Source organism: Lutra lutra, chromosome 17, assembly GCF_902655055.1.
Source record: "Lutra lutra chromosome 17, mLutLut1.2, whole genome shotgun sequence".
In the NCBI taxonomy this organism is placed as follows: domain Eukaryota; kingdom Metazoa; phylum Chordata; class Mammalia; order Carnivora; family Mustelidae; genus Lutra; species Lutra lutra.
In genome coordinates, this window is record NC_062294.1 from 59,370,475 (window position 1) to 59,512,122 (window position 141,648).

The window sequence follows — 141,648 nt, forward strand, 5'->3', positions numbered from 1 at the left end:
GATCACAAGTAGGCAGAGAGGCAGGCAGAGGGAGAGAGAGGAGGAAGCAGGCCTCCCGCTGAGCAGAGAGCCCAATGCGGGGCTTGATTGGAGGACCCTGGGATCATGACCTGAGCCGAAGGCAGAGGCCTAACCCACTGAGCCACCCAGGCGCCCCTACAGGGAGATTTCTGCATAAGAAATTGACATTATCCGAGAAAAACAGCTAAAAAATGCAAATTACACAAAGCTACTGACAATGGCTCTATCATGATTCAGAGATTGTCAGAAATGTCTCAGTGGAAATACCAGTGAATGATAAAAATGTGAAGATCTTAGAGAAATTGTAGCAGTGATGTCTGAGAAAAGATATAGTTAAGCTGAGTATGTGACTAAAACAATCATTCTGATGACTTTGTCTCCTGAATTTGATTCTTATCCATTCCTGAAAGTAAGTGATACCAACATTCAGGGAAAGCTAACAGGGACATTAGGAATAGGTCGACTTGTGAAAATATAAAGGGAAGCTAAAGTGTCTTGCTTATTCACTGTTCTAACAAATAATCAATGAGTGTTTGGCTTCAAGAACTTATTGTAGATGCAAAGGAGACATCTGGACACAACAGGAAAAAGACTCCTGCCCTTCTGGGGGTTATATTATATACAAGGAGGTCACAGAATTCATGAAAGAAGAAATCCTAAATCATATAGCATCTTGGAATGTGGTAGGCACAATGGAAGAACATAACGTGAATGTGCTTAGAAGTATGGTCTGTATATTACACAACCTGTACAGATCCCTTCTTTTTTAGTATCAGTTAAAAATCCTGCAGATTTAGAGGTGACTCCTGCTATTGTGAGAAACACTGTGACCTGGTCTACAGAAACCACAACAGTACAATGGAATGTTATATCAGAATCACCTGGAAAATTGTTAAAACATAGATTCTAAGGTCTTGATCCACACAATCTGTTTCACTAGGCCAGTTTCTGAAATGAGAACGAGCATTTCTAACAAATCACTGGGTGACACGAATGGTAAAGGTCTAGGAATTAAACTTGGAAACCAGATTTTGATGAAAAATGAGGCTGCCTAGGTTCAGGCCTTGCAGTCTGCCACAGTGAAGAATTGCAGACTCCCAGAGGCAGAGCCAGACTTCCTCACATCTGTTCCCTGAGTGTCTCTGCAGTGAGCAAATCATGTTAATGGCCAACCTGGCTGGAGTCTTCAACAGGGCTCCACCTACCAAAGCTATCTACTCACCTGCACATTTTGCCTAGAACTTATTCTGAAAATACCCACGTAATATCCCTCTTATCCTTCAAGTTTTTGCCCAATGACCCCATTATCAAAGATGCCTCCCTTATCGCACTATGTAATATACATAAAAAGTTAATATTCACCCAGCTTGTGATTCCAGCATTGCACCCTGAAGTAGTAACACAAGAGAAAAGAAATATAGCCACATAGTGAATTGTATTAAAATGTCTGTAGTGCGGCGCCTGGGTGGCTCAGTGGGTTAAAGCCTCTGCCTTCAGCTCGGGTCATGATCCCAGAGTCCTGGGATCGAGCCCCGCATCGGGCTCTCTGCTCGGCGGGGAGCCTGCTTCCCCCCTTCTCTCTCTGCCTGCCTCTCTACCTCCTTGTGATCTCTGTCAAATAAATAAATAAAAATCTTTAAAGAAAATTTAAAAAAATGTCTGTAGTGATTTTATTTGTAACAACCAGTACCGGAAAGCAGTCGATATCCATAAACAGATGAATGAATATACAAGCAGCGGTAGTTCATAGAAAATCATACTTCTCAGCGATATAAAAATGATGAACTATTCATGCTGAATCTGAAAAAAAAGAACATTCTGCAAAAGGTACCCATAGGAGGAAAAAAAGGGTAAACAATTTACTATTTCAATCATATAAAATTCTAGACAATGCAAACTAATCTGTTACAAAGGAAAGTAGACCAATGGTTGCCTGAAGGGCAGAGAGATGCCACTTAAGTGCTGCACATAAATACAGAGTGAGAGACAGGTCCATTTTCATGATTGTGATGAGCTTCCTGGGTTAAGTGAATTTCAGCTTACTGAGCTGTACAGTTTAAATATGTACGGTTTACTGCACATCATCTATACCTTATCACAACTTTAGAAACGGTTCAAAGTAAAAATTTGGATTTCCTACTGGCTTGTAAAATCCAGCTCTGTGACTCCACCATCTCTCCTCATGCCCCAGGGATAACAGATACAAGTAAACAATGAAAGCCATTTCCACTCTATTCGAAAGGAATCCAGGCTGCAGCGCTAAGGCCACAATCACTGACCAAGACTTGTCCTTTCTCTCAACTCCCTGGTTTTCCTCCCAAGACAGCAATGGCCTTGAGACAGGGTGCCCAAAAAAGCTACATGAGTCATAAAAACTTTACATTATTTTTTTCTCAAAGGCCCTCAGCTACACAAGATACACCCTTCTGTTAATCCCGAAAATTTCTCTACCTGCTCATCCTTCATAGCCATAGTGACTAAACCTGCGGACACCCTTTTAAAAGAGGCCCGTTCCAACCAGTTTGTTGTAGTCTCCTCACTCCCTATAAATCCAGTGTAGGGGTGCGGGGGTGGGGGGTTGTTTGCTTGTTTGTTTTTAACAATCATGATTCCCCCTATAATCTTCCAACCAGTGGCACCACCCTAAAGAATTCTGGACACCAGAGCACTTCGCCGCTTTGCGGGACCCACGTAATAGATTTCCCTTACCAGTACTGAGCGCGATGCAGTATCCCCTCTGAATAAGAAAACAATTCTTACGAACACCAGAATCTGTCACAACTGTATCCTCCTCAGGTTGACCTCTGAACCTACAGAGTATCATGACATCCAACCTACAAATCAGGACCATAACGCCAGGCAGTCTTTCCTGGGAGGCTGTGGGCAGCAATGCAAACTAGGCCAAACAAAACAAAATGCTGTGCCCAAGTTTTCGTGTCCAAGAGACCACCAAGGAGCCAACACCGATGCAATCACACAAGTGTTTATTCGACAAATTTAAGCTTGGGCCCAAGTATACCCGACACAGCGGAGTAGGGACTTGGATCCCGAGTCTAGTTAAGGCAGGGGTATTTATGTGTCATTACAAGAGGCTTGGGGGGGTGGGGGAAGAGGGGAAATTTCAGACTTTCCTGCAGTAAGCTGATTAGCTGTTGCCGGGATGCTGCAGGGTTGGGTATAGCGATTTTTCCTGTTACTAAAGCTTAGCAGTTTTTCCTAGAACTAAAGTTCAGCCCCTGCTCACTGGGGCCTGAGATGGCTGCTGAAGCTAAGATGGCTGTACTCTTGCTAAGGTTAAACTTGAGGTGGGATGTCCTTAATTTTCTCGGCCTCCACATTCCCCCCTCTCAGATGAACCTAAGGAAGGACCCAATCATGGGTCCAGGCTGGTCTCAGCAACAAGGTGCAGTGGTTGGTATTGCTGTCTGAGTACCATGAGCTGAACTGTACTGACTCTGTCTTTGACAAAAGTAACTAATCTATTGATGATGCAGGGCCCAAAGATAAGGAGGAGAAGGAGGATAATGAGGGGCCCAGCTAGGGTGGACAGCAAGGTGGTTAACCATGGGGCATGACTGAACCATGATTCAAACCAACCTTGCTGCTGTTCCAGTTCCCGTTTGCGTCTAGCCAAGCCTTCTCTGACTTTTGCCATAGATTATATAGACTATTCCTGAGTGGTCAGTGAAGAAGCAACATTCCTTATTTAAGACAGCACATAACCCCCCTTGTTGTAAGAAGACTAAGTCTAATCCTCTTCTGTTTTGAAGGACAACCTCAGACAAAGATGTTAGGGAATCTTGGAGGTGGGAAATAGAGGTTTCTATCCGTTCTATGTCTAGATCGATTGCTGCTCTGAGACTGTCATAGTGGGAATTCTGTATGGCTAGTGAAGTAATACCTGTCCCTGCACCTGCTAACCCAATTCCCAACAGCATGGCGATGGCGAAAGCTGAGATGGGCTCTCTTTTATCCCGTCTGTGGGTATCTGCATCAAACCATTGAAGTACCTCTTCATCTGAGTGGTAGATAATTTTAGGAAGTAGCTGAACTAGCACACAGAAACCCTTCGTCTGATTTAGAACCTGACCATGAAAACAGGGGGTTAGGCCTATAGAATATGCCCACCACCCATCTTGAGGAGGTAGGTGGTAGTCTAGGCTATAGATCTTGTATCATTACATAGGGACTGGTATTGGGGTGAAGGGGTGCCTATGCAGAGTCCCTGACCTGACACTGATTGTAGTGAATCCTTGAGTCTTTTGATGCCATCTACAGGCATTAGGGTCGGAGGTTATGTTGTACTGACCTGACATTGCAATTCCCTCATAGAAAGGAGGCTGGATGTCATAGCAGAGCCAGCAAGATCGGGTATGATTGGGCTTGGTTGCATTGAGGAACCTGTAAATTTGGAACATCGGGTCCCAAAGTGGATCCTGAGAGGGGCAGAGGAAGGGAGGATCTTATGGGAAGGAGGTCGGGACGGGAGTGATTGTGTCTGCATCGGGGGTGTTATTGGATGCAGACGGCATCGTAGGTACAGGGGAGGGTGGTGGCGAGATAGGATTTGTTTGAGGTTTGGGTGGTTGTGGTGCTAGGACTGGGTTAGACCCTACTCCCTGGGGTCCACCCAGTGGTTTATCGAGTCGCCTGAGCATAAATGAGACTCCAGTATCATATCCGCTCTGGTAGAGTCATAGCCCCCATAGAAGTCCCATTCCCCAATCTGTTTCTTTTTTTCCTGCGTCTGTAAAGGAGATACTGATTGGGTTACAGGTGGGATTAGCCGTGCATTGGGTGTTAGTCATGTTCCGTTGGACCTTTATGAGGCCTGGGGGAAGCTTTCCTGACAGCCAATGGCATGTCCCAGTTTGTTCACAGCCCCAGTTTCTACAGAAATAAACTGCCCACCACACTGGGAGATCCTGGTACGGTCTAATGGGGGGGCTGGACGTACATAAAAACAGGTATTTTGGAGTTCCTTCATGGCAGTTTGGGTACCACACCCCAGTATTCCTGTCCTACCTTCATGCCATGGGTCCTGTCTGAATGGAGTGCACAGGTCTATGGTCAAGTCAGGCCACCAGGTTCCCTTAGGGCATTGTTCCGTCATCTGGACCACTACCTGATTAGAACCTGGTGTAATAATTTGCCATGTAATATAGGGTGTGTGAAGGTTAGTGCTACTAGTTCTGGCATGGAGAGGGCATAGTATAAGCAACATTAGTGGGGTAAGTGAGAACGGCACAGTCTTAGCTTTAGGGGATTGTCTTTGTTTGGTTGGCTTTTCCATTCTGGAACAAAGTCCTTGAGAACGGTGTGTGGGTCAGCTGACCGGATGTGGGTGTAGTGGACCCAGGGAGTAATCCCGTCGACCTTGAGAGTGGTGGGAGTGGTCAGGATCACGATGTAGGGTCCCTTCCAGCGTGGTTGAAGTGTCTGGTGTTGTTGTCTCCGGACGTACACCCAGTCACTTGGCCAATATCGATGGGGGTCTGGGGGTGGCTCAGTCTCATAGAGGGCCCTCAGCTTAGGCCACACCTGTTCGTGGGTTCATTGTAACATTTGGAGGGAGAAAAGGAGTTGGTGATCATCAAACTCAGCAAGCACCTCAGGTTTTAAATTGGGAATAATAGGTGGAGGAATACCGAACATGATCTCGTAGGGAGTAAGTCCCATCTTATATGGGGAGTTTTGTACCCTATATTGGGCAAAGGGGAGGAGAGTCACCCAGTCCCTGCCAGTCTCCAGGGCTAATTTAGTTAAGGTCTCCTTTAATGTTCTGTTCATCCTCTCTACCTGTTCTGAGCTTTGGGGCCTATATGTACAATGTAATTTCCAATCTGCCCCAAGAACTAGTGCCACTCCCTGTGTTACCTTAGAGATGAATCCTGGTCCATTGTCTGGTCCAATCCTAACAGGAAAACCATACCTCAGTAAGATGTCTTCCAGCAGTTTCTTGGTCACAGTTTGTGCTGTCTCATGTTTGATGGGAAATGCCTCTGTCTATTCTGAAAAAGTATCTATAAACACTAGTAAATACCTGTATCTGTATTTTCCAGGTTTTATCTCAGCGAAGTCCACCTCCCAGTAGGCTCCTGGGCAGTCCCCCGGAGCCAGGTGCCCAGGTTAGATCCATGGGCGTTGGCATTAGTTAACTGACATGCGTGGCAGCTTGCCACAATCTGTTCGATCTTTTTTTTTTTTTTTAAAAAAAGCTTTTATCTATTTATTTGACAGACAGAGATCACAAGTAGGCAAGGGAGGCAGGCGGCAGAGAGAGAGGAGGAAGCAGGCTCCCTGCTGAGCAGGGAGCCGGATGCGGGGCTCAATCCCAGGACCCTGGGATCATGACCTGAGGCGAAGGCAGAGGCTTAACCCACTGAGCCACCCAGGTGCCCCTCTGTTCGATCTTTGATCGGGAGTCTTTGATGGTGATCTTTGCATGTCGCACCAAGTCTTCCATTTCTTTGTTCCCATGTGGGTACTCATGCATTTTGGATAGGACTCGCCGTCCCAGTTCCTCTGGTAGGATTATGCTGCAATCTGCAGCTCTCCACCAGCCATGTAAGCATTGTGTCATGGGCCAATGTAGTTGGGGTTGTCTGGCAAGTTTGGTGCTCCCAGATCAGGCAGTGTGGTTACTAAGGCATGGTCCACTGAAAGAGCTGCCTCCTTTGCCTTTAAGTCAGCCAGCCGGATTCCCCTGGCCACTGGCATGTCTGCTTTTTGGTGTCCCAGACAATAGATAACGGCCAGTGCCTTAGGTAGCCAGAGGGCTCTTAGGAGTTCAAGAATTCTGCCTTGTTTTTAATAGTCTTTCCTTCTGGGGGCACCTGGGTGGCTCAGTGGGTTAAAGCCTCTGCCTTCAGCTCAGGTCATGATCCCAGGGTCCTGGGATCGAGCCACGCATCAGGCTCTCTGCTCAGCAGGGAGCCTGCTTCCCCCCTCTCTCTCTGCCTGCCTCTTGCCTGCTTGTCATCTCAGTCTGTCAAATAAATAAATAAAATCTTAAAAAAAAATAGTCTTTCCCTCTGCTGTTAAGAGCCCTCTCTCTCTATAAATGGCTCCATGTACATGGGCTGTGGCAAGGGTGTACCTGCTATCAGTATAGATGTTTATCCGCCTGCCTGCTCCCATTGTTAGTGCCTTGGTTAGCGCAATCAGTTCTGCACGTTGGGCAGATGTCCCAGCCGCCAACAGTTCTGCCCAGTCTCTATCTCTGTGGTCACAGCTGCTCCTGCATATCTGATTCCACCCCGGACAAAGCTACTGCCGTCTGTATACCAGGTGTCATCTGCATTCGGCAGTGGTCGGTCCTGGAGATCGGCTCTGACTCCATGCACCTGAGCCAGGATTTCTTGGCAGTCATGTAGGGGTGGTTCCCAGTCAGGGTTAGGGAGCAGTGTCGCTGGGTTTAGGGCTGTTGGTGCCTGGAACAAAATTCTGGTAGGGTTCGAAAGCCAGCCCTGGTAATGGGTCAAGCAGGCATTGCTGATCCATCGGTCTGGGGGTTGTTTGAGTACCCCTTTGATGGCATGTGGGGTAGTGACTCATAGCCAGCTTATCTGCATCTTTTTTTTTTTTAAAGATTTTATTTATTTATCTGACAGAGAGAGATCATAAGCAGATGGAGAGGCAGGCAGAGAGAGAGAAGGAGGGAAGCAGGCCCCCCGCTGAGCAAAGAGCCCGACGCGGAACTCGATCCCAAGACCCTGAGATCATGACCCGAGCCGAAGGCAGTGGCCCAACCCACTGAGCCACCCAGGCGCCCAGCTTATCTGCATCTTTAACCATGGTGGCCACTGCAGCAATAATTTTTAAGCATGGAGGCCATCCAGCGGCCACGGCATCTAATTTCTTTGAGAGGTAGACCCCCGGTCTCTTCCAGGGGCCTATGTATTGAATTAGGACTCCCTTCACCACCCCTTCCTTTTCATCCACGTAAAGGTGGAAAGGCTTAGTCAGATCAGGCAGCCCAAGTGCCGGGGCCGAAAGCAAGAATTGCTTAAGGTCATTGAAGGGCTTTGTTCATGGCCTCAGTCCACACAAAGTCCTGTTTTTGTTTTGTGGCCTCGTAGAGGGGCCTAGCTATATCAGCAAAACCAGCAGAACCCACGCGACCCTAGGCATTCACATACCTGGCAGACGTTTCAAGGCTGTGGGATTCTCATGACGGTCTCCTTCCATGCATCCGTTAACCATCTTTGTCCATCTTTTTATTTGCACCCCAGGTAGCTCACCTCCATTCTGCAGATCTGGGCCTTCTTAGCTGAAGCCCGTTATCCCAGAGTTGCTATCGCTTGGAGCAAATCCTTGGTGCCTTGTAGGCATGTTTCCTGGTCCTCTGCTGCCAACAGGGTATCATCTACATATTTTATAGAGTCGGATTAGGGTGCTCGGCATGGAACTCACCTAAGTCCTCGTGTAGTGTCTCGTCAAAGATGGTGGGCGAAGTCTTGAGTCCTTGGGGCAGTCAAGTCCAGATGAGTTGGCCATTGATGCCCTTTTCCAGGTCCGCCCATTCAAAAGTGAAGAGGTCTTGGCTCTTTGAGGCCAAGGACAAGCTGAAGAAGGCATCCTTTAGGTCTAGCACTATGTACCAAGTCTTGTCTGGGGGCAAGGTGGAGAGGAGAGTGTAGGGGTTTGGGACCATAGGGTGCATGTCCATCACCCGTCAGTTGACTTCCCTCAAGTCCTGGACAGGTCTATAGTCATTAGAGTGTGGCTTTTGCACCAGCAGCAGGGGAGTGTTCCATGCCAACTGACAAGGCCGCAGTATGCCTGAGTCTAGCAGTCACCGGATGTGTGGGGTGATCCCCGTCCGTGCTTTGAGAGGCATGGGGTATTGGCGGACCCTAACTAGATCTGCCCCTGGCTTTAGTTCAGTGTATATAGCTGGCCGATGTTGAGCCAGTCCCATTCCCCCAGTTTCTGCCCACGCTTGGGGAAACTCCTGCAACCAGTGGTCAATGTCGGTCATTGGTACTGGGGGCATTTGGTGAAGATGGTATTCGTCCTCGAGGTTCATGACAAGCACCTGGATCGGGTGCCCCTCTTTATCCAGAACCTTTGCCCCTTTAGGGTGGAAACTAATTTGGGCTCCCATCTTGGTGAGTAGGTCCCGGCCTAACAAGAGGTAGGGGCACTCAGGGATGACCATGAAGGAGTGGGATACTGAGCCCACGCCGAGATCCACTGTTCTTTGGGTAGTCCATGAATATTGTTTAGTGCCCGTGGCCCCCTGTACCCATGAGGTCTTGTTTGTCAACTTCCCTTGAGGTTGTAGCAAGACAGAGTGCGTGCCCAGTGTCTACTAGGAATTTAATCGGTTGCCCCTCCACTTTAAGGGTTACCCCGGGCTTGGGGAGGGGTGCCAAACCCCAACTCCCCTAGTCATCTAAATCTTTGACCTCCAAGATAGTAGCGGAAGCCTTTGGTCTTTTGTTGGGGCAATCCTTTAGCCAGTGGCCTTCTTCCTTGTAATAAGCAGTTTGGGTTTTTATTCAGTTTGGGGCATTCTCGACGGGGGCCTTCCTCCTTACCTGCTCCTGAAGCCAATTCTTGAGACGTCTGTTTTCCATTGTGGGTCATCCATGGTTGTGGCCAGTAGGATCTTAGTCAGGTTCTGGGTCTGATGGTCACTTATCTTAGCCTGTTGTTCCTCCTGGCTCTCTCTGTTATTGTAGACTCTTTCTGCCACCACTATCAGATCCTGTAGGCTCTTTTCTCCTAGTCTTTCTACCCTCTGCAATTTTTTTTTTTTTTGCCTTTTTTTTTTTGCAATTTCCTTTTAATGTCCAGCTTGGTTAACAAAAGCCATAACAACGGCAGCTCTGGTTTCTGGGGCCTCTGGACTCATAGGGGTGTACTCTCTGAATGCCTCTATGATTCTTTCTAGGAATGCCACCAAACTCTCATCTTTACCCTGTCTTACATCATATACCTTGGCCAGATTGGTAGGCTTGCGTGCTGCAGCTTTGAGACCTGCCATTAGAGTCTGGCGGTAGACCAGAGTCTCTCCTTACCTTCTACCGGGTTGTAGTCCCAGGCGGGGCGAGACAAGGGGAAAGCTGCATTTATGAGATTGGGGTTCTGAGTTGGCTGTCTGTCTCACCCAGGACGGACTTTCGGGCTTCCATCTGGATTCACTCTCTTTCCTCAGTGGTAAAGAGAACCTGTAAGACCTGCTGACAGTCATCCCAGGTGGGCTGATGGGTGAAAAGAACAGTATCCAAAAGACCAATAAGATCTTTTGGGTTATCGGAGAACTTTGCGTTTTGGGTTCTCCAGTTGTATAAATCCCTAGTAGAGAATGGCCAATATGACATCGGCTGTCCCCCCGTTTCATCGGGGGGGGGGTCCCACAGCGTGGAGGGGAAGGACAGTGGAGGCTGGTCCCAGGTTTGGGGTTGGGTCTGCCCGATGGGTCCATCCATGTGTCCCCGCTGCTGGCCCATGTATGGGGGCCCCTCCATCTGGGAGGGGGAGGGGCACTCCCTGGGCAGCCCCTGGTGCTTCTGCTGGAGGGGCAGACGGGGAGGGGAAACCTGGTAGGGTGGTGGAAGTATCAGGTGCTCCGTGGAAGTGTCCTGAAGGAGCGGGTAAAGAGGAGTCTTTGGTTTGGACTCCGTTTCCTTGTCAGACTTAGGAGTCGGGTTCCGCAGGGCTAGGATCTTGGATGTAGGTCCTGCTTTGGGAGGGAGAAAAGGTTTAAGCCAGGAGGGAGGGTTCTCGATCATATCCTATCAGACCAGGATATATGGCACTTGGTCAGGGTGGCCGTGCAATTTCTCTCTGAAGATGACAGCCTTAACCTATAAGATAATAGGCAGTTGAGAAGTTCCCTCCCGGGGCCATCATCCAACATTAAAGGCTGGCCATTCAGACATGCAGAAACTCTGAAACTTTCTCTTTCGTACGTCCATGTTCAGATTATGAGCTCTTTCCCTGACGTCTGAGAAGTGGTCAACCATCAGAGACAGAGGGGTTGTCTGTGTCGTGATCTATCACGTCCCCAGTCCACACCAAGACAAAGACATTTATGACAATTAACAAGAACACACTTACACAAACAAACGATCCGGCGCGGCCGCGAAGACAAAACTGAAAGTAAGTTGAGGGGCGGTCCGACCGCATTGGCAGCCTGCTCTCCTCACAGATGAGGACTTCGTCCTCCAGGCGGGAGCAAGGGACGTCTCCCAAGACCCCTGGTCGACGGCCTGCCAGAGCATCCGCTTAAGCCAATGTCAACCTAGATACAGCTTGGAATTCCTACAGGTAAAAATGCAGATTGGAGCTCCCTGAAAGTATGCGCGCAAACAGGTAAAAACGAGTGCACTCACCAGCCGGCGCAGGACCCTCTGGGTCAGGGTCCTGGGGGGTCTCTCAGATCTCTGTGGGACCTCCAAATGTTGTGCCCAAGTTTTCATGTCCGAGAGACCACCAAGGAGCCAACACTGATGCAATCACACGAGGGTTTATTCAACAAGCTTAAGCTTGGGCACAAGTATACCCAACACAGCGAAGTAGGGACTTGGACCCCAAGTCTAGTTAAGGCAGGGGTATTTATGTGTAATTACAAGAGGCTTGGTGGGGGAAGAGGGGAAATTTCAGACTTTCCTGCAGTAAGCTGATTAGCTGTTGCCAGGGTGTTGCAGGGTTGGGTATAGCGGTTTTTCCTGGAACTAAAGTTCAGCCCCTGCTCACTGGGGCCTGAGATGGCTGCTGAAGCTAAGATGGCTGTACTCTTGCTAAAGTTAAACTTGAGGTGGGCCTCTACAAATTTTCTCGGCCTCTACAAAAACAAACAAAAAAAGAATATATATATATATATTCTGGCAAATACTGTCCTATCTGGGGCAAAGTTTGGACCCAAGAAAAGCTGGTCACATGCTCATGCTAGCAGAACTCAGTTGTTCTCAGCAGAACAACTCAAATAGTTGTTTTCAAGCTGCCACATACACAGTGAATAGAAGCCCCAAATTAAAGGTGCCTTAAGGGCGCCTGGGTGGCTCAGTGGGTTAAGACGCTGCCTTCGGCTCAGGTCATGATCTCAGGGTCCTGGGATCGAGGCCCGCATCGGGCTCTCTGCTCAGCAGGGAGCCTGCTTCCCTCTCTCTCTCTCTCTCTCTCTGCCTGCCTCTCTGTCTACTTGTGCTTTTTGTCAAATAAATAAATAAAATCTTTAAAAAAAAATAAATAAAGGTGCCTTAAGTAAGGCCTTCATTACCACACAAACCAGAACAATGGAAGACAGGCTACTCCTAGGTTTGTGAGTTGGACGCTGGAAAATTCCATCACAAGGGTCATGTGAGACCAGTAACATCCCTGAAAAAGGAATCATGTTTTCAAATCATGAGCATTGTCTTCTGGGCCCAAACTGGACCAGGTCTATGGCCTAACTCATCAGACAGAAAGAAATGAGAAAGGAATGATCAGGTTTCTTACCCCTCCTTCCACAAATAGAAAAACAGGGAAGTTTTACTTCCCTAAACACAATGTAGTTAGCGAATGAGACACACCCTGAGCACCTTCCAAAGGGTAGAAGTAGAAAAGCTGCCGGACGTCAATCTGAAAATGACCTGGGCAGTTTAAAAATATACCTCCCGGGACGCCTGGAGGGCTCCGTAGGTTAAGCGACTGTCTTCCACTCAGGTCATGATCCCAGGGTTCTGGGATTGAGTCCTACATGGGGCTCCTTGCTCAGCAGAGAGCCTGCTTCTCCCTCTCCCTCTGCCTGCTAGTACTCTCCATCAAAAAAATTAAAAAAAAAAAAAAAACCTTAAAAAAATATACACAGACACACACACACACACACACACATATGTATGTGTATATATATATATATATACACATACATACACCTCTCACATACCTGGAATTTGGTGGCTGTTCTGATGTAGGAGATTAAATTCAGGCAGATGGCACCCTCATAAGCCACCTCCAGCATTAGAAGGAATACAGAACTAGCACACTCCCTGCACATCTACATTAATCCTCTGAGTTTCCTATGTGAATTATCTGGTAGTCAATGAGATAGGGCCTCTGCTGGGGAAGTTGTCACATACAGAAGGCCTTCATCCAGGGTGAACTTTCCAACACTGAAGGAGCACCAGAGCTTTACTTAAAGGATTTCCCAGATTCCCCATACTCAAGAGGCCTTCCTCCAGTGTGAATTCTGATGTTGGAAGAGCACAGAACTTTGGCTAAAAGATTTCCCACATTCACCACACTCCTAAGGCCTTGATTCAGTGTGAAACCTCAGGTAATTAGACTGGATCTGTAAGGAAACAAGTTCCCACATTCCTTGCACACATAAGGCCCTTCCCCAGTGTGAACTCTGATGCGGAATGAGGCTGGCCTTGATGCTAAATAATTTACCACATTCTGCATACTTACTAAGGCCCTTTCCCAGTGTGAACTCTCCAATGGTGATTGAGGCGGTACCTTTTGGTCAACGACTTCCCACATGCACTACATACGTAACATCATGTTCTAGAAAGCTCTCTCCGGTGCTGAATAAATGTGTATTTGTTCTCACAAGTTTTCAAGCATCCTCCTGATTTATAATGAATTTCTATATCGTGTAAGGCCACTATGCACTTGGCACTGCTCTTTGACTTATTGTTGGAGAGACCCAGAGCTGGTCAAAAAGTCCTTCCCAACCTCCCTACAGATAAAGGGCTTCCTTGACACAAAGAACTTGCAGCTCTTCACGAATGAGGTTCTGCTTCTAAAGTGTTTCTCTCCAATGTCCTGCTTCCGGAGCTATGGAAGATTTGCAGTAAAACATAATCATTTCCCATGTGCCCCATAGGTGTATGGTTTCTGGCTGGTATGTGTTCCTTGGCACAGCCAAGCGCAAACTCTCAAGACCAGGTTATATATCTCATAGAAGTGGGCCCTCTGGGCAGACACATCTGCCTTGGAGTCCTGATCTCTGACACTTCTATAGAAATCCTCTGCTCGAAAGGTACCTCCTCCTCATCTGCTCCACATCAACAACCTGAAAGAAATAAAATGTTGGAGGAGTCCATATTGAATCTGATTGGACGAGACCACCCATACACCAGAATGTGTTTGACAAACCCAGGACAAGTCCATGTGATTATCTGCAAAACAGATTTGGTTCCAGTTCAGGACACAGTGTCTTTGTTCCAGGGAAATAAAAAGCATAAAATGGGGAAGGTCTCAAATGGTGAAGGACACAACTACGACGTGTGACATGGAGGAGCCGGGTCTATAACCCGTTTCTCAGCAAAAAACCTCTAGCCAGCTCTTGGTTCCTGATGACGCATGCCCATTATGCAGAAGGGTTAAGTCCAGGACCAAGAAAATTCAACTGCAATAGAGTCGCTCGTGTTAAAGGCCTATTTGAGCAGACATGCACACCTCATGACAAAATGCGCAGCGGTCAATGTGGGCAGCACTGCAGATGGAGCGGTGAGGAAAGCAGGCAAGACGTGGAGTCCAGAGAGACAGGGACTGGTCACGCAAAGGATATGAGAGTAGAAGTGACATGTAGAGTGACAAGTAGGCAGAGGATCAAGACTGGTGAGGAAAGAGCAAAAATGAGGTGTGCCCACAGGCACCAAGATATTAATTGAACAGAACAGATTTCTGTTACAACCTATGTTCTGTTTCTTTTTTTTTTTTTTAAAGATTTTATTTATTTGACAGAGAGAGAGATCACAAGCAGGCAGAGAGGCAGGCAGAGAGAGAGGAGGAAGCAGGCTCCCTGCTGAGCAGAGAGCCGGATGCGGGGCTTGATCCCAGGACCCTGAGATCATGACCTGAGCCGAAGGCAGCGGCTTAACCCACTGAGCCACCCAGGCGCCCCCTATGTTCTGTTTCTTAAACACAGCCCTGATTTACACCCTCCCCCAGGGGCCAATCCTCCAGATCAGGATCCTCCTGAGCCCATCTTGCTGTGGCTGGATCAACAGCTGTCTGTGAACCACAAAAAGCCTCTCCAACCTACTCCCAAGATGAGCAACTACATGGCACCCGCATGATGCAATCACCAAGGGGAAGATGTCACAGAAGAGCAGAAAGTACTGAGCCAGAACAACTCAGTATTTGATTGCCTGGTGGTGTGGTGTGGGGGTGGGTGGTGTCTTGGAGGAGAGTCTTACAGGAAGAGATCATGGTCCCCATAACTGTAATCATGTCGGTGTTAGCAATTCCTGGCATGGACAGTCATGAAGAAATGTCAGCTAGAGGAAAGAAGTAGCAACTGGTGTATTCGGGTGCCTAGATCTGGACAGTATCACCGGGCCAGGGAGAGGGCAAGCAAAGAACAATCAATTACAATGACCATCAGATGCCTGACCCTGTGCTGGGACTGCTCAGGGGGAGGGCAGTGCACATACCTCAGACTTACTAGCCACAGCACGTGTTTAGGCAATCAGGGAAACAAGCAGTGTCCATGGGCCCGATATGAGAAGGCCAGACCAACCCCTGGGAAAAAGGGAAGAGCGAAGAACATCTAAGGGTACAGCGAACAACCAGGGGCCATGAGAGGCAAGTTTTACAAGATCAAGAGGTGAGGTATAATCTGGTTCCCATAGGATGATGTGAAGGGCTTGTGCGAGTAACTCCATGGGCTTGTAGAGAATTGAAACACACTTTAAAGGCATAAGCAGGAATGCTCTGGTCCTCCTGATGAAAAGGGAGTCTTGGCTAGGAGACCTGTCCAAGAGTGGGGAGGAGAACCTGAACTCAGGCCATGTCAGGTACTCAGAGTTTCAACAGGTGCCAAGGCAGCACATAATAATGGGCCTTAATTTTAGGCCATGAAATACAACTTAGCAGAAAACATCCAGAGTTCCTTGGCAAATTCCCACAGGACCCAATACTAGTCCAGAGCTCCCATGGCTCCTGCTAGAATTGGAAACGCCTAATCCTTCTACGAAGGCCTCCCTCCCTGGCTCTGTTCCATGCCTGAGACCAAGTCACACAGAACCAGTTGTGGTTGAAACCATGGCCCTCTTCCATTTCTGTGCTGTACTTGATGTCCCCTCCACAATGACATTGTCTCTGTCCACCTAACCCCTATTCAAAGCCCAGTCCATTTATCACACACCCCCGTCCTACTGATTCTCACAGACGACTGTAATCTGCCCCTGAGCATACCACCAGTCTGAATGACATAACCCAGGTCCCACCAAAATCACTGGGAATCCACAGAGACATGAATGAGCAAGAGCTTTGGCCTGAGTGACCTCTTGCCTCAATTACCCCTTGTCTCTGCATCTCTCTCACGTCCATTCTTATCTTGGAAGCCTTGGACACCTGCTAGACTAGTCCGTCTGATACACCCTACTTTTAAGGGCACAAATCTCCCTAACTGGCATTTATGAATTCCAATACCATCACTCAGGTACCCAAGCAAGAGACCCAGTGCTCAGCCCCTACCCTCTACTTCCTGGCCTATGAACAGCTTCACACCAATCAACAAGAAGGTTATACCTCCTAAACGTAACCACAGGTCACTTCCTTACAGGTCACTTCCTCGGGTCCACATAGTAAATACTGTAAGGGCCTGCCCCTCCCAGAGCAACTAGCTTGTGGACCCCAGAAGTAGGGGTGGGGGAGACTGGGTGAAGACGTCCAATCGGTGTGGCGTGGGTATATCCACTGGGTGAATTAGGATTCAATTGGCTACCTGTGTAGGGGTGGGGCTCAACCACCCCCATAAAGGTTGGTCTGTGAGGCTGGCAAAGGAGAGAAGAAGGAGAGCTGTCAGAAGAAGAAGGAAGAAGAAACAGCAGAAGAGTCGGAGGGAGCAGCAGAGAGAAGAGTCGGTGGGAGAAGAAGAAGAGCTGTAACAGCTCTTGGAAGAGCTGTAAGTGCTGTCGGCGGACCCCAGCCGCCAGCGGTCCGAAGCCTGCGGCCCGGAGCTGGGGGCAGTCCCGAGCCGCCTGCGGCCCAGATGCCAGCAGCCCCGCCCACACCAAGGCTTAGTCAGCGGCGCTGCGGAGAGCAGCAGAGCCACCAGCAGCCGAGACGCCAGCGGCCCCGAGCTGCCAGCAGTCAAGATGCCAGCGGCCCCGAGCCGCCAGCAGTCCGGACGCCGGCGATCCCGCGCTGTCAGCAGCCCCGAGCCACCAGCGCCCCGCCACCTGCAGCACCGAGACGCCAGTGGCCCCGATGCCTCAGCAGTGGCGCCGCGGGGAACGGCCTAGACGGCAGCAACCTCGCTGGGAACCTAGAGCCGCTGCCTCGCCGGAGCTGTGTCATTCCGCCGGAGCTGTGTCATTCCGGGGAGCGGCTTCGTCAGGGAAGAGGCCTCCTCGGTGAACGGCCCTGCGGAAGCAGCATCGTCAGGGAAGAGGCTTCCTCCAGAGCGGCCTCGCCTGAGCAGCCTTGTCTGGGGAGCAGCCTCGCCAGAGTGGCGTCATGGAAAGCAGAATCTGTGTCATTGGTGTTGGCCTCCCTGTCATCATTGCTGTCTTCATCGCCTCTTCTTGGGAGCGGCCCTGCCCGGGGAGCGACCTCACCAGCAGCTGCCTTCTTGGGAGTGGCCTCTTCTTGGGAGCGGCCTCACCTGCGGAGCAACCTCGACCGGAGTGGCCTTCTTGGGAGTGACCTTGTCAGAATCATCATCGTCGTCTGTCGTCTTTTCGTAAGAAACAGCCCTGACCGGTCAGTTTGATTTTTGATGCTTGGTGTGAAATAAAGCTTTGTTTGATTTTCGCTTTATATCAGTCTCGTTCCTTTGATCACGGACCCTAACAATACCACATTTTGAATGTCTCCAATTTGAACTGTTCTTTTGATTTCCCAACTTGTGTTTCCAGCTGCCAATTTGATGCCTCCACCCAGTGGTCTCTGAAATACCTCTGAATCTAAACATGGCTGTTAGGGTCCGTAATCAAAGGAGCGAGACTGATACAAAGCGAAGGTCCAGCAAAGCTTTATTTCACACCAAGCATCGAGAATCAAACTGACCGGTCAGGGCTCTCTCTTGCAAAGAGGCGACCCCTCCCAGCCTCACAGACTAACTTTTATAGAGGTAGTTTAGCCGGGCTATACACAGGTGGCCAATGAGATTGCAATACACAGAGAAAACTGCACAGTCATGCTAAGTCTGCCACACACAGAAAAAAAAACTGCTAGGTAACACACGGGTGGCCAATTGAATTTCAATTTACCCTAGTAGATATATTGCGCCCAACTGATTGGATGTCTTCACCTGGCCTGACCCGCCCTTGTATCTAGGCTTTGCAAGTAAGTTCCTCTGGGAGGGGCAGGGTCAATCTAAGTTTACTGCATAGGGTCAATCTAAGTTCACTACATAAACACAAAATGACTCCCTCTGGCCAACCAGGCCCTTACAATAGCCAAAATAAAGCTCCTGATATCCCCAGTGAACATTATTTCTACTACCAACTTTCTCCTCAGTTGGAACTTCCAACCCTACAGCTGCAGAGATCAAACACCCTGGGGTTATCCCTGATACCTCTTTCTCCCCCTCACCACCCACATTAGAAAATCTAGTTTCCCGTTTTAAAACATGAATCCATGGTTGCATCAAAAAATGTGACCACCCTAAACCACAGTCCTGGTCAATTAACCTTCACCTGGTTTATGGTAGTAGCCTTTACCCTGATTTCCCTTGTCCCTCCCTCATTTCCATGGTCTATTCTCTGCTTTACAGGAGACTATTTTTGACTTTTCTAACATTATCTCTCTCTTCTGACCAAACCTCCTATGATGTCCAGAAGAGACACCCCATTTTTTCAGGCAGTCATTCCTATCCTGACACATGTCCTCCTGCTCTTTGTTCACATCATAAAAGAAAACCTGTGATTCCTGAACACCCCCAACTCAACTTTACCTCCTTGTATTTGCACATCCTGGTACCTGCTCCTGAGTTAACCCTAAACACTCGTTTATGTTGGATGACAGAAATGGGAACACCATCATATAACCCCTGACATCAACTTAGGACTCTGAGATTGGGGTTTCGCTACGGTCCTCAGACCCAAGGACTAGGAAAACAGCACGTAAGAGTCCAGAGAATATCTGGGTGTCAGTCAGGGCTAGGAAACGACTAGGACACCCTCTACATACCCGTGCTGGTTCCACAAGTACTTCTGCAGTCCTGGGACTCTGCGGGAAAAGGCAGGCCTTTAAAGAATGCCACCACGGGGGGGGGGGGGGGGGGGGGGGGGGGGGATGATGGGCTCCTGCCTCTCTGCACTCTTCCAGGCCCTGGAGCCAAGCAAGCTCAGGCTGTCTAATCAGTGGGCCTCAGGGCTCAATGCTGTCTTACCGGCCGTGTGACCCTGAACAGAGACTCAGCCTGCCAGTTCCTCGGAGCACTCATCTCCCACCTCCTAACTGCTCTTCTTTAGAACTCCCTGGGGGAATCTTGAACGCTAATGGAGATCGTGTCCCTCCTTTGGCCACAGTCCCCTTGGCGTCTAGTGTCCTCTCATGAAGGTACCGCACCTCCGCCCGCCAATCCAGGCGTCTCAGCCTCAGGCTCTCCGTCCCCTTGTCCCAAGGGCAGAATCCTCCCGCCTCAGGCCCCCTGAAGCCCCCGCCCCAGCGGCCTCTCAGCCCGGAGCCCGCTCCCACACGCCGCCCGCCGCCGCTCACACACGCGTCCCCGCCCACCGGCGCCTCCCTGTCCCGGACATCCGGGCCTGGGCCGCAGGGCCGCGAGCCGGCATCCCGCGCTGGGGCCTTCGGTTTCTGGGGGAGGGCCCGGGGGGTCGAGCGCTTACGGGAGCCGGATCCCTGGGCGCGGCCGCCGCCATCGGACTCGGTGGCGGAGGGACAACGGGACAGCGGTCCAGGTCCGGCCCAGAGCCGGGCAGCCCGGGACCCAAATCTCTGCGGTAAGGGCGAGCCTTTTTACGCCTACTCCCCTCTGCTACCTACGCCTCAGCCCTGCGGAAGGGATCCCTCAGAATTGCAAAACGCGCGCTGAAGGCCGGAAGTCCCGCCCCGACGCGATGCGCACGCGCAGATATGCTCATCCTGATGCGTCTCCGGCTCCTCGGAATGCAGGATCTTGTGGGTAATGAAGTCCTAGAGCTCTGGCGGTGGCAAGATAGCGGGTTCTCCACCCTTGATAAACCAGAGTATCCAGCATAGGCTGCGCGGCACTAGGAGGGAAGCTGGAAAATAATATTCCTGCCTCAGGGGAGGAGGAGGCTTTGCCCATGTCAAACGCATTAAAAAGAAATTGTTTCAGACTCCACAAAATCAGCCTACTCCAAGAGGATAAAAATCTTACCTGAGATGCTCCCAGATCTACTTAACATAAATAGCCTAATCATCCCATAATCAGTCATAAAATGTGTCCCTGAATAGCTGGAAACGTTATGTTATTGTTCTTCAAATGCTGTGGACTGAAGCACTATTCAGTGTTTCATTATGTTTGGTCAGGAAGAATAGAAAAAACTCCAAAAAGGGCCATGAGTGGGAAGAAAGAAGAAAAATGTTAGACAGTCCTGAAGCCGGTGAACAAGTAGGAGCTCTGCGTCTGAATCCCACAGGAAATTTCTCAGTTGCTTATATCATCGGGAATGATGTCCCATACACTGAAAAACACTTTTTATCCACATTTTTTTACTCCATATTCTAAGATATACTCAATTTCTTTTAGCAATCTGAGAAGCAGCTCAATCTTAGAACAACTTAACTAATGCTATCTTTTTTGGGTAATAGACTATATTTTATAGCAGTTTTAGGATCACAGCAAAACTGAGCAAAAGTTACAGAGATTTCACTTATAGCTCTGCCCCGCCAACCAAAGCTCCCCCATTACCGGTATACCTCAAGCAGAGTAGTAATTTGTTACAATTAATGAACTTCACTGACATATCATTATCACCCAAAGCCCATAGTTGTATAAGGATCCACTCTCAGCTCAGTCATGATTTACTCGGACCAAGGGCTCTTCTTGTAAGACCCTCCCTCTGAATTCTCTTTTCATTAGTTTTCTTTTCTGTAGGCTGTCCTGTCCTGAGCTATTCTTGACCAGCGTTAGCTGCTGTTCTATTCTGTCTTCCCCTTAATAATTATATCATCCCCATGCAGTTATTTATCTTGGGGGTGGGATGGAGACCCCCCTGGGAGTACACAAGATGTATATGAAAATAGCCACAGCAAGATGGGGTCACAGGAAGTCTGGCCCTGAGAAGAAGTCCCTGGAGGAGGACATGACATCAGGATTGTATACAAATCAGTGCCAGAAATCTATTGTTTAACTAGTATTTTGGTGCCATTATTGTGCCCACACCCCATTTTTGCCTTTTCTTCCCCATGCTTCTCGCTCTGCTGACTTTTCAATTGTACTACTTGTCACTTCTCTTACTTCCAGTTACAGGGCTAATCCTCACATCTCTGGACTGGTGTCACTCACTCTCCTCACTGCTCCATCGGCAGTGTGCCCCAACATTAAGCTCTATGTGTTGTGTCATGAGATGTACACATGATCTCAAATCGTCCCTAAACACCAGCTGCTCTGTTGCAGTTGGATTTGCTAGTACCTGGACATATCTCTCTACACAGTGCTCACATGGGAGCAGCAGATGAGACCTGATGAACACTGTTTGCAGAGGAGCAAGTGGTAGACCCGGCCTCTCCTCCATGTTGTACCCCATGGTTGTGTCTTTCACATTCTTTCTTCATTCTGCCTTTTATTACAGGTTATTTATGTGAATGTTCACTTTTACCAACAGTCTGTGAAGATTAAAAATTCTATTGGGACACCTGGGTGGCTCAGTCAGTTAAGCATCTGCCTTTAGCTCAGGTCATGATCCCAGGGTCCTGGGATTGAGTCCCACATCGTGCTCCTTTATCAGCAGGGAGCCTGCTTCTCCCTCTGCCTGCTGTTCCTCCTGCTTGTGTACTCTCTCTCTCTCTCTATCTGACAGATAAATAAATAAAATTTTTTTTTTTAAAAATTGCAAAGGAGGGGCGCCTGGGTGGCTCAGTGGGTTAAGCCGCTGCCTTCGGCTCAGGTCATGATCTCGGAGTCCTGGGATCGAGCCCCGCATCGGGCTCTCTGCTCAGCAGGGAGCCTGCTTCCTCCTCTCTCTCTGCCTGCCTCTCTGCCTGCTTGTGACCTCTCTGTCAAATAAATAAATAAAATCTTTAAAAAAAAAAAATTGCAAAGGAGGGGCGCCTGGGTGGCTCAGCGGGTTGAGCCGCTGCCTTCGGCTCGGGTCGTGATCTCAGGGTCCTGGGATCGAGCCCCGCATCGGGCTCTCTGCTCAGTGGGGAGCCTGCTTCTTCCTCTCTCTCTGCCTGCCTCTCTGCCTACTTGTGATCTCTCTCTGTCAAATGAATAAATAAAATCTTTAAAAAAAAAAAACTTAAAAAAAAAATTGCAAAGGGGCACCTGGGTGTCTCAGTCATTAAGCGTCTGCCTTTGGCTCAGGTCAAGATCCCAGGGTCCTGAGTTTGAGCCCGACATCAGGCTCCTTGCTCAGCGGGAAGCCTGCTTCTCCCTCTCCCACTCCCCCTGCTGTTGTTCCCTCTTTCACTGTGTCTCTGTCAAATAAATAAATAAAATCTTTTTTAAAAATTACATAAATGGTTTACCATCAACATCTAACCCATCAGGCCCATATACTAGAAAAACTGTTTTTGTTCCCAGAGGCCTCAACCTCCTCTCTCTGTATCCTTTGAACACCTGTAGCTGGAGTTCATTCAATTGGCACATAGGATGGGTTATCAATATGTTCTTGTTATTATATGTACATTTTCCAAATGGGTTGAAACTTTCCTCTGCCACAAAGCTGATACCTTCACAGTGGCAAAGAAACTGTTAGAGGGGTGCCTGAGTGCCTCAGTCGGCTAAGCGTCGGCCTTCAGCTCAGGTCACCGTCTCCAGGTCCTGGGATTGAGTCCTGCATCGGGCTTCCTGCTCAGTGGGGAGTCTGCTTGCTCCTCTCTCTCCTCCCCGCTACTCGTGTGTGTGTGCGCGCGCGTGCGTGCATGTGCACACACACATGTACACCCTCTCTCTTTTTCTCTCTCTCTCTCAAATAAATAAAATCTTAAAGAAAGATTTAGAAAATATGTTTCTTAGAAAATATGTTTCCCACATGGGATATACCTTCCATAATCTCAGTGATCAAGACACACACTTCACTGGGCAAATCATACAAGCCTTAATGAATACCTTGCAAATCTCTTGGAATTATCCCTGTCCCTATCACTCTCAATCATCAGTCAAGGTTCAGAAAATTAATGGGATCCTTAAACTTATAATCTCTAAGCTTGGGGCGCCTGGGTGGCTCAGTGGGTTAAAGCCTCTGCCTTCGGCTCAGGATCAAGCCCCGCATCGGGCTCTCTGCTCAGCAGGGAACTTGCTTCCTTCTCTCTCTCTCTGCCTGCTTCTCTGCCTACTTGTGATCTCTGTCTAATAAATAAATAAAATCTTTTTTAAAAGTCTCTAAGCTTGCTGAAACTATTATACTCCCTTGGCCTAAGGAATTGCTTCTGAGTCTGCCAACCATTTGTAGTACCCCCTCTGGAAAACCCCCTCCTTATGAGATAGTCACGCAGTGTAACCCAATGCCTATTGTTTGATCCCACTTTCTGCTGATCCCTTGTTATAGTACACTTATATAACCAGTGATTGTAAGACTTTAATGTCTTATGCTAAAGCCTATCATCAACAGGTTAAAGCAGCTTTTCCTGTTCCCAATTCAAATGATTCTGTTAATTGTAGTCTAGAGCCTGGTGACTGGGTATTTTGGAAACATCACAAGAGAAAAACAGCTCTTGAGCCCCATTGCAAAAGACCATCTCAAGTGCTCTTGACCCCTGACACTAATGGAAAACTAGAGGGCATTGAGCCTTAAATACACCTCTCACAGCTAAAGTTACCAGCTGCCTTTTGGCCCTGTATAGATGCTGGAGACCTTCAAATAAAACCAACAAGAGAAGCAGCTGACATTGAGGCAGACTGCTTCCACCCAAGAGGCCAGATCAAGACTTCAGATTTTAAGCATGAAATCTTTTTTCATTTTCTTTCCTTTACTGTGGCATTGGCCTGCAAAGATAATGCCTTCAGTATCTCCCAGGCCGTTAGAAAGGGGGTAACCTTTCAGACTGCTGGATTCATCATCAAAGATCCCAATCTTCCCATGATGCTAGAGACTTCCTGGCACTCCTTGTGACCAACTACTCTTCTATTCCCAATGTAAATGCTAACTATAATTAATACCCCCACTCCCGCTGCCCCCGAAGAAGTCTCTTACCAAGTTTCACGTTTATGACCAGAACAACTGGTGCCTTTTTACCTTTCTTCAATTATAACTGTATGTACCGAATTAGACACACAGACTTAATGTAAGTCTTAGTACATTTGCACCATCGCCTTCCCATAGGAGGCTCAGATCTGCCCCTACTCACTAAGAGAAAACATCAGCAGTAAACATCTTTGCAAGGTATTTAGAATGACTTGTTCTTTTATGCTGGGAGATTTTCTTTCCATATGAGCTAAAAACCTAAATTATTCCTGGCTTGAATGGGTAGACACACCAATTCCTACAAATGAATCCATGAACACTAACACTTTAATGAGAACGGTTTGTGCTCTGAGAGGGTCTGTCTTTCCCTGTGGTTGTTATCATTCTCCTCGGCCCTGTGGATGTCTACATAGCTGCCACATAGCTAGGCAATGACTCTTAGGTTATGTAATGGTGTCCCTAACTTTTCACAAGCAAACTAGGACATCTTATTGATCAACTCCCCTGGATTTACATTGTCAAGACATACCTGCCAAAAGGCATTCATGGCTTAGGATTTGCTTCCCTTGGCAAGGCCATACTTTCCTGGTTATAGGAGTAAATGTAAAGGCGGTTATGATCAGAAAGCGGTTATGATCCCTCCTTGGAATACTATACAGCCATCAAAAGAAATGAAATCTTGCCATTTGCAATGACATGGATGGAACTAGAGGGTATTATACTCAGCAAAATAAGTCAATCAGAGAAGACAATTATCATATGATCTCTCATGTATGAGGAATTTGAGAGGCAGAGTGGGGGCCTTGGGGGATAGGGAAGGAAAAAAATGAAACAAGATGGGATCAGAAGGGAGACAAAGTATAAGAGACTCACAAAACAAACTGAGGGTTGCTGGGGGGAGGGGGGTATAGAGAAGGTGGTTGGATTATAGACGCTGGGGAGGGTATGTGCTATGGTGTGTGCTGTGAAGTGTGTAAGCCTGATGACACACAGACCTGTACCCCTGGGGCAAATAATACATTATATGTTAATAAAAATAATTTTTAGAAAAGAAAAAAAGAAAAAAAAAACCCTCCTTAACTCTGGAAGATATAGAATTTGTTGCTAAGACAATAGCTTCCAAAATAGATCTTTAGACTCTGACTAAAGTTGCTGTTGTTGTTGTTAAATATTTTATTTATTTATTTAGAGAGAGCGCACGTGAGCGGGAGCTTGATCTAGAACCCTGAGATCCTAACCTGAGCTTAAATCCAGAGTCAGACGCTTAACTGACTGAGCCACCCGGGCATCCCCAAAGTTGTTATTTTTTTTTTTCTTTTAAAGATTTTATTTATTTATTTGACAGACAGACCACAAGTAGGCAGAGAGGCAGAGAGAGAGAGAGAGAGGAGGAAGCAGGCTCCCCGCTGAGCAGAGAGCCCGACGCGGGGCTCGATTCCAGGCCCCTGAGATCATGACCTGAGCCGAAGGCAGAGGCTTTAACCCACTGAGCCATCCAGGCGCCCCCCAAAGTTGTTCTTAATAACAGAAGAGCTCTTGAATATTTTTTAGCTGAGCAAGGAGGCATCTGTGCTGTGACCAACACCACCTACTGTACCTGGATTAACACCTGCAGAGGTTGAAACTCAGCTGGGTAAGATCACAGAACAAACGACTTGATGGCTTAAAAGGTGACTCCTTCCACAAGGCCTTTTTTTGACCTACTGGTTTGGTCTTAGGGACATGGCTCCAAAGTGCACTCCAAACATCAGGAATTATCTTGTTTATAATAATCTCCGTGCATTTATTCCCTCAAAATTATGCCTCCTCGCTGTAGCAAATCCCCTCCCTCCCTCTAGGTTTCCACCAGCCTTTGCCCGGCCGCCAACTACATTACCAGAAGATCAGGCGCGCGGCTGAGCCAATGGAAGCATTTCCGCGGTATTTCATCGCCGGGGGAGGGACTTCCGGCCTCCTCCTTGACGCTCTGGGGCGTGCGGGGGCGAGACCGAAGTGAGTAGACTGTAAAGGCGTGGGAGTCGTTGTCCCCACGGCAAAGAGGCGGGTCTGCGGCTCGGTGACGTCTTCCAGAGCTGCCGGGGCTTGGACCGGGACCGCCGGCCCGGGTGTCCGCCCCGCCCTCCCAGTCGGATGGCGGCCGTCGCGCCCAGGGACCCGGCTGAGGTAAGCGCTCGTTCCCTGGGCCCTCCCCGCCGTCCCCCAACCCAGGCCCCATAGGCCCGAGCGCCGGCCACCTGCTCGCGTCCATGCGGCCCGGGCCCCGGTATCCGGGACGGGGAGGCGCTTGCCGGCTGCGCGCGGGAGCGGGTTCCGAGTTGGGGCCCGCTGGGCGGGAGGCTGGAGGAGACCTGAGGAGGAAGGATTCTGCACTCAGGGGACCGAGAGCGTGAGGCGGGTCACTCCTGTACTGGCGGGCCGAGGTGGGGGACCTACGTCCTGAGGGCCCTGGGACCCATAGGAAGATCGTGAACAGAAAACTACAAGTCCGGCCTCCCACAACATGTTCTCAGTGGTAGGTCCCCCAATAATGGCTCCCTCTGGCTAAGTAGGCTCTTACACTCGGGGTTGTGGTTTCCTATGAAATTCCATTTCCCCACTTCTAGAGTTTGGAGACCACGGAGAAACCCAAAGACCAGGGTGTGAAACCTGTAACGATTATAAGCAGGTGCGGAGGGTTCTGTCGGGAACTGGTAGGAAGATGTATAAAGGCTCTGGTAAAACGGAGTTGGGGTGGTCAGGAAACCACCAGCCTAGCCTGTCTTTTGTGTGGGAAGAAAAAGCAGGTGTGAAGGCATGACTGGAATTGCTACCGGAGAAGTTCTGTGTCTATTCTGGAAGTCATAAGAGATACGGATCAGAGGACAGATGATATGTCCGGAATACTCAATGCTCTAAGACTAGAGACATATTTATGAATTAGAACAAATGAAGTACTCAAAGTTGACATTTCTATGGCTTAGAATCCTTTTAAAATCATATGAAATACTAACAAGATAATTAGGAAAATGCAATAAAAGTAAAAAAAAAAAAAAAAAACCAAATTCGTGGTAATCCTATATGAAGCTTTAAGCTATTTAAACATTTAGAGAAAATATCTTTTTTTTTTTTAAATTAACATGTAATGTGTTATTTGCCCCAGGGGTACAGGTCTGTGAATCGTCAGGCTTACAAAGTTCACAGTGCTCACCATAGCATATACCTTCCCCAATGTCCATAACCCAGCCACCTTATTCCTCCCCCCACCCCCAGCAACCCTCAGTTTGTTTGTGAGATTAAGAGTCTCTTAGGTTTATCTCCCTCCCCAGTCCCATCTTGTTTCATTTTTTCCCTCCCTACCCCCACTCCCCCACCCTGCCTCTCAAATTCCTCATACCAGAGAGATCATATGATAATTGTTTTTAGGAAAAATATCTTAATGAAATAAAAATTTGAAAAACAAATTAATAAGAAATGTGACAATAATTGAAAGAAATAAAAAAACATATCAGGAACTGTGAAAAGCAGACCTAAATAAAAATAGATACAAGCCATTTTTTATGTAGAATGATTAGATATTATAAATACAGCTACTATAAAAAAGACAATTTGTGTATTTCAAACACAAATGCTAATATTCCTGGGCTATTAATTCAAATTGAGAGCCCCAAAATAAACCCACACTTATCAGTTAATCTATGACAAAGGAGGCCGTAGGGAAAAGATAATCTGTTCGATCAATGGTATTGGCAGAACTGGACAGCTACATGGAAGAAAAAAATGAAACTGAGCCATTTTCGTACACCATTCAGAACAAATGAACTGAAGATGGATTAAACACCTAAATATACGGGGTGCCTGGGTGGCTCAGTGGGTTAAGCCTCGGCCTTCGGCTCAGGCCATGATCTCAGGGTCCTGATATGGAACCCTGCGTGGGGCTCTCTGCTCAGCGGAGACCCTGATTTCCCCTCTCTGTCTGCCTCTCTGCCTGCCTCTCTGCCTACTTGTGATCTCTCTCTCTGTCAAATAAATAATCTTTTAATTTTTTTTTAAATTTAAGACCTAAATATGAAACCTGAAACCATGAAACTCAAAACTGCCTATTTTCAGTAATGGCATGAATATCAATCTCCAATATTTATCTGAATTTGTCTCCTTAGACAAGGGAAACAAAAGCAAAAATAAAAAGGACTGAATCAAACTCAAAAGCTTTTTCATGGCAAAGCAAGCCATCAACAAAACAGAAAGGCAAAGATAATAGCTACTGTATCCAATTAGGGGTTAATATCCAAAATATATAAAGAACTCACATACCTCAACTCCAAAGACCCCTAAAAATTTCAGTTAAAAATTGGGAGAAGATCTGAATGGACATTTCTCCAAAGAGGATATACAGATTGCCAACAAACATGAAAGAATGCTTAGTATGACAAATCAACAAGGAAATGCAAATCAACACAAGGAAATATCACCAGTCAGAATGGCTAGTATCAAAAAGACAAGAAATAAGTGTTGGCAAGAATGTGAAGAAAAGGGAACCCTCATGGACTTTTAGTGGGAATGTAAATTGCTGCAGCTACTCTGGAAAGCAATATTGAAGATCCTCAAAAAACCAAAAATCGAATGACACAGTCCAGTAGCTCCACCCCTGGATATTTACCTGAAGAAAACAAAACACTAATTCAAAAAGAAATGTGCACCCCTTTATTTATTGCATTATTTACAACAGACAAGATATGGAACCAACCAAAGTGTCCATCGATGAATTGATAAAGATGTGATATATATACACAATGGACTATTACTCAGCCATAAAAAAGAAAAAACCTGCCATTCATGACAACATGGATGGACGTAGAGGGCATTATGCTAAGTGAAATAAGTCAGATGGAGAAAGATACTGTATGATTTCACTTACATGTGGAATCTTAAAAAACAAAGGAGAGAAACTGACTCATAGAAAACTAGTCCTTGCCTGGGAGGAAGATGTAGGGGGATAGGCAAAATTGTTCAAGGGGATTAATTAGTAGAAACTTGCCATTATAAAAACAAGTAATAGAGATGAAAAGTACAGCATAGGGAATATAGTCAATAATATTGTAATGACTTTGGTAACAGATGGTAACTACACATACAGTGAACATTTCATGATGTATGTTTCAAATCACTAAATTGTGCATCTGAAATATATTACATGTCAACTATACCTCAATGTAAAAAATTTTTAAAAGGGGGCGCCTGGGTGGCTCAGTGGGTTAAGCCGCTGCCTTCGGCTCGGGTCGTGATCTCAGAGTTCTGGGATCGAGCCCCGCGTCGGGCTCTCTGCTCAGCAGGGAGCCTGCTTCCTCCTCTCTCTCTGCCTGCCTCTCTGCCTGCTTGTGATCTCTCTGTCAAATAAATAAATAAAATCTTTTAAAAAAATTTTTTTTAAAGAAGAAATGTGTTCTAAAGGGCAATAAATATAAGTTTATTGAGAAATCTTACATTTATATCTAACAATTTATTCTGGAAAGGAAAACAGAATGGGCTGGTGGTACACAGGAGATAGCCAGGGAACACCCATTATCTATAGATTGGTAAACTTTTATAAACATATATGTATTCGATTTGATTATCAACTTGTAGAGAAAATAGATAATGGAGTACAATATTAAGATGGGTTGCAAATGAGAAGGGAAAAAAGAATCTCCATTTATATCTCAGATCAAATAGAAAATAAGCTGCAGCAACCCTAACATGAAAACAAAAAGCCTAAGCTTATTAAAAAAAAAGAAAAAAAGATTTTTTTAAACAAACCTGCGCTTGAAATGTGCAAGTCATTACAAAACAAGACCCCAATTTAAAACCACATAATATGCTTGTCACTTTAAGATAAAAATGGATGCAAAATACAAAGACAACTAAAAAACTTTAATTGCAAAAATAACTTATATAATGTAAAAAAAAGAGCTATAATATTTTCAGTATCCATATAAGCCATAAAATATTAGGAAAAGCTTTAAAACAGGCAATTTTTGTGAAAATTATCTAGTATATGGAGAAACAACTATACAATATATTAATTTGTGAAAATTTTTCATTGATTTCAAAATTAACCATTAACACATTCAAAACTAAAGTGGACTGAAATCTTTGAATGTTTCAAAATCATTCTAATTGTAGAAAACTTACATAGTTATATATTTATTACTTTACCATTTCTACTTTATATCACCCACATTTCACTGAATTTTTTAAAAATGTATTTGGAAGCTTTCCTGTGCACACTAACAAAATTCATTAAAATAAAAATGCCTTTTGTTTTTCCAAGTGGTCATCTGTTGCATACATCATATTAAACAGTTTAAGTTTTAAATAAGTAAAACTCACATTGAATTTTTAGGAAAGAAAAATAAAGGACGCTTAACGAACCAAAACATAGCTATGTGACAAGAATCTCTGCTGTGTGGAATAACATACCTTAATAGTATTCATCATTGTGCATTTAAGCATCATAAATCAAATTTGTCTAGAGGATCTGAAGAGAATTAATCTGGCAATTAGGGCAAGTAGAGGTCCATAAGGAGTGCTCTCTGTAGATATGAAAATGAATCAGGATGAATGGGTGGCTCAGTTGGTTAAGCATCTGACTTTAGCCCAGAACATCTCAGGGACTTGGAATCAAGCCCTGCATGGGGCTCTCTTCTCAGCACAGAGTCTGCTTGTCCCTCTCCTCCTCCCCCCATTGGGGCATTCTCTCTCTCTCAATTAAAAAAAAAAAAAAGAAAAGAAAATGAATCAAATTATTTCTATGATAATCCACCAATTAGTGAGCATGCTCTTGGTCTCAGTTATAGAGTGATTCAGAAGAGAAAATAAGCTAGATCACACATGTGGATTGGACAAAATTCCACAGTAAATATACTGATTTATGTGGCACTCTATAGAATGAACAAAACTAGGGTATTACTAATGCAATATAAATGCCAATAACTAAGAGCTAAGCACAGAACAAACTGCGAAAAGGAAAGTTATAGAAATATAAATATTTTTTTAATATAAAAACATACAAGCTAAAAATCCCATGTAATTCTGTCATGAGTAAGTGCTCAGTGTTTTTTATTTTTTGGCTCAGTGCTTTTTTTTTTACTTTTATTGATGCTCCCAGGAGCCAAGGTAAACACCATCACCACTTCTATGTCATAGTCAGCAAACTGAGGTTCAAGGAGCTCTGGGGAGTTGCCCAGGTATTCCCAGGAATCCATAGAAACCTCAGTACTGTACAGGCCCTCCTCCCTGCAGATGGGTTTTGGGGGTTGACCTGTATCAGGGGCTCCTGAGAAGCTCGATTCCTGACATGCCAGGGGCCACAGTGGTCTGGTGGTAACAGGGAGAGCTATAGGTGTCTGGATCTTGGATGCTTCCCACAGGTAGACTACACAGGAATGGACACCTCAAATCTTTAGTTTCCAATGGACCAGGAATAGGGCAGCTCCTAAGTTCCATTTTACATAGGATGAAACTGAAGCTCTGGATGGGGGCATTTGCCTGTGGGTCCTTACAATGGCCAGGAGTCCAGGAATTAAACTTAGAGGCAAAGGACCAGGACTTGGGGAAGTCTACATCACCCCCCAGCCAGGCTTTGAGACTCAAAGTAAAAGCCCAGCCCCATTCTGATGCAATCTTTTCCCTCATCTGCTCCGGCCCACCAACCCCAGTAGTGATAACCCAGGGAAATGAGTAACCACTACAAAGCAAGGCTTTATTGTATTCTTCAACAACTGGACTTAAGGAGAATGTGATGGAGAGGGGTGCCTGGGCAGTTCAGTGTCTGCCTTTGGCTCGGGTCACAATCCTAGGGTTGAGCCTTGAGTCGGGCTCCCTGTTCAGCCGGGAGTCTGCTCTCCCTCTCCCTCTGTCTCCCCCCACCCCACCCCACCCCCATTCGCTCTCTCCCACAAATAAATAAAATCTTTTAAAAGAATGTGATGGGGTGGGTTGCTCAGTTATGCGTCTGCCTTCAGCTCAGGTCATGATCGAGTCCTAGCTCAAGCCCCATATTGGGCTTCCTGCTCAGGAGGGAGTCTGCTTCTCTCTCTCTCCCTCTGCCCCTCCCCACTACCTGTTCTCTCTCAAATAAAATTTTTAAAAAAATGTGATGGAGAATATGTTAATAATGCAGAAAACATTTAAAAGGGTACAGCTGTTCAGTGCATGTGAGCACATACACACTTGTTTCACTGTCCTGTCAAAGGAAAATAGCCATAGCTCAAAGAATAAGAAAAAGATGTGCGCAGGCATTTTACCAAAGATGCAGACAGCAAATGAGCATTGGGAAAAATGCCCATCATTAATCCTTACAGAAATAAAATTAAAATGAGAGAACACTAAAAACTTATTTTTAAAAAGACTAAAATTAAAATGATTGGCTAAACCACATATTCAGAATGTGGAGGAAATGGAACTCTCATACCTGCTGGGAAGATGCAAAAGGTGTGATCCAAAGTAAAACATTTACCTACCCTGTGACCCAGACGTCATGTTACCAAGAGAAGTTCAAAGAAACATACACTCACATAAAACATGTTTAAACTAGCTTTATCCTCAATAGTCAAAATCTAGAAAAAACAAAGATAAATGGATAAACTGGCATATGTAAAAATATTACTCAGCAAAAAAAAAACCCACTACTCATGTAGTATCACGGATGAATCTCAAAGTAATTGTGACACATAAAAACAACAAATACTCAACTCCAAACATTCAAAAAATTCAAAGGTACCCATCCATTTTAAGAGAAAGTAAACCAGTGGTTTACTGGTTTACCAGTAGGGGCAGGGGAGATTATAAAAGGACATGAGATAAACAATGTGACAGATATGTTCATTATCATGGTTGTGGTTTCAGAAATTCATAACTATGTCAAAACTTAGCAAATTATACTGTAAATATATGCAGTTTAGTACATATAAACTACACCCCAATAAAGCTTTAAAAATGCCTCAAGACAGAATGTCTGTGTCCTACTCTTTTTGGAAAATAGGTTTGGCAACCCCACACTGACTCCATCTCTTTCTCATGCCTATGGGAGTATTATGTCAGTGGCAGCAAATGTAGAGAACAATGAAGAATATTTACATACAAGTTCAGGAATGCTTCCTGGTCACAAGTGCCAGATCCCAGGTATACAGATCCTCATTTATCTTTTTTCCCTGCCTCTGTGGTAGTGGCTTTGAGGCAAACATCACTGAGAGGAAACCACAGAACCTTTTGATTTTTTTTTTCTTCCTCTGACAATGACTTTACCTGCACAAGATAAATACGCCTGGAGGTCCTGAGATTTGTGTACACACTGATCCTACAGTCACTGTCACAGAAACTCGTCCGGATGCATTTTTTTTTTAAAGATTTTATTTATTTCTTTGACAGACACAAGTAGGCAGAGAGGCAGGCAGAGAGAGAGGAGGAAGCAGGCTCCCCGCTGGGCAGAGAGCCCGATGTGGGGCTCGATCCCAGGACCCTGAGACCATGAACTGAGCCGAAGGCACAGGCTTTAACCCACTGAGCCACCCAGGCGCCCCATCCGGATGCATTTTTAGAAGAGGCACATTCCATCCAGTTGGCTGCAGTCTCCACTTCCTGTTAAGCCAGTGTTTCTGTACCAAATAGGGTTTCTCTTGCCCACTGTGGTCTTTCGACCAGTGACCTCAGCCCAATGGGTTGTGGACATCAGGGCACATGGCTGCTTGTAAAGCCAGGGTTAATAAGCCCCCAACAGTGCTGACATCCCCTGTGATACCTCCTTTCAGCAAGTGAAAAAAATTCATGCTCCTTTCAGAAGCATCTGAGGGTCTCACCCCTGCCCCCTCCCAAAACACAAAGCATGCAGATCACAAATGAACACCAGAAAGCCCTGCAGTTTTTCAGAGGTGGTGAAGCAGCAATGCAAATTTGGCCAAACTGGCAAGCTATTTTCTGCCATCCTCCTCTCCCTCCTGAAGCATGGACAACTTAAGACTCCTAAAAAGTTCACCCAGCAATGCTTGTTGAGTCCAAATCCGTACATAAACTACCACACAGAGTAAGCAGAATATCCAAGATTAAAGAGGACTTAAAGAATAAGGCCTTGATCATCACATAAGCCAAAGCAACGTGCAGCACAGTTAACGTTTGGGACTTGGAAGCTGGAAAAGCTCATCGCAAATGTCACATGAAACTAACATGTCCCTGAAAAAGATAGTCATTCTCTGTAAGCTGCCAGCCATACTCCTATTCCCTGGGTCATCAGTGATTCAGGTCCATGCCCAAGGTAGTTAAGGAGATGGGGAAACTGACCATAAGGGCTCAGGTCACTCCTAATTTGTTCCAATTCACGAGAGAACAAAGGTCACCTTCCTTGAATACACTGTGGAGGTGACTGGTGCACCCTGTGCACCTGCCAGTCAGGAGAGATGAAAAGGCTTTGGTCACAAAATCTAGCAGTGAGCTAAATCCAGAAAGAGCCCTGGACAGTTTAGAAAGTGCAACATATTTACACAAGCTTCCTACTACCTTATAGAAACTTACATGGATTATCCCACTGTGCACATTCAGCTGTCTGAGACTCAGGGCAGACAGATGGCTCCTCAGAGTTCCCTGCAGTGTTGTTACAGTGAATAGGAAATTACACCTTCCCTGCAACCTAAGGCCTTTCCCTAGTGTGAACTCTCTGATGTTGAGAGAGGGTAGATTTCCGTGTAAAAAACTTCCCACATTCACTGCACTCATAAGGCCTTTCTCCAGTATGACCTCTCCGGTGTTGACTGAATTGGGAACTATCCCTGAAGGATTTCCCACACTCACTGCACTCATAAGGCCTTTCTCCAGTGTGAACTCTCTGATGGTAGCGTAGTTTGGAGCTAGAGATAAAAGATTTCCCACATTCACTACACCCGTAAGGCCTATCTCCTGCATGAACTCTCTGATGATAACGAAGGGTGGAACTGGAGGTAAATGACTTCCCACATTCACTGCACTCATAAGGCCTTTTACCTGCATGAACTCTCTGATGGTAAGAGAGGGTAGCACTACTGGTAAAAGATTTTCCACATTCACTGCACACATAAGGTCTTTCTCCTGTGTGAACCCTCTGGTGTCGAATGAGTATTGAGCTATTGGTAAAAGATTTCCCACATTCACTGCACTGATAAGGCTTTTCTCCCCTATGAACTCTATGATGATAACCAAGGCCAGATATAGATGTGAAAGATTTCCCACAAGCACTACACTCATAAGACCGTTCACTATTATGAATTCTCTGGTGTATTGACAGGGAAGATTTTTGGCTAAATGTCTTCCCACATTCACTGCACTCATAAGGCCTTTCTCCTGTGTGAGTTCTCCGGTGTTTATTGAATTGTGATCTATCCTTAAAGGATTTCCCACATTCAGTGCACTCATAAGGCCTTTCTCCACTGTGAACTCTGTGATGATAACGAAGGCTGGCACTAAAGGTAAAACATTTCCCACACTCAGTGCACTTGTAAGGCCTTTCTCCTGTGTGAACTCTCTGATGATAACGGAGAGTGGAACTGGAGGTAAAAGATTTCCCACATTCATTGCACTCATAAGGCCTTTTACCTTCATGAACTCTTTGATGGTAACAGAGTGTGGAGCTACAGGTAAAAGACTTCCCACACTCACTGCACACATATGGTTTTTCTCCTGTGTGAACTCTCTGGTGTTGAATGAGTGTCCATCTATTGTTAAAAGATTTCCCACATTCACTACATTTGTAAGGCCTTTCTCCTGTGTGAACTCTCTGATGTAAAATGAGGTTATTTCTTCGGATAAAGGATTTCCCACATTCACTACACTCATAAGGCCTTTCTCCAGAATGAACTCTATGATGGTAATGGAGGTCAGACCTAGAAATAAAAGATTTCCCACATTCATTGCACTCATAAGGCCTTTCTCCAGTGTGAACTCTCTGGTGATAACGGAGGGCAGAGCTAGTGGTAAAAGACCTCCCACATTCACTGCACTCATAAGGTCTTTCTCCAAGGTGACCTCGATGATGATACTGGAGAGTGGAGCTACAGGTAAAAGATTTCCCACATTTACTGCACACGTAAGGCTTTTCTCCTGTGTGAATTCTCCGGTGTCGAATGAGCGTCCACCTATTGTTAAACGATTTCCCACATTCACTACACTCATAAGGTCTTTCTCCAGTGTGAACTCTGTGGTGGTAACGCAGGCTAGAGCTAAAGGTAAAAGATTTCCCACATTCACTACACTCATAAGGTCTTTCACCTGAGTGAACTCTTAGGTGTATAATGAGGTTATTTCTTCGGGTAAAGGACTTGCCACACTCACTGCACTCATAAGGCCTTTCTCCAGTGTGAACTCTGTGATGATAACGGAGAGCAGTACGAGTGATAAAAGATTTCCCACATTCACTGCACTCGTAAGGCCTTTCTCCAGAATGAACTCTCTGATGATAACGGAGATCAGACCTAGAGATAAAAGATTTCCCACATTCACTGCATTCATAAGGCCGTTCTCCTGTGTGAGATCTCTGATGATAACTGAGGGCAGAGACAGAAGTAAAAGATTTTGCACAGTCACTACACTTAAAAGGCCTTTTTCCAGTTTGAACTCTACATGGTATCAACACGGAGCCACGGTTAAAAGATTCTGCACATTCACTGCACACATAACTGTTTTCTCCATCGTGCCATCTCTGGGGATGAATGAGGACAGATCTGTGGCTTAAGGACTTCCCACATTTGCTGCACTTGTATTGCCTGGACCCAGTGTGAGTCTTTCCATGTTGACTGAGGGAAGAGTTCTGCCTAAGGGATTTTCCGCATTCACCAAATTCATGATGTCTTTTTCCAGTATGGTATCTCTGGTGTATGGCAAATGAAGATTTGTACCTGAATGTTTTCCCACATTCACTGCACACAAAACAGTGGTCCTGAACAAGCAGGTGTTTGGGACCGAAGGCATTCTTGCATTCTCCCCAGGTGTGATGACTTTTTCGGCTTTGTAATGTTGCCCTGCACTGGGTGATTTCCTTTGGCTTCTCCCCAGTACAAGTGGCCTCTTGCCCCAGATGCCCCGAGCCAGACAGCAAGTCCTTCTCAACTGCTCCACAGGTAAAGGGCTTTCCTGAACCACCGGATCCCCAGTTCTTGACAGCAGAGGCCCTGTCCACACGGCTTCTGAATGGCTTTGCTCCCACGGGCTGCTCCTGCTGCTGCTGCTGCTCCAACTTCACACCGAAAGAAAATCGTTTCCCACAGGCCCCACACCTCAACTGTTTCTGGCTGTTTTCTTTCCCCTGGAGCTCAGCCAAGTGGAAAATGTCTCTCAAGACGGGACCACACATCTCACAGGGGTGGGTCTTCCGGGAAGACAGAGCAGCCCTGGGTGTCCAGGTCTGTGAAACGCCTACAGAAGCGCTCTGTGCAAAGGGGGCCTCCTCATCCTCTGCTCCACAGCAGCAACCTGAAGGCAGAGAAACGCTGGTGAAATAGGTGTCCGCTGTAGCGAGGGGGTGAGCCCATCACACACAAGCATCCATCTTATCTAGGCAGGAGTGTATGCCATGCTTTTCCAGACACAGCAGTTGAAATTCAGTTGTAGGAGCAGTCATTGTCCATTATTTGGCCCCTAAGGTCACAGAATGGTGGAGACCTCACCAGGAGAAGGATACAAAGACAGGGTATGAGACAAGAAAGATAGGCAAGGACTACAACTCATTTCTCTGCCAAGTCTTTGGTGGGACCTTTGCTACCATTGATGTGAGGCTGGGTAAAAGCATGCCTCCAAGCACATTACAATCCAACTGCAACATATTACTTGCTGTTTAACGTCAATTTAGGGTACGTGAACATCTCACAGCCAATGCTGGAATACATGAACATGAGAGAAATGGGAGAGATGTGGAGTCCAGAGAGGTAGAGATTACCCCTGTGCTGGAAGTCACAGTAGAAATAATGAGAGAAGAACAGACAAATCGGCAAAATGTCAAAATGGAGACGAAAAGGTAGAAATGAAGCATGGTCACTGGAAATAGCATGAAAATGTGGGTGAATAAAGACAGGTTCACTGTGAGGGACCTGGTGTGATGTGGACACACTCTCCAGCCACTGACCAGGACCACGCCGTTCTGAGTCCACTCTGTCATGTCTGGAGTCCTGCCCATCCTGTGATACACAAAGGATTCTTCCCTGTAAGCCTTGAGAAACTACATGGGACATGGACAATGCAAGTCCTAAGGGAGAAAGAGGACAAACGAATAGCCAGCACTGTCCCGGGCTATTCAGCACAAAAGACGGCAAGGTGAGTGATGTCAGTATAACAGCAGAGGAAACCAGCCTTTGCCCTTGGCAGGCTTAAATCAGGGTGCTACAGCAACACAGGGGTGCCTGGGTGGCTCAGTTGGTTAAGATCTGCCTTTGGCTCAGGTCATGATCCCAAGGTCCTGGGACTGAGCCCCACATCGGGCTCCCTGCTCAGTGCAGAACCTGCTTCTCCCTCTCCTTCTGTCACTCCCCTGCTTGTATGTACACTCTCTGTCTCTCAAATAAATAGATAAAATCATTAGGAAAAAAAAAAAAAGGCAATACAGTGACACGATGGAGAACACAGAAAGAATAACGACACAGAAAGGATCACTGGGGACACTGGCTTAGTGAAGACAGCTGGCTATAGGCAGATAAGAAGAGTGGGGCTGTGTCAGCCAAAGGGCTGATGCCACTGCATTCCCCTACTCTGCAGGGGACCTCAGCAGCCTCTGCTGAGGAGAACGCCAACAAGTCCTGCTACAGCAGCAGAACATCACAGAGTACTCAGCAGAGGGTCCAAGCGTTTACAGGCATGGACCCCACCGGCCTGCTCTGCAGAAGACCCCAGCAGCTTTTGCACTAAGGTAATCAATAGCTATCACCATGGTGGACCTACCACAGAATAATATACTGAGTTTTCCCCTCCACCAAAAAAGGAGCTGTCGCTCCATTCCATGACCAGAGCTGCCACTCACACCAACCCCACCAATACCCTGGACCCCAGCCTGCAACTGCTCTGTGGTTGCCTATATTCATTCTGTAACCTGACTCCATGGCTGTCACCTGAGTGCCCGGGTCTCAGGCATGAGAGCCATGGCCCTTGTGGGCTAGTCTGCTTCTCTGATCCCAGAGACACTGAGGGAACCCATGCTCTAATCACAGGCACCATCAACGCTCAGAGTACAACTGCATCTCACACAGCAAGTCAACGCTGTTGCACGCTATTCCAAAACGGACCCTAGAACCGCTATTGCTTCATGTCTATTCACATTCTTGGAACCCAGACATGTACACACTCCACAGGTGCCTGCACATAAGACACCAATGCTACCCCAACCGCACACATACACTCAAGAGCAGGACTTGGCATCAAGGGAACCCCACAGCCAAAACATTCCTGTGGGAGAAAGAGATCAGGAGGTTCCAGTAGCATTCTCTACTACTGTGGACACACAAAGCCTCAGCTACTGAGAACTCCTATAGTGTTTGATGACACTGATCTCAGGTAAAAGAGCTGCACAGACACTAAGCCTCCTGACCAGGCTGTAGTTGGAACTGCCACACCCCACGAAGCTGGTGCACTCACAACCACACATGGGTAAAGATCTTCCCCACCAAAACCTTTCTGTAAAGTCTGGAAGAAGGGACTATTCCATGAAATGTACAGACATCAATGCAAGGCTATAAAAAACAAAAAAATAAAGGAAACAGGACATCCCAAAGGAACACAGTAACTGATCAGTCACCCCAAAAAAATGGGAGATCTAGGAACTGTCAAAGACTTCAAAATAATTGTTTTAAAGGAGCGCAATGAGCTGCAAGAAAAAGGCAATTCGATGAAATAAGGAAAACAATTATAAATAATATAAGATTTTTCAACAGATAGATAAGAAAATATAAAAAAGGACCAAATAAATCATGGTATACTATACTGTACACCAGAAACAATCAGAACACTGTATGTTAACTATACTGGACAAAAGTTATGCTAAAGAATATGATGAATGAAAAGAAAAATGCAGGGGCAGCTGGGTGGCTCAGCCAGTTAAGTGTTTCGACTCTTGATTTTGGCTACAGTCATATCTCAGGGTTGTGAGATTGAGACCCATGTCAGGCTCAGCACTTAGCATGGAGTCTGCCTGAGATCCTCTCCCTCTCCCTGCCCCCAACTTGAATGAATGAATGAAAGGAAGAAATGAAGGGAAAGGGAAAGGAAAGGAAGATGAAAAATGCAATAGAGGGGCGCCTGGGTGGCTCAGTGGGTTAAAGCCTCTGCTTTCGGCTCAGGTCATGATCCCAGGGTTCTGGGATCTCTGTCTGTCAAATAAATAAATAAATAAAATCTTTTAAAAAAAAATGCAATAGAGAGCATCAGCAGCCAGCTTGATCAATCAAAACCTGAGTCGGAAACTGAAGATAGGTCTTTTTTTTTTTTTAAACTTTATTTATTTATTTGACAGAGATCACAAGTAGGCAGAGAGGCAGGCAGAGAGAGAGGGGGAAGCAGGCTCCCCGTTGAGCAGAGAGCCTGATGCGGGGCTCAATCCCAGGACCCTGGGATCATGACCTGAGCCGAAGGCAGAGGCTTAACCCATTGAGCCACCCAGGTGCGTCCCCCCCTTTTTTATTTTTTAAAGATTTTATTTATTTATTTGACAGACAGAGATCAAAAGTAGGCAGAGAGGCAGGCAGAGAGAGAGGAAAGGAAGCAGGCTCCCTGCTGAGCAGAGAGCCCCGTGTGGCTTGATCCCAGGACCCTGGGATCATGACCCGAGCTGAAGGCAGAGGCTTTAACCCACTAAGCCACCCAAGCACCCCCCACCTTTTTAATAGTGCTCTGCGCATTAAAAAAAAAAAGATTTTATTTATTTGAGAGAGAGAAAGACAGGGAGAAAGCACAAGCAGGGGGAGGGGCAGAGGGAAAGGGAGAAGCAGGCTCTCCACCACTGAGCAGGGAGCCTGATGGGAGGCTTGATCCCAGGAGCCTGGGATTGTTACCTGAGCCAAAGGCAGACAATTAACCGACTGAGCCACCTAGGTGCCCCTGAAGATAAGTCTTGAAATCACTCGACAAATCAGAAAAAAGACAACTAAGAAGAGTGAATAAAGAAAGTCTATGTGGATTACAGGACATCATGAAAACAGAATACTATTTGCATTACGGGGGCCCTGAAGAAGACAGGCAGGGACAGAAATCTTATTTAAACAATAACGGACTGGGGCGCCTGGGTGGCTCAGTTGGTTAAGCGACTGCCTTCGGCTCAGGTCATAATCCTGGAGTCCCAGGATCAAGTCCAGCATCAGGCTCCCTGCTCAGCAGGGAGTCTACTGATCCCTCTGACCCTCTCCCATCTCACACCCTCTCTCTCTCAAGTAAATAAAAAAAAATAAATAAACAATAATGGATTAAAAAATAATGGAAGAAAACTTCCCAGATCTGGGGGAAAACATGGACATCTGGGTACATGATGCTTGTAAGTCCCCAAAAAGATTCAAACCAAAGAGGACTTCACCAAAACAAATTACAGTTGACTCTTTGGAACAACAAGGGTTTGAAATGTGCAGATTCATTCATAAACAGACTTTTTCCAATAAATACAGTAAAATACTATAAACACATTTACTCTTCCTTATGATTTTGACACTTTCTCTTCCCTAGCTTACTTTAATGTAAGAATATAGCATATCTCCTCTCTCTCTGCCTGCCTCTCTGCCTATCTGTGATCTGTCAAATAAATAAATAAAAATATTTAAAAAATATATAGCATAAATATAACATACAAAACATGGGTTAATTGACTTTATGTTATTAGCAAGGCTTTGGTGGAGAATAGGATATTAGTAGCTAAGTTTTGGGGATAGTCAAAAGCTATATACGGTTTTTTGGCTGCATGGTACCCCTAACGCTCATGTTGTTCAAAGGTCAACTATATGATAAAAGTCAAAATGTAATGACAAAGAGAATCTGAAAGCTGTGAGAAAAACTCATACAGGGGAACTCCCCTCCCCCTCATAAGGATATGAGCAGTCTTCTCCACTGTGACACTGACTACTAAGAGAAAGTGCGATGATGTGTTCTAAATGCTGCAAGAAAGAAACTGCAAACCAAAATTACTTTACCAGCAAAGCTGTCTTTCAGAAATGAAGGAGAAAGATTTTCCCAAACAGAAGCTGGGGGAGTTCATCACTACTTGACCTACCCTACAGAAGATGCTAAACACAATTCTTGAAACTAAAATGAAAGTATGCTAATTAGTAACATGGAAACATAGAACATACTGATAAATGCAATTACATAGTCATATTCAAAATATAGGAGTCCGTCCTTATTCATTTCACTTTCCATGGTTTCAGTCACCTACAGTCAACTATGGTCCAAAAACAAAGGATCCTACTTCATTGTAACATATTGTCAGAAGGTCAGTAGTGGTCTAATGCTAAGTCACAAAGCCCATGTCATTCACCTCACTTCATCTCAGAAAGAGTGAGTATGGTATAATAAGATATTTTGAGTGAAACAGAACACATTTACATAACTTTTATTATATTATTGATATTATTATATTTTATTATTTATTATTGTTTATCTCTTACTGTACCTAATTTATAAATTTAAACTTTATCATGTGTGTGCGTGTGTGTATGTGTGTGTATATATATATATGTATGTGTGTGTGTGTATATATGTATGTATGTATGTATATATATATATATATATATATATATATATATATATGAGAAAACATAGTATGTATAGGTTTCGCTACTATCTGAAGTTTCAGACATCCCCTAGGATTCTTGGAACATATTCCCCCATGGATAACAGGGCACTACTGTACTGTAATACTTCAACAGTGTGTTAATCACTCAACATCAGTATGGAGGACGAAATTTGAGGGTATTAAAAATAACTATCTACAATAATCTGTGAATGGTTACAAAATAAAAAAGATGTGGGGTGCCTGGGTGGTACAGTCGATTAACCATCTGTCTTTGGTCTCGGGGTCCTGGGGTTGAACCCCCCCCAACCTCCCCTTAGACTCAACTGCTCAGCAAGGAGTCTGCTTTTCCCTCTGCCCCTCCCCGCTGCTTGTGCTCTCTCTCAAAAAAATAAATAAAATCTTAAAAAAAAAAGATGTAAATGGTGACATTTAGAAACATAAAATGTAAAGGAGGTGAGTAAAAGAGATTTGTATGCAATAAAAGTTATCAGCTTCAAATAGAATGTTTTAAGGTGCTTTAAATAAGCCTCATGGTAACCACAAAGCAAAAACCACAGCAGAAACAAAAGATAAACAAATGAAAGCATAAAACCATGAGAAATCCTCAGATCACAAGGGAATACTGCAAGAGAGGAAGAAAGGTGCTACAAAACACTCAGACAATAATTAACAAGAGGGCAAAAGAGATCCAATGGCTGAATTCAAAACAAAACAAAAGGTTGAAAGTGAAGGAACTGAAAAAGATACTCCAGACAAATGAAAAACAAAACAGAATATGGGTAGCTATACTTACAGGTGATACAACAGACTTTAAGTTAACAACCGTCATAAGAGACAAAAAAGGTCATTATAAAATGATAAAGGAATTAATTCACCAAGAAGATGTAAAAATTGTAGGTATGTACACATCACACATCAGAGCATCTAAGTATTAAGCAAACTCAACTAGATCTGAAGGCAGAAAAGACAGCAACGGAATATTACTATCAATATCCCCCTTTCAACAATGGGTAGATATCCAGACAGAAGATATTAACAAGGATATATCTGAATTGAACATTCTGGTCCAAATGGATCAAACAGACATATATAGAACATTCCATCCTACTATAGCAGCATATACATTCTCAAGAGCACACAGAATATTCTCTGGGGTAAATCATATGTTATGTGAAACAAAACAAATTTCAGAAGACTGAAATTCTATCAAGTACCTTTTCCTAACACAATGAATAAAACCAGAAATCGGTAACATAGGAGGGGGTACCTGACAAGCTTAGTCAGTGGAGCCTGTGACTCTTGGTCTCAGGGCTGTGAGTTCGACCCCCTCACTGGGTGTGGAGACTACTTAGAAAACAAGATTTCTTTTTTTAAAAAAAGATTTTATTTATTCATTTGACAGACAGAGATCACAAGTAGGCAGAGAGGCAGGCAGAGAGGAGGGGGGAAGCCACGCAGAGAGCCCAATGCCGGGCTCGATCCCAGGAACCTGGAATCATGACCTGAGCCGAAGGCAGAGGCTTTAACCCACTGCCAGGCGCCCCAAGATTTCTTTTTTTTTTTAAATAAAATCATAAAAAAAAAATCATGAGGAAGCTTAATAATTCAAATATGTGGGCATTAAGCAACACATGCCTATCCAATCAACTGGCCAAAGGAAAAATCAAAAGCAAAATAAAAAAATATGTTGAGAAAAACAAAAGTGGAAACAAAACATATGGAATGTGAAAAAGCAGTTCTAAGAGAAAAGTTCAGAGAAATAACTGTGAGCACCAAAAAGATAAAGAACTCCAATAAATAGCCTAACTTCACACCTTAAGGAACTAGAAAAAGAACAAACTAAGACCAAAGTCAGTGAAACAGAGGAAAACACAAAAATCAGAACAGAAATAAAACAGAAACTAGAAAAATAAAAAGAGCTGTTTTTCTGGAAAAAAAAAAAACAAAAAACAAAAAACTGAGAAACCTTTAGCTAGACTAGCTTAGAATAAAGGCAAGACTCAAATTAATTCAGAAATAAAAGAGGAGAAATTACAACTGATAGCAAACACACAGTCATAAAAGACTACTATGAACTATTACACACTAACAAATTAGATAAGCTAGAATAAATTCCCTGAAACACAACCAACCAACGCTGAGTACTTTAAGATATGTATGTATGTATGTATGTATGTATTTATTTATTTGACAGAGCAGGAGAGCACAGGCAGGGGGGAGCGGCAGAGGGAGAGGGAGAAGCAGGCCTCCTGCTGAGCAGGGAACCCGATGCAGAGCTCCATCCCAGGACCCTGGGATCACAACCTGAGCCAAAGGCAGACGCTTAACAAACTGAGCCACCTGGGCGACCTCGAACAATGAGTTGTAATAGAAAATCCAAATACACAAAGAAATTGAATCAGTTATCAAAATCTCCCAACAAAGAAAAGGTCATGACCAGATAGACTCAGTGATGATTTCTATCCACATTTTAAGGATTAAACTCTCAAGCTCTTCCAAAAATCTGAAAGGGAAGGAACATTTTCAAACTCATTTTACGAGGCTTATATTAGGACAGCAAAGCCATGGAAGGGCATTATAAGAAAACACAATTACAGGTCAACATCCCTAATGAACATAGATGTAAAAAAGCTCAACAAAGTACCAGCAAACCAGGGTGCCTGGGTGGCTTACCAACGAAAGAAATTGAAGACACAAATAAATGGAAAGATATTCCATATTTGTGGGCTGAAAGAATTATTATTAAAATGCTTCTACTACATAAAGCAACCTAAAACTCAATGCAGTATCTACCAAAATTCCAGTGGCATTTTACCAGAAACAGAAAAAGAATCCTAAAATTTGCACCACAAATGACCTCAAATAGCCAATGAAATCTTGATCACGAATATCAAAATTAGAAGGACCAGACTTTGTGATTTTAAACTGTACTACAAAACACGATGGTACTGGAATAAAAACAGACATCCAGACTCATGAAATGAGACAGAAAGCCCAGAAGTAAACAAACCCACACATATATATTCAACTATTCTTTGACAAGGGTGCCAAGAACACACATGGAAAAAGGACAGTCTCTTCAATAAGTGGTGCTGGGAGGGGCACCTGGGTGGCTCGGGTCATGGTCCCAAGGTCCTGAGATAGAGCCCTACATCGGGCTCTCTGCTCAGCAGGAAGCCTGCTTCCCCCTCTCTCTCTGCCTGCCTCTCTACCTACTTGTGATCTCTGTCAAATAAATAAATAAAATCTTTAAAAAAATTTTTAAAATAAAAAACAAGTGGTGCTGGGAAAGCTGGACATGTACATGCCAAACAAAACAAAACAAAGAAACTGGGACCCTACCTTACACCACTCATAAAAATTACCTCAAATGTATTAAAGACTTCAATGTAGACACGAAAATGTAAAACTTCTTGGGGGAAAAAACAGAGAAAGAACTCCTTGACACTGGTCTTAATACTGAGTTTTCAGATAGGAAACAAAAAGCACATTCAACAAAGACAAAATAAAGTCAAATTACATCAAAAACATAAAGTCAGGGGCGCCTGGGTAGCTCAGTGGGTTAAGCCTCTGCCTTTGGCCCAGGTCATGATCTCAGGGTCCTGGGATCGAGCCCTGCATCGGTATCTCTGCTCGGTGGGGAGCCTGCTTCCCCCTCTCTCCCTGCCTGCCTCTTGGCCTCCTTGTGCTCTCTCTCTCTCTGTCAAATAAATAAAATATTAAAAAAAAAAAACCCATAAAGTCAAATCAAGCTGCATCAAACTAAAAATCTTCTGCATAGCAAAGGAAACAATCAACAATATATAAAGGGGGAAAATATTTGCAAACACTTTACCACATAATGGTTAACATTTAAAATATATAAGGTACTCGCATAATTCAGTAACAAAAAAAAATCAGATTAATATATAGGCAAAGAGCCTGAATAGACATTAAAGAAAATCTACAAATAGCTAAAAGGTATATGAAAAGATGCTCTTCCCCACTCATCAGGAAAATGCAAATTGAAACCACACTGATGTATCATCCAACACTTGGTAAGATTGTTACCTTCAAAAAGACCAGAAGGGCACCTGAGTGGCTCAGTGGGTTAAAGCTCTGCCTTTGGCTCAGGTCATGATCCCAGGGTCCTGGATGGAGCCCTGCATCGGGCTCTGCTCAGTGGGGAGCCTGCTTCCTCTCTCTCTCTGCCTGCCTCTCTGCCTACTTGTGATCTCTGTCAGATAAATAAACTTAAAAAAATTAAAACAAAGAAAAAGAGCAGAGACAAGTGTTGGTGAGAGTGAAGGTAGAAGGAACCCTTGTACACTGTGGTTGGAATAATTAGGAGAAAAAAAAAAAAGGAAAAAAAAAGCCAAAATCACAGAAACAGAGAGTATAGGCATATTTATTTATTTTTTAGTTTGACGGCAATTTTTCTCTATGACGCTTCACAAATACTGCGTTTCTTACAAAGTGAAGGTGTGGCAAGGCTATCAGCAACATCTTCTTTTTTTTTCAAGATTTTATTTATTTATTTGAAAAGAGAGATCACAAATAGGTGAGAGGCAGGCAGAGGGAGAGGGGGCAGCAGGCTTCCTGCTTAGCGAAGAGTCTGATGTGGGGCTCGATCCCAGGACCCTGAGACCATGACCTGACCCGAAGGCAGAGGCTTAACCCACTGAGCCACCCAGGTGCCCTGGCACCGTCTTTCCAACAGCATTTGCTCACTTCATGTCTGTATCAAATTTGGTAATTCTTGCAATATTTCAAATGTTTCCAGAAGAGACCTTTATTACTATTGTAATTGTTCTGGAGGCCACAAACCGCACCCATATAACATTTAACATTATCAAAAAATGGTAAATGGGGCATCTGGGTGGCTCAGTGGGTTGAGCCTCTGCCTTCGGCTCGGGTCATGGCCTCAGAGTCCTGGGATCGAGCCCCACATCGGGCTCTCTGCTCGGCGGAGAGCCTGCTTCCCTTTCTCTCTCTGCCTGCCTCTCTGCCTGCTTGTGATCTCTGTCAAATAAATAAAATCTTTTAAAAAAAATGGTAAATGTTGTGTTTCTTCTCTCCCTTTCTTTTTTTTTTTTAAAGATTTTATTTATTTGGGGCACCTGGGTGGCTCAGTGGGTTAAAGCCTCTGCTTTCCGCTCAAGTCACGATCCCAGGGTCCTGGGATCGAGCACCGAATCGGGCTCTATGCTCAGCAGGGAGCCTGCCTCCCCACCTCTCTCTGCCTGCCTCTCTGCCTACTTGTGATCTCTGTCAAATAAATAAATACATAAGTCTTAAAAAAAAAAAAAGTTCTAGTGGTCTGCAAAGAAGATCACAGCGGCCCCAACACTCCCTTAAGTCAAAACCTAATCCAGAGCAGGGCCTGTCTCCACTTCTAGAAAGGCTGAGAGAGGTGAGGAGTCTGCAGAAGACCAGCTGAAAGTCAGCAGAGGCTGGGTCCTGAGGCTGAGGGAAAGCAGCCATCTCCACACCATCACAGCACAACGGACAAAGTGCTGACACAGAAGCTGTGGCGAGTGATCCAGAAGATCGAGCTCAGGGCATACCACAGATTTCCAAGGCAGACAAAACAACCTGCGATGGGAAGACACCCTGCATCTAGCACTTTCAGAGCTAGAGAGGTCGAGCCTGGCTTCAAAGGACAGGCCAACTCTCTTGGCGGGGGCCAGCGTTCCTGTATCATTCTGGACGTCCTAGGACTCTTACCAATTAGGTTGAATCTATTCTGCCTGGAGGACAGCACCCTGTTTATTACATGGTTTACTATTTTAAGCAAACTGCTGAGATGGACTGCTCAGAAAAAAAAAATATTTCTTTCAAAATATTACTGTTCATTGACAAAGCACCTGGTCACTCGAGAACTCTGATGGCGATTTACAACATTAATGTTTCATGCCTGTTAACACAACATCCATTCTGTAGCCATAACCCAAATAATTTTGACTTTTTTTTTTTAAGATTTATTTATTTATTCGACATGAGAGAAATCACAAGTAGGCAGAGAGGCAGGCAGAGAGAGAGGAGGAAGCAGGCTCCCCGCTGAGCAGAGAGCCCGATGTGGGCTCGATCCCAGGACCTGGGATCATGACCTGAGCCGAAGGCAGCGGCTTAACCCACTGAGCCACCCAGGGCGCCCCTAATTTTGACTTTTTAAAGATTTATTTATTTGAGGGGCGCCTGGGTGGCTCAGTGGGTTAAAGCCTCTGCCTTCGGCTCAGGTCATGATCTCAGGGTCCTGGGATCGAGCCCCGCATTGGGCTCTCTGCTCAGCAGGGAGCCTGCTTCCTCCTCTCTCTCTACCTGCCTCTCTGCCTGCTTGTGATCTCTCTCTGTCAAATAAATAAATAAAATCTTTAAAAAATAATAATAAAATAAATAAATAAATAAATAAATAAATAAAAACTTAAAAAAAGAAAAGAAAGAAATACAAATTTGTTGAGAAACAAGCCTTGCATCAGGCTCCACACACAGCCTCTCCCTCTGCTCAGCCTTTCCCTCTGCTCTCCACACCCCCCTACAAGCACAGGCACTCTCCCTCTCTCTCAAATAAATAAATCTTAACAACAATTAAAAAAGAAAGAAAGAAACAAATAAACAATGTATAAGGCAAGGGGTGTCATAGTGGTTTTTCTGATGGATCTGGTTAAAGTAAATCGAAACCTGGAAAGGATGCATCATTCTAGCTGCCATTCATGGGTGGCAGAGGTCAAAGTATCCACAGGAGTTTGGAAATTGATGTCAACCCTCATGGATGACTTTGAAGGGTTCAAGACATCCATAGAGAAAGTAACTGCAGATGTGACAGAAATGGCCAAGAGAACTAGAATTGGAAGTGGAGCCTGCGGGCATACTGATGACTCGGTTGAACATCTAACTCTTGATTTCAGCTCAGATCATGGTCTCAGGGACCTGGGACTGAGCCCTGCACTGAGCATGGAGTCTGTTTGTCCCTCTCCCTCCATTCCTCCTCCCACTTTCTTGGCTCGCTCTCCCCAAATAAATAAAATCTTAAAAAAAAAAAAAAAAGAAAAGGGCCACCTGGGTGGTTCAGTGGGTTAAGCCTGTACCTTTGGCTCAGGTCATGCATGGTTTCAGGGTCCTGGGATAGAGCCCTGCATTGGGTCTCTGCTCAGCAGGAAGCCTGCTTCCCCCTCTCCCTCTGCCTGCCTCTCTGCCTACTTGTGATCTCTGTCAAATAAATAAATAAAATTTTTTAAAAAATGGAGCCTGATGATATGATTGAACTGCTACAAGTTCATGATAACATTTTAATGGATATAAGACTGCTGAATCGGGCACCGTGGGTGGCTCAGTGGGTTAAGCCGCTGCCTTTGGCTCAGGTCATGATCTCAGGGTCCTGGGATCAAGTCCCGCATCAGCTCTCTGCTCAGCAGGGAGCCTGCTTCCTCTCTCTCTCTCTGTCTACTTGTGATCTCTCTCTGTCAAATAAATAAATAAATAAATCTTTAAAAAAAAAAAAAAGACTGATGAATCACACACCTGTACCCCTAAAACAAATACATTATATGTAATTAATTGAATTTAAATTTTAAAAAATTAAAATTAAAAAAAATTTTTTTTAATTTTTTAAAATTTTATTTATTTATTTTTTTAATTTATTTGACAGAGATCACAGGTAGGCAGAGAGGCAGGCAGAGAGAGAGGAAGGAAAGCAGGCTCCTTGCTGAGCAGAGAGCCGGATGCGGGGCTCAATCCCAGGACCCTGGGATCATGACCTGAGCCGAAAGCAGAGGCTTTAACCTACCGAGCCACCCAGGGTCCCCTAAAAAAATTTTTTTGAATGGATAAGAAGTTGCTTTGTATGGATGAGCAAGGAAAGTTTATTCAGATGGAATCTAAAATTTAAAAACATGTTTAAAAAACACTACTTATACTGGAGTTAAAATTTTTTAGAAATTCAAAAAGATGCAATCTACTACTCCTGGTGAAAATGCTATGAAGACTGCGGAAATGACAACAAAGAATTTAGACTATTACATAAACTTCATTGATAAAGGAGCAACAGGGTGTGAGAGGACTGACTACAATTCTGAAAGAAGTTCTACTGTGGGTAAAACGCCATAGAACAGAAAAATCAGCTGCTACAGAGAAATCCTTAGGAAAGGAAGAGTCAATCAACGCAGCAAGTTTCACTGTTGTCTTGTTTTTAAGCAAACTGCCACAGCTGCCCTAACCATGCAGGCTGCCATCCTGACCAGTCAGCAGCTATCGATATCAAGGCAAGACCCTTCAGGAGCAAAGAAGATACTTCCTGGAATTTCAGATGATGGTAGCATTTTTCAGCAGTAAAAATTTCTTTTTAAAAAGATTTTATTGGGGCGCCTGGGTGGCTCAGTGGGTTAAGCCTCTGCCTTCGGCTCAGGTCATGATCCCAGGGTCCTGGGATCGAGCCCCACTTCGGGCTCCCTGCTCAGCGAGGAGCCTGCTTCCTCCTCTCTCTCTCTGCCTGTCTCTCTGCCTACTTGTGATCTCTGTCTGTCAAATAAATAAATAAAATCTTTAAAAAAAAAAAAAAAAAAAGAGAGAGAGAGAGAAAAGATCCAAAACTGGAAAACAGCCTGGCTCAGTCAGTAGAGCACGCAATTCTTGACACGTGGGTTACGAGTTCAAGCCCCCAAGGGTACAGAGCTTACTTTAAAAACAAACAAACAAATGCTAAGATACAGAAGTGACACTGACATGGATCTGTGCACAATGACCCAAACAAAGGCCAAGCATGGCGGAATCCATGAAGCTCACTAAAGATCTACTAACCTTGAACCCTTTCTAAGAGGGTTCAGTATAGCAGGTGTTGAGGCTGTGGGGGAGAGAAGACGGCAGTGCAAATAAACCAGCCCTATCAACACAGCAATTACCCAGAAAGCTGAGAAGCAAGCAATGCCCACTGTCTACATGTGAGAGACACTGCGAGATGGTGGGCGGGGAGGGAACAGAGCCTACTTCAGGCCACTGGGGAGGGGGAGGGCCTTACCCAGTGAGGATACAAGTGTAAAGTTCTCCAGCATCACATCGTGGTACAGGCATCTCTGAGCCTCATCAAGAAGCCTCCACTCCTCCCAGGAGAAGTACACAGCAATGTCCTCAAAGGTCACACTATCCTGTTATGATGGGGACAGATGAAACCATGAACATCCTGAAGTCCCACAGTCCATCTCACCACACATGTATCCCACACTCACCCTCTTTCAGAGCTTCAGAAACACCAGGCCTAGGTGCCACTAACACCCACCCTATCTTCAGCTTCTCTTTATTCAGTCTGTTCTGCCCTCAGAAACATCAGGCAGAGGGAACAGAGATGTCATCCAAATTCCTCCTGGCGTGGAGGGTCCCTACTGTCCATTCTCCCAGGGTCTCTATTTTGAGACTCCCAAGACACAATGAAATGCAGGCTCATTCTCTGCCCTTCAGCTCCAACACAGTGAGGTCCTTGGCTCACACTTCCTCTTGTTGTGCACATTGTTCTGGAAACATCTTCAGTCCCCTCAGCTGCACTCCCATAGCTCTACTTTGGCCAAAGCCCTGGATTCTGCTTTGAAGGCCTCCTCTGTACCTCCGATCCTTGCTCTGATACTAGCCAGAGGTACATACAATTTACAAATGCCCATGGCCCACTTCCACTTCCGTGCTGCACGTGCTGTCCCCTCAGCAGTCCCAAATCCCAACCCTCCACTCAACCTGCCCTAAAACCCCAGTCCTTAGAGTCTCCCTCCCTTAGGCATAAGGACTCTCACAAATGACTACATTTACCCCAGATCTTATCTACCAAGACCAAAACGCCCCAGACCCCATCAAAACTCACAACAAAATTCTGGTAAATCCATACAGTAGTGAATTAGCAGAAACCCTGCCCTCGGTTTCATCTTCCTTCAATTACTCTCTTGCCTCTGAAGCCATCTTGCACCCGCACATCCCATGGAAGCTTTAGCCACCTCCCAGATCATCCTCTCTCCCACACCATTCGCACCATCACTTCTCTCCCTCCCCTGGGTTCATCATTCTTAGCATGCACCCTAGTCTTTCCAACCTGCAAACAGCATTACCACTATAACCTACACCGCACTTCCTAAATGTGATCCACAGTTCCATCCTGGTCCTCACAATAGCCACCACTTTTTAAAGTCTGCCCCAGACCTATCCACCATCAAGACTGAACACCGTAGACCCCACCAAAGCTCACCATAAAATTCCAGTGAAACTTCAGTAGTGAATAAGCAGGAGCCTGGCTTCAGAGTCATCTTGTCTCAATTACTCCCATGCCTCCACAGCCATCTCATGTCCACTCACCCCATGGAAGCCTTGATCACCTACCAGACCATTCTCTCTCTCCCATATGGTTACCATGATCACTTCCCTCCTTCATCAGCAACACTGATCAGGTGCACAGCAAGACACTTACTGCTCATCTCACAAGACACTTACTGCTCATCTCGCACCCTCCTCTAGCTGACCATCCAAGGCATTGTCATGATGACCCGCATCCTCAATCTAAATGCAACCCACAGTTCCACCTGGTCCACACAACAGTCACCACTTTTGGATGTCTTCACCCAAAACCTCCTCCCAAGATACCCAGACCTGTGAGTCCAGATATGCATTTGCTATCTCCACTCACAATTCTCTGAAACATCTCAGACTCTTAAGAGGACCAAACAAAACTCCTCATAGTCCCAGAGAAAATTAACCTACCATCAATTACCCCTCCCAGTTGATGGAACTTCCATCCCTTCAGCTTCGAGGACCAAAATCCCTGGGGTCATCCTGGACTCTTCCCTTTCTCTCCTCTGAACTACAACATCAAAAAATCCACCCCTCTTAAAAAAAAATGCACAGGGAGTCCAACTTTTCACCCATCTCTATGGTCACCACTCTGGTTCATCAATCTGGATTACAGCAGCTGCCTCCTCCTGGGCTCCCTGCCTCCTCCCTTACTTCCACAGTCTGTTATCCATTCCGTAATGAGATGGACTCCATTAAGACTTAGGTAAGACCACCCCCCACCCCCACCCCCACCCCCCGATCCAAACCTCTCATGACCTACCTAAAAGATGCCCAAATTCTCAACAGCCCACATTAGAGACCTGATTCTTGACCCTCAGCTCTTTGATCCCAGCAGGGAGAATGAAAACAGGTTCAAGCATGTGCACACCTCTTTATATTGGCTGACAACAACAGGAACACGTGCACATACCCCTTGGCCCTGCCACTCAGGACCCCGGGCTTGGGGTATGCTCAGGGTGCCCACACCCAGCAGCTGGAAAAATAGGAAGGGAAGAGCCTCAAGACACCACAGTCCTGGACACCATACTGGCGATGTCAAGACCAGTAAGGGACTGAGGCAACCTCTCTTTACTTGTATAGGTTCTTAAGTGCTTTCACATCCTTCATAGCTTGCGATTGAGGGGAGGACACCAGGGTTGGGCTCCACGACACGAGGCCTCCCCTGCATCTCGCCCAGCCCTGGAACCCAGTGACCTCGGGCTAACTAATCTCAGGGTCTCAATCCTCAGTGCTCCTCCCACCAGCTCTGCGACCTCCAACAAGAACTCCACTCCCAGGGCTCCCTCGTCATCACCCCCATTCCAGCCTGAGCTCCCTCGCGCAGCTTCTGGAAAGCCGCTAACACCCGAACACAAGCGGCGTCCTTCTTCTGCTCACGACCCTCCAGGGCCCTAGAAGCGAAGGTACCGCATCGCGGCACGCCAGTCCAGGGGACTCCGCCTCACGCTCTCCGTCCCCCCGTCCCCTGAGGGCAGAATCCTCCCGCCTCAGGCCCCCTGAAGCCCCCGCCCCAGCCGGCCCCTCACCTCGGAGCCCGCTCCCACACGCAGCCCGCCGGCGCTCACACACGCGCCCCCGCCCACCGGGCCCTGGGCCGCAGGGCCGCGAGCAGGCGCCCCGCGCTCCGGCCTTTGGAGTCTTGGTTGGGGAGGGCCCGGGGGACGAGCGCTTACCTGAGCCGGGTCCCTGGGCGCGACCGCCGCCATCGGACTCTATGGGCGGAGTGGACACCTGGACCCGGCGGTCCCCGTCCCGGACTGCCCCGCGCGGGGCAGTCCGGGCGGCGTCGCCAGCCGCGGACCCGCCTCTCTGCCGTGGGGACACGACTTCTGCGCCTTGACAGTTCCGTCACTTCGGTCCCGCCCCGGTACGCCCTGAGAGCAGCAAAATGGCCGCCACAATGAGGAGGCCGGAAGTCCCGCCCCCATGAGCCGTATTCCCTCGGAAGTGCTTCCACTGGCTGAACTCTGCGCAGGACTTTCTGGGTACTGTAGTTGGAGCCCCCCAGCGGCCAAGGCAAGGGCTTTTCTCCTGCCTGACCAATCAGAGCTTTGGCCGTGCGGCTCCTTGAGGGATGCTGCACGCCTAGGGGCGAGGGGGAGGGGATTTGCGCTTTGTTGAACTGCAGAGAAAAGGCATCACTTCATATCCGTAAGTCAGCCTGCTCCCAGAGGCTAATACTGTTACTGAAATGCTCTGAAATCCACGGATCTGAATGGCCGTATCATTCGACAGAGTCATTCGGACATAAAATGGTCCAGGCACAGCTGAAGGCATTTTGTTATTCCTCTGAAAGGCATGTAAGCTGATGCATTTGTCAGTTTTGTGTGTTCTCTTATGATTGGCCAGGCGCAAGGGGAAAACTTTACACAGGACCCTGACTGGGAATAAAGAAGAAGATGTTAGGCCGCCCTTAAGCTGGTGAACAAGCAGGATCTCTGTCTCTGGCTCCCACAGAAAATCTGCGCCTTGCCTGTAGCAATAGTGGTTGTGTCCTGCCCATTTTTATCCCTATATTTCTCACTCGATATTCTAAGGTACACTTGGTGAGGGAACAGAAGGCAAACTAAGGACGAGTCAGAAGCTGACACCCTCCTTCCCATGAGATATACGTGGCATTTCCTCAGACACTCCCGGCTATCCTAAAGCAAAGGAAAGGGAAGGAAAAACAAACAGTTAACTTAGATCACAATTAACTTAGATCACAACCTGAGTGTCCCTCAGTTTACAAAAGTCTTAGCAATTTACATTTCTATCAATAACCCAGCTTCCAGAAAGAAATGTAGATAAGGTTAAGGTCCTTATAACCTGCAGCCCATTGACAGATACTTGGAAGCAGGCAGAGTGTAATGTTCCTCCAGGAAGCTCCCAACTATCTTCATGTTAATACATTGCTAGAGGGAAAAACAATCTTAACTTGACTATGGCAAGGCCTCTGGTATCCTGTGAGTCTTCTTTAACATATGAAAATCCTTGAGACCTTCCTTTTCCTTACCTCCTTCAACCCCATAGTATATAACCAGCCACCCCTCACAACCCCCCCCCCACCCCACCTCCCCGCACAGCAGCTCTTTCTGCCCCCATGCTTTAATAAAGCCACCATTTTGTACCAAAGACATCTCAAGAATTCTTTCCCGGTCGTCAGCTCTGGACCTCACCCCACTGAACCTCACCTACATTCCAAAACCCAATACACTCAATTCTATTGAGAAAATTGACATCTATCTCAAACAAAGACCAACCTTAATGCTATTTTAGTTTGGGTCACTGGATATAACTTTCACAGTTGCAGAAGTCTGCAGAACGTCTGAACTTCCAGATAATTTTTTTAAAAAATTTTAAAGATTTTATTTATTTATTTACATACAGAGTTCACAAGTAGGCAGAGAGGCAGGCAGGGGGGGGGGGGGGAAGCGGACTCCCCGCTGAGCAAAGAGCCCGACATGGGGCTGGATCCCAGGACCCTGAGATCATGACCCGAGCCAAAGGCAGAGGCTTTAACCCACTGAGCCACCCAGGCACCTCTGAACTTCCAGATAAAGGGGCATCTCAACCCTAGGTTCCCATGTCCTTGCTGATAAGTGACTATCATTTATCAGTGATTGCAGGTACAGTTCTGCATGGAGAATTAAGATTATTTTAGGGGCGCCTGGGTGGCTCAGTTGGTTAAGCATCTGCCTTGTCCATCAGAGCCCTGCCAGGGAGCCTGCTTCTCCCTCTGCTCTTCCCCCCAACCCCCATGCACTCTCTCACTCACCATCTTGCTATCAAATAAATAAAATCTTAGGGAAAAAAAAAAAGAACACAGGTAGGTAATTGGAAAGAAAATTACTAAATTATCTAATAAATAGTCCCATAGTCCCACAAGACTGCCCCTTACTTTAGATGCCAACTGCAAGTTCAGGTTGTTACTTGTGCTTCTGACCAACAGGCTATAAATCAGAAGTTCCCAAAACTGGGTGTCTGGGTGGCTCAGTGGGTTAAGCCTCTGCCTTCAGCTCAGGTCATGAATCTTAGGGTCCTGGTATGGAGTCCCTCATTGGCTCTCTGCTCAGCGGAGAGCCTGCTTCCCTCTCTCTCTCTGCCTGCCTCTCTCCCTACTTGTGATTTCTCTGTGTGTGTGTCAAATAAATAAATAGGGGCGCCTGGGTGGCTCAGTGGGTTAAAGCCTCTGCCTTGGGCTCAGGTCATGATCCCAGGGTCCTGGGATCGAGCCCCGCATCGGGCTCTCTGCTCAGCAGGGAGCCTGCTTCCTGCTCTCTCTCTCTGCCTGCCTCTCTGCCTACTTGTAATCTCTGTCAAATAAAATAAATAAAATCTTTCTAAAAATAAATAAATAAATAAATAAAATCTTTAAAAAAAAAGTTCCCAAGACTCCCTCCTTAATTTGCCAGAGCAGCTCACAGAACTCTTAGAACATTTATTTACTAGAGCACCAGTTTACTATAAAAGGATATAACCCAGGAATAGATGCACAGGGCAAGGTATGTGGGCAGGGGAATGGAGCTTCCATGCTCCCTCTGAGTATGCCATTCTCCCCACATCTCCATGCGTTCACCAACCTGGAACCTAAACCCCTTCCTTTTGGATTTTTATGGAAGCTTCATTACATAAATTTGGCTTTGGTGCCCACCACAATGTCCCCGGAGGACAGCATCATTCCAGCCCTACCCTGCCCTGTGGACCTCTCCCCAAGATTGTGCCAACACTTGGGCCCAGAACTGTTCTGGTACCAAATGTGGGTCATCAGCCTCTAGAGGGAGAAGTGTGAACTCGCCCTCTGAGCAGGCTTAAAGGACACTGATTCTGGACTTGAAAGCTGGGATTCAGTGGCCCATGGCACCTGTGTGCACCTGTCCTTTGACATGATAGTGAGGGTCTCCACCTCTGTGACGAGAGGTAACAAAAGAGCTTAGCATGAAGTTTCAGATCAACTCTTGCCCAAGGACAGCTCCTAAAAGGACTCAGCCACTTGTATTTTATATAGTTTTATAGTTTACTGTGATAGGACAGTAAGTCAGACCCTGTTACTCTGAAGTTATACCCTGCAAACATGTATGTAGGAAATAAAGGGGATACTGAGAGTTTTAAAGACTTTCAGGACCAGGCTTCTTGTTTGGACTTTGCAAACCAGAGCTAAGTTTTGGCTTCTAACGGAAGTGGAAACGAAATAGGAACCTCCAAACTGAATCCCTCCCAGTTGTTTTTTTTTTTTTTAAAGCTTTTATTTGTTTATTTGACAGAGATCACAAGTAGGCAGAGAGGCAGGCAGAGAGAGAGGGAGAGGGAAGCAGGCTCCCCGCTGAGCTGAGAGCCCGATGTGGGACTTGATCCCAGGACCCTGAGATCATGACCTGAGCCGAAGGCAGCAGCTTAACCCACTGAGCCACCCAGGCGCCCCGAATCCCTCCCAGTTTTTAAAAAAGCTGACATATCTTCATAGCACTTTCTGAATTTATCAATTGTGTCCCCTTAACTATATCTCTTCATACTTTGAGACTTGTTGTGTAAGAGTGGGTTAGCATAAGTACAGCCATCTTAGCTTGGGCAGCCATCTCAGGCCCAAGGACTGAACTCTCCCCTACTTTACTTTAGTTCCAGGGACCCCCACCCTGCTTTAGTTCCAAGAAAGTACCCTACCCGGGGCACCTGGGTGGCTCAATGGTAAAAGCCTCTGCCTTCGGCTCAGGTCATGATCCCAGGGTCCTGGGATCGAGCCTCACATCGGGCTCTCTGCTCAGCAGGGAGCCTGCCTCCTCCTCCTCTCTCTCTCTCTGCCTGTCTCTCTGCCTACTTGTGATCTGTCTGTCAAATAAATTAAAAAAAAAATCTTTAAAAAAAAAAAGAAAAAAAGAAAGTACCCTACCCTGCAACACCCCGGCAACAGCTAATCAGCTCAAACCATCAGGGCAGCTAGGTGGTTGCGCCACGGGGACCAGATGTTAGAAAAGAGCTTATCTTACTAAACCACCAGGGGAGCACAAGCCGAAAGTATGTATGGTCTCTGAAGTGATGGAAAATTACTGTGAGTTGGATGTTTTTTAAAAATGCTATATAAAAAAAAAAATGCTATATAAACCCTTGGCTTTGAGTGCTCAGGGTCCTTGTTGAAACCCGCTGCGCCGGGCAGATACTTGGACCCCAGCCAGCTGGGAATGAACCTCACTGTGTGACTTGCATTATCGAGAGTGTTCTCTGTCCAGTTGAGGGGTGGTCGACTCCGTACCCTAACAGTTGTTTATGTATTTGGTGAAGAGAGCACATTACATGAGAGCTGTGCTAGTCCGCCAGGACCGCAATAACACTGTAACATAAGTACCATAGACTGGTTGGCTTAAACAACAAAAATGTACTTTCTCACAGTTCTGGATGCTGGAAGTTGAAGATGAAGGTGTCAACAGGTTTGGTGGTACACGGTCCGTCTCCCTGGCTTGTGGATGGGCCACCTACCTGTGTCCTCACATGTCCTCTTAGCCCTGGTGAGCACAGTGTTGGTGTCTATTCCTCTTAAAAGGAAGCCAGTAGTGTAGGACCCCATCCTAATGACCTCATTAAACCTTAATTACCTCTTTAAAAGCCTAGCTCTTAATATAGTCACTTGGGGGTTATGGTTTCAACATTGGAGGAGGATTATATTAATGTTTTAGTGGTAATAAAAGGCAAAGGAGTTACTTAAGTTAGATGATAAATGGCAAAGACTATTCAACTATTCAAAAGTATCTCCCAGATGCCAATGGCTCACAATAACTTCTAAAAGTGACTTTTAGAGAAATGTAATTTCCAAAAGGTACATTTAGTGATATTTACTTACAGCATTTAACTGTAAAAGCATTATTTCCAAGAACTACTTAAAACAAAAAGATTTCTATTAAAAGAAATATTAAAAGGTGCCAAAATGTAGAGTTTAATAAAATACATTTATTTCCATTGAAGCTTAGTATTTTGTATTATGAGCAATGCTGACTGCTGATCTAGCCTGACTAAACTGTCACAGACACATCATCTGGCCTAAGAAAAGTTCTGATAATTTTGATCCTTTTGTCCTAGATACATGTTACAGAAAACTTTCATCTACTTTTTGGGCTTCTTTTCCCACCGTACATTGTACTATAAAGGCAATGATCTCCCACACATACTTGTCCAACTTTTGGTATTTCCAGGTATTTTTCCCTCCAATTAAAACATTTTTCCCCACTATGCTTTGAAATTGAAACAAATATATATATAGTCTGCATGAATTTCAAATCAGAAGTGGTTTTCTACCCTAAACATTCTGTGAAAGGAGTTCAATTTAGGGGCGCCTGGGTGGCTCAGTAGGTTAAAGCCTCTGCCTTCAGCTCAGGTCATGATCCCAGGGCCCTGGGATCAAGCACTGCATCGGGCTCTCTGCTCAGCAGGGAGCCTAATTCCCTTCCAATCTCTCTGCCTGCCTCTTTACCTACTTGTGATCTCTGTCTGTCACATAAATAAATAAAATCTTAAAAAAAAAAAAGTAAGGGGCGCCTGGGTGGCTCAGTGGGTTAGGCCGCTGCCTTCGGCTCAGGTCATGATCTCAGGGTCCTGGGATCGAGCCCCGCATCGGGCTCTCTGCTCAGCAGGGAGCCTGCTTCTTCCTCTCTCTCTGCCTGCCTCTCTGCCTGCTTGTGATCTCTCTCTGTCAAATAAATAAATAAAATCTTTAAAAAAAAAAAAAAAGTAAAAAGAAAGGAGTTCAATTTAAAATGGAACTGGAGGGGCACCTGGGTGGCTCAGTGGGTTAAAGCCTCTGCTTTCGGCTCAGGTCATGGTCTCAGGGTCCAGGGATCAAGCCCCGCATCGGGCTCTCTGCTGAGCAGAGAGCCTGCTTCCTCCTCTCTCTCTGCCTACTTGTGATCTCAGTCTATCAAATAAATTTAAAAAAAAAACAAATCTTTAAAAAGAAAAAAATTAAATTAAATTAAAAAATAAAATGGAACTGGAAGGGACACCTGGGTGGCTCAGTTGTTAAGCATCTGCCTTCAGCTCAGGTCATGATCCCAGGGTCCTGGATTCGAGCCCTACATCAGGCTCCCTGCTCTGCGGGAGGCCTGCTTCTCCCTCTACCACTCCCTGTGCTTGTGCTCCCTCGCTCTCTCTCTCTCTCTGTAAAATAAATAAAATCTTTAAAAAATAAATAAAATGGAACTGGAAGATACGAAATGGAGCATCTCGTGTAAACACTCTCAGAAGAATGGAGCTTAAGAACTGAGACTGATTTCCTTTAAATGTTCAGTTTGCAGAAGACTTGTCACCTGACCAACTAATATCCTCCGAGAATCTTCTCCCATCCTCACGACAGTGAACTCACTGCTTGGACTCTGACTGGACGACTCTATCTTTACACTGCATGCCGTAAGTACAGCCTGCTAAAAACCCCCAGCTGACTTGCCTATATCTTGCTGCATTTTGTGTGTCTAAATTTTAATTTCTCTGCTATTTCTGAATACATTTAATTTCCAGTAATTCAAGTTTGTGTCAGTTTACCTCCTTATTTAACATCATGGTTCCCTATATTATCCTGAATATCTCTAGTGACTAACATTATTCAATTTTAGAAAATTATTTAAAATTATATCAGGGTGCGGGGCACCTAGGTGGCTCAGTTGTTAAGCGTCTGCCTTTGGCTTAGGTCATGATCCCAGGATTCTGGGATTGAGCCTGGGCTCTGTGCTTCGCAGGAAGCCTGCTTCTCTCTCTCCCACTCCCCCTGCTTCTCTCTCTCCCACTCCCCCTGCTTGTGTTCCTGCTCTTGCTGTGTCTCTCTGTGTCAAATAAATAAATAAAATCCTGGGCGCCTGGGTGGCTCAGTTGGTTGGGTGACTGCCTTCGGCTCGGGTCATGATCCTGGAGTCCCAGGATCGAGTCCCGCGTTGGGCTCCCGGATCCGCGGGGGGTCTGCTTCTCCCTCTGACCTTCTCCTCCCTCATGCTCTCTCTCACTGTCTCTCACTTCTCTCAAATAAATAAATAAAATGTTTTTTTAAAAAAATAAATAAATAAAATCCTTAAAAATAGTAATAAAATAAAATAAAAATTATATGGTGGCTCAGTCAGTTAAGTGTCTGCCTTTGGTTCATGTCATGATCCCAGGGTCCTGGGATCAAGTCCGGCATTGGGCTCCTTGCTCAGTGGGGAGCCTGCTTCTCCCTCTGCCGGCCACTCCTCCTGCTTGTGCACGCTCGCTCTCTCTCTCTCTGACAAATAAATAAAAATATTTTTTTAAAAATAAAAATAATTATCAAGGGGTGCCTCAGTGGCTCAGATGGTTAAGCGTTTGTTGGTTTCAACTCAGGTCATGATCTCAGGGTTGTGAGATCAAGACCAGTGTCAGGCTCCACAGTGAGTCTGGAGCCTACTTAAGATTCTCTCTCTCCCTCTGTCCCTTCCTGACGTTGGTCTCTCTAAAATAAATAAATAGATAAAATTATTAAGGTTCATGTTCTCTATACACTATAAGCAATCTGAAACAGAGTTATTATCATTATTATTCAACTTTGAATCCAAATGTCCCAGAAAATTAAATAGTACAACAAGAGAGCCTAGGAATATACAGAGTTGACTCAACAAAATGACTGGATGTTCTAGAGGGGACTTCTAGCCCACAAACTGCATTTGGAACACTTGTTTTTTTGCCCAGCAGGCAAAACAAAACAAACACCGGGGCATCACTGCTAAGGCATGAGGGGATGAAGGTCAGGGAGCCGAAGACACCAGGGCAGAGGTGTTCATCAGACCACGGTGCAGCTTTATAATCAGGGTTATGTGAAAATATAAAATAGAAGATGGAGGAAAAGGAGCCAAACATCCTCCACGATGAGAATGGTGCTCAGGGCTCCGGCCTCATGGGAAGGTCTGGAGAAAGGCTATTGCTGGGAATTTGGTGGCCTTGCTGCCTGTGCCACTGCAGGCCAGAGATCACAGAGCCACTTGGAAGGCCGTGAAGTTGGGACTCATGTTAACGAAGACCAACCTAAGTGTGTGTACCGGAACGGTACATCTTTCTGGAATGTCTGAAAGACGGTATCTATGAATATTTTGATGTAGTTGTTTTTACTCTTTCTTGGTCCAGTCTATTCATAGCAATAAAGGAATTTAGCAGGAGTTACAGGACCCAGGAGAGGAAAGAGCAAAATCCAGTGCACTTTGGGGACATCATTCTCAGCTCCACCCACCTCAAAATACCAGGGAAAGCTTACTGGCCCAGAAGCCATCTGAGCTGAGACAGGTCCATCTGGCCCTCTGTGAAAATAAAGGACAAGTTTATGTCCAACATCACCTAGAAAGTATTTCCTTCCAAAGCTGCCATGGTCTTTTTTTTTTTTTTTAAAGATTTTATTTATTTGACAGACGGAGATCACAAGTAGGCAGAGAGGCAGGCAGAGAGAGAGGAGGAAGCAGGCTCCCTGCTCAGCAGAGAGCCCGATGCAGGGCTCGATCCCAGGACCCTGGGATCATGACCTGAGCCTAAGGCAGAGGCTTTAACCCACTGAGCCACCCAGGCGCCCCAAAGCTGCCATGGTCTTAAGGAACTCCTTAGAGGGGAAGCCCGAAGGAGTTGGCAAAGAAAAATTGCTTAACCAGATCTCTTGATAGATAATCTCATCAGTGCTCTTCACTCTCAGTCTCTTTTGAAAAATCTTTACAAATGTTGGACACATTGAAACAATTACTTCTTCCTTCTACCTTTTAGTTCACAATCTGGGGAGCTTCCTGGGTATAATCTGAAACTGGCCCCTCACACGGAGGACAGAGGCAGACCATCCCACACTGGTAGATGGCAGGGAACGACGTGTGAAGCCTACCCCTGGGTGACTGCAGGATGGACAGATCTCTGCACGTGCCCACCAGGATCTTGACAGTTATGCAGAAGCCTTAACTAGGATGGGCTGCATGCACCATCCAGAGGGCATCAACACCTTACTAACTCAAGGCCGTGTCCTTGGGCAGCCCAATGCAGGGAAGGCAAGCAGAATGGACATTCCAAGGATGGGGAGGGGGTAAAAAGCCTCCAATTGCCCAGGCCCATCTCTTGCAGCAACCAGCGGTCATGTCGTCCTGATGACTTCTTCCAACACTACCATTTCTCATTCACACCTGAAATATGCACACATGTGCATGCCTGCATTCACATGTATGTGTGTATATATACGTACACATACATATATATTATATTATTTCAGGGTGGGCGTGGCAACACCCTCTTTCGCTGGAACTGTTGATGCAGAAGGTAGTTGGTGTCATGAAGGAGGTTTTGCTAGAACAGTGCCTGCTCGTGGAAACATGTGGTTTGGTAAGAGGAGGAGGAGAGGGTCAGAGATAAATATAAATAACCTTTGGTTCCTAAGCAGCCACATGGTCCTGGTGGTCACCATGATACGGAGCAGTAGCTGTGTTACAATCAGTTACTAAAGATAAAACTTACCAACAGAATTCAGAGATGGAGTTAACTCCTGGGGGGCTGGCTCCCTGGATGCAGAAGTGCACACTACTGAGAAACAGGAAAATATTCACAGCTCAACTGAAAGTAAAGGAGAAAGCTGGGTCAGACTTGGTTGCTAGACCAAGCTCCCATTTCAGGACATCTGCGCTTCATCCACTGGCCTCAAAGCGGCCTCCCAAGAGAAAAACTGTGGGGGGATAACAAAGTAATTCTATGATTTCTGCTCACCAAGAAGTTCATAAACACGGTGGAGGGGCAAACCAAAAACCTTGAAACCAGGGGGCAGACTATGAAGGAGTTCTTTCACTGTATAGATCAGTAACATCAGAACTTTTACAGAAAATGGATTATGAGAGTAACTAATTTGAGGGCTATGTCTTCAGTTTTAATGCTGCAGAATGGAAGAGTATGTTTGAATTGATACAGGACCCATGGCTCGCTGTGAAATCATCGCAGATGGCTGTATGTGACGGAGACACATAGAAGGTAGTCCTTAGAGGAAAGCCAACGGGCGGAGTGGAGTAAAAGTCCCAGAAGGCTGTGTCAATCCTGATGAGGGGTCTGTTTCCCCCATGGATGCCGAATGGAGCATCCCAGATGAAGCTGTCGATGTGCATGGTATGCAGCTGTGTGGGCCTGACTCTGTGACTGGGATACGCACGCACTGAATATGCCTGTTACAGGGTCATGGGAAAAGCTGTGGTTAAGGGGCCCTGCTCACATGGGCTCCCCACGTGGCCCTACTGCTGTAAGACTGGACAGTTCAGGAAGCCTTAACATGTTTCTGGGACGCCTGTGTGGCTCAGTGGGTTAAGCCTCTGCCTTCAGCTCAGGTCATGATCCCAGAGTCCTGGGATCGAGCCCCCCGTCGGGCTCCCTGCTCAGCGGGGAGTCTGCTGCTCCACCTGCTCGTGTGCTCTCTCTTGCTCTCTCTCTCTCTCTCAAATAAATGAAATCTTAAAAACAAAATGCTGTTTCAGCTTTCCCTCACGGGTCTTATTATTACATTAACTAAGAAGAGTAGGAAATATTACATTAATTAACAACAATAGGAAAAAACAGGAGACAGAGTCAACAGACTGGTTTTAGCAGGGCACAAATTTTTAAACAGTATTAAGAAATAAAGTGAGAGACACCTGGGTGGCTCAGTTGGTTAGGCGGCTGCCTTCGGCTCATGTCGTGATCCCGGTGTCCTGGGATCGAGTCCCACATCGGGCTCCTTGCTCGGCAGGGAACCTGCTTCTCCCTCTGCCTCTGCCTGCCTCTCTGTCTGCCTGTGCTCGCTCGTTCTCTCTCCCTCTGTCCCTGACAAATAAATAAATAAAATCTTAAAAAAAAAAAAAAAGAAAGTGAGTAAAACAAATATTGATTGGGAGGAACAAAAAAAGGATGATTATTTTAACATGGGATGAATAAAATAGATGTTGATAGGGTTAAAACTGTTTAAAAAAATACAACTGAGTTAAAGGGAAGGTCTAATTGGCTTCATTAGACGACTTATCAATGAGGCGGCATCCCATCTAGCAAGTAGAGGGCAGCTCCGAGGAGGTGTACAAAATGGCAAGTTTTTAATGGCAGACACGGTATAGAAAATGGACATTTATTAGCAAGGAATGCATTGTTTTAGAAAAGCTTGCCCTCCTAAGGGGAAGCAAAGGGTCTATCAAGGGATAATTCCCAGGGTTGGCCAGTAAATTCCCATTTGGTTTGTTCAAAGTCCCATTGCTGCAGGGGTGGAAGCCGCAGTCACCTTAAGCACTGAGCCACCTGGGACCTCCCAGCCGGCCCGAACTGCAGCTGGCCGGGCGCATCATCTATGCCTTCTCTGGCAGAGCCTGTGCTGTCTTGTCTTTCTTTTCCTTCCTTGCCCCCTCCCTCTTGATTCCGTCCTTCCTTTCCTTCTAATTTTTAACACCTGAGTACAGTTTATGCACCATGTGACACTAGTTTCAGAAGCACGACACAGTGATTTGACTTCTGTGCCTTCTCGCTGCTGCAGGCGCTTTTCTTCGCAAGAAACAGGCTGTGAGTGCCTTTAGGTCAGGTACCAGATCTTAAAACCAAAGTTGTAGCAAAAACGGTAACCAGAAAAAAAAAAACAAAAAAAACAAAAAAAAAACGGTAACCAGTACCAGTTTGGCACTTTTGCATTCATCATCTTTCTCATAATGACCATGTGAGGTAGCTGGGGCGCAGGCATAGTCTCCACCAGACAGATGAGGAAACAAAGCTCAGAGAGACTAATTTACTTGAAGTCACACAGCAACAAGTGGTAGGGCAGGGAGAGGGCCCAGGTCTTCTGCCACAGGATTCTATCCTTGGTTCTGCCACACCCTGCAGTCTCCCTTGGGCACTTCTGATTTCCCTTACCTGAGGCCTGTAACAGCCGGTATTCGTCTACCTTATAACCTCCAACTTCACCCCAGCCTACCGTCCTGCTGCCACCGTCACCTGATGTCTACCTACCATTGCAACCTTGGCCTCTACCTCTGATGTCGGTGTTGCAGGCGCGGGGGGCCAAGCGAATAACTAACCCTCAGAAGCAGCTGCCCTGTCCTTCATCAGTCCAGGATTGTGTGTCAAGGTCACACAGCTGTGGAAAGAGAGGCTGCATTGGGACCTGGCACTTTCCGGAGCTCAGTGCTGCCTCGTATGGGAAAAACAGAGCTGCAGCAGGGGAGAGAGAGGCTGCTTGGAGAGGTGAGGCCTTACCTAGCTGGACCAGGAGCCCAAAGGTCTCCGGCGCATGCCCAGGCACTGGATCCTCTGGGCTGCGTACAGCCCACCAGAGTTGCAGTCATGAACACCTGAAAAAGTAAAACTAAGGCATTAGATTGACCTTCGGGTGGTAGGTGGGATCAGAGCGGTCGTTCCACTGCTGATAAAGACGCCGAGATCCAACCCGGAGTCACCAAGGCATCTTGAGGTTCAAGCTCTGTGCTGGGCTCGAGGAGACAGATGCAGCCTTTGCACAATGCTACTGCAGCTGAGAGAAAAGGGGTGGCACTGGAGACGAAATGGCTTTCCCACGAGGACTGTGGGGGCAGAGGGCAAGTGGGAAAACGGTCCTAATGATAATTCCACCGAGAACAGCAGCAGCAGTGTCTCCTTGGCCCTTGCTATGCACCTGCCCTGGGCTGAGCGCTCCCAAGCTGTGCTAGAGGGATTAAAGGTAGCCAGGTCTGGAGTTAGTCATTTGGGTTTGAATCCAGTTTCTGGAACCAGTGCTCATCTCTTATGTGACCTTGGGGAATCAACTAGCTTTCTGACCCTGGACTTCCCTAGAAATACAACCATCATTCCCATTCCCACCTCCTCAGGTTGCTGTGAGAATTAGCAAAGATGCTCACAACACAAACCCTGGAGTCCCGACACTGGCACCTGCTCCAGGTGTGTCTTTGTAACCCTCTCGGGGCCGAGGTGAGCACCATCACCACCTCTGCACCAGCCACCAAGGAGCAACAGCGAGCCACCCAGACTCTGAGGCCGAGAAGCGCCACTTGCCCCACGGGTGGGTCGGCAGGTTCTGAGAAGCCCCGTTTCCTCCTCGCACACACCCAGGGGTGGAGAGAGCCTTTGGGGGACTAGCGAAACAAGATTGCTTGGCCCCAGAGACGTCACTGCCGGCAGAGGCTGGAGGTGCCACGGGTGCAGCCACCACACAACGAATGGGTACCTCGGCTCTTAACCTCCCCCAAATGCTATGGAGCAGCCCACACCTTACGCCCACTACACAGGAGGAATCTGAGGCCCACAGAGGGGTTTAGTTTGCCCGTGTTTCCTGGGGATCTCCATACCCTGCACCGGGGCTTGGATGGAGATCCTCATCAGTGCCTTATTTCCCTCTCTGCTGGGCTTCGGGACTCAAAACACACCTTCTTCATCCTGAGTCTCTCTGGTGCCCCCAGAGTCCTGCTCCAACCCACCAACCTCCATAGATACACCAGGAAAATGGGCGCACACTACAAAGCAAGGGTTTATTGTATTATTAAATGTCTGGACCTTAGAAAGCAAAGAAGACATCAATAATGTAGATTAAAATTAAAAGTGTGTATGTGTCCATTACATTATGCATAGCATAAAAAAACTGAAAACAATGAGAACATATACTTCCAGTATTAAAAATGATTCCACAAAGTAAAAAAGCCACAAAATGAGTGAAATCCCAACATACATCTTTGTTATTTCACATCCTTTTGTAAAAAGAGAATCAAAATTCACAGAATAGGCAGAAGATACGAACAGACATTTTAGCAAAAATATAGATAGCAAACGCACATCTGAAAAAAAGGCTCATCATGACTCCTTAGCAAAATTCAGTTAAAACACTAAACAGCACTACACACTTATAAAAAGAGTTAAAATTAAGAACTGACCAAAACTAAACCATTCACTAAGACGTGAAGGAAATGCAACTCTCATACACTGCTGGTAAGAATACAAAAAGGTATAATAATTTAGATCACAGTTTGCTAATTTCTTTAAGTTAAACATTTATCTACCCTAAGACTGAGACTTTCTACTCTGAGTTACTGACAAAAGGTAAGTGAAACACATATCAATATAATTACACACAAATGTTTGTGTCAACTTTATTTTCCATAGGCAAAAATTGGAAATACCCAAATGTCCATAAACTAATGGGTAAACTAATAGTGCTATCCTCAAAGATAAGAATATTTCTCAGCCAAAAAACAAAAACAAAGAAATGAGTTACTTATATATCACTGATGCATCTACAATTCTTTATGCAACATAAAAGTAGGAAAAAAAACTTTGACTCCTACTATATAAAATTATAGAAAATTAAGTTTTCTATTATAATGGAAAGCAAATCAATGATGACTCGGAGGGCTGGGAAGGCAGGTAGAGGGATTATGAGAAGACACGAGGTAAATATGCAATGACACATGATCACTACCGTGACTGTGATGTTCCAGGTTCATAAGTATGTCAAAACTTACATTTCCAGTATATAGTTTATTACATGTAAATTATACCTTAATAAAGCTTTTCAAAAATGATTCAAAATAAAAAATCTGTGCCCAACTCTTTTTGGAAAACAGGTTTTGCAACCCTACATTCACTGCACATTCTTGCCCCGTGGAGGCCAGTTTTGCTCAGTGAAAGCAAATGTAGTGACCAATGAAGGGCTTTCCACCAGCGTCTAAAGGACTGTTGGCTGGGTCACAAAAGCCATATCCCCGGACTACAGATCCCCCTTTTCTCGATCTGTTTTCTGCCTATGCAGCAATGGTCTTGAGGTGAACATCGCTGAGAGGTTATAGGAATCCAAAAAACCTTTCCATTACTTCCAATGACCATGACATAAGCTACACAAGGTAACTACACCTGGAGGTCCACGGACTGGCACGCACACCAGCTCTGCAGTCCCTGGCACAGATGTGTTTGCGGGCACGCTTTTAGAGGAGGCACACTCCATCTGGTCAGCTGTGGCCTCCTCCCCTCCCTATGAAGCCAATGTTATTGCAGCAGTTCAGTTTCCCCTCAACCTTACAGCCATACAACCAATGACTATCACCTACAGAAACCTGGATGTCAGGGCACATGGCTCTTTGCAGGACCTGCGGAAGAGGTTCCCCGCAACAGTGCTGACATCCCCCGTGATATCCTCTGTGAACAAAGGAAAAAATTCATGCTGCTCCCAGAAGCACATTCCACCTGATCCTCCTCGGCGTGACCTCTGAGACTCCCCAAACTCACAACATCGTGTCTCAAATGAGGACCAGAAAACCCTGCAGTCTTTCCTAGGAGGCCACGGGCAGTACAAATTTGGCAAAAACTGGTAAGCTATTTCTGCCACTGTTACTGTCCCCTTGAGGCACAGAAAGTTTGAGACCCACCCCAATGAAAGCTGTCCACCCCTTCATGCTTGCAGACTTCAAAATGTTTATAAACCACTATACATGGTAAGTAGAACAGCTAAGATCAAAGAGAACTTAAACAGCAAGGACTTGTTATTGCACAAGCCAAAGCAAGAGGAGCTAGCAGTTCTTCAGTTAAGTGACTTGGAAGCTGGAAAAATTAATCACAAAGATCTCAAGAGACCATGTCCCTGCATGGTCTGTCAGCTACACTCGTATGGTGTTCTCTAGGACTATGTGGGTCGGGTCCATGCCAGTTAGTCAGAAAAAAGTCAATGTCCCCCTAAGGACTCAGGTTACTCCTAATTTCCTCCAACAAATGAGAACAGAGGTCAGCTTCCCTGAGCACAGTGAGGTGATGACTGATGCATGTTGTGGAGACTTGCCAGGTGGTAGAAGTACACAGCTTTGGCCGCAGACTGGCAGTGACATAATTCTGGAAAGAGCCCTGGGCAGTTTAGAAAATGCAACATAGGCACACGTGCTTCCACATAACTGAAACTTAAGGGAAATCTCTCTGCTATTGGCACTTGCATGTAGAAGACTGAATTCAGACAAATGGTGCCTCACAAAGGGTTTCCTCTCGTATCGTTACACTGAACAAGGAAACTACATTTCCTACCCATCTAAGCCCTTTCGCCGGTGTGAACTCTCCGATGCTGAGAGAGATTAGATTTTCGGCTAAAAGATTTCCCACATTCACTGCAGTCATAAGGCCTCTCTCCTGTGTGAACTCTCTGATGATAATGTAGGGTGGAACGAGAGGTAAAAGATTTCCCACACTCACTGCACTCAAAAGGCCTTTCTCCTGTGTGAACTCTCCGGTGAATAATGAGGTGAATTCTTTGGGTGAAGGACTTCCCACATTCGCTGCACTCGTGTGGCCTTTCGCCTGTGTGAACTCTGCGATGTCGAATCAGTATGGAGCTATTGGTAAAAGATTTCCCACATTCACTACACTCATAAGGCCTTTCTCCAGTGTGAACTCTCTGATGATAACCGAGGGCAGAGACAGAAGTAAAAGATTTCCCACACTCACTGCACTCATAAGGCCTTTCTCCAGTGTGAACTCTCCGGTGTTTAGAGAGGTATGAATTCTGACTAAAGGATCTCCCACAATCACTACATTCATAAGGCTTTTCTCCAGTGTGAACTCTCTGGTGTTGACTCAGCTGGGAACTATCCCTAAAAGATTTCCCACATTCATTGCAGTCAAAAGGCCTTTCTCCTGTGTGAACTCTCTGATGACAACGGAGGGCAGAGGTAGAGGTAAAAGACTTCTCACATTCTCTGCACTCATAAGGCCTTTCTCCAATGTGCACTTTCTGATGATAACGGAGGGCAGAGCCAGATGTAAAGGATTTTCCACACTCACTGCACTCATAAGGCCTTTCTCCTGTGTGCACTCTCTGGTGTATATTGAGGTGATTTCTTTGGGTAAAGGATTTCCCGCATTCACTGCACTCATAAGGCCTTTCTCCTGTGTGAACTCTACGGTGTCGAATTAGTATTGGTCCATTGGTAAAAGATTTCCCACATTCGCTACACTCATAAGGTTTTTCTCCAGTGTGAACTCTCTGATGATAACAGAGGGCAGAGCCGGAGGTAAAAGATTTTCCACATTCACTGCATTCATAAGGCCTTTCTCCTGTGTGAACTCTCTGGTGCTGAGAGAGGTAAGATTTGTGGCTAAAAGATTTCCCACATTCACTGCATTCATAAGGCCTTTCTCCTGTGTGAACTCTTCGGTGTATAATAAGGTGATTTATTTGGGTAAAAGATTTCCCACAATCATTACACTCATATGGTCTTTCTCCTGTGTGAATTCTCTGATGATAACGGAGGCCAGAGCTAGAGGTAAAAGACTTTCCACATTCACTGCATTTATAAGGTTTTTCTCCAGTGTGAATTCTCTGATGGTAACGGAGCGCAGAGCTAGAAGTAAAAGATTTTCCACATTCACTACATTCATAAGGCCTTTCTCCTGTGTGTACTCTCCAGTGTTCAATGAGATCAGATTTTCGTCTAAAAGATTTCCCACATTCAGTGCACTCATAACTCACTTCTCCAGTATGAACTGTACGTTGTTGAGTAAGGATGGAGCTCTGGCTAAAAGTCTGAGCACATACACGGCACACATAACAATTTTCATCAGTTTGACTTCTCTGAGGATGAACAAGGACAAATTTTTGGCTAAAGGATTTCCCACATTTGCTACATTTGCACTGCCTTGGCCCAGCATGAATTCTTCGATGCTGACTGAGGGTTGAGCTTCCCCTAAAGGATTTTCCACAGTCACGACACACATGAAGCCTGTCAGAAGTATGGACTCTCTGATGAATTATAAGTGAGGATTTGTACCTGAATGTTTTTCCACATTCAGGGCACACGAGACACGGTCTTCCAGTGTGGACACCCTGGTCCTGAACAAGTGTGTGTTTGGGACCAACGGCTTTCTTGCATTCTTCCCAGGTGCGATGACTTTTCATGCTCTGAGAAGTCACCCCACGCTCAGTGATTTTATTCTCCCCAGTATGAGTGGTCTGTTGTTGTTGATGCTCTGAGGTGGCCAGGAAGTCCTTCTCAACCTCCTCATATGTTAAGGGCTTTCCCGAATCATGGAAATTGCTGCTCTTCACAAGTGAAGCCCTGTCCACACTGCTTCTGATGGGTTTTTCTCCCATGGCTTGCTTCTCATGCTGTTGAAGGTTTGCACTAGGATAAATTTGTTTCACACGTGCCCCATACTTGAAGAGTTTCTGGTTGTTCTGTTTTCCCTGGTGCCCAACCAAGTGGAAAATCTCTCTCAAGACTAAAGAACACATCTCACAGGGGTGGGTCTTCTGGGAAGACCGAGGTTCCTTTGGAGTCCTGGCCTGTGACACACCTACAGATATGCTCTGTTCAAAGGGTGCCTCCGCAGCCTCTGCTCGACAGGAGCAACCTGAACACAAAGAAACACTTGTGACGTACACTTTATTGGAAGAGAGCAATCTAATTACAAATATACGAATGAAAAGCAAAAATGAGCAGATAACTATTCTTATGTCAAAGTAGACTTTAAAGTCAAAAATTATCCGACAAAAAAAATATCTCTACACAATGATAAAGAAGTCAATGCATCAAAAGGATATAATATGGGGCGCCCGGGTGGCTCAGTTGGTTAAACAGCTGCCTTCGGCTTGGGTCATGATTCCAGGGTCCTGGGATCGAGCCCCGCATCGGGCTCCCTGCTCAGCAGAGAGCCTGCTTCTCCCTCTCCCCCTCCCCCTGCCGCTCTGCTTACTTGTGCTCTCTCTCTAGCTCTCTGTCAAATAAACAAATAAAATATTAAAAAAAAAAAAAGGATATAATATGTACCCAATATCCAAGCACCTAAACATATTAAGCAAATAACAGAAATAGAGAGCAATGCAGTAACAGTAGAAGACTTCAATAACCTGTTATCAACAATGGACAGATTATCCAGACAGAAAATCAATTAAGGAAATGTTGGAGTTGAACTGCACTTACACCAAATGCACTTAACAGATATATACAGAAGATGCCCTTCAATTGCAACAGAATACATTCTTCTCAAATACGCCTGGAACACTCTCGAGAACTCTCTCATATGTTAGGTCATGAAATTTTTTTTTTTTTTTTTTTTAAGATTCTATCCATTTATTTGTGAGAGAGTGAGAGCATGAGAGGGGGAAGGGTCAGAGGGAGAAGCAAACTCCCTGCTCAGCCAGGAGCCCAACATGGGGCTCCAGGGTCATGACCCAAGCCAAAGGCAGATGTTTAACTGACTGAGCCATCCAGGCACACTCTTTTTTTTTTTTTTTTTTTTTAAAGATTTTATTTATTTATTTGGGGCACCTGGGTGGCTCATTCAGGTAAGTGTCTGTCTTCAGCTCAGGTCATGATCCCAGGGTCCTAAAATCGAGTCCCACACATCAGGATCCCTGCTAAGTGGGGAGTCTGCTTCTCCCGCTATCCTTCCCCACTGTTCATGATCTCTCTCCCTCTCTCAGATAAATTAAGATTGTATTTATTTATTTTACTTTTATTTTTATTTTTTTTAAGATTTTGTTTATTTGACAGAGAGAGATCACAAGTAGGCAGAGGCAGGCAGAGAGAGAGGAAGGGAAGCAGACTCCCTGCCAAGCAGAGAGCCCGATGCAGGGCTCGATCCCAGGACCCTGGGATCATGACCTGAGCCGAAAGCAGAGGCTTTAACCCACTGAGCCACTCAGGCGCCCCTGTATTTATTTATTTGAGAGAAAGCAAGCACAGCCAGGGGGAGGGGCAGAGGGAGAAGCAGGTTCCCAGACAAGCAGGGAGCCCAATGAGAGGCTGGATCCCAAAACCCTGGGATCGTGACCTGAGCTGAAGGCAGATGGTTAACCGACTGAGCCACCCAGGCACCCCATGAAACAATTCTTAACATTTAAGAAGACTAAAATCATATCAAGCATCTTTTCCAACTACATGGCACGAAGCTAGCAATCATTAACAGAAGTTAAGCTGGAAAATATCACAAATATGTGGAATTTAAACAACATTCTTCCAAACAAACAATGGATCAAAGAAGAAATAAAAAAATCTATGTACATTGGGTGCCTGGGTGGCTCAGTGGGTTAAGCCTCTGCCTTCGGCTCAGGTCATGATCTCAGGGTTCTGGGATCGAGTCCCGCATCGGGCCTCTCTGCTCAGCAGGGAGCCTGCTTCCTCTCTCTCTCTGCCTGTCTCTCTGCCTCTGTCTCTCTCTCTCTGTCAAATAAATAAATAAAATCTTAAAAAAAAAATCTATGTACACAAATGAAAATAGAAACCTAACACATTAAACCTTACAGATGCAAGAAAATCAGTTATAAAGGTAAGTTTATACCAATAAATATCTACATTAAGAAAAAAGAAAAATTGGGGGGCACCTGGGTGGCTCAGTAGGTTAAAGCCTCTGCCTTCAGCTCAGGTCATGATCCCAGGGTCCTGGGATGGAGCCCCACATATTGGGCTCTCTGCTCAGTAGGGAGCCTGCTTCCCCCTCTCTCTCTGCCTGCCTCTCTGCCTACTTGTGATCTCTCTCTGTCAAATAAATAAAAAATTTTTTTAAATTTTTTAAATTAAAAAAAAAAAAGAAAAATTTTATTTTTATTTATTTTAAATATTTTATTTATTTCACAGATAGAGATAGGCAGAGAGGCAGGCAGAGAGAGAAAGGGAAGCAGGCTCCCCGCTGAGCAGAGAGCCCGATGTGGGGCTCGATCCCAGGACCCCAGGATCATGACCTGAGCCGAAGGCAGAGGCTTTAACCCACTGAGCCACCCAGGTGCCCCAAGAGAAAAGAAAAATTTTAAATAAGCAACTTAATACCTCAACCTATGAGAAAAAGAACAAAGTAAGGTCAAAGCAGAAAGAAGCAAATACCAAAGACCAGAGCAGAAATAAATGAAATAGACACTAAAAAACAACAGAAAAAGACCCATGAAACTAAGAGCTGGGTTTTTTAGAAGATAAACAAATTGACAAACATTTAATTAGACTAAGAAAAAAGAAAGACTCAAATAAAATCAGAAATGAAAGAGGAAACATCACAACCAATACCGCAGGAATACAACCTATCAAAAGGCTACAATGAACAATTATATGCCAACAAATTGGATAACCCAGAAGACATGGATAAATTCACAGAAAACCTACAAACTACCAAACCAAAAAAACAAAGGAAGGAAGGAAGGAAGGTACAACCTGACAGTACTGAATAATGAAGAAATAGAAAATGTGAACAGACTCATAACTGGCAAGGAGAAAATGTTCCACAAAGAAAAGCCCAGGACCCGATAGAATCAGAGGGAATTCCACTACATAGTTAGAGAATTAACACCATCTTTTTTCCCCAAAGGTCTATTTTATTTATTTATTTAAATAATTTATCCATTTATTTGAGAGAAGGAGACACAGCCTGAGAGGGAATACAAGCAAGGGGAGTGGGAGAGGGAGAAGTGGAGCTCCTCCTGAGCAGGGAGCCCGACGTGGGGCTGGATCCCAGAACCCTGGGATCACAACCCGAGCAGAAGGCAGATGCCTAATGACTGAGCCACCCAGGTGCCCCAAAGATCTATTTATTTTAGAGAGATAGAGAACGAGCAGGGGGAGGGGCAGAGAGAAGGAAAGAGAGAATCTCAAGCAGAATCTTCACTGAGCATGAAGCCCAAGCTCCATCTCACAACCCTGAGATCATGACCTGAGCTGAAATCAACAGTCAGATGCTCAACAAACCAAGAGAGCTGCCCAGGTATCCCCACCATCCTTCTTGAAGTCTTCCAAACAACTGAAGGGGACTTCCAAACTCATTTGCAAGGCCAGCATTACCCTGATGTCAAAGGCATTTAAGGACAATGCAAGAGAAGAAAATTACAGACCAATATCCTTGATGAACAGAAACGCAAGATTCCTAAAAGAAAAAATCCTTGCAAACCAAATCCAAAAGCACATTACGAGCATCATACAATACAATCAATCAGGATTTATCCCTGAGATGCAAGGATAGTTCAACATGTGTAAATCAATACACATGATACACCACCATAACTGAGTAACAGTTCAAAGGGTAAAAATCGTATAGTCATATCAATAGATGCAGAAAAAGCATCTGGCAAAATTCAACATGCTTTCATGATAAAAAAAAAAAATCACTAACAAATTAGATATATAAGCAACGAACCTCAGTATATCTGACAGGCCCACAGCTAATATATTCAACGATCAAAAGCTCAAAGCTTTAAAAAAAATTAAAAAAAAAAAAAAAAAAAAAAAAAGCTCAAAGCTTCCCTCTTCCCCTCCCCCGGCCTCTGTCCTTGTCTCTGTTCCTTGTCAGGAACAAGACAAGGTGCTCACTCGCTCCACTTCTATTCAATATAACAGCAGCGGTAATCCTAGCCCTGAGTAATTAAGGAAAAAAAAATAAATAAAAGGCATCCAAATCAGAATGGAAGAAGTTATCTGTTTGCAGGTGACATAATCTTACATATAGAAAACGATAAAGAATCCACCAAAACACTGGGACATCTGCAAGGCTCAGTCGGTTAAGTGTCTGCCTTCAGCTGGAGTCATGATCCTTGGGTCCTGGGATCAAGTCCCACATTGGACTCCTTGCTCAGGAGGGAGCCTGCTTCTCCTTCTGCCTGCCATTCTCCCTGCTTATGGTCTCTTCCGGACAAATAAATAAAATCTTTAAAAAAAAAACCCCAAAAAATCTATCAAGCAATATTCCATCTTAAAAAAAAAAAGACTCCCCCAAAACACTATTAAATAAATGAATTCAGTAAAGTTGCAAGATAAAAAAAAAAAATCAATATACAAAACTAAGCTGCATTTACATACACTAGTAATAAAGTATCTGAAAAAAAAATTGAGAAAACAATCCCACTTAAAATAGCATCAAAAAGAATAAAATTGGGTGCCTCGGTGGCTCAGTGGGTTAAGCCTCTGCCTTCGGCTCGGGTCACAATCTCAGGGTCCTGGGATTGGGTCGCACGTCGGGCTCTCTGCTTGGCAGGGACCCTGCTTCCCCCACCCCCCTGCCTGCTTGTGATCTTTCTCTGTGTGTCAAATAAATAGACAAAATCTTTAAAAAAAATAAAAATAAAAATAAAATACTCAAAGAAATTTAACCTAGGAGGTGAAAGATCTATATCCTAAAAATAAGATACTGATGAAAGAAACTGAAGACAGACGGAAAGATATCCAACATTCTTGAGTATCGTGTTCTTGCTTTTGATATCCACAACAAAATTCCACTGACATTTTTCATAGAAGTAGAAAAAACACTCCTTAAATTTGTATAGAACCACAGAAAACCCCAAATAGCCAAAGCAATTTTGAAAAAGAAAAAGCTGGAGACATCACACTCCTTGATTTCAAAATATTCCAAAGCTGTAATAATCAAAACAGTACGGTACTAGCATAAAAACAGACCAATGGAAGAGAACAGAGAGCCGAGAAGTAAACCCATGCACACATGGTCAACCGATCTTTGACTAGGACACGAAAAACAGACAATGAAGACAGTCTCTTCAATGGTGATGGGAAAACTGGATATCCACATGGAAAAAGAAAAAAAGAAGACCTCCACCCTGGGTCTTAAAATAAGAGGGAAGGTGTGGGGAAAACGTGGCCAAGCCCACCAGCTAGCATGAGAAGCCAGACTAGCTGCCACGGAGTATGGGCATTCTGGGCTTACACCCTCTCCCTGGCCCAAGTTTTCCATACGTACTTCGGGGGGCCAGCCCCACTGCAATGAGGCCAAGGCTGTGGATATTCTCCACATAGACACTGAGGCATTGAAGAAACTCCACAAGAATAAAAAAATTAGTCAAGAAGCTGGCAAAGAGTCTTGGAACACGAGGAAAAAGAAAAGAAGCTGGCAAAGAAATATGTATTTTTGCTTTCAGAATCGCTGCTCAAGCAGATCCCACAAGTCCTGGCTGAGAGCTGAGTAAGGCTGGTAAGCCCCCGTCTCTAATTCACAGCGAGACCCCGGCGGCCGAAACAGGTGGAGCAAAGCCCAGCAGCGAACAGCACATGAAGAAGGTCCTGTGTCTGGCCGCGGCCACTGGCCACGGGAGGATGACAGATGAGCTCGTGTACAACATCTACTGAACTGTAATTTCCTGGGGTCCAGGCTCAAGAAGAACTGACAAAGCAGCTGAGCTTCCTACACTAAGAGCAGCATGGGCAAGCCCCCGAGCCTTCACTAAGACACAGCCTAGTGAGTTGTAGCGCTACCAATGAAAAAAAGGAAGAAGGAGAAGGGGGAAAAAAAGGAAACTGGACCCTTATCTTACACCACTCACAAAAATTAATTTGAATTGGAGTAAGAACTTAAACATAAGACCTAAAATTATAAAAGTTTTATTTTTTAAAGATTTCTTTACTTATTTGAGAGAACGCCAAGTGCGCACACATGCTCAAGTCAGTGGGGGGAGGGGCAGAAGGAAAGAAAATTCAGACTCCGCGCCAAACAGGGAGCCCAACACGGGGCTCAATCCCATGACCCATAACATCACGACGTGAGCTGAAACCAAGTCAGACACCTAATCAACTGAGCCACCCAGGCACCCCTGAAATTATAAAACTTGTAGAAGAAATTCAGGGAAAAAAGCTCCTTGATATTGGTGTTGCCAATGATTTTTTGGATATGACACCAAAAGCAAAGGCAACAAAAGCAAAAATAAACAAGTGGCACTGTATCAAATAAAAAACTTCTGTATGGCAAAGGAAACAACAAAATGAAAAGGCAACCTAAGGAACAGGAGAAAATATCTGCAAAAGATCTGACAAGAGGTTAACATCCAGAGTATATACAGAACTCATAAAAACAACAACAGGGGCACTTCGGTAGCTCAGCTGGTTAAGTGCCTTTGCCTCAGATCGTGATCCCAGACTCCTGGGAATGACCCCCAGGTCAGGCTCCCTGCTGAGCAGGAGCTTCTCCCTCTGCCCCTCCGCCAGGGTTGTGTTTTCTCTCTGCCAAATAAATAAAATCTTTTTTTTTTTTAAAGATTTTATTTATTTATTTGACAGAGAGAGATCACAAGCAGGTAGAGAGAGAGGAGGAAGCAGGCTCCTTGCTGAGCAGAGAGCCCGATGCGGGGCTCGATCCCAGGACCCTGAGATCATGACCTGAGCTGAAGGCAGCGGCTTAACCCACTGAGCCACCCAGGCGCCCCCTTTTTTTTTTTTTTTTAAGATTTTATTTATTTGACCGAGAGAGACATAGCGCAAGAGAGAACACAAACAGGCGGAGCAGGAGAGGGAGAAGCAGGCTTCCCGCTGAGTAGGGAGCCCGATGTGAGACTTGATCTCAGGACCCTGGGATCCTGACCAGAGCCAAAGGCAGATGCCTAATGACTGAGCCACCCAGGCGCCCCCAAATAAATAAAATCTTAAAAAATCCTCAATAACAAAAACAACAACAAAACCAAATAATCCAATTAAAAATAGGGAAAGGACCTCAATAAACACTTATCCAAAGACACAACAAATGGCCTACATATACACAAAAAGATGCTCAACATTACTAGTATCAGAAAATTGCAAATCTGAATCACAGTATCACCTCACACCACTTAGAATGGCTATTATCAAAAAGCAAGAGGTAACAAGTGTTGGTGAGGAATGTGAAGAAAAGGAGGCCCTTACATACAGCTGGTAAGATGCACTCGTACAGACATTGGTACAGAATAGAGGACCTCTAAAAAATTAAAAATAGGGGTGTCTGGTGTCTGACTGGCTCAGTCCCAAGAGCTTGTGACTCTTTATGCCTGGATTGTGAGTTTGAGCCCCACACAGAGCATAAAGATTACTTAAAAATAATTTAAAAAATCTTAAAAAACTGAAAAACAAACTATGATATGGTTCAACAATCCCTCTTCTCTGCACACGTCCAAAGGTGATGAAATCCGTATTTCCCAGAGACACCTGCAGCCCTGTGTTCACTGAAGCATTATTCACAACAGCCGAGGTACAGAAACAACCTTTCTATGTAGCTTTCTATGGAAAGGATCTTTCTACGGATGAATGATAGATAAATCCTGATATATATACGCTATATATTATTCAGCCATAAAAAAAGGAACTCCATATCCATAAATTGACATGGATAAACCTGGAGGACAAAACTCACAGTGCAATAAGTCAGAGCAAGACAAATACTATATGGTGTCACTTATATGTGGAATTTTATTTTATTTTATTTTATTATTTTTAAAGATTTTATTTATTTATTTGACAGAGATCACAAGTAGGCAGAGAGGCAGGCAGGGAATTTTAAATAAATAAATAAATTTAAATAAATAAATAAATAATAAATAATAATAAATAAATAAGTAAATAAAAGAGGCAGGCCCACCACCACACTGGCCAGGGCCACTCGCCTCCCTCCCACTTGTGCGTGGCCAGCTGGCAGGCGCCTACAATGCCGCTCCCACTGCAGGTCCAGCCTGGGAGCAGGTGCCGGGCCTCCATGTGATGGGCTCTGTGTGCTCCGGGCCCAGGAGCAGTGGGACACAGACCAGGCCACCACCGCCTATTTCCCCACCCTTGGAGGCGGCTCCCCGGCCAGCCCCATTTTGTGAGGGGAGCTGGGCCCTGTCCCCGATGTTCCCCACCACCTGGTGGGCGTGTGGCAGGGTAAGGCAGGGCAGCTTTGTCCACTCCGGTGCCCTAGTGCCCTAGGGGGCTGGGTGGTCAGCAGGTGTTGGGCGCGGCCCAGAGCCTGGGCGGGTAAGTCGGGGAAAGGACACCAGAGTTGGTGGCCACACACCAGTAGGACTGACAGTCGGCGGGGCAGTGGGGTCACAGCCAGCCTGCACAACTTTGTGGGGAGGAAACGAGGTGCCAGGGAGGAAGGAGCGGATTTGGTCTCCCTGCAGTCTGGCTTACATGCAAAGAATGCAGCCATCAGGGGGACCCAGGCAGCTCAGTCGTTAAGCATCTGCCTAAGGCTTAGGTCGTGATTCCAGAGACCTGGGATCGAGCCCTGCATTGAGCTCCCAGTTCGTGGGAAGCCTGCTTTCCCTCTGCTAGTTTCCCTGCTTGTATTTCCTCTCTTGCTGTGTCTCTGTCAAATAAACTAATAAAATCTTAAAAAAAAAAAAAACAAAAAAACAAGACCCAAAAAAATTATCTATCATTTATTTTTTTTTTAAAAGATTTTATTTATTTATTTGACAGAGAGAAATCACAAGTAGGCAGAGAGGCAGGCAGAGAGAGAGGAGGAAGCAGGCTTCCTGCTGAGCAGAAAGCCCGATGCGGGGCTCGAACCCAGGACCTGGGATCATGACCTGAGCCGAAGGCAGCGGCTTAACCCACTGAGCCACCCAGGCGCCCCTCATTTATTTTATTTTTTTAAAGATTTTTTATTTATTTATTTGACACAGAGAGAGGTCACAAGTAGGCAGAAAGGCAGGCAGAGAGAGGGGGGAAGCAGGCTCCCTGCTGAGCAGAGAGCCCAACGTGGGTCTTGATCCCAGGACCCTGAGATCATGACCCGAGCTGAAGGCAGAGGCTTTAACCCACTGAGCCACCCAGGCACCCAATTGTCTATCATTAAAAAAAAGAAAAAAGAGGGGCTCCTGGGTGGCTCAGTGGGTTAAGCCTCTGCCTTCGGCTCGGGTCATGATCCCAGGGTCCTGGGATCGAGCCCCGCATCGGGCTCTCTGCTCAGTGGAGAGCCTGCTTCCTCCTCTATCTCTGCCTGCCTCTCTGCCTACTTGTGATCTCTGTCTGTCAAATAAATAAATAAAATATTAAAAAAAAAAATTTAAAAAAAAAAAAAAAGAAAAAAAGAATGCAGCCATCTGGTGGCTTGCGGTCCCTGGACATGCCCCAAAGGTTGAAAGCAGGCAAATATTAGGACCCATTTTTAGAAAGGTGTCCCTGAACACCACTGACAACATGGTTCTGACAGAATTTCATGACAATGGGTGCCCACAGTGCTACAACAGATGCTTCTCTACTAGGCATTTCTGTAGATCACATGGGAAGAAGCCACTACGTGATTCAGCCTCATGAGGACACTGAGGACAGCATGAAGGATCATGAAGACACAAATGGTTCAAAAGACAGTTTCAGAGAACAAGATAACTATCTTCCAACTGCAAATGTAAAAAGAATAATGAAAAATGCCATACCTCAAACAGAAAACTGTGTTCAAGAATAAGTAAGGGTGCCTGGGTGGCTCAGTGGGTTAAAACCTCTGCCTTTGGCTCAGGTCATGATCCCAGGGTCCTGGGATGGAACCCTACATCGGGCTCTCTGCTCAGCAGGGAGCCTGCTTCCCCCTCTCTCTCTCTGCCTGCCTCTCTGCCTATTTGTGATCTGTCAAGTAAATAAATAAATAAATAAATCTTAAAAAAAAAAAAAAAAAAAGAGGGGCACCTGGATGGCTTAGTCGGTTGGACATCTGCCTTTGACTTGGGTCTCGATCCCGGGCTCCTGGGATCGAGCCCCACATTGGGCTCCCTGCTCTGGAGAAACCTGCTTTTCCCTCTCCCACCCCCCCCGCTTGTGTTCCCTCTCTCGCTGTGTCTCTCTCTGTCAAATAAATAAACAAAATCTTAAAAACTAAAAAAAAAAGTAAATAAAAAAATTAAAAAAAAAAAAAGAATGACTAAGTGAGTTCATCGGCTTTATAACATCTGAAGCAAGTGAAAGATGTCATGAAGAGAAATGGAAGACAATCAAGGGAGAAGATATTCTCTTTGCCATGCTGACCTCAGGCTGTGACAGCTGTGTTGAACCTCTAAAATTATACCTTCAGAAATTCAGAGAGGCTGGGGCATCTGGGTGGCTCAGTGGGTTAAGCCTCTGCCTTCGACTCGGGTCATGATCCGAGGGTCCTGGGATCGAGCCCCGCATCGGGCTCTCTGCTCAGCGGGGAGCCTGCTTCCCTTCCTCTCTCTGCCTGCCTCTCTGCCTACTTGTGATCTGTCAAATAAATAAAAATAAAATAAAAATCTTAAAAAAAAAAAAAAAAAGAAATTCAGAGAGGCTATGAAAGGAGAAAAAGGAATTGGTGGCAGAGTCATAGCTACAGATGGACTAAGTGAAGAACTTCCAGAGGAGGCACTTCCTAACCAGTTACCAGCTGGCCTGGTAACTGCAGACAGTCAACAACCACGTGTCATGGTTTACAGGATGTCATATCAACAGATTTCTGGTGTTCAACAAATTCAGTCTTCATGATCTGAAGAAACGGTGGCATGAGGAGTGGAGAGAAGTGAAAGAGTCTGTACAATTCTGGAAACAGACATGAGAAGGAAGTGACTGAGGAACAGATGTCCCTTTGTATACTAAACATCTGTAATGTCGCTTCCTGTTGCTTGACTAACTGAGGTGTTAATTCTGACTTGAAAATCTTTTTTATGAATGATTTGAAAGAGAAATTTGGATTTTAAAGGTATTAAAACGGCACTGGGTGGCTCAGTTGTTAAGCGTCTGCCTTCAGCTCAGGTCATGATCCCAGGACCTCAGGGTCCTGGGATTGAGCTGCCCTGCTCAGCAGGAAGCCTGCTTCTTCCTCTCCCCCTGCTTGTATTCTCTCTCTGTCAAATAAATAAAATCTTAAAAAGAAAGAAAGAAAGGGCGCCTGGGTGGCTCAGTGGGTTAAGCCGCTGCCTTCGGCTCAGGTCATGATCTCAGGGTCCTGGGATCAAGTCCCGCATCGGGCTCTCTGCTCAGCAGGGAGCCTGCTTCCCTCTCTCTCTCTCTCTGCCTGCCTCTCCGTCTACTTGTGATCTCTCTCTGTCAAATAAATAAATAAAATCTTTAAAAAAAAAAAAGAAAGAAAGAAAAAAAGAATTAAAATATTTTTGCTTTGTAGTTAAAAAACAACAACAACACACTGTTCAACCCATAGAAACAAAGAATAGAATGCCAGGGGCTGGGGGCCACAGGAAACAGGGAGCTACTGTCAGCTACAAACTGATGCAGTTCTGTGAACCTAATGCACAGCATGGTGAGTACAGTTAATAATAAAGCTGAGCTGCATACTTGAATTTGCTAAGAGAACAGATCTTAAATATTCTTATACACCCCAAAAAGGTAAATATACACAATGACAGATACGTTAATTAAGCTGTTTGGAGTAATCGTGTCATAATGTATATGAATATCAAGTCATAGCACTATCTACTTTTTTTTTTTTAATAATTTTTTATTTTCTCAGCATAACAATATTCATTATTTTTGCACCACACCCAGTGCTCCATGCAATCCGTGCCCTCTATAATACCCACCACCTGGTGCCCCCAACCTCCCACCCCCCACCCCTTCAAAATTCTCAGATCGTTTTTCAGAGTCCATAGTCTCTCATGGTTCACCTAGCACTATCTTCTTTAAATAGAAATACACACAGGGGCGCATGGGTGGCTCAGTGGGTTAAAGCCTCTGCCTTCGGCTCAGGTCATGATCCCAGGGTCCTGGGATCGAGCCCCTCGTCAGGCTCTCTGCTGGCCGGGGAGCCTGCTTCCCCCTCCCTCTCTCTCTCTCTGCCTACTTGTGATCTCTGCCTGTCAAATAAATAAATAAAATCTTAAAAAAAAATTTTTAAAAAATATAAATACACACAATATTACTTGTCAGTTATGCCTCAATAAAGCTGTTTTAAAAAAAGGAAAGAAATCTGAACACTGTAAGTAAAACAGTACAAGACAGTCTTAAAAAAAATACAGTCCATGGTCCAGGTGGGTAAAGACCATGATAATACCTGTAATTCCCAGCATAAGGAAGCACAATGAACTGTCAGATAAAAAAAGGAAACAAAACCAGGGACATAAAAGTAACACAAACCTAGAGAGATGACCTGGCCAGGGAGAGGACAAATAAGACGCCATCCACTAGCCTCACTGCAAGTCTACAGAACTCCAATTCCTCCTGCGAGCTGTCAGCGCAGATAGCACTGGGTCCGTGGGGAGAGCAGAGGGGGCTGCGAAAACACAGCCCCAGCAAGGACTATCCAAGAAACTGCTGAAGCAAGCGGTACCTATGGTCCACATGCTGGAAAGGACAAAGCACCCTCTGCAGGGGGTAATGCAAAACCCAGTTTACATCGCTGGGGAGGGGGAGGGCCTTACCCAGTGAGGACAGAAGTGTAAAGTTCTCCAGCATCACATCGCGGTAGAGCCTTCTCTGAGCCTCATTAAGGAGACGCCATTCCTCCTGGGAGAAGTACACGGCAACATCCTCAAAGGTGAGGCCACCCTGTCAAGAATGGGATGGATAAAACCACGAACATTCTCTGAGAACTCACACTCCATCTCCTCTATGTCTACCCCACATTTCTTCTCCTCTGGAGCTCCCCACGCCAGAGGAGGTACCAGGCCTTAGAGTGACTGAGAGCTGTTCTCTCCTCACGATCCCGTTCATGCAGCCCTCAGCAACAACAGGCAGGGGGACAGATAAGTGTCATGTAAGCTCTGGGCTGGGCTGCAGGGCCCCATCACTTCTACCAAGCAATTCCCCTACATCTCACAGATTGTACACACAAGAGCTAACCACATGGGCTCATGCTTCACCCTGAGGTTCCCCGTACCAGGGCACTAGGGCACTCAGCTCATGCTTATTCTCAATGTGCACATCATTCCGAAGACCACACCTCTCTCACATCTTTGGATCTCTCAAATGTTTTCCCACAGCTCTGCCATCTCTGTGCCCCACACCACAGGGATGTCCCTGGACTCACCCACGCACCGGGCACATGGCAACCAGAGTGTTTGAAAATTTCAAACATGATCTCGTATAGCCCCTGTCCTTTGATGGGTCCCACTGACAAAGAAAGCCCCAAGTGCTGCTTGGAAGGCCTGCTTGGAAGACCTGTGATCTTTGCTTCAGTATTAGTCACCCAGAACCTCAAGTCAATTTCAGATACGCGTGACCCTCTCATACTTCTGTGCTTCCCTTGCTGTCCCTCAGCAGCAATAACCCTCCTGTCTCCACTTAACCTTCATTAAAGGCACGTCAAATCCCCATTGGTCTCCAAGCCAGGCACAGTGACCCTCACAAATGAACAAATTTCCTCAGACCTTGTCCACCAGCAAGACTGAAACACCACAGATGCCATAAAAGCTCACCACAAGATTCTGGTAAATCTGTACAGTAGTGAGTAAACAGTGGGCCTGGCCTATCATCTTGATTCAATTACTACTCTGCCTCCGTAGCCATGTCATGTCCACTCATCCCAGGGAAGTCTTGGCCGCCTGCCAGATCATTCTCTTCTATACTGCTCCCACTATCAAATTTCTCCCCCAGCGTGCACCCTCTTCTTTCTAACTCACTAGTAGCATTATCACCATGACACCACAACCTGCATAACCCCTCCTATATGTAATCCAAATCTCCACCTTGGTCCACACAATCAATACCCATCACTTTTGGATGTCTCCACCCTGGACCTCTCCCCAGATTCCAGACCTGTGTGTCCCGCAGACCATCTGATGCTTCTACTCAGTTCTCTGAAACTTCTCAGATTTTTTTTTTTTTTAAAGATTTTATTTATTTATTTGACAGAGAGAGATCACAAGTAGATGGAGAGGCAGGCAGAGAGAGAGAGAGAGAGAGGGAAGCAGGCTCCCTGCTGAGCAGAGAGCCCGATGCCGGCCTCGATCCCAGGACCCTGAGATCATGACCTGAGCCGAAGGCAGTGGCTTAACCCACTGAGCCACCCAGGCGCCCTCAGATTCTTAATAGGGCCAAAAACCTTAAGATATTCTCAGTGGAAATTAACCTACCACCAACTTCCCCATCCCAGTTGATGGACCTTCCATAGCTTCAGCTGCTAAGACCAAAAACCCTGAGATCATCCCTGACACCTCCTTTCTCTCCCTCATCTACAATATCCAAAAGTCTACTTGGCCCTTCTTTTTTTTTTTTTTTTAAGATTTTTTTTTTTTTTATTAATTTGTCAGAGAGAGAGAGAGAGAGAGTGAGCACAGGCAGACAGAGTGGCAGGCAGAGGCAGAGGGAGAAGCAGGCTTCCTGCTGAGCAAGGAGCCCGATGTGGGACTCGATCCCAGGACTCTGGGATCATGACCTGAGCTGAAGGCAGCCGCTTAACCAACTGAGCCACCCAGGCGTCCCCTACTTGGCCCTTCTTAAAAAAGGTGGTTCAGTGGGTTAGGCCTCTGCCTTCGGCTCAGGTCATGATCTCAGGGTCCTGGGATTGAGTCCCGCATGGGGCTCTCTGCTCAGCAGGGAGCCTGCCTCCTCCTGTTTCTCTCTGCCTGCCTCTCTGCCTACTTGTGATCTGTCAAATGAATTTAAAAAATCTTTAAAAAAAAAAAAATGGACAGAAGTCCAACCCTTTCTTCAACCTCCACAGCCAGCACTCCTCTCCATCGATTATAGCCAACTGCCTCCTCCTGGGCTTCCTGTCTCCTTCCTTAACTCCATAATCTGTTCTCCACTGTGCAGCCACATGGAGCTTGTTAAACCTGGGCATCACCAACTCTTTCCTCCTATCCAAACTGCCCACTACTTCACTAACAGATGCCCAAGTTCTCAGGCAGCCCACGTTACAGACCCGATTCTTGATCTCCTGCTCTTTGTTTGTAACAGAAAGAAGACCTGCTGTAGCCTGTTTCTAACTCCAGCACGCCTCTAAGCATTTACACGAACTGGAATCTGTTCCTGAGATAACCTTCCACACCTGTTTACACTGGCTGACTAAACCAAGAACACCTCCATGTAACCCTCAGTGTGCATGCAGGACCCTGAACTTGGGGTATCTCGAAGGTCCCAGACCCAACAGCTGGGAAAATATGTGAGTTTCAGGTTACCACGATCCCATACACCATAGGGGTGGGTCAGGGCACGCGAGGGACTGGGAGACCCTCTCCCTCCTTCTGTAGGTGCCACAAGTGCCTTTTCAGCCTCCAAAAACGGTGGGAAGAGTAAGGTAAACCGAGTGAGCTGGGCATCCTCTGTAGTCAAGTGACCTGTTAGCGAACCAATCTCTGTGCCTCAGTGCTCCTCCCACCAGCTCTGCGACCTCCGTCAAGAACTCCACTCCCAGGGCTCCCTCGTCGTCATCACCCCCATTCCAGCCTGAGCTCCCTCGCGCAGCCTCTGGAAAGCCGCTAACACCCTAACACAGGCGGCGTCCCTCTTCTGCTCACGACCCTCCAGGGCCCTAGGAGCGAAGGTACCGCACCGCGGCACGCCAGTCCAGGGGACTCCGCCTCACGCTCTCCGTCCCCCCGTCCCCTGAGGGCAGAATCCTCCCGCCTCAGGCCCCCTGAAGCCCCCGCCCCGGCGGCCCTTCAGCCCGGAGCCCGCTCCCGCACGCAGCCCGCCGGCGCTCACACACGCGCCCCCACCCACCAGCGCCTCCCTGTCCCGGACACCGGGGCCTGGGCCGCAGGGCCGCCAGCAGGCGCCCCGCGCTCGGGCCTTCGGGGTCTGGGTGGGGTCTGGGGGCCCGGGGAACGAGCGCTTACCTGCGCGTGGTCTCTGGGCGCGGCCGCCGCCATCAGACTCCGTGGGTGGAGGGGACCAGCTGTCCCCTATGCCGTCGCTGAGCAGCGGACTCAAGTCTGTGCGGCGGGGACAGCGCCTCCTCCCGCCCGTCCTCTGGTCGCGCCACCACGACCCAGCCCCGGAGCTCCCGAACGTCGAACCCGGTGAAAGAACCAACGAGAACCAGAAATGACCAGGATGATGAGGGCCGGAAGCCCCGCCTCGAGGCGAAGCGCAGGGCGGATATCCCTCACCTTGGTCCCTCATTGGCTCATGACTGCGGCCTCCCATCGCAGGACGTTCTGGGAAATGTAGTAGCTGCAAAGGGCCCTCACAGCGGTCGACCAGAGGACGGTCCAGGTGGCAGCCTGGGGATGCTAGTGGTGCTCCTGCGTCCGAGCGGGAGGGGCTTTGCTCGTGGGTAAACGCGGGGGACAGACGTTTATTAAATTAAAATGTCTTTAACTCTAAAAAGCTCAGCCTGCGCCATGGGGATGAAAATATTTGAGATGTCCGGAAATCCTCTATCAAATGACATCTCATTCCATAGGTCGCTCAGACGTAAAAGAGTTCACGCACAGCTGGAAACATTATGGTGTTGTTCTTCAAATGTGCATGGCCTGAAGCATTACTCACTTTGGTACTAATGTGCTTGTCAGGAAGAAGAAAAAAGACTGCATACAGGGCCAGAACAGAAGACCAAGAGAAGGTATGTTAGGCTGCCCTGAAGCGAAGCAGGTGGACAACAGGGATCGTTTCCGGTTCCCGCAGAAAACTTCTCCATTACCTGTGTCATCAGTGATTTTGACAGATGGAAGCAAAAATCAACAGAAGTGGAAGTAAAATTGGAAGCTCTATACTAAATCCTCTAAATTTTATAAAAAGCTAATTTATGGGGCGCCTGGGTGGCTCAGTGGGTTAAGCCTCTGCCTTCGGCTCAGGTCATGATCTCAGGGTCCTGGGATCGAGCCCCGCATCGCATTGGGCTGTCTGCTCAGCAGGAAGCCTGTTTCTCTCTCTCTCTCTCTCTCTCTCTCTGCCTGCCTCTCTGCGTACTTGTGATCTCTCTCTGTCAAATAAATACATTAAATATTTTTTTAAAAGCTAATTTATAACTGTGTGGCTTTTTTTAAGATTTTATTTTTAGGGGTGCCTCGGTGGCACAGGTCCTCATCACACATTGTACTATAAATGTATCGATCTCCCTTCAGTGCTTTGAATTCCACATGTGCCTTTCCAACTCAGAGTATTCCCAGGTCTTTTTTTTCTCCAAATGAAACCTCCCCTCCCCCTTCCAGCTATGCTTTGTTAGTTAGAATTTATCTTTTTTAAAAAGATTTTATTTATTTATTTGACATAAAGTTTCAAAAAACTTTATGTATCTGTAGTTCCCCCCTAAGCAGGGAATCCAATGTGGGGCTCCACCCCAGAACCCCAGTTTTCTTTTTCTTTTTTAAACATTTTATTTATTTATTTGACAGAGAGAGAGAGAGAGATCACAAGTAGGCAGAGAGGCAGGGAAAGAGAGAGAGAGGAGGAAGCAGGCTTCCTGCTGAGCAGAGAGCATGATCCAGGGCTCAATCCCAGGACCCTGAGATCGTGACCTGAGCCATAGGCAGCGGCCTTAACCCACTGAACCACCTAGGCGCCCATGTGTTGGATTTCCAACTTATGTCTGTACAAAAGTACTTTGGAGCCACTTGGTAGACCATGACATAAGAACACGTAGTGTTAATGAAGAACAACATGAATGCATGTACTGGGATAATACATCTTTCTAGAATGTCTGAAAAACAACATCCATGAATTGTTTTTGGTAAATTGTTTTTCCTTTTTATTGGTCCAGTCTATTCATAGCAATAAAGGAATTTAGCAGGAGTTACAGGACCCAGTAGAGGAAAGAGCAAAATCCAGGCACTTTAGGGACATCATTCTTAGCTCCACCCACCTCAAAATACGGGGGGAAAGCTTACTGGTCCAGAAGGCATCTGGGCTGAGACAGGTCCTTCTGGCCCTCTGTGAAAATAAAGGACAAGTTTATGTCCAACATCACCTAGAAAATATTTCCTTCCAAAGCTGCCATGGTCTTAAGGAACTCCTTAGAGGGAAGCCCGAAGGAGTTTGGCAAAGAAAAATTGTTTAACCAAATCTCTTAATAGACATCGTTTCAATTCAGTCTCTTTGAATCTCTCTCTCTCCCTTTTTTTCTTTTGAAAGAGAGAGTGACAGAAGCAGGAGCAGAGGGGAGGAACAGAGGGGGAGGGAGAAGGAGGCTCTTCAACAGCAGAAAGCACAATGCAGAGCTTGATCCCTGGGATATGATGTGAGTCAAAAGCAGATGCCCAACCAAGCCACCCAGGTGCCCCTCTTTGAATCTCTTAAAATAACTTGATGCTGGCTGTACCTGGTTGACTCAGTTGGAAGAGCATGCGACTCTTGACTTTGGGGTCATGACTTCAAGCCCCATGTTGGGTGTAGAGATTACTTAAATAAAAAGAAACTTTTCATATTGGACCCCCCCCTTTTCTTTTAAGATTTTATATGCTCATCTGAGAGAGAGACCATGAACAGGTGGGAGGGGCAGAGGGAGAAAGAGAAGCAGGCTCCCCACTGAGCAAGTAGCCCACCTCCTGGCTCAGATCTCAGGATCCCAGGATCTTAACCTGAGCCCAAGGCAGATGCCCAACCAACCGAGCCACCCAGGTGCCCCTGTGTTGGATACTTTGAAGCAATTACACTTCACTCTTCCATCCAGTACATCTCCTGCTTCTCCTGCTTCTACCACTTCTCACTCATACCTTTACAATCTTTTTTTTTTAACAACTCAACTTTTTAAGAGTGTTTTCTCTTTTTCTGTTATCTCAATTCCTATGTAATTCTCTATGTAATGTGTGTCAAACATTATTCTTGTAAATGAGAAGTATTAATATCTGGCAAAGAACCTGCCTCAATTAAGCTGATGTTATCATCAAGAAAGATAAACTTCAGGCAAAACAAATAATAGATAAAATATGCAATGTATTTTCAGATGACAAAGGCACAGATAGGAATTCCACAGATGGAATTCTTTCTCTAGACTGTCTTCAGATAAGGCCTGAACATCCTCTATTCCCTGAATCTCCAGATTGCCAGTTTCCCCTAAAAGATCTTGGACTTTCCAGCCTCCACATTTTTACAAGCCAATTCCTTAAAAATGTCTCTCCCTCTCTCATGTCTCTATTAAGCCAGTATTATCAAGGGAAAAAATGAATATAAAATTTCTCTGTGTTGCTCTGGAGAACCCTGATTAGTCTTTGAAAACTTCCCATGATCAGTACAAAACTGTATGCCCCATGTGCTTTCTTATTGGTCCTGAGCAGCAGGTCGCACTTTATTTCATCAGTAATTTTATATCAATCACAAATTTCTGGGATCAGTACAAAGAAAGTGTTGCTGAAGCCAAGTCAGCATTACTCAAGAGACAAGTTTTGATTGGAAAGGAATTTGTTTTACTCAGGAGGCTGGCAACCTCGGGAGAAGGTAGACTTTTGTCCAAAAGCCAATTCTGAGGTTTTAGCCCCGCCCAGGGTTTTTAAAAAGAGGCTTAGAGTAGTTATTCAGCAAAGGGAGTGCTTTGAGCTGCAACATTTGTCTCAGGCAGACTTGATGGTGCCAGTTAGCTCAGTGTTCGGGAGTTGTGGCAGGGGTGGGGGGAGCTCTTGCTTCATGATGTGCAGGAGTACCCTGTTCTTTCTGCAAAGGAAGGCAAGTTCTACAGATACACAAAGGGAGATCAGTAAAATCATTTCTGTGATCTTTTGCTAAAAAAAACCTGGCCAGGCTAATCAGAAAGTCGACATGGCTTCAAACAGACCTGCTGGCCTCTGTGGCCTGGGAAAGTTCTGGTTCTTCACTCCTCAAGGCTAGTGGTCTGCAAATCTCAAAGTAAATTAGTTCTGTTACAGATGGAGGGCCTCACGTCATCAAGTAAGGAGTATGTCAACTTGAAGAAACTTAACCCTTTAACACCAGCTGGAGTGCTGCTACAAATGTGTTTCTCACTTAGAATAATAAACACCCTCATTTGAGGGGGACCTGGGTGGCTCAGTCGGTTAAGTTTCTGACTCTTGATTTTGGATCAGGTTATTATCTCAGGCTCTTGAGATTAAGCCCCATGCTGGGCTCTATGCTCAGGAGGGAGTCTGTCTGATTCTCTTTCCCTCTCCCTCTGCCCACTCCCCCACCTTACTCTTTCAAATATATAAATCTTTTTTTTTTTTTTAAATAAACACCTCGGGGGGCGCCTGGGTGGCTCAGTGGGTTAAAGCCTCTGCCTTTGGCTCAGGTCATGATCCCAGGGTCCTGGGATTGAGCCCCGCATCAGCCCCTGCTGAGCAGAGAGCCTGCTTCCCCCCTTCTCTCTCTGCCTGCCCTTATGCCTACTTGTGATCTCTGACAAATAAAGAAATAAAAATCTTTAAAACAAACAAACAAACAAACAAAAAACACTTCATTTGATAAAAGAAAGAATGAGTGAAAGATTGCCAAGCTTAGAGGGGAGGAATAATGAAGATGAAGGAATAACGGTGTTAAGGTCTAAGTGTCTCTCTGGTACTATGAAAGTGCCTTGGTGGTCCCCGAACATCAGCATCGGCTCCACATTTGTTAGGATTTCTAAAGTAACTGCCCCACTCACTCTTTGAGCAGTGACAACTTGGGTCTGATCTGACCTCCACAATTTAAACCGCGGAGCTGTGACATGGGGATTCTTCCATCATTCTCACTGAAAATAAGATGTACCAATTGAGTCCCTTAATGTCCTTCCACAGAAACTGTGTGATAGAAGACAGGAAACAGGCTTGATTTTTTTCACAAATGACTGCAGTTCTTAATGGGGTTGAGACATGTAACCATAACTGGTCCAGGAATCAAAGATCTTTTGTGATCTCTATGATTTACCCAAATTTTGTGGTGCTGACTCCCATTTTTTTTTTTTAAAGATTTATTTGAGAGAGAGCAGAGTGAGAAAGAGCACATGAGCATGAGCGGGGGAAGGGGCACAGGGAAAGGCAGACTCCCCACTCAGTGGGGAGCCCAACATGGGGCTCAGTCCCAGGACCCCAAGATCATGACCTGAGCTGAAGGCAGCCCCTTAATCCACTGAGCCACCCAGGTGCCCCCTGACTCCCATTTAAATGATATATCTGAGTAATTAAATTCATTTTGAATTCCTCTTTATTATAACTCCCTATAATTTTTTATTGTTTGTACATGTTAATTTCACACACACACACACAGTTTATCGTTTTCCTTATTTTTTCAATATGTATAAAATATTTTTGTTTAGAAAATTTTGAGATTTATGTGCATATACATACAATAAATGGTATTTCCTCTTTCTCCTGTTTCCACTGCCCATCCTCTATAATGCAAGAGTTAAGTTCTGTCATCATTTGTTGGGCACGCCTTCAGAAATTTTTTTTTTTTTTTTTTTTTTTTTGGTCAGAGAGAGTGAGCACAAGCAGACTATGAGTGGCAGGCAGAGACAGAGGGAGAAGCAGACTCCCTGCCGAGCAAGGAGCCTGATGTGGAACTCGATCCCTGGACGCTGGGATCATGACCCGAGCCGAAAGCAGCCGCTTAACCAACTGAGCCACCCAGGCGTCCCCAGAAATATTTTTTGTTAGCATATAATCGCAGTACCGAATCTGAAATTTACCAAACGTCTAATGCTCCCTAAGTCTAGTTCCAATTAATAGTTGTTATTCAATAGTTTATTGACTATTAATCTAAACAAGTAAAATACTACTATGGATTTGAAGTAAATGATTCTATGATGAATCCTAATTTGAATTCTCTGACAGTATCTAAATTTTAAGTGGTAAAATTTTAGGTGGTTTAGGTGCTGTTAACTTAAATGTGGCTAATGAAACTATGTCGTTTGTTTGTTTTTTAACATAACCATGACAGATACCTCACCAAAGATGATATATGGATGGCAAACAAGCATATGAAAAGATGCTCAACATCATTTGTTATTAGGAATTTCAAAATAAAACAATGAGTGCTCGCTTTGGCAGCACATATACTAAAATTGGAACGATACAGAGAAGATTAGCATGGCCCCTGCGCAAGGATGACAAATTCGTGAAGCGTTCCATATTTTTAAAGAAAAAATAAATAAATAAATAAATAAATAAATAAAACAATGAGATATCACTACATACCTATTAGATGTGGCCAAAATCCAGAATACTGATATGACAAAGCTGGAAAGGATATGGAGCAACAGAAACTCTCATTCATTGCTGGTAGGAATGCAAAATGGTACAGCCATTTTGGATAACAGTTTGGTGGTTTCCTACAAAACTAATCATATTCTTATCATACAATCTGGCATTGTGCCCCTTGGTATTTACTTAAAGCAGTTAAAACCTGACAATAGATATTTATAGCTCCTGTATTCATAATTCCCAAAACTAGGAAGCAACCAAGATGTTCAATAGGTAAATGGATAAACAAACTATGGTCCATCCAGATAATGGGATATTATTTGATAAGAAGTTATCAAACCATGAAAAGGCATGGAGGAAACCTGAATACATATTACTAAGTGAAAGAAGTCAATCCTGGGGCGCCTGGGTGGCTCAGTGGGTTAAAGCCTCTGCCTTCGGCTCCGGTCATGATCCCAGAGTCCTGGGATCGAGCCCCGCGTCGGGCTCTCTGCTCCGCAGGGAGCCTGCTTCCTCCCCTCTCTTTCTCTGCCTGCCTCTCTGCCTACTTGTGATCTCTCTCTCTGTCAAATAAATAAAAAATCTTTAAAAAAAAAAAAAAAGAAAGAAAGAAGTCAATCCTAAAAGAGTATATACTTTATGACTACAAGTATAGGCCATTCTGGAAAAGGTAGAACTATGGAGACAGTAAAAGGATAGGTGTTTGCTAGGAGCTGGGGTTGGGAGAGAGCTGAATGGCAGAGCACAGATTTGGGGGGCAGTGAAACTAAGTATGATACTGTGACGGTGGATACAGCTGATTACACACTAGCCAAAACCCACAGAATGCACAAGACCAAGAGTGAACCCCAATGTTAACTGTGGACTTTGGGTGACGTGTCAGTGCAGATTTGTTGATTTTAACAAAATATACCACTAATGTAAGATGTGGAGAGGAGGGGGGTTTCTGTTTATGTTGGGGGGAAGGGGTATATGGAAACCTCTGTAGCTTCCACGCAATTTTGCTGTGAATCTAAAACTGCCCTTAAAGTCTGATGTAAAAAATTATAATCTGGATTTGATGACCTACTTAACAAAGTAAAAAAATGATCATGAATACAAAATAATGGCCAGCTTAGTTGGGTCTTCTCTTCTTCAGCATGCAAGCCCTACCTACATGGCTGACTTTACTCTTTCTACTGCCCTCTCCTCCCGATGGGGATGGCATCTAAATTATTGATCCTTGCTTAGGAAAAATGATGAGAAAAATGATGAGAGTAATAGAGACTTCAATGTAACACTCTCTTAAAATTGAAGGCTAAACAATGCAACATAAAGAATGGTGTCCTCCGGTGCCTGGGTGGCTCAGTTGGTTGGGCGACTGCCTCAGGTCATGATCCTGGAGTCCTGGGATTGAGTATAGCATCGGGCTCACGGCTCCATGGGGAGTCTGCCTCTCCCTCTGACCTCCCCTCTCATGCTCTCTCATTCTGTCTCTCTCTCTCTCTCAAATAAATAAAATCTTTTTTAAAAAAATGGTGCCCTAGAAAATAAAAGAATCATTTTAGCAAATAGAGGAAAAATATTTATCTGAATTTGTTAATTACTGAAATAATGACTTCTCAGTAACTTCAAATTTTCAGACAACTACAAAAGAGAAAGAGTTAATAAATGAATCATGTGGACCCGTAACAGAGCTTCGCAGGACCTATCCACTGCCAAACTCATTTCATGTATAAACCCACCCAAGTTCTCTCCAAAGCCAATTCATGTTAAGGATAATTTAAGAAGCCATATAACTGTGCCTCTAAACACTTCCATGAATGTTCATGAAATAATATTTTTTATAAAATAGTATTTTATTTAACATACAGTATTCTTATCACATATAAATTATAGCTGCTTAAAGTCATCAAATACCAAATCAGTACTCAAATTCTGATATGCTGATTAAATATTCAGAGTTGTTCGTTGGAATCAGCATTCAAATATTTTTCTGACCATTACATCATATTTATATTCTCTAGACTTTATTATATTCTACAGATATCCTGTTCCTTTTATCTTATTACATTTTATGAAGATTCATATATCTCACAGAATTTTACATATATTAATTTGGTTTCCTTGTAATATAATCCTCAATGCCCCATTGTTCCTTTGGACAGTCCCTTAATCAATGGGTGGGATCAAAATTAGATTTGGTATTTGGGTAGAATTATTCATATGGAGCCATTGCTAACTTTTTCTTTTTTTTTTTTTTTAAGATTTTATTTATTTGACAGACAGAGATAACAAGTAGGCAGAGAGGCAGGCAGAGAGAGAGAGGAGAAAGCAGGCTCCCCAAGGAGCAGAAAGCTTGATGTGGGGCTCGATCCCAGGACCCTGGGATCATGACCTGAGCCGAAGGCAGAGGCTTTAACCCACTGAGCCACCCAGGCGCCCCCTGCTACTTTTTTCTATAGGACATTCCAAAAAAACACAGTATCTCCTTATCTCTATTTTTGACAAGTTAACGTCAATATATTCAGTAGGTTCTTGGAGTATCAGCCAATCAACCCATAATGACACTGAAGAGAAACAAAAAAAATAAATTTCCTTCCATTCTGAGAAAAATAAAGCTACCTGCACAAAATACTGTGACACCTTCTTCCTCTTCTTTTTCACCCAACAGTATGTTCTGGAGTCGCAGCCATTGAGAGAACTCCCTCATCGCCTCCACACCACCTAGCGCTCTGCCTTGGCGTGCTTCGTGATTTAGTCAGTCTTCAACTGACAGACACCACATAGGCTTCAATCTTTGTGTTATTAAAAAAAACTCCAAAAAAGAAATTCATGTGTACGAAAGCCCTGATGTTAATGTTTCTATTAAATTGAGTTGAAAAAGTGGGTTATGTGAAAAATCACGTCTGAGTATAATAATAAGCCAATTTTATTTTATTTAATCAATATCTTTTATATATATACATATTTTAAGTAAGCTGTACACCAACCTGGGGCTCAAATTCATGACCCTGAGACCGAGAGTTCCATGCTCCACTAGCTGAGGCAGCCAGGTGCCCCAAGCCAATTTTATTTTAAAGTTTGCATATTTCTCTGATTTAAGAAAAATCAACACCCCCCCATGTCCTCTAAATTGATGTAATTGCTTCTAACTTAAATTTGGATGTTATCTTTCTCAGCCATACTGGATCTGGGATCCTTGGAAAGACTTTACTCATTTATCTTTATAATTTTTACTTTGCTCACTGAATAGAAGGGGCTATTCCGTAGAGCTTCTCTCTGATGAGATTTGTCAGCGAATGGCAGCTTCTGAATGGAATTTATTTTCTGGAATGATGTTGGATATTAACTTGTCTTTATTTTCACAGAAAGGGCAGAAGGTTTTTCTTAGCATTACCTGCTTTCTGAGTGGTTTTCAGAACCTTAAGCTTTGCCACAATACTTTGCAGTGGATGGAACTTAGAATGATGTTCCCACAGTGTCACTGGCTTCTGTGGTTTCCTCTCATGCACCCTGCATCTCCCTTAAACAAATTTACGGCTATGAAAGCAAATGGCTCCAAAATAAACAACAACAACAAAAAACTAGTGAAAAAATACACAGTACAGGGGCGCCTGGGTGGCTCAGTGGGTTAAAGCCTCTACCTTTGGCTAAGGTCATGATCTCAGGGTCCTGGGATCAAGCCCCGCATCAGGCTCCCTGCTCAGTGGGAAGCCGGCCTCCCTCTCTCTCTGCGGCCTCTCTTGCCTACTTGTGATCTCTGTCAAATAAATAAATAAAATCTTAAAAAAAAATACATAGTACATTTCACTGGATATTCCAGAAGTATTATCTCACCGCATGTATGCATGCTGTCCTCCACTGACATTAGGTACTCTGGCCTCATCTACCAAGTGGCACCACATCCTTGTTCTGCTCAAGCACAAGCAGCAAATCCAACACATTCATAGTCATGGCCTTTCCCCCAGACCTTTCTGTGAAACCAAAGCCCCAAGCTCCATTCTCATCTTCTTCTTCTTTTTTTTTTTTTTTAGATTTTATTTATTTTTTTGACAGACAGAGATCACAAGTAGGCAGAGAGGCAGGCAGAGAGAGATGAAGAAGCAGGTTCCCTGCTAAGCAGAGAGCCCGATGGAGGAATAGATCCCAGGACCCTGGGATCATGACCTGAGCTGAAGGCAGAGGCTTTAACCCACTGAGCCACCCAGGAGCCCTCCATTCTCATCTTGATGGGACAAAAGCCAATTTCATCCTGATGAATATGTTGGTGTCCTTTTACTTTCTTCCATTTTGTCTTTTTGAAGAACCCTATTATGATCCATCAATATGGTCTGATGGACACCTCTACACCGGTCTCTTCAGGCTCCCTGGCATTCATCCCTTCATCTCCTTGACGGTGACATGTGGGTCTCTCAGTTCTGCTTCACCTGCTGGGCAAGAAAAACAAATGTTCCAAGTACAGTCTCTAGGGTTTTAGTTCCCTCTAGAGCATCCTGCTATTTATTTAATCAACCTTACACATTTGCAGGCTCACATTTCATGTCATTTAGTCTTCCACGATATTTTGATTCAAAATTCAGTAACAGTGATAGGAAATCTGCTTCTCCTGCTTATAGCGTAGACAGCTATAAGCTATATCTTGAAAGGTCACACTGCCCTGCTATGATGATGACGCATGAAACCACAAACAGTCTACTTCCGAAGAGCCACAGTCCCTTTCCCCACACATCTACCCTATAACCATCTGTCTCCCAAGCCTCCCAACTTAGAGGAGACATCAAGCCCTGGTACCATCAGTGCTGTTGTCGCCTCAAGGTCCCACTGACCACTGGGTTCAACCACCAGCAACAGACAGGTGGACAAATGCCTATGTAAGCTGTGGGGCCAGCGACCGGGATCCACCACCTCCTGAGAAGTGACTCCCCGGTAAGGTCGGTGCCTTGTGATTATCAATGCAGGGCCCTGGGGCCGTCTGACAAAGCTCCCTCTCCAAGCACACACCATTCTTTGCGCTTCCCTCCGTCTCCACATCCCACAGCTCTGTGACCATGGCTGCCACCACCTCACTGCCCTGCTCCTCACACATCTGCCTGACCTACCCAGATGTTACTGCTTCCTCTTAGTCCCACTCTTAGATTATGGTAATGGCCAAATACACAACCTGAAACTGGACAGATGAGCCTGACAGCACTTTATTTATCCCATAAATTCACACCTCTGAGAACAGGATACCACTCACCATATAAAGGCCCACGTGGGAGCTGCATCTGAAAAAGAGTGAACGAACCGGGGCTGTGAGAAGTTATCCTTGTAGAATGAAAAGGTTGGGAGCACTCTGAATCCCACAGGAGGATGGGACTGGCTTGTTTAAGCCTGTGGGCTGGTAGGCACTGAACCTGCTACAAAGAGATGAGCAGGAACTGTGCCACGTTCCCTTTGTGAAAAGGGTTGTTGGGCTAGAAGCTATTATCCCATGAAGCAGTGTGGGGAGGAGAACTTGAATTCAGGCCATTTGAGCACTTGGTCTCACCAAATGTCAAGAAAGTGCATTATTTTTTTTTTTTTAAGATTTTATTTATTTATTTGACAGAGATCACAAGTAGGCAGAGAGGCAGGCAGAGAGAGGGAGGTGGAGGCAGGCTCCCTGCAGAGCAGAGAGCCTGATGCGGGGCTTGATCCCAGGACCCTGGGATCATGACCTGAGCTGAAGGCAGCGGCTTAACCCACTGAGCCACCCAGGCGCCCCAAGAAAGTGCATTATATAGAGTTTAGGCCTTCTGCCACAATTTGGCAGATAGCATCTACAGTATTCTTGGCAATACTCACACATGATCCCATAAGACCACCAACTTCCCATGGGTCCCCATAGCAGTATTACTCCAAATCATTTTACGAAGACCTCACCCTGTGGCTCTGATCCTTGCCTCAGACTCAGACCCAGAGAGCCACGTGTGGATCTCAGATAGCCAGAGTTCCATTCTATTTCCTTGATGTACTTGCTGTCACCTCAGCAAATAAAAAATTTCTCTTTCCCCCTGTCATTCCAAGACCACCCCCATGAATTGCCCATCCCAGGCCTAGTGATTCTCACAGATAATCCTATTTTCCCCTGACCAGGCTGAATGAAACACTTCACACCCCACCAAAGTCCTCAAAAGTGGCTAAGTCTAAAAAGTGGCTCTAAGTACCAGCTCTGGCCTGAGTGTCATCTTTCATCCATTACCCCTTGTGTCTGCATCCATTGGAAAACCACTCTTCCCTGGGAAGCTTTGGCTACCTACCAGACTATATCCTGCCTGATACACCAAATCTTTAGGTCCACTTACCTACATTTATGAAGCCTAATACCATCACCAGGTACCCAAGCAAGAGATCCAGTCCTGGGTCCCCATTCTCCACACCTGGCCTCCAAAGACCTTTGCCACCACAACCTCAAGCTTGCCTCAATGTGACCCACAGCTTACTCATCATGGTCCACACCGTAGCTACCACATCGTCCATGTCTCTAACCTGAATCCCTCCCCAGACTTCCTGACCTGTGTGTTAGTTGCTCATTTGAGCAACCACTCCAGTCAATGATTTGTAAAAAACCTCAGACTCTTGAAATGGCCAGAACAAAGCTCCTGATATCCTCAGTGAACACCAACTTGCTTGTGTGAATTTCCCACCAGCTCAAGGCCAAGACTTGACCTTTCCTTCTCACCTGCTTGTATCCACCGACCTTTGTCCCACCATTTTTCCTCATATTCCTCTTTTCTGTTTATCTCCTAACTCCGGCAAAAGACCCAAGGGGCGTAGCATCCCAGCATGGAAACCAAAACTACCCTTCAAGCAGCAACAAAACCACCCAGACCAGTCTGAGCTTAACCCCAGACACAGGGACTCACGCCTGTGCAGACCGGCCAGGGAGTGACTAACAGTTACCTTTACCTCAAAAGCTATAAATCACAAAGCTATAAATCACTCCCAGAGGTGGAGACAACTGCAAATAAAATACCCAATGTGTGAAGAAGCTCGTTCTGTCAACCACGTGCCCAGCTCCTCGTGTGTCCTCAGTCCCACATGCTTAGACATCACTCTTCCTCCACTCTAGGTCCTTTATAACCTTCCCCGGCTATTGTCTAGAGAGCCAGTCTGACACCTTTGTTGTGACTGTGTCTCCCTTCCATTGTAGCTGTTGCCCCAATAAAGCCTTGTCTGCTTTTAAATTCGAAGTCCAGCCTCACCTCTACTGTTGCTGTGTCTGTGGACCGGATTCTAGTAACACAATGATGCAGCTCCCATTCCTTAGACCAAAAGCTCTGAGATCATCACTGATTATCTCTTTCGTTCCCTCACTGTGCACATCAGAAAGTCTAGTTGCCCCTCTTAAAACACACAGCCAGAATCCAACCATTTCCCAGGCAACAATCCTGGTCCATGCACCTTCACCTGGACTAGAGCAGGAGCCTGACAATGACTGTCATTCGTTAGGACCCAATCAAGCCCATAGTCTGTTTTCCACTGTGAAGCCAGATGAAGCCTCCCAAGACCTTGGGATTGAAATCTTTTATTACTTCTAGAATACACACCCAACATCTCTGGCAGTCACTTGACAAGACACCTATTCATTTGCTATTTACTCCTACCTGAAAGGAAGGAGACCTGTGTTTTCTGAACATTCCTGACCTCAGTTTTTCCTGGAAGCACTGGCACATCCTAGTACCCACTCCTGGGTTAACTTTCCACACCTGTTTGCAGACGGTTACCAGAAAGGGAATGCCTACCTGAGGTATGGCAAGGATGCTCTCCGCCGAACTGTGGACTTCCGACACAACCTGGGCTTAGGGGTTCTCCAGGTTCACCAGATTCAAGGAGGGAGGATTGGCATGAAGAGCCTCGGGACACCACAGTCAGAGGACACTGGGGTGAGGGTCTAGGCCAGTGAGGGACCAGGACACCCTCCAGTTCCCTGTGTAGGTTCCAAGCCCTTCTCCAGCCACGAGAACCTGTGCTGAAGAGGCAGGCCCTTAAGAAGTGCGTCCGTGCTGGGATTCGATGGGCTCACTGGACCCCTGCCTGGCCCAGGAGCCAGCTGACCTCAGGCTTGGTTCTACTCTGCGCCTGAGTTCTCGGTTTTGCCTTTTACCAGCTGTGTGACCTTGAACAAAGACCAAACCTCTCAGGGCCTGGATGTCCTCATCACCGCTTATGTCCCTCCTTTGGCCAAAAGTTCCCTTGGCGTCCAAAGTCCTCACGAAGGTACCGCACCTCGGCCCGCCAGTGCAGGCGTGGATCCGCCTGACGCTCTCTCCACTGAGGGCAGAATCCTCCCCCCTCAGGCTCCCTGCAGCCCCCGCCCCGGCGGCCCCTCAGCCCGGAGCCCGCTCCCGCACGCAGCCCGCCGGCGCTCACACACGCGCCCCCACCCACCGGCGCCTCCCTGTCCCGGACACCGGGGCCGGGGCCGCAGGGCCGCGAGCAGGCGCCCCGCGCTCGGGCCTTTGGGGTCTGGGTGGGGGACGGAGGGGAGGGCCGTGGGGACGAGAGCTTACCTCAGACGGGTCCCTGGGCGCGGCCGCCGCCATCGGAGCCTCTAGGCGGAGCGAAGTGATGACAGCTGAGCGGCCCGAGCAGTCGCGGACACCGAGGTCTCCAGGCGGTCCTCGCAGGCGGCGAAGTCTCCGACCCCTAGACTCGCCTCCCTACAGCGAGGACAAAGCCCGCTTTCGCGCAGACACCGCCCCTCCCCGCCCCAGCCCTGCCCTGCCCTCCGGAACCTCCCGCAAGCTGACAAAACAAGCAAGCCGCCCAAATTTTGGCAAAGGACCCGCCGCCGGAAGTCCCGCCCCGACCCTTTATGCTCAATCGGGGCGCCTCTTTTCTAAGCCTTCACTGGCTCAGAGACTCTGTCGTCAACGCAGGGCGTTCTGGGAAATGTAGTTCCCACAGTTCGCAAGGTCTAGGTAAGGGGGTTCCCCACCTGATTGCGGGAAAGAAGGCCAACGTTTACTGCCAGGCCCTCTGGGGAACGGAGGGCCCCTGCTCAAGGGCAGAGGGTCGGTTGCCCCTCTTTAAGGGGCCATATGCGGGTATCTGGAGGCTAGTCACCCAGGCATCCATGCCATTAATGAGAACGACAACTCTATCATAAAGAGGCCATGAGCAGCAATACGAATTTGCCCAAAACTGAGGTGCCATTTTCTGCCATACTGACAAAAATTGTAATGCGTGCAGGGCCCAAATCTACTATAAACCACTGCATAGTAACTAGAACCCCCAAATTTAGAGACAACTTAAACAATAAGGCTCTTCTTATTTTACAAACCGAAGCAACACATGGTAGGCAGTTCTCAGGTGGGAGACCTGGGAGCTAGGAAAGTATCACAAGCACCAAGTGAGACAAACGTGCCTGGGAAAAAGTGGTTCTTGTCAAGTTGTCGGTAGAACTCCTTTGGTTTCCTCTGGGCCAAACCTGTGTGAGGTCTTTGCCAACTGGTCAGAGAGAAGGGAATGTGGACCTCCCAAAGACTCAGGTTACTCCTAATTTGCTGCAATACATCCCAGAACAGATGTCAGCTTCCTGGAGCTCACTCTGGTGGTGACTGATGCACACTGTGGGGACCTGCCATGTGGTAGAGATGGAGGGGCTTTGGCCACAGAAACTGGCAGGGACATAAATCTGGAAAGAGCACTGGGCAAGTTAGAAAGTGCAACATAGCCACACACACTTCCTGCATAAATGAAATATATGGGGAATCTTCCCACTATGGAGGTTTAGATGTATGAGATTCAAAGCGGGCAGATGGCTACTCAGAGAGGCTTTGATCCATTTTTGTTACCCTGAACAAGGAGATTGCATGTTCCCTCCACAACTAAGGTCTTTCTCCAGTGTGAACTCTCCATTGATAATTGAAGGTGGAACTATAGCTAAAATATTTAATATATTCACTACACTCTTAAGGCTTTTCTCCTGTGTAGACACCTGGTTCTGAGCAAGTGTGTCTGTGTAGCTGAAGGCTTTCTTTCATTCTCCACAGTTGGGATGACTTTCTGCCAACCCACATGTGATGGTTTTGTTTGGCCTCCTCTTCTTGCAGAAATACCTTGGGGTGGCCAGTAAGTGCTTCCTAACCTCCCCACAGGTAAAGGGCTTCTTTAGCATCTGGAACTTACAGCTCTTCACACATGAGGGCCCTTCCATGTTGCTTCTAAGGCTTTTCACCAATATGTTGATCCTGGTGACCCTGAGGGTTTACACTGAAATAAAATTGTTTGGGGGGTGCCTAGGTGGCTCAGTGGGTTAAAGCCCCTGCTTTTGGCTCAGGTCATGATCCCAGGGTTCTGGGATCGAGCCCCGCATCAGGCTCTCTGCTCAGCAGGGAGCCTGCTTTCCCCTCTCTCTCTGCCTGCCTCTCTGCCTACTTGTGATCTCTGCCAAATAAATAAAATCTTCAAAAAAAATGTTTGGTACATGCTGCTCTCTGATATACAATTTCTGTCCATGATGTTTTCCAGGGCGCTCAGCCAACTGTAAGATGTGCTTCAAGATATGGATACATGTATCACAAGGGTGGATTTTTTGGAGGAAGTGACCTGCCTTGGGAGTCCTGATCTGTGCTATTCCTAAATACTGTTTAGAAGGTACCTCTGTTCTCTGCTCCACACCAATAACCTGAAAGCAAAGAAGTGACAGTGCAGCATGTGTTGATGTTACTGGAGGAATGTGTCCACACTGATTCATTGAATTACAACAAGTGAATTACTCAACGGAAAGGCAACCAGAAATAAATCCGGGGGATGCTTTTCAAGAAACAGGAGTAAGGTTCTGGTTGCAGAAGTGGCTACCGTGCATTACTGGACCCATAAAGGCACATATTGGTAGCAGCCTCCCCAGGAAGACACAAGGGCAGGGCGTGTGCCATAGGGAAGCAAGGCAAATGTACAACTTCTTCTTCCACCAAGGCCTCTCAGCAGGAACTTGTCTGCTGGTGACTTTTAAGGCTATGCAGAAGTGTGTGAAAGCCCAGGACAATCCAACTGCAACAAACAAGTGGGAGTTCAACGCCAATGTCAGGCTATGTGTACACTTCAGGACACAACGTATGCAGGTCAATGTTGCAGACTGCTTCAGAAGCAGCGGTGAGAGGAATGGGTAGGATGAGGAGTACCGACGAGGGAAGATTTTCCCTAGGTTTTGACAAGTCAGAAAAATATCAACAGTGGAAAGATAGCAGACGCCTGGGTGGCTTAGTCAGTTAAGTGTCTGCCTTCAGCTCCCATCATGATCCTAGGGTCCTGGGACTGAGTCCCACATCATGCTCCTTCCTCAGCAGGAAGACTGCTTCTCTCTCTGCCTGCTGCTCCCCCTGCTCCTGCTCTCTCTCATTCTGATAAATAAATAAATAAATAAATAAATAATAAAATCTTTGAAGAGAGAGAAAGGAAGGAAGGAAGGGATGAAGGAAGGAAGGAAGGAAGGAAGGAAGGAAGGAAGGAAGGAAGAATGGATGGATGAATGGGTGGGTGTGGCCACTGACAATGGCACCAAAACCCTGGTTGAACAAGACAGGTTGCTGGTGCGATCGAACACAGCCCTGACAACACACTCTCCCCAGCTGCCATCTACCAGGGCCAGGCTCCCTTTGACCCCACCCTGCTGTGGCTTGGGTCATGTCCAACCTGTGATGTGGAAAGAACTCTTCCCAAGGTCTTGGTTGAACAACTATGTGGGACATGGAGGTTACAAACACTGGAGGGAAAAAAATGCCAGATGAGTGGCAGTACAGAGCCAGGGCAAATCAGCATGCAACAGACCACAGAAAAGAGATTTAAACGAAGAGAAGTGAGTGGGAGGCTTGAAAAACAGCTCATGGTCCAGGTAGAAGCAGCCATGAGAATACAAGTAACCCTTGGCACCAGCCAGCACAAGGGAACGTCAGCTGAAGGAAGCAAGCAAAGTCTAAGGTGCAGCAGTGCCATGGACAGAAACGCAGTCACCGGGGGTGCCTGGGTGGCTCAGTGGGTTAAAGCCTCTGCCTTCGGCTTGGTCATGATCCCAGGGTCCTGAGATGGAGCCCCGCATCAGGCTCTCTGCTCCACGGGGAGCCTGCTTCCTCCTCTCTCTCTCTGCCTGCCTCTCTGCCTGCTTGTGGTCTCTGTCAAATAAATAAATAAAATCTTTAAAAAAAAAAAAAAAGAAAAGAAAAGAAACGCAGTCACCGGCCGGGGGGAAGGCAAGCAGGGCAAGACCCTTTGGCTCATTCGAAGACTGCTGATGCTGAATCTTTCCCTGTGAGGCTTCCAGGCAGATTTGGGGGCTGTAGAGGAGGGAGGAGGTCAGTGCAAACAGCCCAGCCCTAGCAACCACAGCACCTGCCCAGGGAACTGCGGATGGAAGCAGTGTCCATGGTCCCGCTGTGAGAAGGAAGCCCACAGCACGCTCTGGGGAAAGCAGGGTCGGGGAGGGGGAGATGAAGCCTGGATCAGGGCACTGGGGAGAGCACAAGTGCCTTGCCTAGTGAGGATTTGAGGATGTAAGCGCCAAGTTCTTCTGATTCACGTGTGGTACAGGTATCCCTGAACCTCATCCAGGAGCCCCCACTCCTCCCACAAGTACACAAGCATTTCCTCAAGTCTCATAGTGCCTGTCATAATAGCGACAGATGAAACCAGGAGTGCCCTCTCAGAGGCCCCACAATACAAACTTGTCTTCCTCCAGAGGTGCACAGCTCAGAGGGGATGCCAGTCCCTGGTCCCACTGATGCCCGTGCTCTCCTAATGGCCCCATTAGTACTCTGCTCAGCCTCACCACGAAAAGGCAGGTAGGCAAATGCCATCTAAGCAGCGGGTCTGGCCCTGAGAGCCCAAACCCTCTTGCCAGGCAATAACCCTGGGGTCCCCAAGATCATGAATCCCAGATACGACCCAAACCCGGCTTCACAAGTTCACCTTGAGTTCCCAACAGCAAGTCCCTGGAGCCATCGGTCACACTTCCTTTCTATATGTACATCATTCTGTGAACCATACTTCCTCATAGCTCCTGACAGCACAGTTAATAGTCACCACCATCTCCCCCTGCCCCACTCCATAGGCGTCTCTCTGGCCTCACCTAGGGACTCAGCACAGGACATCCAGAGAGTGCTTGACAAATTCAAACAGGATCCAGCACAACCCAGACCTCCGATGGGTTCCATGGCCCAGGAAAGCCCTGAATGCTGCTTTGAAGGCCTCACAGCTTACCTCTGAACCTTTCTGCAAGGTTAACCACCCAGAACTCCATGTGAGTTTGAGAGACCCGTGCTGTCTTCCACTTCCACGGTGCACTTGCTCTCCCCTCAGCAGCCATTATCCATTATTCTCTAATAAACTTTCATTAAAATCTGAGCATCACAATGGGGCGCCTGGGTGGCTCAGTAGGTTAAAGCCTCTGCCTTCGGCTCAGGTCCTGATCCCAGGGTCCTGGGATCGAGCCCCGCATCGGGATCTCTGCTCAGCAAGGAGCCTACTTCCCCCTCTCTCTGCCTGCTTCTATGCCCACTTGTGATCTGTCTGTCAAATAAATAAAATCTTTAAAAAAAAAATCTGAGCATCACTGATCCCCCTGCCTGCTGTAGTGACTCTCACAGATGATAACCTTTCCTCCAGACCTTATCCACCAGCAAGACTGAAAAACCCCAGACCCCACCAAAGCTCGCCCCAAAATGACGCTGATTCTGTACAGCTGTGGATAAGCAGGAGCCTCAGTGTCCTCTTGTCTCAATTACGCCCATGCCTCCACAGCCATCTCACATCCACTCACCCCACAGAAGCCTTGATCACCTGCCAGATAATCCTCCCTTCATCTTTGTGTCCCCACGACCCACAACCATGTGCCTGAGCAACAGACTCAGCTCTCTTCAGCATCTCTCTAACCTATTAAGAGCATCAACACCATACCATGAATTCCCAACTTCACCATCCTAGTTGATGGAGCTTCAGCTGCTAGGTCCAAAATGCCTGGGGTCCCTTCTGACGACTCCTTTCTCTCCCTCACCTACAATATCCAAAACTCTACTTGGCTCTTCTTTAAAAATGGACCCAGAATCCAGTCACTTCTCTCCCTTCTACAGCCACCATCGAGTTCAACAACCAGTTCACCTGGGCTGTTGCAGTAGCCTGCTTCCGGTCCCCGCCTCCTCTCTTTTCTTTTCAAGATTTATTTATTTGACAGAGAGAGACACAGCAAGAGAGAGAACACAAGCAGAGGGAGTCGGAGAGGGAGAAGCAGGCTTCCCACCAAGCAGGGAGCCCGATGCGGGCATTGATCCCAGGACCTTGGGATCATGACCCGAGCCTAAGGCAGAGGCTTTAACCCACTGAGCCACCCAGACGAACCCACTCCCCCCCACCCCGGCCAACTCCTCTCTTAACCCAATACATAATCTGCCACTGTGCAGGGTGCCACTCAGACCCTGTTACTTTATCACAGGTGGAACCTACAACACATTTGAGGAAAAGAAAAGTGATTCGGAGAGTTTCAAAAACCAGTCCTTCAGGGACGCCAGGGTGGCTCAGACGGTTAAGCGTCCGCCTTTGACTCAGGTCATGATCCCAGGGTCCTGGAACGGAGTCCCACATCGTGCCCCCTGCTCAGCGGGGAGCCTGCTTCTCCCTCTTTGCCCATCCCCACCCACTCTCTCTTTCAAATAAACAAAATCTTTTTTTTAAGGTTTTATTTATTAGAGAGAAACACAGCAAGAGAGGGAACACAAGTAGAGGGAATGGGAGAAGGAGAAGCAGGCCTCCCACTAAGCAGACAGCCTGATGCAGGTCTCGAACCCAGGACCCCAGGACCACGACCCGAGCCAAAGGCAGCCACTCAACAGCTGAGCCACCCAAGCACCCCTAAATAAATAAAATCTTAAAAAAGAAAAGAAAAATCAATTCTCCAAGTGGAGCTTTGTTTACACTTAGACAAACTGGAGTTTTATGGGTGTTTTTTTAGTTTTGTTTTTTTTTCTAGTTTTATGGTTTTTAAAGATTTTTATTTTTATTTATTTATTTGAGAGAGAGACAGTGAGAGAGAGCATGAGCGAGAAGGTCAGAGGGAGAAGCAGACTCCCCATGAAGCTGGGAGCCCGATGCGGGACTCGATCCCAGGACTCCGGGATCATGACCTGAGCCGAAGGCAGTCGTCCAACCAACGGAGCCACCCAGGCGTCCCTAGTTTTATGGTTTTTAAAAAAGATTTTAAGTTTTTAAAAAGATTTTATTTACGTAATCTCTACACTCAGTGTGGGGCTCGAACTCACAAGATCAAGAGTCACACGCTCTACCAACTGAGCCAGCCAGGCACCCTAATTTTGGATTCTAACAAACATGGTGCATAGACACAAAAAACCCTCATGTAACATATGTACTTTTGAAAAATGCAATACAGGGCGCCTGGGTGGCTCAGTGGGTTGGGGCCTGTGCCTTCAGCTCTGGTCATGGTCCCAGTGTACTGGGATCGAGCCCCGCATCGGGCTCTCTGCTCAGAGGGGAGCCTGCTTCCTCCTCTCTCTCTGCCTGTCTCTATGCCTACTTGTGATCTCTGTCAAATAAATAAATAAAATCTTAAAAAAAGAAAAGAAAAGAAAAGAAAAATGCAATACATGGGGCACCTGGGTGGCTCAGTGGGTTAAGCCTCTGTCTTTGGCCTGGGTCATGATCTCAGGGTCCTGGGATTGAGCCCCGCCTCAGGATCTCTGCTCAGCAGGGAGCCTGCTTCTCCACCCCCCCATCTCTGCCTGCCTCTCTGCCTACTTGTGATCTCTGTCAAATAAATAAATAAAATCTTTTAAAAATAACCATTTGTCTTTTATTATAACAAACAAAAATAATGCTTGGTTGGGGTGCCTGGATGGCTCAGTGGGTTAAGCAACAGACTCTTGTTTTTGGCTCAGGTCATGATCTCAGGGTTCTGAGAACGAGCCCCACATCAGGCTCTCTGCTCAGCGGGGACCCTGCTCTCCTTCCTCTCTCTCTGCCTGCTTGTTATCTCTGTGTCAAATAAATAAATAAAATCTTTGTTTTTTTTAAGATTTTATTTATTTATTTGACAGAGAGAAATCACAAGTAAGCAGAGAGGCAGGCAGAGAGAGAGGAGGAAGCAGGCTCCCTGCTGAGCAGAAAGCCCGATGAGGGCTCGAACCCAGAACCTGGGATCATGACCTGAGCCAAAGGCAGCGGCTTAACCCACTGAGCCACCCAGGCGCCCCAATAAATAAAATCTTTAAAAAAAATATTTCCCACATTCATTGCACTCATAAGCTTTTCTCCTGGGTGAACTCCCTCATGGTAAATGAATGTTGCCATCTACTTAAAAGATTTCCCACATTTGGGGTGTATTGGTGGCTCAACTGGTTAAGTGTCCAATTCTTTGTTTGGGCTCCGGTCATGATCTCATGGGTCATGGGATCAAGCTCCCATTCTAGATCCAAGCTCAGTAAGAGAAAGCATATGCCCCTCCTCTCAGTGTTCTCTCCCTCTATAAAATAAATAAATAAATCTTTTAAATATTTAATTAATTTATTTATTTGACAAACAGAGATCACAAGTAGGTAGAGAGGCAGGCAGAGAGAGAGGAGGAAGCAGGTTCCCTGCTGAGCAGAGAGCCCGATGTGGGACTCGATCCCAGGACCCTGGGATCATGACCTGAGCCAAAGGCAGAGGCTTTAACCCACTGAGCCACCAAGGCACCCCTAAATAAATCTTTTAAAAAATAACACATTTCCTACAATCATTACACTTAAAAGGTCATTCTCCTCAGTGAAACTTTAGGTGTATACTGGGGTTGTTTCTCTGGCAAAGGGACCTTCCACAGTCACTGCACACATAGGGCCTTTATTCAGTGTAAATTCTAGTGAGAAAGGAAGTCAGTCCTGGTGATAAAAGATTTCCAACATTCACTGCACACATAAGGTATTTCCCCTCTCTGAGATCTCCAGTGATAATGGGAGGCAGACATAGAGGTAAAAGATTTGGAACAGTCACTACACTTAGAAGGCCTTTCTCCAGGTTGAATGCTCTTAGTAATCAACACTGAGCTACGGTTAAGATATTTTGCACAGCCACTGCGAACATAACAGTTCTCTCCATTGTGCCATCTCTGAAACTGAAAAAGGACAGAAGTATACGACAATGTCCTCAAATGTCACACCACTCTGCCGAAAAGGAAGAGAGGAAACCATGAACATTCTCTGAGAACTTACACTTGAAACCCCTACACATCCAGCCCAGTCTCCCCTGCCAGCCCAGCTCCCCTCCTCAGATAAACACCAGGTCCTGGTGCCTCTAATGCTGCTCTGCTCTCACCTTCCCACCAATCACTGTTCAGTGCTCAGCAATAACACGCAGGGGAAGCATGGAAGCAAGCTAAGCTCTGGGTTTGGCCTGCAAGTCCCATCCTCCTGCCACGATATTATCATGGAGTCTCCCAGGGCGAGCCCTCAGCACAGCCAATTATAGGCCCTGCTCTGCCAGGAAGTCTCAATACCAAGGTCCTGAGGCCCTTAGCTCACAATTCCTCTCCAGGTGTACCTGATTCCGTAGACTGTACATTTCTCACATCCTCACACCCCATAGATGAACGCCCATACCTTCCTACCCCACACCAATGGATTCTCTGTTAACTCACACTTGTACCTGTCACATGCCAACCAAGGGATGTGTGACAAACACAAACAGGTTCCACTACCACCCCAGTACTCCCATGGATCCCAACTGAGGGAAAGCCTCAAATGGTGCTGAGAACCCTCCTCGCCTGTCTCTAATCCTCCCTGCAGTACGACACTCACAATCACTGTCAACCTAGGATGCTCCTACACCGTCTTCTACTTCTATGCTGCCCATGCTGGCCCTCGACAATCAGGAACCAACCATCCTCTACTGAACCTCTGTGAAAACCCTAGCACTGAGGATCTCCCTGCCAGGCACACAGAACCACAAATCACATTTGCCCCAGACCTTTTCTGGCACGAAGACTCAGAAACACCCCAGACACCGTAAAAACTGACCACAAAATTCTGCGGAAGCCCTAGAACATGGAAGAGAGAACAGCCCCAGTCTCACTGTCATCTTGTCTCAATTTTCTTTCTTTTTTTTTTTTAAATTTAAGATTTTATTTATTTATTTGACAGAGAGAGATCACAAGCAGGCAGAGAGGCAGGCAGAGAGAGAGGAGGAAGCAGGCTCCCTGCTGAGCAGAGAGCCCGATGCGGGGCTCGATCCCAGGACCCTGAGATCATGACCTGAGCCGAAGGCAGCGGCTTAACCCACTGAGCCACCCAGGCGCCCCTTGTCTCAATTTTCAACGTCCTCAGCCATCTCTTCCAATCATCCCAAGCAACCTTGGCCATCATCGGCCAGATCTTTCTCTCTCTTTCACCCATGGTGACAATGCCCGTCAACCACCACCACATGCTGCCCAAGACAACCATTCTTCCACACAACGTAGTAGGATACTGAACCTACTAGCAGCTTTGTCATTATACCCTGTGTTCCGTTCTGAAATGTGATCCAAATCTCCACCCGGGTCCACATCACAGCTATCACTTTTCAAACCCTCCATCGGAAACTTTCCCTACTGTCCCAAGCTTTGCCGTCCAGCTCCCTAGTTATTCCATGACTCACACTTCTCTGACACATCTGAGACTGTAAAATTCAGCACATCACCAAGGTCTTTGGTTATAATGCAAATGAACACACAAGCTGGAGTATTTATATATATACACACACACACACACACACACACACATATATATATATATATATGTACAATATTTATTAGCAATTTTCCTCTCAGAGACACAGCAAGTATGGGATGGAATGCGATCTGCTCATTCCTTCATGTGGGAGAGCCCGATGCTGCTTTCAAACCACCCCTTCGAGGGCACACAATGTCTAAGATCAAAGGTAATTAAACAAACATGGCACTTACTGATACATTAATCAGAGCAACATGGGGCACACAATTCCTGTGTGGTGACCTGGACGCTGCAAATAGTCATCAAAGCATCAGGAGACCAGCAACACCCCCGTGGGACTTAGCCTTCCTGTGTGAGTCACCACCCAGAACTCACATCGCCCACTGTGGATCAACACGAGTCACATCCATGCCCTAACTGGGAACGGGACGAGGGGTTCCAGGAACCCAGAATTTGGATGAACAGTCGAGAACGTGAACAGCTCGGCATCATTAACCATGTTGGGGTGGAGACGTATGCACACCGAGAACTGCCAGGTGCCAGACACTGCCACAGACACTGCCAGTGACTTCCATCTTGCGGTGACTGCACCCACATCAGAAAGCACTATGCAGGTTCTGAATTTTTCTGAAAATGGCTGGATCTTATGGGAAGTCACTGCACTGGGGACATTCAGGGGAACCACAGTCAATTCAGAGGTTGTCCTCCAGCCTAAACGCCAAGCAAGAAGTATCACCTGTGCTGTTTTAGATCCTTCTGCAGTGTAAAGGCTGTAATGATGTCTCAAACCATTATGACTCATAAAAAGATTTCCCATATTCACGGCACTCTAAGGCCTTTCTCCAGTGTGACGTCTCTGGTGACGATGGAGGGCAGAACTAGCAGTAAATGATTTCCCACATTCACTACACTCATAAGGCCGTTTACCTGAGTGAACCTTTTTGTGTACACTGAGGCTATCTTTTCGGGGAAAGGATTTGCCACATTCACTGCACTCATAAGGCCTCTCACCACTGTGAACACTCTGGTGAGCACGATGTTGATTACTAGTGATAAAAGATTTCCCACATACACGGCACTCATAAGGCTTTTGTCCAGTATGAAGTCTCTGGTGATAACGGAGGGCAGAACTAGCAGTAAATGATTTCCCACATTCATGGCACTCATAAGGCCTTTCTCCAGTGTGGACTCTCTGGTGACGACGGAGGGCAGAACTAGCAATAAATGATTTCCCACATTCATTACACTCATAAGGCCGGTCACCTGAGTGAACCATTTTGTGTATACTGAGGCTACCTTTTCGGGGAAAGGATTTGCCACATTCAGGGCATTCATAAGGCCTCTCTCCACTGTGAACTCTCTGGTGAGAACGACGTTGATTACTAGTGATAAAAGATTTCCCACACTCATGGCACTCATAAGGACGTTCTCCAGTGTGAAGTCTCTGGTGATAACGGAGGGCAGAACTACTAGTAAAAGATTTCCCACATTCACGGCACTCGTAAGGACGTTCTCCAGTGTGAAGTCTCTGGTGCGAACGGAGGGTAGAACTAGCAGTGTAAGATTTCCCACATTCATAGCACTCATAACGCCTTTGCCCAGTATGAAGTCTCCGGTGAGAAGATAGGGCAGAACTAAAAGTAAAAGATTTCCCACATTCACGACACTCATAAGGCCTTTCTCCTGTGTGAAGTCTCTGGTGAGAACGGAGGGCAGAACGAGCAGTGTAAGATTTCCCACATTCACGGCACTCAAATGGCCGTTCTCCAGTATGAACTCTCTGATGATGAAGGAGGGCAGAACTAGCAGTAAAATTTTTCCCACATACACTACATTCATAAGGCCTTTCACCTGAGTGAACTTTTATGTGTACACTGAGGCTAGTTTTTCGGATAAAGGATTTGCCACATTCACTGCACGCATAAGGCCTTTCACCAGTGTGAACTCTCTGATGATAACGTAAGACAAAACTACCAGCAAAAGATTTCCCACATTCACTGCACTCATAAGGCCTAATTCCACTGTGAATTGTCTGGTGATAACGTAGTGAAGAACTACCAGCAAAAGATTTCCCACATTCATTGCATTTATAAGGCCTTTCTCCAGTGTGAACTCTCTGGTGAGAACGGAGGCCAGAACTACTGGTAACAGATTTCCCACAATCACTGCACTCATACCGCCTTTGCCCTGCATGAGATCTCTCATGATCTGAGAGGGCAGACATAGACGGGAAAGCTTTTGCACAGCCATGACACTTATACAACCGATCTCCAGACTGGACACTATGAGTAAGCAACACTGAGCTACCGCTAACAGATTTTGCACACCCGCTGCAAACATAACTCTCCCCTCCACTGTGCCATTTTTGGGGATGAAGGAAGACAGATGCAGGCCCTAAGGATTTCCCACATTTGCTGCACGTGTACTGCCTGGATCCACCCTGAGTCTTCCCATGTTGATTCAGGGTTGGTTGTTGCCCAAAGGATTTCCCACATGGACCAAACTCATGATGTCGTGCTCCAGTATGGTATCTCTGGTGTATGGCAAATAAGGATTTGTACCTGAAAGTTTTCCCACATTCACTGCACACAAAGGACTCTCTACCAAGGTGGACACCCTGGTCCCGAGTATCTGTGTGTTTGGGAACAAAGGTGTTCTTGCATCCGCCCCAAGTGCCATGACTGCTTCCGTGTCGTAACGTTGCCCTGCACCGGGGGATCGTGTGTGGCTTCTCCCCAGTACGAGTGGCCTCTTGCCCAAGATGCCCCGAGCCAGACAGCAAGTCCTTCTCCACCTCTCCACAGGTAAAGGGCTTTCCCGAACCACCGGATCCCCAGCTCTTGACAGCAGAGGCCCTGTCCACACGGCTTCTGAATGGTTTTGCTCCCGCGGGCTGCTCCTGCTGCTGCTCCAACTTCACACTGAAAGAAAATCGTTTCCCGCAGGCCCCACACCTCAACTGTTTCTGGCCGTTTTCTTTCCCCTGGAGCTCAGCCAAGTGGAAAATGTCTCTCAAGACGGGACCACACATCTCACAGGGGTGGGTCTTCCGGGAAGACAGAGAGGCCCTGGGCGTCCCGGTCTGGGACACGCCTACAGAAGCGCTCTGTGCAAAGGGGGCCTCCTCATCCTCTGCTCCACAGCAGCAACCTGAAGGCAGAGAAATGCTGGTGAAATACGTGCTGGCTGTAGCGAGGGGGTGAGCCCATCACACACACACACCCGACTCATCTAGGCAGGATGGTATAGCATGCTTTTCCACACACAAGAGAAGAAACTCAACTATAGGACAGGCCACTGGGCATTTCTGGGCACAAGCCGTCAATGTACTAGGGAGAGCACGCTAGAAGGACAGAAAACTAGGGCAGGACAAGGAAGAGAGCCAAGGTCTACAGCTTATTTTCTGCGCAAAGGTTTGTGTACCACGGTTGCTGCTACTGGCCTCTGGCTGAGTGGAGGGCTGAGCACAAGCCAATCGCACGAAATGGACTACTGTCAAGGGCTGTTTAAAGACACGTGACTATCTCATTTCAAAACACCTGGGGGTGAATGCTGAGATACACAGAAAGAGCAGTGACAGAAATGGGTGAGACTGGGTGCCCGAGATGGAGGGATTATCCCTGTACCAGAGTAAACGGAATTACCAAAGGAGTAGAATCCACTTGACAAAAAAAGGTCAATGGCGAGGAAGGAAAGACAGAAACGGGGGGTGGGGGGTGGTCATCGGCAATGGTTCTGAACTCTGGCTGAGCAAAGAATGGTGCCCAGTACGATCACACACAAACACAGGCCTGACATCCCACCACTGCCAGCGGCCATTCATGAGGAACAGGCTCCCTCTAAGCCCATCTGCTCACGTCTGGGGCATGTCCATGCTTTGATACACAAGGCACTCCTCCTGGAAGCCCTAGCTGAACAACTAGAGCGCACCAGGAAGACAGACAAACTGATGGAAAACAGGCCAAGTGCACTGCCAGCACTGTACTAGAGCTACTCAGGAGAGAATGGACGCAGAAAAATGTCCTCTGGGACTGTTATCAGCAGGAAGGTAGAAGGAGAGATACCATCCTTAGCCCCAAGAAAAATCAACGCAATATGAAAGACATGAGCCTCGGCGGGCTCAACAGTCCAATTAAGACGGACCGGTACACAGGGGAGCGTCAAAGAGGGCACAAGCACACAGAAAAATCCCTGCAGATTGTATCAGCAGAGACATGTGGGGATGGGTGGGCAATAAGGCCTGGGCTGTCTCCACCTGCCCCAGGGTAGGTGCGACTGCGGTCCCTGCTCAGCAGAGCCTCCAGCTTCCTGCTCCACAGGGGACACTGGGACATCTGCCACCAAGTCAACCAAAGCCTAAAGCCCAAGCAATCTTCAGAAAGAAGATCCAATCTTTAGGCGGCACATTTCTGATTTCAAACTGGACCGCAAAGCTAGACGATGCTAAACAATCTGGTAAAGGCATAAAAACCGAACAACGCAATGGAGGAAGGAATAGCCCATAAGGACGGCCACACATACACAGTAAACTACTCTTTCGCTATTATGCCAAGAATCTACACTGGGGAAAAAATACCCTCTCTCGCACTGATGCGAAACCTGACTCCCCAAATGCAGAGTAGGAGTGGATCCCCACCCACAGTTCCTAGAAACGCGCAGGCAGTTGAGGCAAGACTGAAGCCCATGACCGGAAACCCTAAAGCTCCCGGCAAAAACAGAGGGAAAAGCCTCTTTAACCTTAGCCCTGGCAAGGATTTTTTGAACAGGACACCCAAAGCATAGGTCACGAAAGCAAGAGCACCGCTGCGCCAAACTGAAAAGTTGCAGCAGAGCCGAAGAAGCACACCAAAGAGTGAAGAGGAGACGTTTGGGTGCCCAATGCGCGCTCACACTCACTAACCGTCAGAGAAATGAAAACCAACACCGCAACGTATCACCTCGTAGTTCTCACAATGGCGATCACCAAAAAGCCAAGACGGGCTGATGAGGACGTGGAGAAAAGCGAACCCCCTGGACGCTGCTGCTGGCCATGTCAATTAGGGAAGTCACGATGGAACACAAGCGAGAACACACAGAAATGTGAAAAATTGAACTACCCTATGCCCCACCAACGCCATTTCTAGCTATGTGTGTATCCCAAGGCAACAAAAACCACTGTCTGCACAAACTACCTGCATGTCCATATCCACTGCAGGACCATTCACAACAGCCGCAACAGCCACATCTTTCAGTGTGTGTCAAGGCTTAAAGTGACAACGCACATTAGGGGGGAATGCCAGGCTCAGTAGGTAGAGCATGCGACTCCTGATCACGGAGTGGTGAGTTCTAGCCCCACAGGGGGTGTAGAGATCACCAAAAAAATGTAAAATTACTAAGCAAAATAGTAAGGTGACAAACAACATTTTGGAAACAAGAGACGACTGAGTGGCTCAGTAGGTTAAGCCTCTGCCTTTGGCTCAGGTCATGACTCCAGGGTCCTGGAGTCCAGTCCCACACTGAGCTCTTTGCTCAGCGCGGAGCCTGCTTCTCCCTCTGCCTGTTACTTCCCCTCCTTCTGTGCATATGCTCTCTCTCTCCTTCTCTAACAAACAAACAAACAAATAAATAAATCTAAAAAGGGGGGAAAAAGAACGTTTACTAAACACACGCATGTAGGAAATCTCACATATAAAAAAGCCAACAGACTCACCTGCCACAACATGAGCACACAGTGCCAACGGACTCAAATTGGAAAACATCATGCCCTGTGAAATCATTATGCAAAAAAGACAATACTGTATAGCATTATTTACAGAGATACCCTCTATTCTTTTAAAAAAAGAAAAGGACCCATTTATTTGGGAAAGAGATCTGAGAGAGCAGGTATGCAAGTGAGAAGGAGGGCAGAGGATGGTCAGGGAGACACACTCTCAATGACAAAAGAATTCACTTCTGAGGAACTAACATAGGGCAGGCTGACTACAGTTAATACTGCACTGTAGAGCTGAAACTTGCTCAGAGGGTAGATCTTCCGATTTCTCACCAGCACAACAAGAAAAGTATCGATGGCAAGTGATGGCTATATTGATTCACTTCATTTTGGTAAGAACTTGATAATGCTGAACTACATGAAACCACTATGTAACACTCTCAGTCACAGAATTTGATTTGTCCATCATACCTCACAAACATGAATGGAGGAGGCCAGGGAGAAGAACAGATGTAAACACTATAGAAAGATCCACACAGGACGTTCTTGAGAAACGGCCCACGCTCCACTACAGCAATATGCATACCAATGCCTCCAATTTCAGACACAGGCAGGCACAGGGAAATGTCACCTAAGGGAGGGGTCAAAACCTAGGCCATCGATGAGTCATGGACCTAGATACAGGGTCCCAGCCAGGGAGAGGGCAAGCAAGGTGCATTCCATCAGCCTCAATGCAGGACCACTGACCTGCGATCTTACCCGATCAGGGCTCAGCGCAGCGGGTACTGGGGCTGCGGGCGGACAGAAGGGCACACCAACAACTCAGGGCCAGCAACAAAAGCAACGGCCCAGAAAGCTGGGGAAGCACGCAGTGAACACAGTCCACACCAGAGAAGGACAAACCCTCCCCTGGAGAATGGAGGAGGGGAGTCCGCAGGATAGAGTCCAGGGCAGGTCAAGGGGACGCTGAGGGCCTTACCCAGTGACGATACAAGTGCAAAGTTCTCCAGCATCACATGGTGGTACAGCCGTCTCTGAGCCTCATCAAGAAGCCTCCACTCCTTCCAGGAGAAGTACACGGCCACGTCCTCAAAGGTCACACCACACTACCATGAAAGGAAAACATGGAACCTAAGCATTCTCTCTCTGAGAACCCACCAGCCAACCCACGCACCCACCCGTCTCTCCTGCCAGCCCAGTTCCCCTCCTCAGATAAACACCAGGTCCTGGTGCCTCTAATGCTGCTCTCCTCTCACTTTCCCACCAATCACTGTTCAGTGCTCAGCAATAACACGCAAGGGACACATGGAAGCTATCTAAGCTCCGGGTTTGGCCTGCAAGTCCCATCCTCCTGCCAGGATATTCCCATGGAGTCTCCCAGGGTATGCCCTCAAGACAGCCAATTACAGGCCCTGCTCTGCCAGGAAGTCTTCAATACCCGGGCCCTGAGGCCCTTAGCTCACACTTCCTCTCCAGGTCTACATGATTCTGTAGACTGTACCTCTCTCATGTCTTCAGACCCCACACATGAAAGCCCACACCTTCCAAAGGATTCTCCCTTGACTCACACTTGTCCTTGTCACTTGACAACCAAAGGATTTGTGACAAACTCAAACAGGTTTCGCTACCACCCCAAAACGCCCATGGATCCCAACTGAGGGAAAGCCTCAAATGCTGCTGAGAAGCCTCCTCACCTGCCTCTAATCCTCACTGCAGTACGACACTCACAATCACTGTCAACCTAGGATCCTCCTACACCGTCTTCTACTCCCCTACTACCCATGCTGGCCCTCCACAGTTGGGAACCAAACATCCACTATTGGACCTTTCTGAAAACCCCAGCCCTAAGGACCTCTCTGCCAGGCACAGAAAAGCAAAAATGACATTTGCCCCAGATCTTTTCTGGCACGAAGACTCTGAAACACTCCGGATGCCATAAAAGCTGACCACAAAATTCTGGTGAAGTCCTAGAACACTGAAGAGAGAGCAGCTCCAGCCTCTCAAATACTCGCAGGACTGGCCGCCTGGGTGGCTAACTGGGTTCAGCATCTAACTCTTCATCTCAACACAGATCTCCATCTCATAGTCCTGAGTTCAAGACTCGTGTGGGGCTCCACACTGGGAATGGAGCCTACTTAAACAAACAAACAACCCCCATGTCCTCAGCTATCACTTGTCCCATCATCCCACGGAAGGCTTGTCCATGTATCTGCCAGATCACTGCCTCTCTCCTTCACCTGTGTTCACAATGCCCAGCAACCCCGACCACGTGTTGAGCAGGAAAACCACTCTTCAGCACACTTTACTAGGTCCCTCTGACCTACTAGGAGCATTGCCATGACACTCTGCATTCTCTTCCCAAAGGTGATCCAAGTCTCCACCCTGGTCCACGCAGCAGCCATCACTTTTCAAACTCTCCACCATGAATCTTTCCCCCAGTTTCCCAAAATTTCCTGTCCAGCTGCCCACTTGATGCCATCGCTTACCATTTTCTGAAACACCTAAGTCGCCTAACACTGTGGAAACACGTTCGGACACCCCCCAAAGATAAGCAACTTACTGTTAACTCTATCAGGTTGATGGGACTTTCCCTCCCTTCAGCTGCTAGAACTATGAATATTAATGAGGGGAAACCTCCCTAAATTGGGGTCGCGAGGTTGCACTGGGGGCAGCTCTCAGACACTACCACAGTGGGTGCTATCAGCTGCGGGCCCAACAGAAAGCGATGGACTTGAACTTATTTGGAGATACTACTTCATTACACCCCCCCCCCCCCGAAAGACAGCCTTTTCATGATCGTCCCACCCAAGAGCTCAGCCAATGAGAAGCCACTATACTTCGACCTTCTAGTTTAGTCCAGTGGACCTGAGAGTACATAACAGTTTTAGTTCCTTTCCTTAAGTGGGGGGGGGGGGGGGGGGGGGGGAGGAAGACGACCTCTCTCTTCTCCACACTGGCTACGGCTTTGACTCGGATTCTTCGGTCCCAATCGCTGTTCCCTGTCGCTCCCACAGAAACAACATCTCTGCGGGTAAAGTGTCTGCAGTTTTCTCTTCAAGCGTCACCGACCAAAAGCCCCGGGGTTCCCCTCACTCCCCCCGTTCTCCTCTCCCCCGCGACACCCACAATTCGCCTCAGCCCTTCTCCGAGGTTCTCCAACATCCAGGGCGGACACGGTGACGGTCCGGGCCACTAACAGCGACCACCGCGAGTCCCTCCTGCTGCGCGCCCTGCCTGCGCGCTCATCCCCGGCCGCGGCGCTTCTCCGCGACCCGAGAATGCCCCCTGACGCCCGGGTTAGAACACCTCCCCTCACCGCCAGCAGACACGGCCTCGGCAGGCAGCGACCGCGCCGGCCTCACCCGCCGCGCCGCACCCTGCTCCTGACAACCAATGCAGCCGCGCCGTCCCCGGTTGGTGGCGAGGGCCCCCTGCAGCCCCTGCCCCGGAGACCCCTCAGCCCGAGCCCGCGCCCGCACTCAGCCGGCCGGTGCTCCCACACGGGCCCCCGCCCACCGGCGCCTCCATGTCCCGGACACCACGGCTTGGGTCGCAGGGCCGCGAGCAGGCGCCCCACACTCGGGGGTCTGGGTAGGGGCCGGCGGGGAGGGCCCGGGGGATGAGCGTTTACCTCAGACGGGTCCTTGGGCACGGCCGCCGCCATCGGACTCGGTGGGCCGGCAGCGGGCCGGAGGGGAGCGGACACCCGGGCTCAACTGTGTACGGCGAGGACAGCGCCGCTGCTCGCGTCTTCAGCGTCAGTTACCACAATCCTGACCCGCGCTCCCGAACCTGAGGAGATAAACAGACCTAACCTGGGACTACAACCCCAATGGCGGGCACGAGGCCGGAAATCCCGCCCACAGCGGATGCGCACGCCTAGAAATGCCGTGTTCGAGGCCCTCATTGGCTCCTCGCTGCCTCCTCATGCGCTACGGTCTTCCGGGTGGGGTGGCTCTCAGGCTTCTGGCGGTCTCCGAGAGGGTGTGGCACACCCTGGAGTTCAGGACCCTAGGTGTCCCTTCACGTCCAGAGAAGCTGAAACAGGTTGTCACCTCAGAGACCTTTTCGCAGAAGGCTTCACAAGTCTAGGAAAAGACAGAATAAAAAAAAAGCATGTCATGGGGCGCCTGGGTGGCTCAGTGGGTTAGGCCGCTGCCTTCGGCTCGGGTCATGATCCCAGGTCCTGGGTTCGAGCCCCGCATTGGGCTTTCTGCTCGGCAGGGAGCCTGCTTCCTCCTCTCTCTCTGCCTGCCTCTCTGCTTACTTGTGATTTCTCTCTGTCAAATAAATAAATAAAATCTTAAAAAAAAAAAAAAAAAAAGCATGTCACCGTGGTAGGCTAATGTGCCTGGACCTTGTGAGGCTGTTTATATCAAAATGTGTCATTTGTCATTCCTGAAACATAAGGATGAAGGAGATTGGAAACCGTGGCTCTCAATTAAAGGTCATTCAAGAAAAGAGTTAGAGGTCAGAGTGTTTCATTGGCTGCTTTGTCAAGGTTAGTGGGTCTTTGCTGGGCCAAGAGAAAACATCCTTTTTTTTTTTTTTTAAAGGAGATTGAAAATCCTACCAAGAAAGCATACAATCTCATGAAGATAAAAAGTATCTTTCTTCCTCTTGCTGATTATCCATGTCCTCCCTGTGAAAGTGCTTTCCATTCGTGGCCAACTGACTCCATTTTAAATGTGGCTTCCTTTACTAATTAACAATATTTGGAGGGAAAAGTAAAGAGCACATTTAGGGCACCCTGATAAGTTAAAAGGAAAGATAAACGCAAATGTCATCTTTATTCATTGTCTAACAAATGTGCACTGACTCATTCTAGGTTTTCAGGAACTCTGGGTAGGTGCTGGGAGTATGGCAGCAGAAGACTAGAAGTCCTGCATTCTTGTAGGTTTTAATATGTTCACTATGTTCAAAGGACAGGAAACATGAAGGCAGAAATACAAAGTATACGTTAAAATGTGCCAGGTGGGCACTGAGTCTCTTCTCTCGGGGCTCAGACCTAGTTTGAGGCGACATGGCTAAACGCACCAAGAAAGTCGGAATCGTGGGCAAATACGGGACCCGTTATGGTGCCTCCCTCAGGAAGATGGTGAAGAAGATTGAGATAAGCCAGCACGCCAAGTACACTTGCTCCTTCTGTGGCAAAACCAAGATGAAGAGACGAGCTGTGGGGATCTGGCATTGTGGCTCCTGCATGAAAACCGTCGCTGGTGGCGCCTGGACCTACAACACCACTTCTGCTGTCACAGTAAAGTCTGCCATCAGAAGACTGAAGGAGTTGAAAGACCAGTAGAAGCGCCACCGTTTGAAACATTGCTAGCCTATAATAAATGGGTTAATTTATGTAACAAAAAAAAAAAAAATGTGCCAGGTGTGATGGGATCAAGTCATGTGGTTTTGGAATAAAAGTGAGATTCAGTACGTTGGATTCCAGAGGCAATGAACAAGAAAGAATTCTTGATATGTCTTTGAAGAGAAATGGGGATTTATTATCGCACAGGGACAGCACCCAAGGGCAGAAGGAGCTGCTGCCTAGGGTTGTGAGCAGTGGCTGATTACATTCTCTGGGGTTGGGGGAGGTAAGGAAAGGGAGGTTTTGAAAGTATTTTGATACGTTACGGAAGACTCGTAGGACACCTGAGGCCTTGCCACCGACAAGTTAAGGTTGTTTACACCTCTACTGAGGCATTAACAATAAGACAGTTGGGAGCTTCCTGGAAGATAATTACATTTTGCCTGCTTCAAGTATATGTCAAAGGGCTGCAGAATACAAGGACATTTAATTGTATATACGTTCTCTACTGGAAGCTGAAACATTGAGAGAAATACTTTGTTCATGTAAATTACTAAGGGTTCTGTAACCAAGGGAGACTCAGGCCTACAGGATTGTAACCTCTCTTGGTAAACCATTTATTCTTCCTGTAGGGCAACCCGGAAGCCTGAGAAATGTCACATATATCTGATGGTGGGGGTGTCAGCTTCTGCTTTGCCCTCAGCTTCCCTTCTCTTCCCTCCGAACAAGGAGAGGGTATTTTGTGAGAAGGAGGACTGGATGTAGTATGACACTGAGGACAAACGAAGCCCTTGCCCTAAGAACACGACTGAGCAGAGATGAGTCATGTGGGTCTTTATTAGTTCTGTTAAAGGATAAACTGAGCTGCATTAAAATTTCCAAATGGCAGCTCTTTCTCCCCACCTGTCCTTTCCCCGTGCTTTAAGAAAATCACCTTTATGGCACCAAAAATAATTTGTTCCCCCAAAGAGCTTATTTGAGCAAACAGCAAATCCATTCAGGCAGCACCAAACAAAACTAGGGGAAACGCTGTTCTAGACCAATTGAAGGAATCCAAGCAAGGATGTTATGTGATTGGCTATAACGTAGGGAACCGCCCAATTCAGACAGCCTACTTCCTGCTTGTGGTGGCCTGTCCTTAGCTTCCATTTCCGCTTCTTTCCCTGGAGGCTTTTACGAGAATTTGGTCCCGGTTTGGTTTCAGTTTGCTCAAGTAGTGGCTAGGGCAGGGAGCCACCTGAGTCTAACGGGCTCCTTCTGGATTTGGAGTTGGAAGCAAAAGGGGCAGGTGGCTCTAGGTGGCTTCCTGTGGAGCCTCCAGCAGTCGGGTCCCTGGAACTCTAGTCCTTTAAGGCTTCAGCCTGCTTGGCTCACTGCAGAGGCACTCAGCAGCTGTGCACTAGCACCCTTCACTCTGCCGCTCCCCAGACTGTACGACCACAGCCACCCACTACCGGGGCCTGGAGCGAGACAGGGTCATCTTCCCTGGAAACTTCCTTCCACAGTGTCATCGCTGCACTGACCTCCCCATCAGCATCACCTCAACTCATTAGAAATGGTGATTTTCTGCCCACAACTGAGACCTATGGACTCAGACTTTTTGGGAGGAGCTCCAAAATTACCCCCTTTCTGCACTAACCAGCTTCCACGTGAGACGGGCACACAGTAAAACATTCCATCTCCTTCCTCTGGATCCTGTGGACGGGGCACCTAGTATTCTTGTGATTCACCATAATCTCCTCTACTACAACTACAGGATTTCATGACCTAGGCTGCGAAACGTTCCAGCACACATCTATCTCTCTCCTGAAAAAGTTCATGTCTAAAATGTCTGTCTTTCTCTTATTAAGGGATGACGACTCTTTGATGAGCACAGAAAATGTTCACGCGAAAGGAATATGAGTTTTCATCAGTAGGCTGGGAAGAAGGTGGACTCCTGTTGCAGAGGCCAACTCCAACCTTTCTGCCTCACACTTGGGTTTTTAAAGCTTAGGGCAGGGATGCCTGGGTGGCTCACTGGGTTAAGCGGCTGCCTTCAGTTCAGGTCATGATGCCAGGGTCTTGGTATCCAGTGCCATGTCAGGCTCCTTGCTCAGTGGGGAGTCCCTTGCCCTCTCCCTCTGCCTATCGCTCTGCCTACTTGTACTCTCTCTCTGTCAGATACATAAAAACCTTTAAAAAAAAAACAAACCCAGGGGCGCCTGGGTGGCTCAGTGGGTTAAGCCGCTGCCTTCGGCTCAGGTCATGATCTCAGGGTCCTGGGATCGAGTCCCACGTCGGGCTCTCTGCTCAGCAAGAAGCCTGCTTCCCTCTCTCTCTCTCTGCCTGCCTCTCCGTCTACTTGTGATCTCTCTCTGTCAAATAAATAAATAAAATCTTAAAAAAAAAAAAAAACCCAAAAAATAAAAAGCTTCGGGCAGTTAACCAGAAAAGGGAGAGGACAGAGGTCTGAAACGTTTCTGCACTACACGCACACTCCATGGTGCAGCTACACACGTTACCACAGTGATGGGCAGCTGTACAAGGGGTCTCCTTCCTTAGAGCCTACGGGTCGCCCAGAAGGCTCCGTTCTGCTTTGCGGCATGCACAATGCTCAGCTCTTTCCAGGAGAGAAAGCATGACCTGTAGATGAGCAGAGAGAGAGAGGTTAGTCCATCATGGAAGCATAGGGCGCTTGTTAAACCTTCAAGGTTACTAGGTTGGCTGGAGGGCCCAAGGTGGCTTCACCCATACATACTGCTTTTCTTAGGACGAAGAGAGGACCTCGGCTGCCCCAGTTTTGATCTCAGACTTTCAAGTCAGGCTCTTCTTTCCAGCTTGTCTCTTGACTCAGATGGAAGACCCTGCTGGCAAGGCATCCCCAAATGGGAATCAAAACCACCACGCCCCGCTCTAAGGATTGCCCTGAGCCAGCAAGTCCCCACCCATGACTGACTCCAGGTCTAGGATCTACTTGACCTTCACTGACTACCTGCCTGTACCCACCCACCTTGGCCTCCCGTTCTCCTTCTATAAACATGGAAGCGATCTCGGCACGTTGGAGACAATCTTTTGGGCGGTTTGGCCACTGTCTTCTCTGTGCTGGGCTTGCTGAGATGCCTTTCTGCTCTACCGCCTCTGCTTTCTCTGCAGGGAGTGGCCCAACCTACTCTGCTTGGGACCCCCAGGCTAGGTTCTTTTGCACCTCCCCCCCACCGCCCCTGCACCATCAGTATAACAATGTCCCATTTGTTGACCGCCCATAATTTGTTGAGATTTTTTTCCCCTAAAGATAAGCGTGGACAACTTAATCTGCAAGAGATTAGTCCAGACTTCTACACCTCATCGGTACCAGAAGGCGCCAGCAGACGTGCTGGTCCATGTGGGAGGAATTGCAGGCTCATCTCTGGACTGTGCTGTGTCTCATACCTGGACACAACCGCCGGAGCTCTGGGCGGGGCATTACCTTCGGGATCCAAAAGTGGGAACATCAGCTCCAGAGGAAGAAAGGGACTCAGCACAGAGGGTCCTTCCTGAACCATCTCCAGCTGTGTCACCCTCCTGCAGGTGCTCCCCTGTCCGTGCACCACACGTGCCCTCCCACCCAGCATCCTGGACCCCCTGCAGTCCCCACATGAACTCGCCTGACCTGGGGACGCTCTTCCTTCTGGTAGAAGCCCTGTTCCTGTCCTTCCAGCACAGAGGAAGGCCAGCACTGATCCCAGTCCTCTGGGTAAGGTCTCGCTTAACCTGGCTCCCAGTCCCTTTAGGCTAGGCAGCTGCCAGAAGTGGCCCTACTGTCCCTTCAGTCTCCCCCAGTCAGCTGTTTTTTGAGGAGTCGACTCTTACCAAGAGAGAAGGAAATAAATCACTTGGAGGGAATCACCTGCGCAGGAAAACCTTCCAGTGTACTGGGTGGGATCGGGAGGGAGGAAGCGACTCTGAACTGAGAGGGTGGACACAAGCTTGTCGCTCCAAGGTGAGACCAGCCGGGTCTTTAGTCGCCAGTCAGGGTGTTCGGAGACGTGCCTCCCCTCTGGCCCGTCAGGGTTAACGTCTCCCGCCTGTGAGGCTGCTGCAGACCTCCAGCCAGCTCCCAGCCCCCACAGCTGCTGTCTGCCCAGTGTTGTGAAGTCTCCTGCCTGCACATGCCAAAGGTTAGTTTTCCCCCAAACACCCACTTCGTCCTTCAGCACCTTCTCTGGGCACATCCTGCTCCCAGAGTGGCAGAATTTATACTTTGGAAATTGGCAAGCAGCACAAAGCGGGGATGCATTTTTGTATTTCTGAATGCCTAGACTTTGCACAGGCTTCCCATAACAGTAGGAATGCGCCCTGGACTTAAACGTGGTAAGGTGTTTGGGGCCATGACCTTGGGCAGGACACAAAGGATCGGAGGGAAGAAATGAGGAAATAGGCTTCCAGGAGGACTAAGACTCTATGGAGAAAATTTCTCACCATGTGGAAATGAGGGAAATTCCAACGTATATCTTCGTTGTTCTGCATGTCGTATTTGTAAAGGAAAAAGAAGTAGTCATAACTCATAGGAAAGGAAAAACGGCACTGACGAAAACAGAAATTGTACCAAAGAAAACACACCTGTGGTAAAGAAACACATGAAACGATGCTGAAAGGCAGAAATCCCTAGGAAATGCAATTACAACAAAGCAATGCACAGGTATTAAAAGTGCTGACAATGGGGCACCTGGGTGGCTCAATGGGTTAAAGCCTCTGCCGTCAGCTCAGGTCGTGATTCCAGGGTCCTGGGATCAAGCCCTGCATCGGGCTCTGTGCTCAGCGGGGAGCCTGCTTCCCCCTCCCCCCCCCCCCCCCCCCCCCCCCCGCTCTCTTCCTGCCTCTCTGCCTACTTGTGATCTCTGTCAAATAAATAAATCAATCAATCTTAAAAAAAAAAAGTGCTGACAGGGATGCCTGGGTGGCTCAGTCATTAAATGTCTGCCTTTGGCGCAGGTCATGATCCTAGGGTCCTTTGATGGAGCTGGGCATTGGGCTCCCTGCTGTGTGGGAAGCCCGCTTCTTCCTCCCCCACTCCCCCTGCTTGTGCTCCCTCTCACTGTCTCCCTCTGAAATAATCAGTTAAATCCTAAAAAAAAAAAAAAAAAAAAAAAAGACTGATATTGGACAGTAACCCTCTCAAGGAGTGTCAGGAAAAATTCTGGAAGTCTCATACATACCTGATGGGAATACAACAGTGAACACATCAGACCCCATTTTGACCTTTTCAGGACAATGTTCACAGTCACCTACCTGTGACTAACCGCTGTGCTTTGAGGTTTTTTCTAGTTTTGTTTTTTCCTTTTCAGAGATTCTATTTCTTTGAGAGAGATAGATCACAAGTAGGGAGAGCAGCAGGGAGAGAGGGGGAAGCAGAGAGCCCAATGTGGTCTCAATCCCAGGACCCTGAGATCATGACCTGAGCTGAAGGCAGAGGATCAACCAACTGAGCCACCCAGCCGCCCCTGTCAGCCCTTTCAGTTTTAGCACAAGTGAAATGAAACCTCTATCCACATAAGGAATTATAATGAAAATACAGAGTGACTCCTTTGCAAAGAGTAAATACTAGAAATAACCCAGATGCTCCCAAACAGATGAAGACACCAAGAGTGGTATACATCCAGGGAGGAAAACAGTACTGTTTTTTTGTTGTTGTTTTGTTTTGTTTTCTTTAAGATTTTATTTATTTATTTGACAGAGGGAGATCACAAGTAGATAGAAAGGCAGGCAGAGAGAGGGAGGGAAGCAGGCTCCCCGCTGAGCAGAGAGCCCGATGCGGGACTCGATCCCAGGACCCTGAGATCATGACCTGAGCCGAAGGCAGCGGCTTAACCCACTGAGCCACCCAGGCGCCCAAGAAAACAGTACTGTTGAATGAAAGGGACATACATTCAGGGCACCTGGGTGGCTCAGTCATTAACTGTCTGCCTTCAGCTCAGGTCATGATCCCAAGTCCTGGGATGGAGCCCTGCATCAGGCTCCCTGCTCAGCAGGAGGCCTGCTTCTCTCTCTCTCTCTCTCTCACTCCCCCCCCACCCCGCTTGTGTTTCCTCTCCCTCTCCGTCAAATAATAAAATCTTAAAAAAAAAAAAAAAAAAAAGCTGGGAAGTGGACCTAGGGGACAAATCGTTTGTTCAAGGACTTTGGGAGATATTGGGCAAGAAAAGGACTCTGCACCACCTCCTCCAGTAAGATCTGCGTTCTTAGCCCTAGAGGCTGGGAGTATCTGGGAGACTACCTGGGAGGACAGTTCAGAACAAGTGTCTGCTAGTCCTTTAGGATTCCAACAAGTATGCTGGCTGGGAGTGGTCACAAAAGCTACATCCCTGGAGGATAAATTGTCCCTTGTCTTTTTTTTTTTTTTTAAAGATTTTATTTATTTATTTGACAGAGAGAAATCACAAGTAGGCAGAGAGGCAGGCAGAGAGAGAGAGGAGGAAGCAGGCTCCCTGCTGAGCAGAAAGCCCGATGTGGGGCTCGAACCCAGGACCTGGGATCATGACCTGAGCCGAAGGCAGCGGCTTAACCCACTGAGCCACCCAGGCGCCCCATCCTTTGTCTTTATCCTTTTTCCTCCTGCACCACAATGGCCTTGACATGTAAGCACCAGAGGGCAAATCAGAATTCATGGGTTATTTTACCATGATCTTACACAGGCTATGTGTCTGAACGTGAAGAATTTATGAACACTGATCCCCGCCAGCCAGGCACATCATCTGGGGATACCCTTTTGGAAGACATACACCCCATCAGGGGCCTGAGGTGTCCTCTGAGGTACCTAACTGTCCAATCATCTAGATTACCAATTATAGTCCCCCTGCCCCTGTGGGGGTTCCAACTGGAAACTGCACAGCCGGTCACAAGGCTCCTGTGAAGGATGTGGGTAGAGATTCCACTCAACAGTGCCCGGCAGCCTGGCCTATCAGCTGTGGACAAGCAAAATATTCTTGTTTCCACAAGCACTGGAGAAGGTCTCAAGTGCTCCCTCTTCACGGTGACCCCTGGGCACACAAAGCTTCCTGGCACCCAGACCACAAAACCCAAATGTGGATCCGAGCAGGCTGTACTAGCTAGAACTGATGTAACACACCACCGCACTCTGGGTGACCAGACAACAGAAATTTATTTCACCCCAATCTGGAGTCTCGAAATTGAACATAAGGTGTCAGCTGGGTTACTTTCTTCTGAGGCCTCTCTCCTTGGCTTGCAGATGGGGATTCCGTGTCCGCCCATGGTCATCCCTGGGTGCCGGATTCCTCCTCTCTTCTCACGGCGCCAGCCATACCGCATGAGTCCATCCTAATAACCCATTTCAACCTCATGACATGATGTCTTTGAAGATGCTATATCTAACTATCCTCACCTTGTGAGGTATTGGGGGTCATACTGCAAAATATCGATTTGGGTATACAAGTCAGCCCATCACAAAGGTCTTGGGTTATAAAGCAAATTAACACACAGGCTAGAGTATGTACATATGTATATACACGTCAATATTACGGATACATTTGCAATGTTCCTCTCAGAGACACAGCAAGTATGGGATCAAATGTGATCTGTTCATTCCTTCATGTGGGAGAGCCCGATGCTGCTTTCAAACCACCCTTCCGAGGGCACACAATGTCTAAGATCAAAGGTAATTAAACAAACATGGCACTTACTGATACATTAATCAGAGCAACACGGAGCACACAATTCAATTCCCGTGTGGTGACCTGGAAGCTGCAAATAGTCACCAAAGCATCAGGAGACCAGCAACACCCCCGTGGGACTTCGCCTTCCTGTGCGAGTCACCACCCAGAACTCACATCGCCCACTGTGGATCAACACTGGTCACACCCATTCCCTAACTGGGAACGGAACGAGGGGTTCCAGGTACCCAGAATTTGGATGAGCAGTCGATAATTGGACAGCTCGGCGTTATTTACTATGTTGGGGTGGTGACTTACGCACACCGTGAACTGCCAGGTGCCAAACACTGCCACAGACACTGCCAGTGACTTCCATCTTGCGGCGACTGTACACACATCAGAAAGCCCTACGCAGGTTCCTAGTTTTTCTGAAAATGACTGGATTGTATGGGAAGTCACTCAACTGGGGACATTCGGGGAACCACGTTCAATTCAGGTAGGTGGCCACCTCAGAGGCTGTCCTCCAGCCTAAATGCCACTAAGTTTCACCTTCTGTGCTGTTTTAGATCCTTCCTGCAGCATGAAGTCTGTAATGATATCTAAAACCACTAAGACTAATAAAAGATTTCCCACATTCATTGCACTGGTAAGGCTTTTCTCCAGTGTGAACACTCTGGTGTGAACGGAGAGCATAACTAACGGTAAATGATTTCCCACATTCATTACACTCATATGGCCGTTCTCCAGTATGAACTCTCTTGTGATAACGGAGGGTAGAACTGGCAGTAAATGATTTCCCACATTCATGGCACTTGTAAGGCCGTTCTCCAGTGTGAACTCTCTTGTGTCGACGGAGGGCAGAACTAGTAGTACAGGATTTCCCACATTCATTGCACTGATAGGGTCTTTCCCCTGTGTGAAGTCTCTGGTGCGAACGGAGGGCAGAACTAACAGTAAATAATTTCCCACATTCATTACACTCATAAGGCCTTTCCCCAGTGTGAAGCCTCTGGTGGTAACGGAGGGCAGAACTAGCAGTAAATGATTTCCCACATTCAGTACACTCATAAGGCCGTTCACCTGAGTGAAGCTTTTTGTGTACATTGAGGGTATCTTTTCGGGGAAAGCATTTGCTACATTCAGGGCATTCATAAGGTCTCTCTCTACTATGAACTATCTGGTGAGTACGGTGCTGTTTACTAGTGACAAAAGATTTCCCACATTCACTGCAATTATAAGGCTTTTTTCCAGTATGAAATCTCTGGTGATAACGAAGGGAGGAACTACTGGTGAAAGATTTCCCACATTCATGGCACTCATAAGGCTTTTCTCCAGTGTGAACACTCTGGTGATAACGGAGGGCAGCACTAGTAGTGTAAGATTTCCCACATTCACAGCACTCATAAGGCCGTTCTCCGCTGTGAAGTCTCTGGTGATAGCGGAAGGCCGAATTACCAGTAAAAGACTTCCCACATTCACGGCACTCATAAGGCCTTTCTCCTGTGTGAACTCTCTGGTGACTACGGAGAGCTGAACTACTAGTACAAGATCTCCCACATTCAAGGCACTGATAAGGCTTTTTCCTGGTGTGAACACGCTGGTGAAAATGGAGGGAATACCTAGCAGTAAAAGACTTCCCACATTCATTACACTCATAAGGCCTTGCACCTGAGTGAACCTTTATGTGTACATTGAGGCTAGTTTTTCGCATAAATGATTTGCCACATTCACTGCACTCATAAGGCCTTTCACCAGTGTGAACTCTCTGGTGGTAACGTAAAACAAGACTACCAGCAAAAAATTTCCCACATTCACTGCACTCATAAGGCCTAACTCCACTTTGATTTTTCTGGTGATAATGTACGGCAGAACTACCAGCAAAAGATTTCCCAGATTCATTGGATTTATAAGGCTTTCTTTCAGTGTGAACCCTCTGGTGAGAACGGAGGGCAGACCTACTGGTAACAGATTTCCCACAATCACTGCATTCATACTGTCTTTTCACTGCGTGAGTTCTCTGATGATAACAGAGAGCAGACACAGACGGAAAAGATTTTGCACAAACGCGACACTTATAAAACCTATCTCCAGACTGGACACTATGAGTATTCAACACTGAGCTACTACTGACAGATTTCGTACACCCGCTACAAACATAATTTTTCCCTCCACTGGGCAATTTCTGGACATTAAGGGGGACATATTTACCACCTAAGGATTTCCCACATTTGCTGCACGTGTACTGCCTGGATCCACCCTGAGTCTTCCCATGTTGATTCAGGGTTGGTTGTTGCCCAAGGGATTTCCCACATGGACCAAACTCATGATGTCGTGCTCCAGTATGGTATCTCTGGTGTATGGCAAATAAGGATTTGTACCTGAAAGTTTTCCCACATTCACTGCACACAAAGGACTCTCTACCAAGGTGGACACCCTGGTCCCGAGTATCTGTGTGTTTGGGAACAAAGGTGTTCTTGCATCCGCCCCAAGTGCCATGACTGCTTCCGTGTCGTAACGTTGCCCTGCACCGGGGGATCGTGTGTGGCTTCTCCCCAGTACGAGTGGCCTCTTGCCCAAGATGCCCCGAGCCAGACAGCAAGTCCTTCTCCACCTCTCCACAGGTAAAGGGCTTTCCCGAACCACCGGATCCCCAGCTCTTGACAGCAGAGGCCCTGTCCACACGGCTTCTGAATGGTTTTGCTCCCGCGGGCTGCTCCTGCTGCTGCTCCAACTTCACACTGAAAGAAAATCGTTTCCCGCAGGCCCCACACCTCAACCGTTTCTGGCCGTTTTCTTTCCCCTGGAGCTCAGCCAAGTGGAAAATGTCTCTCAAGACGGGACCACACATCTCACAGGGGTGGGTCTTCCGGGAAGACAGAGAGGCCCTGGGCGTCCCGGTCTGGGACACGCCTACAGAAGCGCTCTGTGCAAAGGGGGCCTCCTCATCCTCTGCTCCACAGCAGCAACCTGAAGGCAGAGAAATGCTGGTGAAATACGTGCTGGCTGTAGCGAGGGGGTGAGCCCATCACACACACACACCCGACTCATCTAGGCAGGATGGTATAGCATGCTTTTCCACACACAAGAGAAGAAACTCAACTATAGGACAGGCCACTGGGCATTTCTGGGCACAAGCCGTCAATGTACTAGGGAGAGCACGCTAGAAGGACAGAAAACTAGGGCAGGACAAGGAAGAGAGCCAAGGTCTACAGCTTATATTCTGCGCAAAGGTTTGTGTACCACGGTTGCTGCTACTGGCCTCTGGCTGAGTGGAGGGCTGAGCACAAGCCAATCGCACGAAATGGACTACTGTCAAGGGCTGTTTAAAGACACGTGACTATCTCATTTCAAAACACCTGGGGGTGAATGCTGAGATACACAGAAAGAGCAGTGACAGAAATGGGTGAGACTGGGTGCCCGAGATGGAGGGATTATCCCTGTACCAGAGTAAACGGAATTACCAAAGGAGTAGAATCCACTTGACAAAAAAAGGTCAATGGCGAGGAAGGAAAGACAGAAACGGGGGGTGGGGGGTGGTCATCGGCAATGGTTCTGAACTCTGGCTGAGCAAAGAATGGTGCCCAGTACGATCACACACAAACACAGGCCTGACATCCCACCACTGCCAGCGGCCATTCATGAGGAACAGGCTCCCTCTAAGCCCATCTGCTCACGTCTGGGGCATGTCCATGCTTTGATACACAAGGCACTCCTCCTGGAAGCCCTAGCTGAACAACTAGAGCGCACCAGGAAGACAGACAAACTGATGGAAAACAGGCCAAGTGCACTGCCAGCACTGTACTAGAGCTACTCAGGAGAGAATGGACGCAGAAAAATGTCCTCTGGGACTGTTATCAGCAGGAAGGTAGAAGGAGAGATACCATCCTTAGCCCCAAGAAAAATCAACGCAATATGAAAGACATGAGCCTCGGCGGGCTCAACAGTCCAATTAAGACGGACCGGTACACAGGGGAGCGTCAAAGAGGGCACAAGCACACAGAAAAATCCCTGCAGATTGTATCAGCAGAGACATGTGGGGATGGGTGGGCAATAAGGCCTGGGCTGTCTCCACCTGCCCCAGGGTAGGTGCGACTGCGGTCCCTGCTCAGCAGAGCCTCCAGCTTCCTGCTCCACAGGGGACACTGGGACATCTGCCACCAAGTCAACCAAAGCCTAAAGCCCAAGCAATCTTCAGAAAGAAGATCCAATCTTTAGGCGGCACATTTCTGATTTCAAACTGGACCGCAAAGCTAGACGATGCTAAACAATCTGGTAAAGGCATAAAAACCGAACAACGCAATGGAGGAAGGAATAGCCCATAAGGACGGCCACACATACACAGTAAACTACTCTTTCGCTATTATGCCAAGAATCTACACTGGGGAAAAAATACCCTCTCTCGCACTGATGCGAAACCTGACTCCCCAAATGCAGAGTAGGAGTGGATCCCCACCCACAGTTCCTAGAAACGCGCAGGCAGTTGAGGCAAGACTGAAGCCCATGACCGGAAACCCTAAAGCTCCCGGCAAAAACAGAGGGAAAAGCCTCTTTAACCTTAGCCCTGGCAAGGATTTTTTGAACAGGACACCCAAAGCATAGGTCACGAAAGCAAGAGCACCGCTGCGCCAAACTGAAAAGTTGCAGCAGAGCCGAAGAAGCACACCAAAGAGTGAAGAGGAGACGTTTGGGTGCCCAATGCGCGCTCACACTCACTAACCGTCAGAGAAATGAAAACCAACACCGCAACGTATCACCTCGTAGTTCTCACAATGGCGATCACCAAAAAGCCAAGACGGGCTGATGAGGACGTGGAGAAAAGCGAACCCCCTGGACGCTGCTGCTGGCCATGTCAATTAGGGAAGTCACGATGGAACACAAGCGAGAACACACAGAAATGTGAAAAATTGAACTACCCTATGCCCCACCAACGCCATTTCTAGCTATGTGTGTATCCCAAGGCAACAAAAACCACTGTCTGCACAAACTACCTGCATGTCCATATCCACTGCAGGACCATTCACAACAGCCGCAACAGCCACATCTTTCAGTGTGTGTCAAGGCTTAAAGTGACAACGCACATTAGGGGGGAATGCCAGGCTCAGTAGGTAGAGCATGCGACTCCTGATCACGGAGTGGTGAGTTCTAGCCCCACAGGGGGTGTAGAGATCACCAAAAAAATGTAAAATTACTAAGCAAAATAGTAAGGTGACAAACAACATTTTGGAAACAAGAGACGACTGAGTGGCTCAGTAGGTTAAGCCTCTGCCTTTGGCTCAGGTCATGACTCCAGGGTCCTGGAGTCCAGTCCCACACTGAGCTCTTTGCTCAGCGCGGAGCCTGCTTCTCCCTCTGCCTGTTACTTCCCCTCCTTCTGTGCATATGCTCTCTCTCTCCTTCTCTAACAAACAAACAAACAAATAAATAAATCTAAAAAGGGGGGAAAAAGAACGTTTACTAAACACACGCATGTAGGAAATCTCACATATAAAAAAGCCAACAGACTCACCTGCCACAACATGAGCACACAGTGCCAACGGACTCAAATTGGAAAACATCATGCCATGTGAAATCATTATGCAAAAAAGACAATACTGTATAGCATTATTTACAGAGATACCCTCTATTCTTTTAAAAAAAGAAAAGGACCCATTTATTTGGGAAAGAGATCTGAGAGAGCAGGTATGCAAGTGAGAAGGAGGGCAGAGGATGGTCAGGGAGACACACTCTCAATGACAAAAGAATTCACTTCTGAGGAACTAACATAGGGCAGGCTGACTACAGTTAATACTGCACTGTAGAGCTGAAACTTGCTCAGAGGGTAGATCTTCCGATTTCTCACCAGCACAACAAGAAAAGTATCGATGGCAAGTGATGGCTATATTGATTCACTTCATTTTGGTAAGAACTTGATAATGCTGAACTACATGAAACCACTATGTAACACTCTCAGTCACAGAATTTGATTTGTCCATCATACCTCACAAACATGAATGGAGGAGGCCAGGGAGAAGAACAGATGTAAACACTATAGAAAGATCCACACAGGACGTTCTTGAGAAACGGCCCACGCTCCACTACAGCAATATGCATACCAATGCCTCCAATTTCAGACACAGGCAGGCACAGGGAAATGTCACCTAAGGGAGGGGTCAAAACCTAGGCCATCGATGAGTCATGGACCTAGATACAGGGTCCCAGCCAGGGAGAGGGCAAGCAAGGTGCATTCCATCAGCCTCAATGCAGGACCACTGACCTGCGATCTTACCCGATCAGGGCTCAGCGCAGCGGGTACTGGGGCTGCGGGCGGACAGAAGGGCACACCAACAACTCAGGGCCAGCAACAAAAGCAACGGCCCAGAAAGCTGGGGAAGCACGCAGTGAACACAGTCCACACCAGAGAAGGACAAACCCTCCCCTGGAGAATGGAGGAGGGGAGTCCGCAGGATAGAGTCCAGGGCAGGTCAAGGGGACGCTGAGGGCCTTACCCAGTGACGATACAAGTGCAAAGTTCTCCAGCATCACATGGTGGTACAGCCGTCTCTGAGCCTCATCAAGAAGCCTCCACTCCTTCCAGGAGAAGTACACGGCCACGTCCTCAAAGGTCACACCACACTACCATGAAAGGAAAACATGGAACCTAAGCATTCTCTCTCTGAGAACCCACCAGCCAACCCACGCACCCACCCGTCTCTCCTGCCAGCCCAGTTCCCCTCCTCAGATAAACACCAGGTCCTGGTGCCTCTAATGCTGCTCTCCTCTCACTTTCCCACCAATCACTGTTCAGTGCTCAGCAATAACACGCAAGGGACACATGGAAGCTATCTAAGCTCCGGGTTTGGCCTGCAAGTCCCATCCTCCTGCCAGGATATTCCCATGGAGTCTCCCAGGGTATGCCCTCAAGACAGCCAATTACAGGCCCTGCTCTGCCAGGAAGTCTTCAATACCCGGGCCCTGAGGCCCTTAGCTCACACTTCCTCTCCAGGTCTACATGATTCTGTAGACTGTACCTCTCTCATGTCTTCAGACCCCACACATGAAAGCCCACACCTTCCAAAGGATTCTCCCTTGACTCACACTTGTCCTTGTCACTTGACAACCAAAGGATGTGTGACAAACTCAAACAGGTTTCGCTACCACCCCAAAACGCCCATGGATCCCAACTGAGGGAAAGCCTCAAATGCTGCTGAGAAGCCTCCTCACCTGCCTCTAATCCTCACTGCAGTACGACACTCACAATCACTGTCAACCTAGGATCCTCCTACACCGTCTTCTACTCCCCTACTACCCATGCTGGCCCTCCACAGTTGGGAACCAAACATCCACTATTGGACCTTTCTGAAAACCCCAGCCCTAAGGACCTCTCTGCCAGGCACAGAAAAGCAAAAATGACATTTGCCCCAGATCTTTTCTGGCACGAAGACTCTGAAACACTCCGGATGCCATAAAAGCTGACCACAAAATTCTGGTGAAGTCCTAGAACACTGAAGAGAGAGCAGCTCCAGCCTCTCAAATACTCGCAGGACTGGCCGCCTGGGTGGCTAACTGGGTTCAGCATCTAACTCTTCATCTCAACACAGATCTCCATCTCATAGTCCTGAGTTCAAGACTCGTGTGGGGCTCCACACTGGGAATGGAGCCTACTTAAACAAACAAACAACCCCCATGTCCTCAGCTATCACTTGTCCCATCATCCCACGGAAGGCTTGTCCATGTATCTGCCAGATCACTGCCTCTCTCCTTCACCTGTGTTCACAATGCCCAGCAACCCCGACCACGTGTTGAGCAGGAAAACCACTCTTCAGCACACTTTACTAGGTCCCTCTGACCTACTAGGAGCATTGCCATGACACTCTGCATTCTCTTCCCAAAGGTGATCCAAGTCTCCACCCTGGTCCACGCAGCAGCCATCACTTTTCAAACTCTCCACCATGAATCTTTCCCCCAGTTTCCCAAAATTTCCTGTCCAGCTGCCCACTTGATGCCATCGCTTACCATTTTCTGAAACACCTAAGTCGCCTAACACTGTGGAAACACGTTCGGACACCCCCCAAAGATAAGCAACTTACTGTTAACTTCCATCAGGTTGATGGGACTTTCCCTCCCTTCAGCTGCTAGAACTATGAATATTAATGAGGGGAAACCTCCCTAAATTGGGGTCGCGAGGTTGCACTGGGGGCAGCTCTCAGACACTACCACAGTGGGTGCTATCAGCTGCGGGCCCAACAGAAAGCGATGGACTTGAACTTATTTGGAGATACTACTTCATTACAACCCCCCCCCCCCAAAAGACAGCCTTTTCATGATCGTCCCACCCAAGAGCTCAGCCAATGAGAAGCCACCATACTTCGACCTTCTAGTTTAGTCTCCTGGGCTTGGAATTCATAACAGCTTTCACTTTTTTCCTTTAAAAAGAAAAAAACAAACAAAAAAAGACGACCTCTCTCTTCTCCACACTGGCTACGGCTTTGACTCGGATTCTTCGGTCCCAAACTCTGTTCCCTGTCGCTCCC

General features: G+C 46.7%; 5 protein-coding genes, 4 long non-coding RNA genes, 1 other non-coding gene and 1 pseudogene across 18 annotated transcripts in view; 4 read left to right on the forward strand and 7 right to left on the reverse strand.

Annotated features, from left to right (window-relative positions):
- Positions 1–1,673: 1,673 nt before the first annotated feature.
- LOC125089045 (uncharacterized) lies at positions 1,674–2,829 on the reverse strand. Its single transcript, XR_007123838.1, has 2 exons — positions 2,731–2,829; positions 1,674–1,821 (listed from the first exon to the last, which is right to left on the reverse strand). It is a non-coding gene; the product is annotated as an uncharacterized LOC125089045 (long non-coding RNA).
- A 12-nt stretch (positions 2,830–2,841) lies between these two features.
- Positions 2,842–3,358, forward strand: LOC125089044 (uncharacterized). The gene is made up of 2 exons (XR_007123837.1): positions 2,842–3,213; positions 3,255–3,358. It is a non-coding gene; the product is annotated as an uncharacterized LOC125089044 (long non-coding RNA).
- Positions 3,207–19,897, reverse strand: LOC125089040 (uncharacterized). The gene is made up of 4 exons (XR_007123833.1): positions 19,761–19,897; positions 15,396–15,483; positions 12,899–14,135; positions 3,207–3,351 (listed from the first exon to the last, which is right to left on the reverse strand). It is a non-coding gene; the product is annotated as an uncharacterized LOC125089040 (long non-coding RNA).
- A 13,766-nt stretch (positions 19,898–33,663) lies between these two features.
- On the reverse strand, positions 33,664–55,910 carry LOC125089001 (zinc finger protein 850-like). Of its 2 annotated transcripts, XM_047710712.1 has the most exons (3): positions 54,951–55,910; positions 51,971–52,097; positions 33,664–37,694 (listed from the first exon to the last, which is right to left on the reverse strand). In XM_047710712.1, the coding sequence occupies exons 1-3, from the start codon at positions 54,981–54,983 to the stop codon at positions 34,885–34,887; spliced, it is 2,970 nt and encodes a 989-aa protein (XP_047566668.1). In that variant the 5' UTR covers positions 54,984–55,910; the 3' UTR covers positions 33,664–34,884. The 2 variants fall into 2 exon arrangements, with proteins under 2 accessions (XP_047566668.1, XP_047566670.1); XM_047710714.1 differs by lacking the exon at positions 51,971–52,097 and having other exon boundaries at positions 54,951–55,888.
- A 10,961-nt stretch (positions 55,911–66,871) lies between these two features.
- LOC125089005 (zinc finger protein 345-like) lies at positions 66,872–90,558 on the reverse strand. Of its 4 annotated transcripts, XM_047710724.1 has the most exons (4): positions 89,603–90,549; positions 86,243–86,369; positions 71,673–73,563; positions 68,893–71,588 (listed from the first exon to the last, which is right to left on the reverse strand). In XM_047710724.1, the coding sequence occupies exons 1-4, from the start codon at positions 89,633–89,635 to the stop codon at positions 71,246–71,248; spliced, it is 2,394 nt and encodes a 797-aa protein (XP_047566680.1). In that variant the 5' UTR covers positions 89,636–90,549; the 3' UTR covers positions 68,893–71,245. The 4 variants fall into 4 exon arrangements, with proteins under 4 accessions (XP_047566682.1, XP_047566680.1, XP_047566679.1 ...); XM_047710726.1 differs by lacking the exons at positions 68,893–71,588; positions 71,673–73,563 and adding an exon at positions 66,872–67,541 and having other exon boundaries at positions 89,603–90,558; XM_047710723.1 differs by having other exon boundaries at positions 68,893–73,563; positions 89,603–90,547.
- On the forward strand, positions 78,625–79,363 carry LOC125089478 (60S ribosomal protein L10a-like; annotated as a pseudogene).
- A 5,106-nt stretch (positions 90,559–95,664) lies between the features above and the next one.
- Positions 95,665–95,767, forward strand: LOC125090117 (U6 spliceosomal RNA). The gene has a single exon (XR_007124202.1). It is a non-coding gene; the product is annotated as a U6 spliceosomal RNA (small nuclear RNA).
- A 3,723-nt stretch (positions 95,768–99,490) lies between these two features.
- Positions 99,491–106,082, reverse strand: LOC125089039 (uncharacterized). The gene is made up of 4 exons (XR_007123832.1): positions 104,350–106,082; positions 103,582–103,808; positions 101,055–101,082; positions 99,491–100,245 (listed from the first exon to the last, which is right to left on the reverse strand). It is a non-coding gene; the product is annotated as an uncharacterized LOC125089039 (long non-coding RNA).
- Positions 106,083–112,492: 6,410 nt separating this feature from the next.
- LOC125089004 (zinc finger protein 345-like) lies at positions 112,493–124,063 on the reverse strand. 3 transcript variants are annotated; one of them, XR_007123827.1, is made up of 4 exons: positions 123,843–124,063; positions 121,191–121,317; positions 114,131–117,672; positions 112,493–113,911 (listed from the first exon to the last, which is right to left on the reverse strand). XR_007123827.1 is itself a non-coding variant. In XM_047710720.1 (3 exons), the coding sequence occupies exons 1-3, from the start codon at positions 123,873–123,875 to the stop codon at positions 115,352–115,354; spliced, it is 2,481 nt and encodes an 826-aa protein (XP_047566676.1). In that variant the 5' UTR covers positions 123,876–124,063; the 3' UTR covers positions 114,118–115,351. The 3 variants fall into 3 exon arrangements, 2 of the variants coding, with proteins under 2 accessions (XP_047566676.1, XP_047566677.1); XM_047710720.1 differs by lacking the exon at positions 112,493–113,911 and having other exon boundaries at positions 114,118–117,672; XM_047710721.1 differs by lacking the exons at positions 112,493–113,911; positions 114,131–117,672 and adding an exon at positions 120,231–121,002.
- Positions 124,064–125,195: 1,132 nt separating this feature from the next.
- LOC125089036 (60S ribosomal protein L37a) lies at positions 125,196–125,515 on the forward strand. The gene has a single exon (XM_047710830.1). It carries the CDS (start codon positions 125,235–125,237, stop codon positions 125,511–125,513), a length of 279 nt encoding a protein of 92 aa, XP_047566786.1. The 5' UTR covers positions 125,196–125,234; the 3' UTR covers positions 125,514–125,515.
- A 7,092-nt stretch (positions 125,516–132,607) lies between these two features.
- The window catches only part of LOC125089003 (oocyte zinc finger protein XlCOF6-like), a 9,883-nt gene continuing 842 nt past the window's right edge, over positions 132,608–141,648 (reverse strand). Inside the window, exons 2-4 of one of the 3 annotated variants that reach the window (XM_047710718.1) lie at positions 139,624–139,750; positions 133,933–136,105; positions 132,608–133,764 (exon numbers count right to left, since the gene is read on the reverse strand). In XM_047710718.1, the coding sequence (XP_047566674.1) occupies positions 133,701–133,764; positions 133,933–136,105; positions 139,624–139,750 (2,364 nt within the window). In that variant the 3' untranslated portion in view covers positions 132,608–133,700. Of the gene's footprint in view, positions 136,106–138,590; positions 139,436–139,623; positions 139,751–141,648 lie in introns of those variants that run through there. The other 2 variants (XM_047710717.1, XM_047710719.1) reach the window with 2 other exon arrangements.

Coding starts and splice junctions, on each gene's coding strand:
- LOC125089004 (XM_047710720.1), bottom strand. CDS start 123,875: ATGGCGGCGGCCGTGCCCAAGGACCCGTCTGAG. Junction 121,318..123,842: donor TGCCCAAGGACCCGTCTGAG/GTAAACGCTCAT, acceptor CTTTCATGGTAG/TGTGGTGTGACCTTTGAGGA. Junction 117,673..121,190: donor TGCACTTGTATCGTCACTGG/GTAAGGCCCTCA, acceptor CTCTGCCTTCAG/GTTGCTGCTGTGGAGCAGAG.
- LOC125089001 (XM_047710712.1), bottom strand. CDS start 54,983: ATGGCGGCGGTCGCGCCCAGGGACCCGGCTCAG. Junction 52,098..54,950: donor CGCCCAGGGACCCGGCTCAG/GTAAGCGCTCGT, acceptor CCATCATAACAG/GATAGTGTGACCTTTGAGGA. Junction 37,695..51,970: donor TACACTTGTATCCTCACTGG/GTAAGGCCCTCC, acceptor CTCTGCCTTCAG/GTTGCTGCTGTGGAGCAGAG.
- LOC125089005 (XM_047710723.1), bottom strand. CDS start 89,635: ATGGCGGCGGCCGCGCCCAGAGACCACGCGCAG. Junction 86,370..89,602: donor CGCCCAGAGACCACGCGCAG/GTAAGCGCTCGT, acceptor CATTCTTGACAG/GGTGGCCTCACCTTTGAGGA. Junction 73,564..86,242: donor TACACTTCTGTCCTCACTGG/GTAAGGCCCTCC, acceptor CTTTGTGTTCAG/GTTGCTCCTGTCGAGCAGAG.
- LOC125089036 (XM_047710830.1), top strand. CDS start 125,235: ATGGCTAAACGCACCAAGAAAGTCGGAATCGTGGGCAAATACGGGACC.